Consider the following 143,775-nt stretch of genomic DNA (forward strand, 5'->3'; position numbering starts at 1 on the left):
CAAAAAAAGGGATGAGGCATTCAAACATTATAAAGATAAAAATTGTGGATTTCTTTGAATGTATCATACTTGGAGTTCTTGGATATGTAGATTCATGTTTTTTTAAAATCAACTTTGGGAAGGTGTTGGCCGTTATTTTTAAGTAGTCTTTTAGCCCTTCCTCTCTCTCCTCTCCTTCTGGGACTCCCATTGGCCCTGTTGGTATATCCATGACATTCCATAGGACTCTTACAAGACTCTGTTCATTTTTCTTCATCTGTATTTCTCTTCCTCAGAGTGGATATTTTCAGTTGATCTACCCTCGAGTTCCTACCTTCTTTCTCCTGTCTGTTGTAATCTGCTATGGAAAGCATCTAGTGCATTTCTCATTTTCAGTTGTACTTTTCAGCTCCAAAATTCCTATTTGGTTCCTTCTTATAATTTCTGTAACTGTTGATAGTCTCCATTGTTGAGACATTATTCCCCAATCTTCTGTAGTTCTATATCCAGGTTTCCTTTAGCATTTTTTCTTTCTTTCTTTCTTTTTTTAGCTGTAGATGGAACAATACCTTATTTTATTATTTTTATTATTTTTTTATGCGGTGCTGAGGACAGAACCCAGTGCCTCACACATGTTAGGCAAGCTCTCTACCACTGAGCTACAGCCCCAGCCCTCCTTTAGCTTTTGAAGAATACTTAAGACAGTTGATATCAATGTCTCTGCTCCCTCAGGGAATGTGATGGTCAATTTTGTCTCAGCTTGAATGGGTTTTGGTGCCCAGTTGTTTGGCGGAACATGTCTAGGTGATCTAGATACAATAGATATTTAAATAAGTAGACTTTGAGTAGAGTATATTATCCTCCATAATGTAGGCTGGTCTCATTCAATCAGTAGAAGGCATTAAGAGAAAAGAGGGAGGCTTTCCAAAGAAAGAAATTCTATGCCCAAACTATGTTCAGACTCAAGACTGCAACATCGCCCCCTGCTGGAATTTCCAGACTGTAGGCCTGCCCTGGAAGATTTGGATTTGCCTTCCCCACAATCACATGAACCAATTCCTTAAAATCAATTTTCCTCCCCACCCCCTGCTTCAACCCCACCATAGTTTCTCTCCTGTTTTTCCTTTTTGTCTGTCTTTTACTTTATTTGGGGGCAGTTTTCTCAGCTTTATCTTCTAAGATTTCTATTGAATTATTTTTATTTCAGTTATCATGCTTCTAATATCTAAGCGTGAGTTTTGTTGTTGTTGTTGTTGTTGTTGTTCTTTAGTCTTTTTATAGCATTCTCTTGTTTCAGGAAATATCATTTTTCTAATGTCTTTCCAAGTGTATTGTGTCAGCTCTTTTGAAGATCTTTCATTTTGGCATTGTTTTGAATGATGAGAGAAATGGAAAATCTTAAATCATAATTCACAGGAGAATAGATTATCAACTTTAATCTCCATTTATTAAGACATCATTCTCCAAGCTTCTGTAGTTCTATATCTAGGTTTCCTTTAGTTTTTTTTTTTTTTTTTTTAAGTTGTGGATGGAATAATACCTCATTGTCAGATGATCGGATATCTTACAGGAATTAAATTGAATAAACTAGAACTATAGGTTTGAATGTGAATAAATCTCAAAAACACAAAACTGTGGGGGGAAGCAAGATGCACAGAGATGTACACATTTAAACTCCAACTACATTCAACACTGTGTATGGGCCACATATATGTAATCAATAATTTTAAACCATGCAAGGGAATCATAAACTCCAAGTTCAGAGAATAAGTTACGGATGAGAAGGCAGGAAAACAGAAAGGAATAACAAACTTTTTCTCCTAATATAATTTTCTAAAGCTGAGTAATGGGCACATATGAATGACATGTCTTTGCTTTTAATTTAAATTTTTTTTTCATAGCAATATTTTCACTAAATGCACCAAATGAGGGGACTAGCTCAAAAAGAAAGTTTATAGGAAGTTCAAATATTATTTAAAAGAAACAGAATGGGAACGTGGAAAAATCAGGTCTATCTTTAGACAAGCTAGAATAAAACATACAAGGATAGCAGAAGAAGATACTCCTAAAACCCCATCTGTCGTTGACAAGATGTAAGAAAATGGTCTCCTTGTGCTTAATTTTAACAGTGACCTGTATGCAATTGAACAAAAAACAATCAAGAGGAAATTGCAACAGAAAAAAATTATGCAAGCAGAAGGTAAGGCTTCCCGGCGTGCTGAAATGACTTCTCTTATTAAAATTCCCAAACGATGGATATTTGAACTAACTTGAAAATTGTTAGATGCGGTATTTGTCATCTGCCCTGGGTATAGTATAGATAGCTTTGGAAGAATGGGGAGGGGGAGGTAAAACTTTGGATGGTATCAAAATTTGAGTGTTCTCCACCTCATGCTCTAGAATGTTTTTTGTTACTCTGAAACCTGGTGTTTGTTTCTACCAACTAGGCTACTACTGGTGAGGTCAAATAGGCCGCTGTGGCCTGATCTGCATTGCCTCACTTGCTTTTCCAGCCAGCATCCCTGCATGCAAGTGTCCCTGTAATGAAAGATGACAGAGCTCATTTTTCTAGTGACAGCTCCCATCTGATGGGTAAATAGTGGTCACTGTGGCAGCCTGCAATCTCTTCTGCTTTCCTCGACCCTTGTACCACTTGAAAGGGCTGGGAGGGCCCCAAGAAGGAACCAGAATGAGATGTTCAACAGCACTCAACAGAGATTTCAACAACTCATGAGTCATCCTGCCCACCCGCCCTCTGCCCTCTCATTCCCCAGAGGGCAGCACTTGGAACAGCAAGTACTATTCCAGAATGTTCTTCCAGCATTCACCTCCACATTTTTCAATCAAATAAACTGTTTCATCTCTTCCCGATCTTAAAAACATTTTTTCTAGATTTCCCATTGTAAAAGATCTGCACATTTCCCCTTTCTTTTCCTTAAGTCTTCTCAACACTGAATATCCACCTGTTGGTTAAACTAGTCTCTATATTATCAGGACGATGAGATGTTGAGCCAAGCACCCTCCATAAGTTTCACTTCTTTTCTAGCTTTTTATTTTTTTTTTTTTAGAGCTACTGCTCATTTTTCATTGGCTTAAGCTTTTAAAGTACCTCATACTTCCCAAACTCTCTTTGCATTTTCAAATAGCCTCTGACCATCTTCCACATGGTCAAACACAGAAGATCTCCCTTTTTTACCACCAGTAAATGACTGTCTCCTTGGACCCTCCATTCTTCTGCAATTTGAAGCGCTCATTCACTAAACCTGCTTATACAGCGGTCACTTGGGATTTCTCTTGCTATCATCCTGAAAATTCTCTTTGTCTCTCTTTTGGTTGGATTCTCTAATTCAATAGCCATCTCTTTCTTGGTTTATGCCCTCATCTTGATGGAATATATTCTTTAGTAGCTTCCCAGAAGGAGACCAAAGTGAATGACCTAACTGATAGTTTGAGTAGGTAATAATTCTATATTAGCATTTCATTGCTATGTCAAAATACCTGAGATAATCAACTTATGAGGAGGAAAGGTTTGTTTTGGCTCCCAATTTCAGAGGTTTCAGTCCATGGTCAGTTGGCTCTATTGATTTTGGATGTGTAGTAAGGCAAAATATCATAGTGGGGTGTTTACATTAGAGCAAAGATGCTCACCTAATGGTGATTGAGAAGCAAAGAGAGAAGAATGGGCCAATTAGTGCCATCAGCTGGGGACCAAGCTTTCAACACAAAAGCCTTTGTAGCACATTTAAGATCCAAACAATGACACACATTCAGTTGATTTTTTTCCCCCAGTGCTGGGGATAGAACCCAGGTATCATGCATGCTAAGTCATCATTTTTACTTTCCACTGAGCTACATCCCCAGCCCTTTTTTCTTTTTTACTGAGGGCCTTGCTAAATTGCTGAGGCTGGCCTCAAACTTGCAATCCTCTTGCCTTAGCCTCCCAAGTCAGTGAGATTACAGGCATACACCACCACACCTGGCTTCAAACTTTCTTATGTTGTTGTTTGCTTTTATATACTATCGAGGGTTTTCTTTTATTGATGTAATACCTCCCTTCTCCAAGGATATTAGTTGTTGTATGTGGCAATTAAGGTGTTTTTTTCCCCATAAGTTTTTTTTTTTTTCCTTCCCTATCTTTGCTAATTCTAAAATGCTTTTACAGCCATGTTTTGGCACTGATGGGGGATTGGTCCTAAGAGCCCTTACGGATAACAGAATCCTCACATGCTCAAGTCCCTTATTTAAAATGTAGTTCACAGTATTTGCATATAACCTATACATAGCCTTCCCTGTACTTTAAGTCATCTCTAAATTACTTATAATACCTAATACAGTGTAAGTGTTTTGCAAATAGTTGTTATTCTATATTGTTTAGGGAATAATGATAAGGAGAAAAGTCTGCATGTTCAGTACAGACGCGATTTTTCCCTAAATACTTTTATTCCATAGATGCAGAACCAAGATACACAGGGAGCTGTATTTGATTGTGTATTTGCTGATTGCTTTTCTAGTTCTCTTCAGTGTGCAGCCAGGTTTGGTGTCAGGCCCTGCCGAACAGTGCAAGCATGGGTTTGCTCACTCACTGTTGGGGTTGGGTGTCCTATTTGTTTTTTGTCATTGAGAGACTCCCACTGAGAGACTCCCAGGTGTCAGTAACTGTGGATCTACTCTCTTGAGCTGCTCAGGGAATGATCTTGCCTATGCCTGCCTGGCTGCTACAAACCTGAGAAATGGATGGAGAGAAAGATCTTAGGGTCCCACTTGTTCCACATGACGACTTGGGTTTGACCTCCATCTTTGTCGCCAGTGCTTCCTTGTATCTGGTACATGTTCTTTCTACTGACTCTCCAACTTTAACTTCAGCATGAAAATTTGCTCAAGTGTCCCCCAGGTTTAAAAACTCTTGCTTGATCTGGCACCATAGCCCCACGAGTGACCACACTACCTTCCTCCTACTCTTGAAAAACCAAACTCCTTCTTGAAAAGTGTCCTTGTGAGTTTCACATCTCCAAGTCTCTCTCCAGTCATTGCACTCATAGTGACATTTCCCTATATAAACAGTAACTATTAATTCTGGACAAAGTCCAAAACAACTACCTGAAATTACTGACAAGAAAAAAGAAGGTTCTGGAGGGAGTCGACATTTAAAAGAAAGGAGTAGCACCACCCAGTACTTGGGAAAACCTGACACTGGTTGGCACTTGGAAGGAAGAAACAGCACTGGGTGAGTTTCTGTTTTCACATTTTTCTAGTCTCGGGGCAGGCACACGGGACTCTGCTCAAATCACTGGCTGGCCCCTGAATCACACATGCTTAAGGCAGACCCGCCGCAATCGAGTTAGGAATAAAAATCTGAACTGAGATCCAAGATGCAAAGTTTTCATTTGTATACAATCAGTTAATTATCTGCTAAAATAAAATTTTTTTTAAAAAACTCAATCCTTTTCAGAGGAATATAATCGACTGTCTACAACACAGTATCTGCAACATCCTGGATTTGGTCCCAATTTACTTGGCAAGCAAAAAAAAAAAAAAACAGATAAACGTGATCCATTCTCAGAAGAAAGTCCAATCAACAGAGCCCAACTCTACAAGGGCTCCTATGTTGTAATTCGTAGATAAGGATTTTAGAAATAGCTATTGTAACCACAATTAATGAAATAAAGAAAAATATTTTGTAGTGAATAAATAAATAGAAAATCGCAGCTGATAACTTGAAGTCTATAAAAATAAACCAAATGGAAAAATTCCAAAATTGAAAAGTCAATATATGTAATTAAATATTAACAGCAAATAAAAGATGACAGAGGGGAAAAATGAGTGAGTTTGGAGCTAGATCAATAGAAAATACATAATCTGAAGAAAAAGTGGTGGAAAAAAGAGAAGAAGAAGAAAATCTCAGACTTGTGGGAAAATATCAAAATGTCTGACACACATTTAATCAATATCCCAGAAGAGGAGAGATATAATGAGACAAGAAATACTTGCTAAATAAAAAATAAAATTAAAAAATGATGGCTAAAAATTTCCCCAAATTTGGCAAAACACATAACAGGACAAGAAGTTCAGGAAACCCCAATCAGGATAAATAAGAAGAAAATTATGCTCAGGCAAATCATTATCAAATTGATGAAAATCAAAGATCAAAACCTGGTGGTTGGGGCTGGGGTTGTGGCTCAGTGGTAGAACGCTCACCTCGCACATGCAAGGCCCTGGGTTCGATCCTCAGCACCACATAAAAATAAATAAATAAAATAAAACATGGTGGTAGCCAGAAGAAAATGACAGAGTTCTTAGAGGGAAATCACTACTCAAATGACCAAGGACTTCTTACCAGATACTATCAAGTCCAGGCAGCATTTTTAATGTACTGGGGGGGGGGGAGTTCTAAACCCCAAATTCTATATTTGATGAAAACATCTTTCAAGAATTGAGACAAAACAAAGATGCTTTCAGATAAAAGAAAAACTAAAAGAATTCGTTGCCAAAACACCTCACTACAAAATAAAATGCTTCAGAATAAAAGGAATGAAAACTCAGATCTTCAATAGAAACAAGGCTCAGAGAAGCTCCCTCATTAGTGATCAGCACTAATGTGCTAGGAAGGTGACACGACCCAAGGATCCATGAAAATGGAATTCTCAAAAATACCTACAGAGGGCTGGGGGTGTGGCTCAAGCGGTAGCGCGCTCGCCTGACATGCGTGGGGCCTGGATTCGATCCTCAGCATCACATACAAACAAAGATGTTGTGTCCGCCAATAACTAAAAAATAAATATTAAAAAATTCTCTCTCTCTCTCTCTCTCTCTCTCTCTCTCTCTCTCTCTCTCTTAAAAAAAAAAAAAAATCCAAAAAAATCCAAAAGAAGTCAAGGAAGGAGGAACAAAGAAACAAAAACCAGGGGACATAATATAGGAAAAATGACAATAATGTAGCAGACCTTAAGTCAACCATATTAATAATTGTATAAATATTAACATATTAAAACTAAGCTCCTCAATTAACATATGGAATTGGAAGCAACTTCCCAACTTCTTGCTTTCTGGGGACAAAGAATGGATCTTCCACTCCAATTGCTTGCTATACCCATATGAAAGAGCTGGTGTGTGTCCACGTGATATAATATGCTATTCCATTTTCATACACCTTCAGTCTGGAGTGTCCATCCTATCTCGTTGCACCCTCACCCCCAACATGCAAAACACACACACACACACACACACACACACACACACACACTTAGGTCTTACCTTTCCATGAAGGTGATCTCATCTGACCACTTACCCCACACACAACACTCCAATGAAAATACATCTTTCTGCTCACCTGCATGGGTGAGATTAGATCTAGGTATGTGAATGCACAAAATGCTGGAATTTATTTTGTTTGTGACTATAGCCCCTGATCCAGATATATATATACCATTTGACTATCAATCACATTAATTAGTAAACAAATACAAGTGATGAATATGATAAGCTACACCTACCTTGTACGCATGAACATAATCATTCAATCCTGACCATGCCCTCTGCTTTGTGAAATAACATCCTGCCGATTTAGCCTGGCATCATATTTTTTCACCAACCAATATAGACAGATCTGTTCAAACAAATCAACGTTCTTTCCTTGATTCTCTTATATGAAGGAAATAAGTTTACGTGTCAATGCAAATGTTGATTCTTTTAACATCCCTCAGATGAATTTCTGACATTTTCATGACAATTATTAAGGAGCAGTGAACTTCTCTTTCCCCCAGTGACCTCCTGGCCTTCTGCACAGACCCCCTGATGGAAAGGCAGAGGTGTGCTGCTAAAGGTTTAACTACCAGCTCTCTGGAAAGTGGTGGCCTGGTTTATAGTATTTTCCAATTTTCATGGTGTAAATTCTCCCACCGCAGCCAATTTCAAGTTACCAACATGACCTCATGAATAGAAAACTGGGAAGAGACGGGCATAAGAAGATCTTGGAGCCAAAGGAAGCCGTTGCAGGAAGACCACCTGAGGTCAAGGTCAGGGTAAAAAGAAACACTCATAGAGACAAACAGTAGAAGAAGATGTTATCCTTCAAGATACAAATACATATAAGATTCCATTTTAAAAAATTAAAAGACACTCATCTCTAAAATGAGAGTCCAAGTGACTGCTTAACCACCAAGATTTCACAATACACCGTTAAGTTTGTCCCAATATGACAGTGAAAACACTCTCTGAACCTGAATATTTCCCTTTCGTGCTCTCCCCAAAGAAGGACAACAAAAATATGATATTCATGGTCATTTACCTTGTGTCCCATGAGATTTGGCAGCGACCAAGGTGGCCATGGCATGAGTGAGACCTAAGCGTGTGCCTAGCATGCACAAGGCCCTGGGTTCGATCCTCAACACTACAATAAGCAACTAAACAAACAGCAAATACAAATCAATCAATAAAAATGAAAACAACAACATCAAGTAGGAGAGGGAGAAGGCCCCTAGAGGGACCCTGAAATGACCCTTGCCACTTGGGTTGGGATTGCTGATCGGGTAGAACTGGGGGTTGATGATGGAGTTGGTGAGGAGGTGCATTAACCAGGAGAAAGACTGTGAACTTGTGAAAACAGACTTCCCCCAGGGGGAAAGGAAGGGAAGACTCCTGGTGACCACCACACACAGAGAGAATGCCATGAAGCTTAATGACAAGGTTGCCCATCAGTTTAATGACAAGTTTCCTCCCCTTCACTTGCCAACTAAGCAGGAGCTGTTAGGACATTCCCTGACATTGCTGCCCAGTCAGGCCCAGAGTTAGCCCCAAACGCAATCACAGCTACCCGCAGGCTTGAATTCCATCCAGAGACCAGCCATCTGATGCAATTGCCTGTGGTCTAAAAAACAAACTCCCACTCAAATGCATTGTACTTTGGGAGGCTGCAAAATCTATAGGATCACGTCTCCCAGAAGTCAGGCCCACTCTGACCACAGAATCCTTCAAGGGCACAGCCAACAGAAGTGTGTACAATCCCACCATGTAATTTCTGTCTGGGAAGTGAAATATCTCTGTCGTTACATCATTTTTCTTCGCATGGCCATCTCTTGAAAGAAGAAAGCCTAAATAAGATCCCTCCGGAGGCCAACTATTGAAACAATCTTCTTTGCATATTCTCTTATATTTCACGACCCCCAGCAGCTTTCACGCTAAATTTCTATATTTAGCTTCAGAACAATGCATCGAGGTATGTATTATGATTCGTGCTTCCTGGTGCAGCCCAGAGTTCCTGGTTCCAGGGAAAGGTACTACAGGGGAGCCAGGCCCCATCACGTCTGCAGGATTGGTTCCCGGTGACAACCTTCGCCACGCCCCCTCCCCTGACCGGCAGGCCTGACACAAAGAGATTGCTGGAAACTCCTGACATCTGCCCAGCGGGTAGCCACAGTGTCCTAGAAAGGAATTCTAAGCCCACAACAAAGCGTGTCTCATCTACTTTATTTTTTTAATGGAGTGGGGTTTTAGGGGGGGAGGGTTGGCGACAGGCCAAGGATGGGTGACAGTGATGAAATCATGCAAGCCCACAGCACTGATTCCTGGTTGTAATGGGAACAGGGACAATCTTTTGTGCCTGCACACACACCCTGGTTTAAAATAGCATGGCACAGGAACCGGGCATGGTGGGCAAGAAAGTCTGCTTTCTCTGTAATAGTCTATTTTATTTAAAGGAAAAAAAGAAAAAGGAAAAAGAAAGCATATCCATGCCTAGTTATGTAATTATGAGTTTTCTTTAGAATCAAAGTGAAATGGCCATTACTGTGGTCCTAGGGTTCTGGGGTGTTGCATGTGTGGCGGGGGAGATTCTTAATACTGCTTAATTGTCCTAAATGTTCGTCCATCCACATCCACTCAGGTCAGCCAACATTTGAATGCCCATTACTGCAAATTACAGTATTTCTCTGTCTCCCGGGCCCAAAGCACATTGATCCCTTCAGAAATACAGAGGGCAACTGATGTGCGCTGGTGTTGTTCCCCAGCATTCCATCACGATGACAAACTACCTGAGATAAACAGCTTATAAAGAGAAAGGGTTTATTTTGGCTCATGGTTTCAAAGGTTTGAGTCCATGGTCTCTTGGCCCTATTGTTTGGGACCTGTAGTGGCACATGGCAGAAGAGGCCTGTACCCCATGACAGCTAGTGAGAAACTGATGTGAATCCATTTTTAAAAATAAATAAATAACAGCAGCTTCTACCTCAAGGTCTGTCCTAAGGAAGGGGGCGTGACCCTTGTCCTTGGAAAAACCCACAGAGCACTCCTAAGCACATACCCACCCTGCTGAGTTGTTTGTAAATAACAGGAGAGGTCTGCGAGCCAGATGTCCCTGACTCAGTTGGGCTGGGTGAGGTCCCATAGCAACCCCCCTAGCAACCTCTAATCATCATGAGACAGGGAAAATACCTGGAATGCCAGATGACCCCCCAGTAGTTTATGGTGGTTGATAACATGTTGGGAAACCATGTAGTTTAGCATGTACACCCCTCGTGGCCTAAACCAATCAGTTCAAAGGAATCCCCCTCTTGTACTAACCTGTAACCCCTACCCAACTTGTTCCCGCAAGTGAATGTGCTAATCAATGTTAAGAGTTGTTGTTTGACTTTCCCATGGTATGGAATGATTTGCTGTGTGATGTTGTGATGCATAGAGTATCCCCCCAAAACCTATAAAATCTAACTGGACAAAGGACCAGGACTCACTCCCTGGGACCGCTGTGTCAGGAACGGTTGTGAGTCCAGGCTCAAGCTTGCAATAAAGACTCTTGTGTGATTGCATGGGATTCGGCTCCTGGAGGTCTATTGGGGTCCCACAAATCCGTCATAACACTAGATAGCAGAGAGAGAGGAAGATGTCCTGTCCTAATATCCCCTTTAAGGGCACACCCCCAAACCCCAAATCCCTCCCACCAGGCCACCTAAAGATTCGATCACCTCACAGTAAGGCCATGACCAGGGACTGGGTCTTCATCACGTGGATCTTTGGGGAACACTCAAGATCCAAACTGTGACAGAGCTTCCTCTCAAATCACCTGTGTCTGTGGTTGGGTGGGGACAAATTGAGATGACACAGAAAGACAAGCCAGTATCTATAACCAGAGACAAAGGAGGTAGGTCCTGCGTCAGGGATGGCAGAGGACTTGTCTTGAAGGACGGTTGGAATTTCAGTAGGGAAAGGAAGAGAAAGGCTGGAGATGGAACGAGAAGAAAATTAGAACGTAAAGGAAGAAAACTCACGGTCTCTTCTGATGCCAGCCTTACCGCCCTGTCACAGATTTCTGTCCTTTATGACATCCTCCCTGGGCATCTCAGCAGGAGACTGTGGGAAGGTTCTTCCTTTTTTAATATCATTGGTATTTACAAACTGCCCAGAGGAAGACAGGAGTGGGAGGCGGGGGAACTTCCCCTTGATGAGGAAGGAGACCAGGATGCCGACTGTGGTCTCTCTGACTCCTGGCCCAGTGCCCTCCCCATCCCAGCTGTCCAGTGAGTCAGATGGGGTCTTGGTGAGGTACATAGAGATCTGAGTCAGATGAACCTATCTGGACCCAGCTCTGAACTTCACTGTGTGCCCTTGAGCTTCACCTCTCTGAGCTTCCTTACCTACGTTTGCAAAATGGGGCTAATAATGTTTACAACAGAGCTGTCAGGTGAATGAAAATAAAGATCATACCTACAAGATGTTTATTGTAGTAGCTGGGACACAGAAATGTTGATACAGTCACTCACTAGTATCTCCTATCATTGAGATCATAATTATTCACACACACACACACACACACACACACACACACACACACACACACAGAGTTTCTTGTTTATTGCCTGAATTTTAGAGTCTATGTGGAAGCTGGAGCCCATGTCTGGGCACTTTCTAATCCTGTTTTCTTCCTCAAAGAGGCTGCTCCCACCCCATTTGCACAGAATTCTCTGAGCCTGCTTGTATAATCCCAGCAGCTCAGGAGGTGAAGCAAGAGAATCACAAGTTCAAAGCCAGCCTCAGCAACTTAGTGAGGTCCTAAAATAACTCGGCAAGTCTCTGTCTCTAAATAAAATATAAAAAAGATCTGGGAATGTGGCTCACTGGTTAAGTACCACTGGGTTCAATCCCTGGTACCAAAAAAAAAAAAAAAAAAAAAAACCCACCATAGTTTAAAGTGCTTCTGTTAATAAAACCATGCCTGAATCTTGGAAAGATCTAAGGATACCATAGAGAGCACTCTGGAGTAGGTCTCTTGAGCCAGAGGGGATGTAAACAGCTCAGCATCTTGTTCCCACATCTCTGTGGCACCCCAACCCTGTTTTATCACTTTTATTGATCTAACTAAACACACCCCACTTCTTCTTTTGAAAAGAACAAACACTAGTAGACAGATTTGCAAATGTTATATGGTCACTTAATTTAATTATGCATTATTACTTTGGACATGTGTTGCCTTTAACAGAACTTTCTTTCTTTCTTTTTTAGTGATAGTTGGTACAGTATCTTTATTTATTTATTTATTTTTATGTGGTGCTGAGGATCGAACCCAGTACCTCACACATGCAAGGCAAGTGCTCTACTACTGAGCTACAGCCCCAACCCCAGAACATGGTTTTTTGACCTTCAAAGATTCAAAGACTTGAGGTCAACTGGTCTAGTCATTCTTATTTATTTGGGGTTCTGCGTGCCTCCTCAGGCAAAAGCAATTTTTCACACAATTACTGGGACACTCCCCCCACCATGTGGTCCAATAAACAAGAGAATGTCAACAGAATCTCAAAAAGGCTAAGATAACTCAAGCTATCAGTTAATTATATGGTCAGGATTCAAACTCTGGTCTGCGACCCACTGGCTGTTCCAGGAGAGACACACCTAAGGCCAGGTTGCCTGTGTTCAAAGCCTGGTTGCTCTGCCTATTGGTTATACGACTTGTGCAGATTACAAAGCCCCTTGGTACTTTAGTTTCATTAGCTGAAAATGGGATGACAATAACAGGACCTTCCACAATCAATGCCTGCCACTTGGCATTATATCAGTGTTTGCTATGATTACTTTGTAATCAAGAAGGACAAGTTTGCTGAGTGTGGTGGCACATACCTCTAATCCCAGTTACATGGGAGGCTGAGGCAGGAGGATTGCAAGTTTGAGGCCAGTCTGGGCAACTTAGTGAGACCCTGTCTTGAAATAAGATTAAAAAGGCTGGGGTTGTAGCTCAATAGCAGAGTACTAGGCCACCATGCAAAGCCCCAGGTTTGATCCCCAGCACTGGGGCGGGGGGCCAGTGGGGGAAGCTCAGGGAGATAGGCACTTTCCCCTGACCACCAACCTACCAAACGGTATGTGACTCCATTCCCAGGATGTGACCCAAAGCCTTTAGTCTGGGAACACAGCACTCTGCATCCAAATTTCTTCCACCAACCCCATTTTCTTTTTCTTCAATTTTATTCTTAGTTTGCATTTTTTCTTTTTTATTATTTATTTATTCTAATTTTTTATACATGGTGGCGGAATGCAATTCATTTCATATTACACATATAGAACACAATTTTTCAAGTCAGTGGTTGTACACAAAGTATTTCCACACCATTCGTGTCTTATACATTTACTTAGGGTAATGATGTCTAACTCATTCCACTGTCATTCCTACCCCCATATCCCCGCCCTTCCCCTCCCTCCCCTTTGCCCTATCTAAAGTTCCTCCACTCCTCCCATGCTCCTCCCCAATCGCATGCATCCTATATGTCCGCAACCTCATATCATTCGGCCTTTGTTTTTTGGGGATTGGCTTGCTCAGTTAGCATTATTTTTTACCTGCAAATACCAGTATTTTGTTCTCTTTTAATGCTGAGTAAAGTTCCATTGTGTATATATACCAAAGTTTCCATTCATCTATTGAAAGGCATCTAGGTTGGCTCCACAGTTTAGCTATTGTGAATTGTGCTGCTATAAACATTGATGTGGCTGTGTCCCTGTAATATGCTGTTTAAAGTCCTTTGGGTATAAGCTGAGGAGTGGGATAGCTGCCACTGACCCCATTTTCAAAGTCATGACTGAATGGCACCAGAGCAGATTGCAGAAGGTCAGGGATTCGCTTCTTCAGAGAGCAACCCTGGAGTTCAGCATGAAAATCCACCTCTTCCCTGCAGAGGAAGGACCACAGAAGAGCGGGAGAAGGGTTAGGAGTCGGAAGTCAATGGCAGGGAAAGGGGATGGAGACCCAGAGGGAGCAAAGCAGGTGGGGACGTCTGGCCTCTGACTCCTGCTCTTGAGGTTGCAGAAACAGCCTGTGACAGCAGCACAGGGGGACAGCATAGGTCCAGGGAACTAGCAGGGGCTGGACGTGCTGCAGAGAGGCTTCCTGGGAGCCTCTGGGTTCCGAATTCAGAGATTCCCCTCCCTCCCTGGGGTTGTGGGCTGGGCTGTTGTAACACTTTCGGTTTTGTTTTCTCATCCTCGAGAAACGAAACCCAATAGAGAAACTCCAGGGAGCAGAGCATGGAGGGAGACTTCCAAGTGTGCAGGAACTGGTAAGAAGGCACTTTCTCTAGCAGAGACCACTAGTGAGGGTCAGACCAGAGAAGGCTGTTTTTGAAGTGAGGAGGACACAATGTGATCTTTGCATTCAAACGCCCAGGAGGGTGGGGACTGGGATCCCCTGGGGTTGGGAAGTTGAAACCCTGTAGAGGGGTAGGGTAGTCAGCAGAACTGGAGCTTCAGTACCCTCCCTCAGATCAGCTAGTTCAGACCTTCTGGATCAGGCCTGGAGTGAAACATGCAGGTGAATTGTCCTGACTGAGCTACTCATCCTTGGAACTTAGAAACTGACTTGGAGTTCTGGTAATATGGCCTCCACACCAATTTATGAAGGAAAGGGACCCACGGAGATTCCTCAGGACCATTTCCACCCTCACCTTGAGAGCGAGCTGAGCAGGTACCAGGCCCACACCTCTCTGTGAGTGGCAGCTGGCCCATGGAAGAGCCTCACTCTCAACGCTCTCTACTAGCGGCAGGAACCAGGGTGGAATGTCCCCAGAGAGCTTTGCTCCTACCAGACCTTTCTAGATCTGTGGTCCTGGGAACAAACTTAGGAAGATCTCAGGGAACAGGACAGGCAGAGTAGAGAAGGGGGAACAGAGGAAAGGGAATGTAAAGCCACTCATGTGCCTCTGACCAGGCAGCTGGTTCTAACCAAGAGCAGTGAGATTTGATGGCCACTCCTGGCCCAGTCCCATGTGATAGGGACTTTGACAGGCTCTTCTCTGGACATCTGGGCTGTAGGGCTACAGTCTCTATAGAGTTTTCTTCCTCCCAAGCTGCCAGCAAGAATTGATGGAAACGAGGGTGGGAATGGTTCTGGGGAATCTCCATGGGCCCCCTTCTTTCACAGATTGGTGTGAAGATCATATTATCAGAACTCCAAGTTAGGACCTAAGTTCTGACACGTATGAGTAGCCCAGTTGGGACAGGCCTGACCCAGAATGTCTAAAATAGCTGAGCTGAGAGAGTGACAAAGATTTTTGGAAAAACTGCCCTGCCCAGGAAGTGGGAGGCTCAGAAGCCTTGATTCATCAGGAAGGGCTTTGTGACCTCTCTGGCAGGGAACAGGTGGGTGGCCTCTCACTCTCAGAGACATGGATCACTCTCGCATTGGAGATTCTCAGTTGTCATCAACCTTGCAGGAAGCCTGGAACTGGCAGGGTAACTGGCTTGAACCAGCAGAGGCACCAGAAAATGAGGGAAAAAAAACTTTGGAAGAACTAAATATTTGTTATTGCATTTTGATTACAGCCTTACTGATGTATAATTGACCTAGGATAAACTGGATGTCTCTAAAGTACCACTTGGGATGTTTTCATGTATGTCCAACACCCATGAAACCATTCCACGATCTAGGAAATGAATTTATCTATCCCCGGAAAAGGTTTCCCCTTACAATCCCTGCCTCCTGCTTCTTCACACCTGCTGGGTCCAGCACTGGAGGAACTTTGTAATCGTCCTTAGACTTATTATGAGGTGCTGCATTGTTCTGATTCTGGACCAACATTGGGGAAGGCAGGGCAGGTGGGGTCAACACCATCATATTTTCAGTGCTGATGGACTCCAAGGAGCTGGCCCTGGGTAGAAAATAAGCTCTGTGTTCTATACCATGACAACAAACCTGTTTTTCTCCCCCCTGGCTCCCACAGCAGAAGAAGTGTGGCCTCTGCCCACTTCACCCTCCACGAGGCCCACTGCCTACGGTTCCTGGTCCTTTGCCCAGAGTGTGAGGAGCCCATCCCACAGTCAAAGATGAAGGAGCATTTTGAAAATGAGCACCAGCAGGTGAGCAGGTGGCAGGAAGGATGGGAACCTAGGGCTCGGGGGCCAGAGTCCAGTCCTCCCTGGTCCCTGTGGGCAAGCTGTTCAGCCCCTGTTGAGCCCCTGTGTGTAGAAAGGTATACGACCCTGTCTTTCTCATACTAGAGTGACTCTGCCCGCAGTTTCTCTTTCTCAGATTCTTTTCCTACAGGCTCGTGGGTCTGGCCAAGACCAGGGAGGTTCTTGTTGCAGGGAAGCTTAAATATTCTTTCAAGATTCCTAACGTGGGAAAGCAGGAAAGGAGGGCAGACAAGCATCACTTCTTCTTTCCTGCTTTTTTATGTCAGTCTGTCTTGGGGCTCCCTTATCTGTATGTCTGGAAGTCCTCAGGCTTGGGCATCTGTTTCAGCTCAAACTCGTCCAGCAAATGCTTCTTGAACACTGGGCTAGATGCTAGAAGGAGCGAGGTAGCCACACCTGATTCCCCACCTTCTAGAAACACCAAGCACCAAAGTGGATGTGGGGAAGGCTGGAGGTGTGGGGTGAAGTTTCTCTCTCTTGCTGTCCTCTCTCTCTCTCTCTCTCTCTCTCTCTCTCTCTCTCTCTCTCTCTCATTCTTTCTCTGCTTAAATCAGGTGTGAGATGTGTCCGTGAAGTACAGAAGCTCTTGCTGGAATTGCATGCAGTAAGAGTCAGGTGTGATTCCTCCTCTACAGTCAAGCAGTCCAACATGGGAGAAGGAGAGCAAAAGGGAGAAGCAGCTAGTCATAAATTCCCTCTGAACATTGCCTTCTCACCCAAGTGGGTTCAGAGAGCCATGAAGAACCAGCCCCCCCTCAGGAAAACACATTCCCCCCATCCTCAGATGTTGAATAGGAGGGTTTTCTGTACGTCCAGGGGTCCAAGAGAGGTCAGATTCCTCAAAGACTGTCCTGTACTCTGGCCCTTGCCCTCGCCTTCTCTGATTGGCTTCAGTTCCCTAGGGAGATAGGTTCGGGTTCTTGACCTGCCGTCCAAGAGGCCAATGATCATGCCCTTCCTGCTGCCTCCCGCAGACCGAGGAACGCCAGCAAGACTCCATCCAGTGCAAGTTCTGTGAGCTGACGGGGTCCCTGAAGGAGCTGCAGATCCACGAGTCCCGCTGTGACAAGCAGACAGAGTGCTGCCTACACTGCGGCCAGTTCATCAGGCTTCAGGTGCTAGCCCGGCACCAGGAAGTCTGTCCGGGTAGACAGGCTCAGCTTGGAAAAGGTGAGCATCAGGGAAAGCCTGGGGAGGAAGCAGGAAGCCTCAAGGGTCAGAGCCTCTCCTGGGCGGGATGCAAGGGACTGGATGTCCTCCATGGTGCAGAGGAGAAGGGTGTTTCCTTGTGTGTACCTCAGTTCATCTGCTATTCTAGGTCTGCACCAAGCTCTAGAGGGGTCTTCTTGTGTGTCTGCCGAGGTCTTTAAATGATTGGTCCAGGAAGACCAAGAGGCCTAGGCGGGATGGGGGTGGGGGCTGAGAACCCCACATACGAGTCAGGAAGCCATGGAGAGTCCTCAAAATGGGGGGGGGGTTCTTTGAACTCCTCCAGTGCAATCTTAGCCTGGTGAGACACACACCCCCCCCACCCCGAATCCTTTTATAAGTGAGAAATCTAAGAATGAAGCAGGGCTTTCTCAAAGCAGAAATAAGACTGGACACTCATGTTTCCTGATACAAAATCTAGTTCTTTCCACCATCTGCAATGGCCAGAGGGGAGCTATCTGTAGCTCCTGAACTTCACCAGGCCTGTGTGTTGGCCGCCTGGTATCACCTTCTGTTCTCTTGGCCCAATTCAATTAATTCTTTGTGAAGGTGTGTTGAGGACACAGCTCTCAATGTGGCTGATGTTTTTGCTACCACAATGTGGTAACATGGGGGTGGAGAAAGCCTAAAACCCCTTAGATGATAAATCTCTCCTGGTGAAACCCTTAGATAATAAATCTCTACCCAGGGTCAAAACTGACCAATGAAAACTGGACAGCAAGAGGTCCATGCATGCTTCCTTCATTCCCGTGTGCCTGGGCTTCCACACAACCAACACAACCTGCACCACAACTTCATCCACACAAGTTCAACACAACATGGCTTCAACCTAATGATGTGTACAGTCAACATCTAGTTGGATCACAGATCTTGGAAATGAGTAGAACGAGAGAGTAGTTAGACAGGTGTGGCCCCTGTAGTAATGGCTCCCCTTATCGCCTTAAAAACCCAGCTCCTGCTAAATGTCTCTTCCCCAGGGTGGCATGCTACCCTGAGTGCACAATGTGGCCACATCCCTGTGTGGCTGAGGATGCTGGCAACGCAGGAGACTTAAGATGGGGCCAGCCTGGGGGCAGTTCATGCTCACAGGTACATGCCATGCAGGCAGTCAGGGGAGAGCTGGGCTAACCATTGTCAAGGGTGATCATTTGTGGCGTTGTTTCTGTGCTTATTCAGGGAAGAGAATTTCAGCTCCTGAAAGGAAGATCCACCGTGATTATTACAACCAGAAGTATTCAGAAAATGAGTCCATCCTCCATAGGGTGAGTAGCAATTAGTCGTTTTATCACGATGCCAATAGCTAATTCATATTCTAAAAAAAAAAAAATGTGACGTGAAAGAGCAGATTCTGGCCCAATTTGTCATTGCACATATATAAAGGTTCCCATATTTATTTTTTGCTTGGTTCCCAAAAGGATTTTCGTGAATTCCTTTCAGTGAATTTAGCATACATAATTGACCTTCAAGGAGTACCCATGACCTCCCCTGATATTTCTGATCACCTCTGACCCTCTACAACTTTCAGGACCTGCAGGGCCCTCAGGGCCTTGTTAGCGCATTGCTGTGCCAAGTTGTTCCCTTTTTTTGTACAAGACGGAAAAGTCACCATAGCTTCTCTCCAAAGACCTCAACTTCTCTTTGGACACAGAGCTGTTTACCTTTCTAAATTCTTCAATTCATAGAACTTATAGAATATCAGAACTAATGACATCTTTTTGCTTTTTTATCACTATAGTAAGATATACATGAAATTCGCCATTAGTGACATATTTGACTTTCACAGTGTTATGAGGCCATCACCACTCTATTTCCAGGGCATTTTCATCACCCCAAAAAGAAACCCTGGGCCCACTGGCAGCTACTCCCCATTCCTTCCTTTTCCCAGGTTCTGTGGACATTTTATATTAGTCAAATCCTCCGTGGTCCTCTGTGACTGGCTTCCTTCAGTTAGCATAACGTTTTCAAGGCTCATCCATGTTGTAGCTTTGACATGTGTGGGTACCTTATTCCTTTTATGATTTTTTTTTTTGTGCGTGTGTGTGCTGGGGATCAAACCCAGGGCCTTGTACATGCAAGGCAAGCACTCTACCAACTGAGCTATATCCCCAGTCCTCCTTTTAGGATCTTTTTATAGTCATGCTGCCTTGTGTTTATCCAATCTGTTGCCAGACAAGAATGCTTGGGTTCCTTCTGCCTTTGGCTCCTTGCTTTTTAAACAGCAGATCTGTGGACCAGCAACCTCGGCATCACCCAGAAGTTGGTTAGAAAGACAGACTCTCAGTCCCCTTCTCTAGAAATGCTAAATCAGAATATGCAGGGTGAGGGCTGGGACTGTAGCTCAGTGGCAGAGCACTTGCTTAGCACATATGAGACACTGGGTCCGATCCTTAGCACGGTATTAAAAAATATATACAAATAAAATAAAGGCATGCTATCCATCTACAACTAGAGGGAAAAATTTTGAAAAAGAATATGACAAGATTTACCGGGTGTTTCAAGTTTGAGAATTGCTGCCTCAGCCAAGTGATGACCAGTCTTAGCTGCACATCAAAATCACCTATGAGTTACCTTAATACTGATATTTATCTCTAAGTTGCCTGTGTTTTTTGTTTGTTTGTTTGTTTGATCAGATACTTGTTATGCACCAACATAAGAGTGAAGTTGATGGCTGGGGTTATGGCTCAGTGGTAGAGCACTCACCTAGCATGTATGAGGCACTGGGTTCGATCCTCGGCACCACATAAAAAAATAAATAAACAAAATAAAGGTATTGTGTCCATCTACAACTAAAAAAAAATTTTAAAAAAAAAGAATGGAGATGATTACTCCCCTTCAAAATGCTCCAACCTGTAACCAAGGACACCTACATATTTATTTGAAGGTGGGGGGAGCTATAGTAACCATGGAACTGGATTTGTTTGTGGTCAGAAACTCTTTTGAGTTTTATGGGACTCGGTTTAGCTGATCCTAGTTTTTTGGCAATATCTAAAGCATCTGCAACTTACTATGTGCACCCTCCCTGAGCTTCTTTCTTATTTTGTGGAAAATAGGAACAAAGATTTATCTACTTGGTCATGAAAAGAGGACAGCCACAACCACTCAACACCAGAGCCCCCTCCCTCCTTACCAGCATCTATATTCACATCTGCTACCTTCCCATCCATTATCATAGAAGGGCTTTCTGTGCTCCTGTTGAACACTTATCCCCTCCTGATGCACCAAATCCTTCCTTCTTGCCTGCACAAGGTCACTGCTACCCTGTTAGAGCAGTTCTCTCTTCTCTCTTCTGCAACATGGAGAGGTTAAATGCACTGTACATGCAAGCAACGACAAAATCTCAAAACAGTTCTCCCGCTATGTTCAAACATTTGTTATGAATGTTTAAAGAGGTGATAGTAACACTTCTACCCATGGTATTCTCTCTGACCTTACATGGAAGGCATATTTATTTATTTATTTATTTATTTATTTTGAGAACTGGGGACTGATATAGTGTACACTAGGCAGTTTCATGATTCTGTCCTTAACTTTAATAGTAACAACCCCAAACCAGAAAAACAAAAAATACTTGTCTTCATCCCATTTCCTGCCAGCCAGCCATCATATTATCTCTTTGTTTCCCTTGGTAGCAAAATATTTGAACTCACTATCTATATTCTTACAAACGCTCCATTCCAGCTTTCGAACCCACTACTTCCCCCAACTCTGCCAAAAGTACTCTTCTCAAAATCATCAATGACCTTTGCCTGGCTAAATCCAATTCTCATTTCTTAGTCATCAATTAATAATGAGATTTTAGGGCTGGGGATGTGGCTCAAGCGGAAGCACACTTGCCTGTGGCATGCGTGCGGCCCGGGTTCGATCCTCAGCACCACATACAAACAAAGATGTTGTGTCCGCCGAAAAACTAAAAATAAATAAATATTAAAATAATGAGCTTTTAACACCCCAGCTCATCATCCCTCCCTCTTCCTCAATTCATTTTTCTTGGCTTCCAGGAGACCCCACTCTTCTGGTTTCCACTAGACCCCCCCCCCAACCTCCTAATAAGTGGGGACAGGGCAGAGCTCAGTCTCTTATCTCCTTTTTTATGGTGAAAATATCTGTAATTGAAATTAACCAGCAGGACTCGGTTTAGCTGATCCTAATTTTTTTTTTTTTTTTTTGGCAACATCTAAAGCATCATAATCAGGAGCCAGTTAATCATGCCTTCTGTCTCCACCAGGCCTGGTCAGGGTATTGACCTTGGCCACATCGATGTAATAGAGCCTCTTCAAAGTATGCTCAGATGCTTTTTGGCCTTGACACCCACAAAGAACCCAAGTGTGTTGTCATCTCGTACCTTCTTTACCGCCGACCCAGTGGTCAGGTGCAGCTTGATGGCAGAGTGGTCTAGCTGATCTTTCCCAGCGGTGCTGTTTGAAGGATATCTGGGTGGACCCGGGAGCCACAGGGCCTGGGGCAGAAGGTGGGATGATGGGCAGGTGTGTGTGTGTGTGTGTGTGTGTGTGTGTGTGTGTGGCCACCTTTCAGCACTGCCTTGGGAGCCTTTGCTTTGGCTTCAGCTTTGGGAGGGACAGGAGCTTCCTTCCACACTTTGAGCACCATTGTGGTCTCTGGTCTCTATTATTCCTACACCTGCTGCCTCAGTCATTTCATCTAATCTCCTTTTTTTTCTTAATGCCATATGTAAACTGACACTCCTAAATTTATATCTCAGTCTGAACTTTTTACCCTAAACTCCAGATTCAGGTATCCTTGCCGATTCAGGCATCGATGCTTGAATGCTTGGCAGGCAGCTTAATCATAACACATCCGAAATGGCATTCTCTCCGCCACTGCTTTGCCCATCTTCTGCAATGGCAACTCTGTCCTTCCAGCTGCTCAGGCCACGATTTCAGGTGCGTCCTTGACTCCCATCCTTCCATCAGTGTGGGTACCCTGGTGCCAGCCACCGTAACCTCCAACCCCAGATTGCTGCTGTCATCTCCTCACTGGGCTCCCTACCACCCACCTTGCCCACTGCAGTGTGTTCTCACCATGGCCGTCAACATGAACCTTTAAAAATACAATGATTTCATTCCTCTGCTCAAAATTCTGTACAGCTCCCGCCCCCATTTCACACAGTCGAAATCTGAACAAGGGCCTCTGTGCCCTGCGTCTTCTGCGCCTCTCTTTCCTCCTCATCACCTCTCCATCTCATTTCCCAGCCTGCTGGCCTCCTGGTGGTTTTCCTGAGCACACGGTACGTACCTTAGAGCATTTTCCCTGGCTGTTTCCTCTGCCTGAAAGTCACCCCGTCACCCCACTCCCTGCCATATTCAAAGAGCTACCTCAAGTCTTTGCTCAAATGACACCTCAAGGAGCATCCCTTGACAAACTATTTAAAACTGCAGCCCCTCCCCATCACATGCCCACCACCCCTCACCTTCCTCTGTATTTTTCATAGTATCTATCAACTTCTAATATATTATCTAATTTCATTATTTATTATGATCCTTATTAATTGCCTCCTATAGCCTCAGTTAAAATTAAAATAAAATCCCCAGTGCCTCCTTTCCTATTAATGGCTTCATAGACACAAGTACTCTTATTTTTCTCTTTTCCCTGTTTCCTATGATAATTACCTGCATATTTCTTTCTTTCTTTTTTTTTTTTTTTTTTTTTTTGGTCCCAGGGATTGAACCCAGGGGCACTTATCCACTGAGCAACATCCCCAGCCCTTTTCATATTTTATTTAGAGACAGGGTCTTGCTAAGTTGCTTAGGGCCTTATTAAGTTGCTGAGGCTGGCTGAACTTGATCATCCTGCCTCCTCCTCCTGAATTGCTGGAATTACAGGCACGCACCACAGTCCCCGGCAACCTCCATATTTCTAAAGCACTTTCTTTTACTGATTTTTTTTTCAATTTTAGATATTATCTACTGACTTATTAGGATTTAGGAATACAGGTTTCATTCAAGTTTCATCATTCCCTCCCCTCAATTTATTGACATCATTCATGCTGGTTAAATCAGTACTGAATATTACATTACTCTGACCATGTAAACATTATAAATGATTTGCCATATGATCAGATTTACTTTTTTCTACAACTCTTTGTTTCCCCTGAAGTTAGTAGTTGCTTCATTTTTTTCATTTGTTTCACTTTCTAGTTACCTATCACTAAATCATCCCTTAAAGATTCTGCCAGATCAGAAATTTTCCCCTCAGTATAATTAAACACACCAAGTATTCTATTGATTTCATGTTGGGAGCATGTTATTCCCTAGCTCATCCTAGGAATTTCTTCCACCTTTTTCCAAAGTTGGAATTCTTTTCTTCAAATCTCAGGTCAGGTCTTCCATTTTTTCTTGATTTATTACTTATTTGATAGATGTATTCTCCATTTGTCTCTTGAGAAAGAAAGCGAGGGAGTAAATTTTTTAGACCTATATGTCTGGAAATGGTGGATTAGATGATAATAGAATCAATCATCTTAATTTTTTAAATATTTTTTTTTTTTTAGTTTTTGGCAGACACAACATCTTTGTTTGTATGTGGTGCCGGGCCACATGCATGCCAGGCAAACGAGCTACCACTTGAGCCACATCCCCAGCCCTGAATCATCTTAATTTTTAAGAAAATTATTATAAAAACACTCAAATAAAATGAAAGTAGAGGGCTGGGGCTGTACCTCAGTGGCAGAGAGCTTGAGGCATGAGGCACTGGGTTCAATTCTCAGCACCATATGAAAATAAACAAATAAAATAAAGGCAATTAGAACTATAAAAAAATTTTAAATGAAAGTAGAAAGCTAATACAAAGAAAACCTATGTATTCATCCCTGAGATACAATAATTAAAAGTTTCCCGTATTTACTTTTTCCATTCTTTTTTTTTTAAGATATCCAAGATCCAGAGGAGAGAGCAATTTGTCTTTTATTTTATTTTAAGAGAGAGAGAGAATTTTTTAATATTTATATTTTAGTTTTCGGCGGACACAACATCTTTGTTTGTATGTGGTGCTGAGGATCGAACCCGGGCCCCACACATGCCAGGCGAGTGCACTACCGCTTGAGCCACATCCCCAGCCCAACTTTTTCCATTCTTTTGTATTTTTATTTTTTCTTTTCTTTTTTTCCTGAAATATTTCAAAGCAAATTCAAAATATCTTGCTATTTCACCATTTAAAGATACATTTTTAAATATGGTCATTTTTTTTTTTTCACTTAACCACGGTGCCTTTAGTACATCTAATGATATTGACAATAGTTCTTTTCACCATCTTTTGGGAGGCCTTCCATTTACCACACTTACTCATTACTACTTCAGCTGCTTTTCCCTCCCCTGCCTTCTGTTAGATTGAACAAGTTTTCTTTCTTATTTTTCTTCTTTTCTATTGATTTGGCAATTTTGAATTTTCTTTCTATTATTTGAGTAGATATTAATAACTTTTAAATATGAAAACTTTATAAAGTCCGCAGTGAATCATTATCTCAACCCTCTTTACAAACGTATATGGATTTGAAAATATGCTAACTCTAACCCTCTAATCCTATTTTATATGAAAATGTTTCCATAATTCTAACCTGCTTTGTTTTCCTACTACCCCTCTTTAGTCATTAGAGTTATTGTTAAGTTATGCAATTCATGCCTATTTGGGTATGCTCACAAGATTACCCTTCTCTTTGCTCACATTTTTTCTTGGATCACAAGTTTTCCTTCTTGCCATGGTTTCCTCTCTGCCTGATGTATGTATCAGTGGTCCTTTCAGCAAGAACCTGTTAGTAGTAAATTTTTAATTGCCTGAAAATGAGCTTTTTCCCCCTGAATTTCTGAATGATAGTTTAGCTAGCTTTAGTTCTATCATCTGAATTTCTTGGACATTAACACTACTATTTGTTTTGATTTACTCAAGATGGATTGTTCCCACAAGTGCTTGTAAATTTGAACTGTGCGTTTCTATTTGGTGGATCTCTACTTGTGAGAATCCTTTATGATCAATTTTGAAGTTATATACTTTCCAGAGGTATTATGTGATTACTTCCCGCAGTCCGGCTACAGCAAAATAACGGGGGGGGGGGGGGGACACGAACAACTTGTGTAGATTGATACAGCAGGAGTAGGAGCCGTTTATTGTAGGACAAGAGGGGTATATATACATTACATATAGCTTATCTTAATTAACATAAACTAGATACAGCAATCAACCAATAAGGAATCTCCACACTTAATGGCTCGCTGGTGTTACTTCTCAAACCACTTCCTCTGGCAAAATGCCAGGCACCATCCTGACTTGTTTACAGACCTTAACAATTACTTCCCAATTTTATGTTAATTTTTTCTGCTTATGCATTTTCCAAAAATGAGTCTAATATAAATATGAACCCTAAGCACTGAAATGGTATGGGCCTGTGATTTTAAGTTTACAGGGACACATTTTTTTTTTTTTTTTTTTTTTTTGCTTCTCCACATTCAAATTCTGGCCCCAAATAGGAAAGTTTTCTATCACTTTCCTTTTCTAATTAGCTGATTCTTTTCTCTTAGTCACCATAATTTAGCCTTTAAGAGTCCCAACATTGGGCAGGGAGAGGGGATTGTTACTTCCATTTCCCCACCTTATGGGAACGGGACATTTCTCTCATCCAAGCCCCTATTTACAAGATTGACCCCACATCTCCTCCCAAAACCAAGTGTCTGCTCATTTGCTTAACCCATGTCATGGTCTGTTTGTGTTGCTAACAGAATACCACAGACAAGAACAGAACAGAAATATAATTCTCACAATTCTGAAAGTTAGAAATCCAAGATCAAGGTGTTAGCATTTGGTTTCTGGTGAGGGTATTCTTGCTTCATCCTCCTGTAGCAGAAGGTAGAAGAGCGAGTTAATCAAATGCTGCATGAAGCTGCTTTCATAAAGTCCTTAATTCCATCAATGGCATTCACCACAGTGCCGGGCAACTGTAGGGAGAGCCAGATCTCTGAGTCTCCGGCTCCTATGATCTAATGACCTCTTAGAGGCCCTGCTTCTTAATACTATCCCACTGGCCTTACGTGGATTTTGGAAGGGACCTCTTCAAATCACAGCAACCATTCAGACCTTCATTTCTGGAACTCGGTTTTCTCTCTTTCATTTAAAGTCAACTATGAACTTCAATTGAATATCTGTCATATTTCATTCATCCTACGTAGGTGCTTCTGGTAGAAAGTTTTCAGGTAATCTAATCAATTATACTGTTCAACCAATGAGGTCACTTTTTAATTTGATCTATTACTCACAATTGCAGGGTAAGTGTTGTTCAGTCTCAGAGTCTGGGAAACATCATCCATCTGGAAAGCCAAAAATTCTTCCTCTGTCCCTTCCAAGTGAGACTGCTGGAAATCAAACGTCCACCACTGAGAGAGATGTTCGTCCAAAGACAAGATATAGAAACAAATTTCCTCATTTTCCTGAAAATTCAACACAGAAAGCACAGAGAAACAAAAACAGAACCGTGAACCTGCCTTTGAAGGCTGAGCACAAGCCAAGGACTGCCTTTCCTACAGAAGATGAGGCAGCCTATGACATTTTGAGGATGTGTTCTCAGTGTGGTATCCTACTTCCCCTTCCCACCCTATGTCAACATCAGGTAAGCAGCCTCTCTTCTCTCCTTACACGGCAGTGAACCATTTGGATAGTATCTTCCAGAAATCCAAGACTTGCAGGATGCTACCCCAGTGTTGCAACTGAACGGGCCTTTCCCTAACTTCTCTGTGTGCCCAAGGTTTATTTGGGTTACCTCCTACATACTGGATCACCTGAGAAAGTAGAACCAGTTCTCTGAGTCCCCAGCTCCTAGCCCAGCACCAACACATGGCAAAATGCTCTAAAACTGGAGTGAAACCAAGGATAGCCAGTCTCTCTCTTCCTGAAGGTGTAGATCATTGAGGGAGAAATGGGCCTGGAATGGTGCAGAAGGGTCAGAGAGCCAACGTGTCTTGCTCCAGATTCTAAGTCAGTTGGTGGTTTGCCTCCAGCAGGTCAAGATTGCTTTAAGCCAGCCGTGGTGATGCACGCCTGAAATCCCAGCAGCTCAGGAGGCTGAGGCAGCAGAATCAAGAGTTCAAAACCAGCCTCAGCAAAAGTGAGGTGCTAGGCAACTCAGTGAGACCCTGTTTGTAAATAAAATATTAAAAATAGGACTGGGGATGTAGCTCAGTGGTTGAGTGCCCCAAGTTCAAGCTCCAGTCCTCTCCCCACCCAAAAAAAAAAAAAAAAAATTAAGCAGATCAGGATTTGCAGCCATCTCCCTCAATATTATGTTTTTTTTTTTTTTTTTTTTTTTTTAGATATCCTAGTTCATTTTGTTGTGAGTTGGTATTAGAGGTAGTTAACAACTGAATGCAAGTTACAATGCTGAGCTCTTGAATAATGGTTAATTGTGGGAAGCCATTCTCACTCAGTGATTTGAGTTACCTCCCTGGCTGGGTGAGAGGCACTCAGGCAAGCTTTGTCAGAGCCTTCCCCACCCTGTCTCAGGTGCAAGGGCTTGTCCCTGTGGGGGTGTGCCTGACCACTGACCTGAAGACCAATCACTGACCCTGACCTTGGAATGCTGCCCCCCTCAACCTTCATTGGATGGAATTTTCCCTTTAGTTTTTTGTTCCCCAATAAAAGCTCACTCCCTGGCGTGTTCCCTCTCTCTCGATGGCCTCTCGTGTTAACCTCGCTACCGCATTAGGTGGCTGGAGGCAGGAGCTAGGAGGAGCCATCTCTGAGTTGGGTGAAAAAGGTAGCTGAGAGTCATGTCTCTTTAATTTAAACTCACTAGTTAATTTCTATGCTTCAAACCTCTATTATGAAGCTAGCGTGCTGGTCGTGTGGCTGAGTTAATCGTCATTGTAAACAATAAACAGATATTTTATCTTCATTTTACAGGTGAGGAAACTGAACAGAAAGGTAGACTACCTTTCCCAGGATTGTGCAATTAGAGAGTGCCAGAACCCAGTCCATAATCCTCACATATATAGCTCTAAAATTTATGTTCTTAAGCTCTGGACTGGTTTGTTTGTTTGATATTGTTTAAAATACAAAGTACTAAATTTTTGTTGAAACTAGCTGACATAATACCATATTAAAGAGTATGGAATTAAAGGTAATTAATCATTCCCCACTCTTACCCTTCCCCACTCCTATGCCCTGAGATACCAATTTCAACAGCCTTGTGGGTGTCCTTGAATTGCTTCGATTTCCCCACATATTAGTTTTATATATTCATTATATTCACATATTGTTTTTATATAGTCATTTGCCTTTTCCACTTAATATATGACACATACTCTCTTCACAAAGGTAGACCTAAATCTTTTCTTCTAACTTCTTTGTCATCAATATATGCATATGATTTTTTAAATGAGCTAATTCATATTTGCTGGGGGTGCTATTAGGGCTATTTCCCTTTTCTCCATTCCTTTTTTTTTTTCTTTTCCTTCAGGGCTGAGGCCTTGCACTAGGCGAGCACTCTGCTACTGGGCGAAATCCCCAACCCCTCTCCATTCTTATACAATAGGATTGCTAGATTGAGCAAATGAAATTCCCAGATGATAATCAAATTTGGATTTCATAGAAACAAAGCATTTTTAAATATACGTATGCCCCCAAGAAATGATTCTTGGTTTCTCTGAAATTAAAATTTAACCTGGTATTCATCCTATACATAATATAACTATTGAATAATCTTGTTATATAATCATATGCAAACATGTACATTTGGAGCACTATTATACACATTTCCTTGCATCTTAATATTATGATCCAGCAATACCCAAGTAAAATCCCTTTGAGTCAAACAATGTGGCTTATTGTTTTCAATGGCTACGTAGGAGTCCTTGGCAGGAGAGTCTCTCTTCTGCTCCTTCCCCATGATCATCAGCCTCTTTTAACACTCTCCTAGAATCTCCTGATCCTCTCCTGGCTCAGTGGGGCCTCTTCTATCCATCCCACCCCATCTTTATCTTGGAGCTCATGCTCAGGAACAGGGGACAGCAATATTCAGAGACATTTCAGAAACCAGCACTTGCCACTGGGAACATATTGAACTTTATTATATCCATTTTTTTTTTTTTTTAGGAGAAATGCCTGCGGTTAGCTTCATGGAAAGGAAAACAAGTGAGAAAGTCCAGCTAGATTTGGAAAAGGTACTAAGAATTTAGATTTCCTATTATGCCGGTGTTCCTGCTTACTTTCCACGGTGCTCTCTATTTATGAAAAGAGATCAATTTTATTCTTTGGGCTTTAGAAGAAAAGCTTTGCACGTTAACCATATTTCTTCTTTTGAACAGAGACATAGGTTTACCCAAGGGATACAAATGACCAGGAAGAAAAAGGATTCCAGTTCTTCTGGCTGAGCATTCTGATTAGTCATCTGGACTCAACAGCTGGCATGTCTAAGAGACCTCAGCTTTGCCCTGAAGAATAAAAATGTCCTTCCTGGAACCTTCTTGTTCACCTTCTTTGGAATTTCTTGCTGGTTTTCCAGGGCAAGAGATGGCAGGAGCCAGGACAGCAGGATGAGCAGGGAGTGGGGGAGGGGAGAAAAGAAGAGGAAAGAAAGCAGTAGAGGGAGAAATGAGGCTCAAGGGTCAAGTGACAAAGGGGCAGCTTTGAAGACTTTGGGTAGGGAAGGAGGGGGAGTCTGGAGATGCAGCCTACCTAGGGACAAACAGTACACTCAATTTTCTTGGGGGGGGGGGGTCATTGGACATTGGGGAGGTCTCTTTGGGCACCAGCTCCCTGGCTGGAGTAGGGAAGGGCCAAGGAAGGTGGGTGGTTAGGAAAACCACATCCTGGATGGGAGGAGGCGGGAGGGATTGAAAAGGTGGGGCGGCTCTCTAGCAAATGTTCAGATTTGCTTCAGGCCTTTCTTGGGGGGCCTTGTCCAAAGAGAAGAAAAGGGAGCCCCAGGGTAAAGCCTGCAACAGCGACTTCCTAAAGAGAGGCGCAAAAGCTGGGTCTCCAGAGGCTTGGAGGGACCCAGAGGCTAGGTCAGGACCCGACAGGTTGTGGACTGCGCCCCAATTTCCCAACAGAACCTCTTCCTTGCATGGAAGGGTAGAGTGCATGACCATGTTCACCCCGAGTGCCACGCGAGCCTCCTGCCTCCCAGCGCCGGTAGGGTCCTCTCCTGGGCAGTCAGCGCGGGTTGCTCCATGCCCTGTACACACCAACAACTGACTTGGCGACTCCAAGTGTGAGCCCCTGAGACCTGTGGTGCTGAGCAGAGCCGTGCGGGCGGGCGGGGCGTCACAAAGGCGACCCGGAGATGGACATTTATTTACCTGGGCGATGGCAGGGTGCGGACCCCGGGTGCTCAGAGTTGGCGTCCGAACAGCAGCGGCGTGGGTAAAGCAGGCAGGCACTCGCCATCCCTGCAGCCCAAACCGGGCACAGCCGGAGCGGGGCGCAGCGAGTGGGTAACTGGCGAGGGGGCGCGCGTTGCAGGCTGCCAAGTCCCTCCGGGAGGCTCAGGCGGGGTGGCGGAGGGACGCCCAGAGGTCTGGAGCGCGAAGGGCGGGCTGCCTTCCTCGCCCGCCTCCTCCTGGAAGTCCTTGGGAGTTTCCCCAGCCACCCTGCATCGCCCGATGGATAGGACATCCTTAGGTTTCCTGACTGGCTGTGTGATATGGTAGATGGAGCCCAGCTTGGAGTCCCAGCTTAGGGTGGAATCCAAGGTCTTACCTTCTATTTCTCCATTTGTAAAGTGGATGGATTCATCTCTTTCTGAAGAGGATGGGGCAGAAGTATCTTGGTCCCCTCCTACTTCCTAATGGCAGCCAACATTTGGGTAGGGTTTCCAATGTTCTAAGCGCTCTTCTGTCCCTTTCCCTAACTCAGCTCATATAATACTCCCAACACTAGGAGAAAGGTACCATTACCCTATTTACAGATGCAGAGACTGAGGCACAAAGAAATTAAGGTAACACAGAAGGAGCCCAACCCACGAAGCTACACTGCCTCTCACTTATGATGAGGGTCTAGGGTTCTCTCAGTCATCATATTTGATTTGGGGGTCCCTCAAAAAAACCTCTCCAGTTCCACCAAACATATTCTTCTACCCATACCCCGACTGTTTAAATATCTATGGTTCTTCCCACTTTTGACTTTGAGGAGGAGAGAGAGAGCTAGCTTTGCTTTGTTTTTGTTTGTTTGATTTTGCAGTGTTAGAGATGCAACTTAGGGCTTCACACATGCAAGGCAAGTACTGTACCCCTGAGCGACACCTCCACCCCTTCAGTTTGGCTTTTGAATTGGTTTAGATTTGGGGGCACACCTTTTCAATGTCTTGATCCGTAGAATGGCCTGCAGAGGTTCCCCAACCTTGAGTAGCTTACAAGTGATTGAAGAGACATCCCAAATTTTTCATTTGTTAAATGTTTAAGTACTTACTTGATAGAAGACTGGGGATGGCCCTAGTCCCAAGCAGTGTGGATCCCTTAGGAGAGAAAGACAAGGACATAGATCATACGCAGTGATGCACACTGGTAAGAAGGAACAGAGAAGGGAGCACGCTGAACATGCAGGCAGGGACTCTGGGAACAGGCTAGAGCCTGGGGTCATGGGTGACAGCAGGCTACTGTTAAATCCTTCTCAGAAGTCTGTCCAGATCTGAATGTGGGGGAGGGCCTGCCGCAGGCAGAGGCCAAACTGCTCAGTGGGTAGGAAGGGAACTTGATGGAGGAGGAATAATAAAAGAGAAGGTCACCAGGAAGGCCCACATAGCACTTGCTGGAGGATGCTCATTGTCTGTGGTGTTGATGGGAGCAGGAGGAGACCTGGGCCCATCACTGGAAACAGAGGATGGGACAAAGACAGGTAGACCACCATGGGTCCTGTTCAGCAGGATGCAATGGGTGAAATATACACAGAGCCACGGAAGGAATTTTACAGACATTAAACACACATCTGGCAAACACACAGACAAAAAGGGGCACATCAAACATACTGGAATAGTTGTCTACCATGTACAGGAGAGAGCAATGGAATGAGATAAAGAGCTAAAGGGAATAAATGAATAAGTAAAACCAAAGTGGTGTCTCATGCACACAAACAATGTCTATCCCACATTGAGAAAAATATAATTTTCCCCCTTTGCATTTGAGGCCCCAAAAAATAGAGGTAAGAAAAAAAGTTCAAGAGAAAAGAGTCAGAAAGTCCAGGTTCTCATTCTGGGGTCCTGTTTCTCACTTGTTATGTGAACTCAGGCAAGATCCTTTACCTCTCTGGACTCCAGCATGCACCTGAAACCAATTCTCGGGTCTATTTCCAGTGCTATGATTTTATGAGCTGGGACCAACAATCTTGGGCTTCCTTGATAGAGTAGCCAATAAAAGCTTGAACCTGGACATACAGAGGTAGGGGGTTGGGAGAAGCAAGGAAAATAAAGGAAGTTTTGAGCAGGAGAAACTTTGAAAGAAAAAAAAAAAACTTGTGAAAACTTCAGCAGATTCCTTGTATCAGGCAGGGCAGGGAGACCCCCATGGGTCCTGTTCAGCGGGACTCCCAAGGTTGGCTGGTGACACCACCTGCAATCCAACAGCCAAATCAGAAACAACAGTTATCAAATCATATCCTCTAAGGCCCTCACAGACCCAGTTTCCATCGCAGTGCCTGGATTTCCCATGACCATCCTTCCTCTACTCCCCCAGTGTGTCCATTCTACACCGAGACTGACCACATCACCTCCACACCGATGACCCTTCCTCTCCATAGCGCTCCCTGACCTTAGCTGAGGTTCCCTACCGCTGTTCTGCTGCTCTACTCTTGAATGTACATCAGCAATGCAGCTCAGAGCACACAGAGGCTCGCATCCAGAGAAGCAGGCAGACCAGGTCAGAATTCCAAACACTCAGGGAGAAGGAACAGCAGGAATCCTGGCCTCTTGGACACAGTCTTTAAGCCCCCTCCATGCAGGACCTCCTGTAGGTCCTACTGGATCTAGCACCTCTGCCACATGTCCAATATTTTACTTCCCTGAAGGTGAACACATCCTATGCATTCGCAGCCCTGTGGCCTCTCACATATTTATTGTCCCCTCTGCCTGGAATGTATCAGTACTTCCACCACCACCACCAGGCCAAGTGGGTCTGCCTTGCAGATCTGACCTTCAAAACCACGTCACCTATGTCACTTCCTCTGAACAGCCCTCTCTACTTCCTCCCTGCCCAGAGAGAATAAATGGTAGACTCTGGGTCTACCGTGACTATGCCTGGACCTTTTCACTTCTTGCATTGTGGTGAAATTGAGGACCGATCCTCGTCCCTGGATAGACTGTGCAATTCTTACAGGTGTGGGTTGTGTCATGAGGTGAACCTGAACCCCCCTCAGCTGGTACCGTGCCTAATATAGTACACAGAGGACCACAGAGAAAGTTGGTTCAACTGAGTTTAACTTCTGCTGGGCAGGTAATGGCTCTTCCTTTGTACTCCCCACAGAAAACAATTGCTTGTCTTTCCTCATTTTTGGAAGCCCTGCTTACCACGCAGCTGCACAACACATCTGGGTTCTTTGATGGATGAAGAAAGTGAACCCATCCAGCCTCAAGACCAGAGTTGCTGGGCCACCCTGCCCGATGTCTGCCTGCGACGTGTCTTCTGGTGGCTGGGAGACAGGGACAGGTCCAGGGCAGCCCTGGTCTGCAGGAAGTGGAACCAGATGATGTATTCAGCTGACCTCTGGCGATACAGGACCATCACCTTCAGCGGGAGACCTTCCCGGGTACACGCATCCGAATTTGAGTCAGCTCTTTGGTATGTTAAGAAATTTGGCCGTTACCTGGAACACCTGGAGATCAAATTCCTGAATCCTTACAATGCTGTCTTGACGAAGAAGTTTCAGGTCACCATGCGAGGTCTTCTCTCGTGCCTGGGCAAGAGTAACAACCGCCTGAAGTCTCTTTCCATTCAGCACTTGGAACTGGACCGTCTGGTCTGGAGGAACAGCATCAGGAGCTCTCTCATCAAGAGCCTGAGCTTCTTCCTAAAGAAAATGGGCAAACACCTGGACTACCTCAGCCTGAAAGGGGCCAGGCTCACAGTGGAGCAAGGCTGCCACGTCCTCAACTCCCTGAGCTACCTACGGAACGAGAGCATGGCCTCGGAACTCAACATTGAGGATTACTTCAGCCATCACCTGGCCGTCTACAGCAGCCCCCAGTTCAACAAGACCATGGCCACGTTCCACAACCTGGTGTCCCTGACGCTCAACTACAACTGTATCTCTGATGAGCTGCTCGAGAACTTGGGTGAGAACAACGCCAGCACCCTCTGGACCATGAACATCAAATGCCATATTCACGATCCCCATGGCCAAGTTGTCTGGGGCATGTCCTGGGCCAAGCTGGCCAGACAGGCCAACAACCTGAAGGTGAACTTCTTCTTTGAGCGGGTCATGAAGTACGAGCGCTTGGCCCGGATCCTCCTGCAGGAGATCCCGGTCAGGAGCATCAGTCTGAGAAGCTGCTATTTCAGTGATCCAGACTGGTCCATGCGGCCCACTCTGATGGACCTCCTTCCCACCTTCCGGCACACTCTGCAGGTGAGTGGGAAGTGAGACTCGGGAAGGCTTGAGAAGAGCGACTGTCACTCAGGTGACTGGCTTTCCCAGAGGAAAGCCCCCCTGCCCGCTCTTAGCTCAGCTCCCACACATCTCAAATTAAGGGTCTAGGAAATGTTTGCCAGACCAACTTCCCCTGTGTCCCCACTGCCACAGCAGATGACAAAGACTGTTGCTCATCACAGACTCTTTTCTTATTGCTATTCCCTAAACAATGCAGAATAACAACTATCTACATAACATTTACGTTGTTCTTAGGTATTATAAGTCATCTCCAGGTGATTTAAAGTATACAGGAGGATGCACATAGGTCATATTCAAATACTATGCCATTTTATAAAAGGGACTTGAGCATCCATGGATTTTGGTATCTGAACAGGGGGAGTCCTGGAAGCAATCCCTTATACATACCAAGGGATGACTGTAGCTGGTTTGAGCTTTTCCTGAAATACAGGAATTTTCTGGTTGGTTGTTAACCAAGAAAATCCTCTATATCCTTAGCTCAGAGCTGTGAAGACAGAGTTAGGAGGAGCCTTCCAAGTGACAGGTGGTCAGCCTCTTCCACCTTCCTACCAGGCCACAGCAGAACACAGAGTACCTGTGGCTCCTGTGGTCGCTGCTATCCAGGGACCTATCTGATTACAAAAGTGCCTGCTACTTGGAAAGATGGGTTGGGAGAGAACCAAACTAACCTAAAAGCTAAATTCAATTTAGTCCACTGAAGAGCTTGGAGGTTCTGGACTATTCTCTAATCTTGCATTTTCCCCCATATATAAAACCAGAATCATTTTTGAGCCTCCTAAGGGCCTCCCAGTGGTTCTAACAATTGACATGAATAACTATAAATAACATTATGAACATGGATGAAGATGCTAATAGCTCATTTGATGTCCGCATAACCCTGAGGCGTGCAGGGCAGACATCACTATGATTTCTCAGAGCTACAGAAAAAACCTGAAGTTTGGCAGCCTGCCCACTGTCACCCAGCCAGTCCATCCCAGGGATGAGGTCAGCACTTTGGTCTCTGGATTCCAAATGCACTTGCCTCCACCTTCCAAGTTTTTCAAATTTGCATGCAATCACACTTATTCTCAAAGCTCTTCCTTTGAGAACTAAATGTCTAGTGTCCCTTATCTAAAAAGCTTGCAAACCACTCCAGCTATCATCAGGCCCAAAGCTGGGCCTTGCAGATAAGGTAGAATGACCCAGCCAGTCCCAGAAACCCTGCCCACACACTCCCCTCTTTGGTACTTTTCCAGAAATTAACTTTTGAGTTCAACAACAACCATGAGTCACTGGATGAAGAGCTGCACCTTCTCATTCTAAACTGCAGGAAGCTGTTTTACTTTAAAATCTGGGCTTTCCTCGATGTTAGATTTGTAGAGCGAATTCTGAAGAGCCAAGAGGAGGGGCAGTGTGCCCTGCGCACCCTCAAGGTAAGAGCCCCCAATTGGTTCTCTGGTCGTCTGGACACCCTTGGTGTCTGGACATGGTGATTCTGCTCTGAGATGCAGGTCAGAGATGAAGGGAGGGCTGGGCAGGGGGCAGTCATCGCACCTGAATCGAACAGTTTCCCAGAGAGGAATTTGGAGCTGTCTTCCGTAGTACACTCAGGCCTCGGTATCCATGGGTTCCACATCTGTGCATTCAACTGACTAAAGATAGATACTTGGGGAAAAATACTGGGTCTGTACTGAAGATATACAGACTCTTTTCTTATTGCTATTCCCTAAACAATGCAGTATAACAACTATTTACATAACATTTATGTTGTCTTAGGTATTATAAGTCATCTCCAGGTGATTTAAAGTATACAGGAGGTTGCACATAGGTTATATTCAAATACTATGCCATTTTATAGAAGGGACTTTTGAGCATCCATGGATTTGGTATCTGAACAGGGGGGAGTCCTGGAAACAATCCCTTATAGATACCAAGGGATGACTGTAGCTACTTTTCCTAATTCTGACAGATCCTTTGGATTAATTGTTAGGTCCTGAATGATGTGGTCACTGTGTGTGTGTGGGGGGGGGTGCATTTCTCTGTTGGTCCAGGTGAGAATTTATACAAACAGATACGAGACAAATGAAGAAGACAGGACCCTCCGGGAAATTTACAGGAAGTACAGAAAGCTGATCGATTCAGAGCTAAACTATTTTGTCATCGCTTATCCCATGATGTGAAGAGCACTCTCTGGAAGAAGAAAGCTAGGAGCACTTTGAACTTGAAAATCCAGTTCTCAGAGAACTATGCTTGTGGCACCCCACCTCCAACCTTCTTTCCTCTCCTTTTTGCCAATCCCACACCATCATGAACAGCCCAGCAAAGGCTGGGACTGCTGGGGATGTGAAGGCCCTAGGTGACTTTAAAGTGCTATCTTTACCAACTATCCAGGAGTAATTTCTCTTTTTATCATTTTTTTTTTTTTTTTTGCTTTTTGACACCCTCATTCAGCCACAGAGGGGGAAAACACACACACACACACACACACACACACACACACACACACACACTCACACCCGAAAGTCACCAGAAGTAGCTTCCTACTAGGAGACGCTACCAGTGCTCCTAAAAAGGTGTGTGACCAGCCAGTAAGCAAAAAAGAATCTATGACCCACGTTGCCAGTTTAGAACTAGATCCTTCATGTCAGAGCCTCCTGACATTGACATGGTCAGGGACTGACCTCACCTAAATGGAAATCCGCCAGCCTGTCCTAGGACGAAGCAGGAGAATCCCCCACTTTCAGAAGGAGCCTGTTCAGAGCTGGAACTCTCTCCCCCTGGGAGGAGGAACTCAGGCCCTGATTTTTTCAGTCTTGTGGACTCAGTTCTCCTGCCTTGGCTTTGCTATGTCTTTAGTTTTCTATTCAGGCCCAGCCTGCTGCGGACGCTCAGTCCTCAATGTGGGCTGAAACAGAAGCAGCCATTGCACTCGTGTTTATGAAGAATCTGTAGTGTCCTGGGGGAGGTGTTCTCAATGCCATGCTAAGTGAAGAAAGCAGAACACAGACCTCCATATTTAGTAAGATATCAATCATATAAAACAAATCTAAGGTTGTTTTTTTTTAACCCCAAAATATTAGGAGTTATTTCTGAGGGGATAGAATTATAGGTGGTTTTTATTCTCCTTTTTATGTTTATATTTCTGAACTTTTCTACAAAGACCATTTTTTATTTTTTATCATTAGGAAGAAGTCTAGTGTATTTAAAATAATGAGTAATTTTAAATTCCTGAGTCCATGCCATAGACATGTTTTATTTCTGGTCCTTTGAGGGTTTTTTGTTTGTTTGTTTTGTTTTGTTTTGTGCACATAGTTGCCTGTTGTTCTCTTTTTCAGTGTATATAAACAAATAAAATTCCAGAATATTTTTAATAAGTGACTAGTTTCAGACTTGTTGTCTTGCCTTTGTGTGCTGCGTGTCCATATTTATGCTTTTTAACCTTTTGTTACAATTTGTATTTAACCAGTGCTTTTTTTTAAGAGAGAGAGAATTTTTTTAATATTTATTTTTTAGTTTTCGGTGAACACATCATCATTATTTTATTTTTATGTGGTGCTGAGGATCTAACCCAGCGCCCCGCCCATGCGGGCAAGTGCGCTACCGTTTGAGCCACATCCCCAGCCCCAAACTAGTGCTTTTTAATTCTCAAAGCACTTTCATGGTCACGATCATCTGGTTCATTCTCCTGCAATGCTGTTTGGTAGACACGGTCACCGTTTCACGAGCATTCAGGAGGAAGCTCCTGAGTCTGATGGGGAAAGACACCTTAAATTATCATAAAAAGCTAAAAGCTAAAAGGGCCAAGGAAGCAATCCCTTACTCAGTGGCCCAAAGGAGGTGATTTGCCTGGGGTCAGAGAGGGGCTTCCGCTGGAATCCTGACCACCTGGCAGATGGTTCCATGGGTGTGATTTCTTTGTATTATGGATGATTCTTTTCATCCCAAACATGGAATCTACATATAGGTAAACTCTTACATAAACAGGTGTTCAAGTTCTATGAAAATTCTCTCCAAAAAAGGAGAAGGTTCATCTTACAGCTTTGCAAATCTGCCATGTCTGGCGGAATTGTAGACCCCTGGATTCTCTCCATGCTTCTGCCTTCAGTCTGCTGAGATATCACATACCATGTCACCTCCAGAAAACTCCAGATAAAATGGGAGTAAAAAAGGCACATAATGACTTGATACAATTGTTAAAACAGTTTTAATCTCACGGATCCCTTGAAAGGAGGAACTCGGGGATCCTCAGAGATCCCCTGACCACACAGAGAACTACTGGCAAATCAGTCTGGCTCCCCAGAGGAACTGAACCAGGCTCAACAGCAGGAGAGTCATAGTGCACTTATTTAAACAATATTTAAAGTATTAAAGCAAATATCATCCCCCTTTTTTTTAATTGCCATCTTCAAAGGCCCAGGGGTAAATAGAGTCAGCTAACTGACTTATGACCTCTGCATTCCTGAATAACAGCTTCTTTTTTTTATTTTATGAAAACATTTTAATTTGTTATATATGACAGCAGAATACATTATGATTCATATTGCACATATAAAGCACAATTTTTCATATCTCTGGTTGAAAGTAGAGTCACACCATTCATGTCTTCATACATATACTTAGGGTAATGATGTCCATCTCATTCCACCATCTTTCCTACCCCTATGACCCCTCCCTTCCTTTCCTTCCCCTTTGACTACCTAGAGTTCATCTAATCCTCCCATGCTCCCCACCACCACCACCAGCCACATTATGAATCAGCATCCTTAAATCAGAGAAAACATTTGGCATTTGGTTTTTGGGGATTGACTAACTTCACTTAGCATTATAATCTCCAGTTCCATCCATTTATCTACCTGCAAATGCCATGATTTTATTCTCTTTTAATGCTGAATAATATTCCATTGTGTATATATACCTCATTTTATTTATCCATTTATCTACTGAAGGGCATCTAGGTTGGTTCCACAGTTTAGCTATTGTGAATTGTTCGGCTATAAGCATTGATATGGCTGTGTCCCTGTAGTATGCTGTTTTTAAGTCATTTGGGTATAGACCGAGGAGAGGGCTAACAGCTTCTTTTTTTATACTTGTCCTTGTTCTCCAATAAAAAGCAAGAAGATGGAGGGACAGATTCCCACATGGCTCACAGGGCTAAGGGTCTGCAAAGAGCACCTGTTTTTGTTGTTGTTGTTGTTGTTGTTTTGAAGAAATACATAGGACTGCTCCAATGTGTTCCTGGTCCTATCCTTAGAAGCAAGAGACACATACTGACTTTCTAGGATCTCCTTGGGTTGTTGGCTTATAGCTGAAGCAGCTTTGGTGACAAAGTGACTGGGGTCAATTTCCCAGCATATCCAAGTTGTAATGGACTGAACATTTGTATACCCTCCAAAAATTATGTATTATAAAATGTAATCCCCAAGGTGATGATATTTGGAAGTGGGGTCTTTGGAAAATAATTAGGTCACTAGGGTGGGGCCCTCATGAATGGGATTAGTGACCTTATAAAAGAGGCCCCAAAAAGCCTCTTCACTCTCTTAGTATGATGTGAGGATACAAAGAGAAGTTATCAGTCTGCAACCTAGTAGACAGCCCTCACCAGAACCCAACCATGCTGGTATGCTAATTAAGACCACCAAGCCTCCATAACTGGGAAAAATAAATTCCTGCTGTTCACAAGCTACTCAACTCTGTAGTATCTTTCGATATCAGCCTGAACTGACTGAAACCACAAATATGTATGGAAAGTAGGGATTTGATCAAACTAGAGCTTAACTCATTATCTGCTGACCAACTGACAATATAAGGGCGGATTTTTGCTTTTGAAAAGACTCAGGGATGGACCTTTGATTTTCTGGGCTAGATGAAGCCTAAGGCCTAGATTTGCAGACCGTTTGGGCCATCTGTGTGATCTTGAATTAAGTTTCTTACTCTGTTTCGGCCTTAGTTTTCACTATGTATAAAATGGGAGGAGCTGAGAAATGCTGTTATCTCTGAGGTCCTTCAGATGTCGGTCTTGGGACACAGGTCTGGGAGGCTGAGCATGGATGTGAAGGGCTGCAGTGGCCTGAAGCATCTGGCCTTGAGAACCAAGGCAGCCTGGCTTTGAGTTCTGGCCTGCCACCTACCTGCATCCTTGGGGTGAATGTTTAACCTCCTGGACAGCTGTTCTGTATAGAGAGGAATATATTAATAGAAGAATAAATTAATGCACATGATACAATACACAACCCTGGCCCATGGGTATTCAATGAATGTTGGTTTGTATCTTGTTTAATACATGGAAAAAGAGACTTGAAGAAGGACAGGAAGGTAACTTGCCCAGAGCCACACAGTCTACCAGTGGCAGAACCAATACTGTACTTTCCTGATTCAGAGCCCAGAGCTTGCTCTTCTACATAAACAATAAAATGGGAAGATTTCAATTCCTCCCTTTCCCTCACTAGCCCGGGTCAGACAGGTAATTAAAGTGATCTCCTATTGAGCGGGTACATGCTAGGTGTTAATTCACACAGTTCTATGGAATCCCCACAGCAGCTCTAGAAAGTAGAGACTACCATCACCCCTCTTTTAGAGATAAGGAGACTGAAGTTTTTGCAAGGCTAACCTGCCTGAAGTCGTGTAGAATGTGCTGAAAAGTGAGTGTCAAACCCACCCCAATTCCAGAGCCAACCTCCTAATCACTACATTCAGGTTGCATCCCACAGTAAGATTCGGAATCCCTTACTCTGGAATTCCATTAAGTGCAAGAGCATTTGGAAGAGAAGTTCAGTGAAAATTTCTGTTTGATTTCTGTTTAGTCTAGAAATGCTACTGTGTAAAATACAGTAAAATTCTGAGAATTTTATTAAATTAAATTCCATTTAATTACAAGAGCCAGAGGAGAGAGGAGGGAAAGATTTAAGGAAAATTATTCAGAGAATGGAGTGAGCTTATTCCACACTCCTGAACGGATCTTAAAACCCTGACTTCAGAATCCCAGATTGATGACTCTCTGAGTGCCACCGCATCCTGCTTACAATCTCAACCAATCCAGAAACCATGGCTCCTCTTCCTGTTCCAACCTTTTCCTGCTACCTGTTATCCTGCCCCTCTCATCTATAGCCAATGCATATTCAGATATAAATGCCTTGTACTTGCTTTCCCAAATTTTCATTATGAAATTGTTTTTAGCTCTGGTTCCAGTGGACAGTTTTCTAATTACCACTTAACCCCGATGCTGGTCATTGCAGGAATTGTCCCAGACCTGGTTTATGGCTCAATAAATCCTCTGTATTAGCTGACTTTTCATCACTATGACCAAATACCTGAGAAAAACAACTTAAAGAAGGAAAGATTTATTTTGGCTCAGTTTCAGAGTTTTCAGTCCATGATTGGTTGGCTCCATCATTATGGGCCTGTGGGAAGGCAGAACATCATTATGGAGAGGGTATGGTGACATGGTGGTAGAGAAGGTATGGTGGGGCATAGCTGATCAATTCATGGTGGCTGAGAAGGAGGGAGAGAGAGAGAGAGAGAGAGAGAGAGAGAGAGAGAGAGAGAGAGAGAGGGAGGAAGGGGCCAGGGACAGGATATAGTCCCCAGAGGCAAACCTCCCAAGGACCCACTCCCTTCAACTTGGTCACACTTCCTGTTTCTACCACCTCCCAGCACTCCATTCAACACTGAATTCTTCCATGGATCAATCCATTGATGAGGTGAGAGCCCTCATGATTCAGTCACTGCCCAAAGCCCCACTCTAAACTTTGCTGCACTGGAGACCAAACCTTCAACTCTTGAGCCTTTAGGGAACATTCCAGAACCAAACTATAACACTCTCAGAGATCCCTTGGTCTCAAAGAGTTTTGGTTTAACAGATACAGCTCATAAAAATCAAATATATTTAAGTAAAACAAATATATGAATACATCTTTAGGATGTCTTTACTATTTGTTATAATTTTATTTTTTCTTTTTAACTGACACATAGTTGTACGTGTTTATAGGGTACAATATGATAATTCAATATGTGTATACAATGTATAATCACCAAATCAGAATAATTAACATTTCCGTCTCCTTATCATTTCTTGTGTTTGGAACCTTCAAACTTCTCTTTTTAAGTTCTTAAAAATAATAATCAAATAATAGGTTGTTGTAAACCATAGTCACCCTACCCTGTTGTAGAATGTTAGAACTGATTCCTCCTAACTCTCTATTTTGATATGCATTATCCAACCTCCCTCCATCTGCCCCACCCTTCTCAGCCTCTAGTAATCCCTATTCTTCTCTCTTTCTTCTTCAAGACTAACTTTTTTTAGCTTCCGCATATGAGTGATAACACACAATATTTGTCTTGCTGTGTCTGGCTTTTTTCATTAACATAATGTCCTCCACTTCCATCAATTTTGGTGAAAATTATGACGGGTTAAGAATGATGGATGTCATTGTTTCAGGAAAAAAAAAAAACATCAACTGCAACTTGAAAGAAGCAATTTTTTATAAACATAAAATATCCCTTTTCTTTGATGGACCTAAATCCTTTATGCATATTACCCAAACAGCTATGGCAGAGAGAGGACCCACAGAAATTTGAATTGGCAATCTGAAACCACAGAATCCTATATTCATTGGTTGAATATCACACACAGGGAGAGGAATCACATTGTAGGACTTCCCTGAGAAATGCTTAGAAAATTAATCGGATGAATATTTCTCTGTATTTGCAAAAGCACAGATGTTTAAAATACCATCTAGATACACATACACAATCTTAAATGCTCAAGTGGAAGTAACTTCCTTGGAAGCATGAAATTTGGCTTTGTTCATTATGAGTCCCCAGGGCCTTGAACTGTTCTAGAAACAATGGCAGCATTCACTATTTGGTTTTGTTGTTGTTATTGTTGTTGTTGTTTTGTCTTTTTAAAAAATGTTCAGCAGGCAGAAACCTTACAAATCACTTCCCCAGGCCCTCTCACCCAACCTCAATGCTTTTTCTTTGCAGATGAGGAAAAATAAGGCTCCAGTCAGGGAGGGGACCTACCTACCCTAAGATTCTAGCACAGCTGAGACCAAAACCAGGAATGAGCCCAGGCCTGCTTGCTCGGTGAACCAAAGCCATCCCTAGAGAATTTATCCAGATCCCCTTCCATCCAATCTGTCCCCATCAGAACCTTGTTAGATCCCAATTTAACCTTATCACTAATCCATGTAATTGATAGCTTGCTTGTGGTCGAAGACTAAAACCACCATAGAGAAATACAATTCAGGAAAGAATGACAACGATGTTTACTGAAGGGCGGTTACTAAGAGCAGAAAATTACAACCAATTAAAAGGTTCATCTGCTGGGAATGGGTGACGTAAAAGCTGGTAATTCCCTGTCGTGTGATAAGTAAATGACTAGGTTGGATCTTCGTGTCTTCACTTGAACATCCTTCAGGATATCCAAAGTGAAAAAAAGCAAGTTGCAGGACAATACATCTAGAGCAATACTATCTATGTTTTTTAAAACTATATGGAGTTGTATAACTATTAAGCAAAAAAAAAAAAAAAAAAAAAAAAAAGCATTATATGAAGTAAATGCACATAGGAGCTGGTGGGTTGGGTGGAGATTGCCAAGATCTGCCCGCCCCACCCCACCTCGAACACATCATTCAGGACCACAAGTACCATGAGGTCAGTGTCGTGGTCAGGACTTGACTCTCTCCACAGAACCAGCCAACCAAGGTGTCTCAGGCCCTTCATGCCTTTGGAGTTCACCACACTCTTCACCATAGCCCCCACCCTGCGTCCTGGCCACCACCACCACCACCACCCCACCTGAGCAAGGAGAAAGCTGGAAAGCTATCTTGACAGGTGGGAGCCATTATCTCCAGCTCAAGGGCCACTCCTCCTTCCTTCTCCTTGCAGGAAGAGGATGGGAGGCTGGAAGACCAGGGTTTCCTTTCTGGTTGTCCAGGAAACCGGGGAATAAAGAATTCCCTGCAGCCCTTGCAGGGCTCCTTTCCTGGGCAGGTGGGAGAGGGCATGAAGAGAAATCAGATAGGCTAGAGAGGTCAGGACCCTCTGGCCCCTAGATCTATCCCCAGCCTCTGATTGGCTAGAGTCCAGGCCTCAGGCCACGCCCCTCATCCTCCTGAGGGTTTTTTGTTTTTGTTTTGTTTTGTTTTGTTTGTACCAGGGAATGAACCCAGAGGTGCTTAACCACTGAGCCATATCCCCAGCCATTTTTTATATTTTTATTTAGAGACAGGGTCTTGCAAAGTTGCTGAGGCTGGCTTTGAACTCACAATTCTACTACCTCAGCCTCCCAAGCCACTGGGATTACAGGCTTGTGCCACCATGCCCAGCTCCCAGGAGTATTTGGATCAATGGGCTGAAGGACCCATTCATCTCTAGCTACCTCCAGGATCTGGCTTGAACTTTTCTTGGGTCTACATAATTTGACCTCAGTCTACCTCTGTGATCTCGTCTCATACCACCTTCCCTTTTTCTCCAGCCTCATTGGCTGTTCACTTAAAGAGCCCAAAGGAAACAGTTTCCCCTAGGTACTCATATGACCACCTCTTCTTGTTAGTCACCTTTATTTCAGCTTCAGTGTCAGTCCATCAGAAAGGCCTTCCCTGACCACCCAGTCTCAAGTGGCCCTGCACTTGGCCGGCCACCGGCCCACCTATCACATCACCTATTTCCATCTTGGCACTTTGCACTATCTAGAATGGCTTTGTTGTTCACCAGTACGGTCAGCCTCTGGATTGCGTTCCAAGAGGACAGAGAGCTCTCATGCACCCCTGATGGCAGCACCTAGCACAGCCCCTCGCTCTGTAAATAGAAACCGTGTAAATACTTGTGTGTGAATGAATAAACAAATGTGGATACACCCCCTTTGTTAGCCAGCCTTCTGTTACTATAACAAATATCTAAGATAATTGACTTATAGAGAGAAAAGGTTTATTTTGGCTCATAGTTTTAGAGGCTCATAGTTTAGATTAATTGGCCTCGTTGCTTTGGGTGAGGCAGCACTCGGCGTAAGTGTGTGGCCGAGTAAATCTGCTCACCTCATGGCCAGGGAGCCAGGAGGAGAGGGAGGAAGAGATGGAGTTCCACAGTCCCCTTTTCAAGGACATGCCCCAGTGACCTAAGAACCTCCCATTAGATGCCACCTCTTAAAGTCAATTCTGCCATAAGATTTGGTTCAACAAAAATTTCTGGAGTGAAAAAAAGAGAGAGAACAAAAATATTGGGCTAGCTGATTGACTTCCAAGTCCATCCTCTGAAGTGGGGTATCAATCAGAATATACTCCAATCTAGATAAGCAGACTCACCTGTGGCTTAAACAAATGAAGGCTTTTTTTTCCTAATAGGAAATCTAGAGTTGACTGGCTGCTGGTTTACTTTGGGGGCTCCCAAGATTGGCACCAGCATTTCAACTCTATGCTTCTCTTGGCCTTTCTCCATGGTCTCTCAGGGGCTGCTGTAGCCCCAAACATTCATCCACTGTCAAGGCAGGAGGAAGAGAAGGAAAGGACAGCAGCATGGGCTTTTCCAAAATCCCCCAGCCAACTTTTGCTTTTACCTCCTTAGCCAGAACGGAATCTCATAGCCACCCCTGTTTGCAAGGAAGACTGAGAATGAATTTTGCTCCTGTAACATCATTTTGCCCACCATCTTGTGGTGGGCAAGGGAGACCCCAGAGGTTGCATGGCTGCTGAGTCAGCCACGTCCTCCCCACCTGGGAGATCTGTGTGTGGCTGACCATCCAGAGCATGGGAGGGATCGTGCACCGACAGGATGTATCCCCAAAGCCACAATCAAGTGCAAGTCCCCTCAGATGCAGGGTGGTTAGGAAATCCACAGACCAAATCAGCTCATGGGATTGAGTTCATAATTTCCATCAACGCTTCTCTTCTGCATTTGGGAAGTGGAGTCACTGATTGCGGTTTCTCAAAAAACCATTTTTGGCATTCATCTGGGACCTGTGGTTACCCAGCCCCTTCCAAATCTTGAGGCAAAGGATAGAGTCTAAGTCATCACAGGAAACAGATTTCCCAAGATTAAGGTATTAAAACCTCAGGACAGATCTGAACACTTTAAGCTTGGTCTCTGTATCTTGACACTGAGTCACTATGAGCAAGTGATTGGCTCTGTGCCTCAGTTTCTCCATAGAGCATCTTTCCTTGCTTCTGAATGGTGGGCTATCATGGTTTTAGAAGTGTGTGAGTTAGCATTAGGCTACTTGGATCTGAATGCTATTCGTGAAGCCTCCAGCTTTTAGTTTCCCCACCTGTACAATGGGAATAACCGTTTGCACTACACTCAAAAGCGCTCAGTGCGTTGGTGGTTGTCATGATTGTCATGATCATCAACATTGCCAACAGGGTACTTGTCTCCTAAGGCTATATGAAAAGCCCTCCTTGGTTTTGATTTGAGATGGTAACATCCTTTGTAGGGACCCACACCCCATTCTTGACTGCTCGGGAAACAGATTTAACTGAGACCCCTTGACTTTGTGTATGCTGTGCCACTATTGGGAATGTCCCCCTCTGTTTCCGCCAGGCCAGCATCTGTTTCTCCCTCAAGATCCCCTTGCAGGGGTGGTCCTGCTCCCACCTACCCTCAACCCACTCCTCAGCGATGGCCTATGAGTTGCTGCTCTCTCTGGTGGGAGCCTTGGAAAAACCACTGGAAGTCAGTGAGCGGAAAGAGGGGTGCATTCTAAGGATGCTTGAGTGTCACTGCACCCAAGGGCCTCAGAAAGCTTCTGGAGCCAAGGAAGAGGGTGCTGCAGGGGCTTCAGGTAATTCTCCTCTCTTTGTCTTAATGCATTTGGCTTCCACTTTTTCTCTTGTTGCAAAATGGCTCTTTCCTATCCACGTCACAAAGGATGACTATCATCCACGATCCAAAGCTGACATCTCCTCTATTCAAGAGAGCAGCCAGGTAGAACTGAAATCTCCTAGTCCCAAGTCCAAATTCCTCAGGAGAGGGGCCATTGACCCAATTTCCATTAGCAGCTCACTCCTGACCCAATCAACAGGTGAGGAGGAGAGGGAGCAGGTTGGGCAATACGGTGGCTTCTGCAGAATCCCGTAGAGGGCAGGGATGGTCCCTGGGAGGGGACTCTTTCACAGTGGGAGTGCAGGAGTTTGAAGATAAGCAAGTCACCCTGCTACCTATTCAGAGTCCTGCTTCACTTTCAAAAGCAATGTCCCCACGTTCTCTGGTCCCAACAGAGCCACCAACTCTCTTTCCTTCAACCTCTATTGGTGAAGGTTCCTAAGAGAACAGAAACTTCTGGAAGCTTAAGCCAAGAAAGGGACAACATTGGGACATTTCATTGGAAGGTTAGTCATTCGACTCTTTGAAAGAGAGAACCCAGGCTTCTTCCACTCTAGTAAGGAGTTTGTGACCCCCCTTTTAGTCACTTCCACCCCCAGTGTGTTTCAATTTCAAAATCCTGTTCAGGCAGAATCAGAACAGCCCAAGTTGGGTCAAGGAGTAGTGGCCAGGGAGGGCAAGTCATGTTATATGGACATGGTTGGAAAGTCCTCTTGTAGTGTGGCTCTCAGAGAAGAAATTACTGGGGCCTGGGAAGTGATTTCAAGCCACAGTGAAAACCACCATGAATTTAAGGCCAAGAGTCCCGAAACTTCAGGGTGACCTGAGACACAGAGAATTCTTTTCCCCATTTCTCTCTGAATCTCTATGACTTCATCAACTCTGACTAAGAATACCATAGACTAATAGGTTTAAAAACCAAACCTTAGGGGGGATAGTAGAGGATAGGAAAGGTAGCAGAATACAACAGTTACTAATAGGGCATTATGTAAAAATGTGGACGTGTAACAGATGTGATTCTGCAATCTGTATTTGGGGTAAAAATGGGAGTTCATAACCAACTTGAATCTAATGTATGAAACATGATATGTCAAGAGCTTAATAATGTTTTGAACAACCAATAAAAAAAAAAACCCAAACCTTTATTTCTCATAGTTCTAGAAACTGGGAAGTCCAAGACCAAGACATGGTCAGATTCAGGGTCTGGTGAGAGCCCGTTTCCTAGTTCATAGATGGTTCCTTCTTGCTGTGTCCTCACATAGCAGAGAGAAGCTAGCTCTCAAAACACTTATGAGGACACTTAATCCTATTCAGAAGGGCTACAGTCCTCTTGATTGCATTTAATCCTTATAAACTCTTAACAGCATTACCTTAGGAGACAGTATTTCGACATATGAATTTCAGAATGACACAAGAATTCATCCACAATGCTGTTTCTTCACTTATAAAATGACCCAGACAGGCCCAAACTTCCTGAGATTTTTTCCCAGCATGCCCAATTCTGTGCTGCTTGGGAGAATTTCCACTTGTTGCTGCTAACTTAACCCTGAAGTTGTAAAACTTTGATGCTGTGTTTCTTTTATGTTGATGATAGACAAATCAACTTTGGTTCTAACTAGAGAAAAATCCATGCTTAAATGACTCCCATTTTAAAGAATGACAGTTAAAAATAAAAATTTTTATTATCTAAGAATAAGGTTTTCTGTTATCTTGAAAGAATATTTGGCTTGCATAAGTTGGAAGGGATGGACTTACTAGCTACAAAGGCTTTTGCAACTATGGGACGGTTGGAGTGCCCTCAATGAAATATGGAGTGATACTATTTCATTAATAAAACACGGAGGCCAAGTGAGAGCTAGGAAGTATGTGAACCAGGTTGCCTATAGAAATTTGTTCTCGTGAAATCTTGATGTTTTGGTACTCGGTATCTACATACTGAGAAACAGCTTCAGCCACCAAAATAATATTTCCCATAAAGATAGCTCATGCCAGATACTGTTGAGAGGCTTAACATATTTTATGCCACAGATTAAGGCTTTGGAGGCAGGTACTGGAGATTAAATCCAGGGTCGCTCTATCACTCATCCCCAGTCCTTTTCTTTTTAAATTTTGAGACAGAATCTCACTAAGTTGCTAAGGATTCTCACTAAATTGCCACGGCTAGCCTCAAAGTTGGGATCCTCCTGCCTAAGCCTCCTAAATTGCTGGGATTACTGGCATGTGCCGACGTGCCTAGCTCTCAGATACAGGCTTTATTAAGTTTCATTTTACATATGGGGCAACTGAAGCTCAGGGAAGCTGAGTACCTTGTTCTGGATCCACCACAGGTGATGGAGCTATTCTGAACCATGTCTCATTACAGAACCTGTGAACTAAACTAACCTCGGAGCCTGCCAGGCCCTCAGAGCTATATTCAAGAGGAGGAGTCTCCCCTAGAACCTTGAGGGCTACATCCATTGGGGCAGGCTCACAAGCCACACTGAGTTAGCACAAATTCTGAGATCTTTTCTCCAAACTGAGGAGGGATATTTGGATCCTTCCATGCCTGAGCAGAAGAGCACCCAGAGACTTCCCAAGGGCAAAGATGGGGTTCCCGTCTTGCTCAGGACATGGGCAGGGCTGCCCATTTGCTCAGCACCCTGAGAGGTTTTTGTGCAGAACCAAGATGGCACAGATCAGCATGAAGCCCATGCTCTTGGCTTCAGAGAGGATTTCTCCACCCCAGGTTGGGAATACTCCTTGCTGACAGCAATGGACACTTAGATTCTAAAATGGGATCAGTGGACGCTTAGATTCCTAACCTCCCAGGTGTTAGGTTCACATCCTACATTGTCCTTGTGTCCCACAACAGCACACCTAGAGCTAGGCAGCCAGATTTAGGGAACATCAGATATGGAAAGGGTTCTGCACCATCTAGTCTAATCCTCTTACACTACAGATAACTCTATGAGAGGGAGGGACTTTCCTGGAAGTGTAGAGACTAGAATTTTGATTTCCTGACTTCCAGCTGGTGCTGTGCTCTCATCACCAAGTGTCCAATAGGCACTAGCAACTAAACGTTGGCACAGAGTATAGGAACAGCTCCACACAAGGCACTGATAGAGAGCTTCATTCTTGGAAAGTGCTCTTTTGCTATGGGAAGAATGAATGAGCAGGGGCTGTGGCTCAGCAGTAGCGCACTTGCTTGGCATATGTGAGGCACTAGGTTCGATTTTCAGCATCACATATAAATAAAAATAAAGGTCTATCAACAACTAAAAAAAATTTAAAAAAAATAATGAATAAGCAATTGCCAACAACGAAAGGTCTTCCTTTGTCAACCACCCAGCCACGTTCCTGAGCTGCTGTGCTCAGCAGAAGACAGTTGGCTATAAGCAGAGCTAAAGAAACAGTGAGTATATGGAAATAAGCTTAGTGGAAACTTTTAAAGAAGTATGTAAGCATTAAAATAATGACATAGCAACATGGAAAACTGCTTGCAACATACAATTAAGGAAGAAAATAATTATACAAAGTTGAGACTATGCCATGAGAATAACTGTGCAGAAAGCATGCTGGTATAGGGTAGGAACTGTTTCCAGTGGCTCATATTTATTGATCCCTTGTCCATATGACACAGCCCCTGCATGAAGCCCTTCACGTGGATTATTTCATTCAATCCTCCGGTAGCCCTATGAGGTAGGTGCCACAGGGATTTCTCAGGGATTTCTGGCTCCAGAACCTTTAATGGTTTGGTTTTGTTTTGGTGCTAGAGAGGACATCCAGGGCCTCCACATGTACCAAACAAGCACTCTACCACTGTACTACACACCCAGTCCCAGAATCTACACTCTTAACCACAGATTTGAAGGTGTAGCAGTAACAAGAATTTGGAGGGTTTTTTTTCCTTTCTTTTATTATTACTTGATTATTTATAGGGGAAAATATACTCCCAATGATTATTAATTGGTCTGGAAAACCAACACCAAACACACTCTTAAAAAGAACGTATGTATATAATTCCTTGCCGCGTGGGGGCGCTAAAGGACACGCTTTACCAGTAGAAGACGCCTCCAGAGCCCAGGAACAGTTGTGGTTCTTTTCCAAACCCGCAATCCACAGGTCGGTGCACAAGCCAAGCGCCGCCCATCCCGCAGCAGATGTGCAGAGGGGTCCTGGCTTCCTAGCCCAGAGACGTCCCACTCTTTTACCCATGACCCCAGAACCTCAGCAACCTGGCTCCTCCCTTCTTCATCCTAGATCTAATTTTTAAAGCCTGGAAGGTCCCGTGTCCCTAATCCCTTTTCATTTCATTCAGGCGGGCTCCAGATCCAGGACTGCTCTCATTCACCTAAGTTTTGAGTAGACTTTCCACTGACCAGCCAGGAGGGGTTAGGTCAGCAATCACTACATGGCTTTCTAGGGAAAAGGGATTTTGAGAGCCAAGAGAAATAGTAGCAACCCATCTCCTGAGTAAGAGGGACCTGCCCGGATAGGGGATCCAGCCCAGCCACTCTATTAAAATGAACCTCAATTAAAACATCTTGAACTCCCCTCCCCCACCCTGAGTCCCGTGATACTATCAGCGGCCTGCGCCTAGCATTGAACTGCTAAGCACCCACCACGCCAGCAGCGGCAGAATTGAACCTCGCCACCCACCAAATCCCCCACCACCATCTCACCCCCAGCCTCTCCGCCCCACAAGGAAGCTGGAATCCCTCCCCCACCTCCCCAGAAATTGTGGCAGGCTGACTCAAGTTTCGCAGCCGACCTGAAATCAGAGTTCTTTATAATGTTTAATGATGTCGTTTAATGAAAATCTGAACTGTCCCTACTATTAGCAGACGGCCTCAGGGCAGCTGCCCCCGGACCAGCCCGAGAGTTCATCGCCTTCCCGGGGCGGAATGGACTTCCTCATCTGCATGCACAGCACTTCATCTATGTAGATGGTGTTCTCTTTCACCTGGATTTCCTCCTGCAGGGCAAGCTGTCTGCGATGCAGCCCCTTCAGCTCCACATGAGCTTGGGCCAAGGTTTCCTTTAATCTGCAGGAAGGAGAACACAAAGGAATGATTTCTCTTTCTGCATCTTTGTTTGTTTTTTGTTTGTTTGTTTTGTTTTGTTTGTTTGTTTGTTTGGGTTTTTTTTTTTTTTTGGGGGGGGGGTCTGGGTATCCAACTAGGAGCCAAATTAGTATGTGCTCTTCCCTTCCCTCTCTCTTTGGAATAAATATTTCTGATTGGTGGCCTTAGGCCAGATTCATGACTTTTCCATAAAAATGCCAATATTTAAAACCGCAGATTTTACCTAAACATCTGGATTTGGAAAAAAAATCTCAACATGGGGATCCATTTCCCATATGGCAACAATTTTGGCTGGAGTTAGTAGAGGAAGGAAACCTCTGATACAGAGCAGGTTTCTCCCTGTAAGGCCACTGGCTGGTCCCTGCTTGCCATCCAGGTTAGGGTTCCAATCCAGATTGGGTGGCACTCTGGGCCTCTCTGCCCCTGGCTGCTGCCCTACCGTGCAACATTATGGTTGATCTCCTGAACCTCCTTGAGGAGTCGGTACTGAGCAACATCACGACACAGCTCCACGTTAGGCCGGTAGGTCCTGTTCTCCAGGCGTGTGTGTGCCACTTTGGCAGGCCCCTCTTGATCAAGGATGGCTTTTTCAAGAAGTGCAATGTTTTTCTCCTGGGAAGCAATCTCTTCCATGACCTTATGGAAAGAATTAGGCCAGGTTATTACTCCCCAAAACTCAACAGCGCACAGCCAGACCTGTTGTGATTATGTGGGTTAGGGAGAAGGGAACTCAGATTTCTGTCTGAGCAGAACCCCAAAATAAGGCTGATCTCTCTTCCCCAAAGCAATGATTGCTGCTGGGCGAGGTTCTCATCTGACCTTAGAACCTCACCATTGTCACCTCATAGCCCAACGGTGTGATGTAAACAGCTTCCACCCCCAGAGAAGGCCCTCAGCAAAGGCCAGGCCTGCTCAGGCCTCACTACCTGGATACAAAGCACCTTCAGATAGGAACAGAGACTGTTTCCTATGAACTCCCCCCCAGGTTCTGTCTTCCTGAGGCCTGGGGAGAGAGTGTGACAGAGCCACCTGAACTTTGTCAGCGTTCTTGAGAGTGGCTTTGTGCACAGAAACATCACTCACAAGTTACTTGGTTTTTTAAGAATACTATTTAGTGGGGCTGGGGTTGTGGCTCAGCGGTAGAGCGTTCGCCTAGCACATACGGGGCCCTGGGTTCGATCCTCAGCACCACATAAAAACAAGTGAATAAAATAAAAGTATGTGTCAACTACAACAAAACTATATATATATATATATATATATATATATATATATATATATATATATATATATATATATAAAAGAATACTATTTAGTTATAGCTGGGAATGTTGCTCAGTGTTAGAGCATGTGCCTAGCATGCCCAAAGACCCAGTACCACCAAGAAAAAAAAAATGCATTTCTTCCTTGAGTTAGTTTGTTTGTTTTGTTTTGTTTTTAACTTTGTACCCCCATGGAAATTTCCAAACATACACCAAGGTAAATAGACTAATGAGTCTCATGTACCCATATCAATATAAAAAGGAATCAATAGATAGCCAGTCTTGTTTCATCCATATCTCCTTCTCCCCAGGTCCTCCATCCATCAGCTTAATTATTTTAAAGCAAATCCCAGATCATATGTCATTTCAGTCTCAGATACATGAGTGAATATTTCTAAGATAGAAGGAGATTGAGGGGGAAGGAGGAAGTACAGGAAAGGGGAGGAAATACAGAATTTGACAAAATTATGTGATGTGCATGTATAAATATACCACAGTGAATTATATTATATATATATATATATATATATATATATATATATATATATATATATATATATATATATAAATGAGTGGAAAGTAGACCATTAAAGTAGAAGGAAAAAGGGGTAGGGGGGAAGGGAGGGAAAGCAGGGGCACTGGGGACTGAAATGGAATAAATAAAATTCCAAGCATGCATGATTATGTCAAAACGAACCCAACTATTATATACAGTTATAATGCACCAGTAAAAGCCAAAAAAAAAAAAAAAAAAGCTGCTACTAACATGTACAGCAATTTGTGTGGACGTAAATTTTCAACTCTTCTGGGCAAATATTTAAGACATGAGATTGATAATGTAAGAGTATGTTTTGTTTTGTAAGAAGAAGCCAAACTGTCTATCAAAGCAGCTGTCCCATTTTGAATTCCCACCAGGACTGCACAAGAGTTGCTATTGCCCCAAACCCTCAACAGCATTTCATGTTTACTCCATATTTTGGAGTTTTCTATAGGCATATAGAGGTATCTTATTGTTTTTTTTTCAATTTGCAATTTCCTAATGGCATATGATGTTGAACATATTTCATATGCTTAATTGCCACTGCTGTATCTTTGTCGCAAAGGTGTCTGTCCAGATCTTTTGCCCATTTTTAGCTGTTTCTTTCCTTATTGTTGAGTTTTAAGAGTCCTTTGTATATTTTGGATAACAGTCCTTTATCAGATAGGTTCCCTGAAAATATTTCACCTGAGACTGTGGCTTATTTTTTATTCACTTAGAAGTTTTACATTTATAAATGGTTGAAACGATCAGAAGCAGAATATTTCATGTCATGTGGAAATTACATAAAGCTCAGTTTTCAGTGTCAATAAATAAAGTGGTATTGGAACCCAGCCATGCTCACGCGTTTATTTCTGTCTGCTTTTGAACTGCAGTGGCAGAGCCAAGGGGTTGCAACAGACTGTATGTGGTTGCTTTGCACTGTTGCCCAGAGGACTGCAAATCACAGTGACATGGATGTAACTTGAGAGCTTTCCAGCCACGTATCACCACACATATCATGACATCTTGTTTTCTTGTTTTATTTCCAGTATGTCTTAGTCCATTCCTGCTGCTGTTTTTAAAATACCTGAAACTGGATAATTTATAAAGAACAGAAATTCGGTTCTCGTAATTCTGGAGCTAGGGAGTTCAAGGTCAAGGCACCAGCAGATTCAGTGTTCTGTTGAGGGCTACTTTCTCTGTTTCAAAATGGTACCCTGTTGCAAAGACCTTAAGAGGAGATGAATGACCACCCACCCATGTGGATGGCAGAAGAGCAAAAAGGCCTTACTAGTTCCATCTGGCTCTTTATTAAGGCTTTCATCCCATCCATTAGGATCGCTCCTGAAGTTCCATCTTTTAACACTGTTGATTGAGATTGAGTTTCAAAATAAATTTTGGAAGGGTCATTAAACAGTCAAACCATAGCACAGAGCATACCCATCATGTTAAAACAAGAAAATTGGGCTTCATGTGATGCATTTTAATGGCCCAGTGGAGCATATAGGTTTTGTTAATGAATTAGATGTCAAATCAGTGCATGTATTAGCCGATGACACTGTAGCTGTACCGAAAAAGTACAATAAGTTTTCAGACTAAGCATTGATCGCAATAATCTCAACTCACAAGAAAGCAATGATCAGAAAAATTAGAAAATTTTAAAATAGAGTATCTCATCACTGCAGAGCATCTCAAAAATGAAAATGAGGCTGCAATCAAATTAAAGTTCCCAATGGCTCATTCGTTAGGCAGGCAAGGAAAGTCATTTGCTAGCTAATGAAATTATGTTTGACTGCAGTGACTAAGGAAATGTGTCCAGAGAATATAAACTTATTTGAGACCATTAGTCTTTCTATAGAACGATTGCAAAGTGTTGAGGGCATAGGGAGTAGATTAATAATCAATTAAGAAAAAAGGCAAGTCATTTAGAGATGGTTCTCCTCAATGAGTTGACAGGTGTTCTGACACTGCCTAGTGACCTTTATTCAAGGAGTCAATGCTGAGTTTGAAGTAACTAGATAAATAGCTCTATGAATATATTCTGCATGACATAAGTATTTCCAAAAAGTAGAGAAAATGCTTATTAAATACAACATGAAGTGGAATCTGCTAAGAAGTGGTGTTGAACAGAAAAAGGCTTGACTGAACAAATTTATAGAGCGTGCGAAAAATACGTTATTTAGAGCCTATCATTGTATTTATTATTCATCAGAAGGAACTTCTAAGAAAATATTTGTGCAGCCAATTTGGAAAGCAGTATGGAGATTTCTTGGAAAGCTGGGAATGGAACCACCATTTGACCCAGCTATTCCCCTTCTCGGTCTATTCCCTAAAGGCCTAAAAAGAGCATGCTACAGGGACACTGCTACATCGATGTTCATAGCAGCACAATCCACAATAGCAAGACTGTGGAAGCAACCTAGATGCCCTTCAATAGACGAATGGATAAAAAAAAATGTGGCATTTATACACAATGGAGTATTACTCTGCATTAAAAAATGACAAAATCATAGAATTTGGAGGGAAATGGATGGCATTAGAGCAGATTATACTAAGTGAAGTTAGCCAATCCCTAAAAACCAAATGCCAAATGTCTTCTTTGATATAAGGAGAGTAACTAAGAACAGAGTAGGGAAGAAAAGCATGAGAAGAAGACTAACATTAAACAGGGATGAGAGGTGGGAGGGAAAGGGAGAGAGAAGGGAAATTGCATGGAAATGGAAGGAGACCCTCAGGGTTATACAAAATTACATACAAGAGGAAGTGAGGGGAAAGGGGAAAATAATACAAGGGGGAGAAATGAATTACAGTAGAGGGGGTAGAGAGAGAAGAGTGGAGGGGAGGGGAGGGGAGGGGGGATAGAAGATAGGAAAGGCAGCAGAATACAACAGACATGAGTATGTCAATATGTAAATCAATGGAAGTGTAACTGATGTGATTCTGCAATCTGTATACGGGGTAAAAATGGGAGTTCATAACCCACTTGAATCAAAGTGTGAAATATGATATATCAAGAACTATGTAATGTTTTGAACAACCAACAATAAAAAAAAGAAAAAGAAAAAATGAAAAAAAGAAAAAAAGAAAGAAAATATTTGGATCTATCCTGTGATATTGAGCCAGCATCCACAACAGTGAACTTCATTAGCTCTCAACCATTATATTTCTGTGAATTTTTGTCAGAAACAGAAGTTGAATATCCTAGTATGTCCTACCACTCAGTAATTCAGTGTCTCAGTAGTGGTAAGATTTTCTTATGATTAATTTTAGCTCAGGACCAAGATTGACATTTAAAAAAAAAATCACCCTAAAAAATTTTTTTAAAAAAGATCCCTCAATTAGCTTTTGCCATAGACTTCATATTTCTTGAGAATTCCAACCTAAGTCATTTCAAAAACTAACCATGATTTTAATTACAAATGATGTCCTGCTTTATGCATTTCCTGTGCTAGCAAATGTTAAAACAAGAAGCAAGACCACTACTCCCACAGAAATCTGCAACAAATATTCTCCAAGTTCCAGTGTTGTTTTCTTGGACCTCACAGCAAGTCTAAAGGAAATTTCATACTTCAAAATCCACTTAACTTGTTCAGTTAAGGAGCTTCTACCTCATCTTCAATGGGAAGTGATTAATCTGAAAGGTAATGAATGATATGCTAAAAAGCAAACACCAGAAGACTCTCACAGCATTCTATAAATGCCTTCCAAGTAATGAATATGTTCAATTAAAATCATATGCTCACAACTTGTTAGCATAAATTGGCAGTACCTATCTGAATGCAAAGACATTTTCAGAGATGGATTATGTAAAGTCTCACTACAGATCAACATTAACAGATGAATATTTGCAAACGAATTTATAGAAAACATTAACTTTGAATCCCAACAAAGCAATATGTTACATTTCTCTCTAAAACATAATTCCCTTCTTCCTCTTAGTAGACCTGTATTACTATATGTTTGTGTTTGTGTCATTATTACTACTCTATTTTGAATTTCACAAGTGAATTTGTGGAAATTTGTTTTCTTTCTTACTAAATATCAACATAATATCCTTTATTTTTTTCCTCTTTTCCCATAAAGCCTAAAATACTTCCAACTTGACCTTTTCATCAAAACAGTTGGCTACCTCTGTGCTACATTATCTTAAAAATTCCTAGACTAGGGCTGGGAATATAGCTGAGATGGTAGAGTACCTGCCTCTCATGGACAAGGCCTTGAGTTTAATCTCCAGTACCCCAAAAAGAAAAAAAAATTCTAGACTTAATTGTAAATCTGAGGTTAAAATACGTTTTGCCCTATAAGAAAACAATTGTGTCATTACAAACAAAGTGAAGGTTATTCTGTGTTTAATTTGGAGGTCTTCTTTTGAGCTTGGTGAGTCCCCCGTGACCAAGAAGGCTTCTAGCAAGATGACAGCCAGGCAGACTCTTTTCTTATAAAACCTAGGTTGGTGGCCTCCAAATAAGGGTGAAGGGCCTCAGAGTTATTCAAAGCACACATTCCCTAATCCTTCAGTTCACATAACAATGCCACCCCCTCCAGGTAGCTAAGTCTCTTAGTTGGATCTTGAATATTTTAGCTCTTAGGAGGCCTAAGTGATTTCCCCTGTTAACTCCTCAGGCCTTTGCATTTGATGAAATCCAACTTTAAAAAAAAAAGTGTGTGTGTGTGTGTGTGTGTGTGTGTGTGTATGTATACATATATATATATATATGTATGTATGTATATACATATATTATATATATTCTTTCTCTTACACCACAACTGTTCTGAATATTAAAATGATTTCGGATTAAATTTTGATGCCCACAGTCTCTAAGCCCATCCCTCTTATATGAACCTTCTTACACCCTTCCACAGTGAAGACTAACCTAGCAGCCACTGGTCACATGTGACCACTGAGCGTATGACATGTGCCTAACCCTAACTGAGCTGTGCTGTTAGTGTCAAATGGCAGTCCTCTGCATCCTCAGGTTCTGCATCTACCAATTTCAACCAGCCATGGATAGAAAATATTTGGAAAACAATCATGTCTATACTGAGTACATACAGACTTTTTTTCTTGTCATTATCCCATAAACCATACAGTGTAACGGCTATTTACATTGTATTATACCACTATAGATTATAAATTATCTGGAGATGAACTGAAGTGTATGGGAAGATGTATGTATATTAGCTGCAAATACTATACCATTTTTATATAAAACCACTCAGCATCCACAAATTTTGGTATGCAAGGAAGGTCCTGCAATAAGTCCCTACAAATATCAAGGGATGGCTATACACCTCTTGGTTTTAAAAAAAAAAAAAGGTAAAATAACCAGGCACAGTGGTGCATGTCTGAAATCCCAGTGACTTGGGAGGCTGAGGCAGGAGCATCAAAAGTTCAAGGCCGGTTTCAGCAACTTTAGTGAGACCCTCAGCAACTTAGCAAGATCCTGTCTCAAAAGCTAAAAAGTTCTGAGGAAGTAGATCAGTGGTAAAGAGCCCCAGGGCTAAAACTCCAGCACTCCCCGCCCTACTCCCCCCCAAATTAATATATATCACTTGTTATGTTGATGATATGTTGAAGTAAAAGGGTTTTGTTTGGGGTTTTTTTACATAGCAGGTTAAATAAAACATAACAATTGATTTTACCTGTTTCTTTTTGCTTTTTTTAAAAAGTGGCTACTTGAAAATGTAAAATGACGTGTACGGCTTGCACTGTGTTGGACTCGGGTTCCCTAGACTCTGTTTCTCTGGAATATGCAGAGCCCCAACTCCCGTGTTGGAGTTGAGGCAAGGGGCTCAGAAAGCTTGAGGTGTCTGCTAAAGGAACCCAGCTAGCTATCACCAGACTGGAGTTTGGCCCCCATCTCTTACATTTGGACCAAATATAGCACCATTCCTCTAGATGGCTTAGCCTGGGGTGCGGGTCAGGGGTGCTGGTCATCAGGATCCAGGATGGGATGGTAAGGAAGTTGTGCTGGAGCCTGGTTGTTAGGTATTCAGCAACTCTGCCCGCCCATTGTTAAATAGGTAGCTCAAAACTGACCACAGTGGAAATATTTACACCATGGAAATCTGCAAATTCCACAACTCAGAGCCTTTTTCCCCTCCTGCCCCCAACCCCAAAAGCTAGTTTACGAGCACACCTAGATAATGGGAGGGACAACTGGCCAGAGGCCCAGAGTGACAACTGGGTTGGGAGAAACCGGTAGCATCAACTCATGGGAGTTCAGAGTCATAAAAGATGTCTGAGACCAGGCAGCTCATATCTCCATGTCACATAAAAAGGGCTGAAGCCTGGGATGTCAGAGAGCCAGCCGGACCCCCAAGCCTCCCATCTCCTGCCTCTGTGCTGTATTCTTCGTATCTCTGCTTTTTGACAGTGGAAACCCAGAGTGGGGGAAGGTCGTACTCCAGTCCCCCCAAACCCAAAGCCTGCTGCTAAGATGAAGAGATGCAAATGACCCTATTTCATGACGTACACCAGGATGACAGTGGCCCAGCCCAGATGGCCTTTATGATTCCAAGGCAAAACTCCCAAACCCACTCTTCTCTGTCCCCCACCCCCAGGGGCCTCACCTTGGCCAGATGAGTAGCCAGCTTGTCCCTGGCATCCTTGATCACCTTCAGCCCGTTCTCAAATGCCAAGTCCACCACCTCACACTGCTTGCGCAGGTCGCTGGTCGTCTGGGACAGGATGCTGTCCACCAGGGCCTTCAGGGCCAGGGAATTGTTCCTCTGCTTGTCAGCCTTCTCCACGTTGGTGTTGGAGAAGTCCAACCAGTCTTCCAGACTCACCGAGCTGAAACCAACCCACACACTCAACCATTCACAGCACGTCTGGACCGGGGAAGAGGGGCGGGGAGGGGCCCGAGCCCAGGAAATGCTCTGGAAGTTAAGTCTACCTTCACCAGCAGAAGCACCTAGCATGTTCTTCCTGTCTCCAGGGAGAGAGAACAGCGGTCTGTCAATAGCAATATCTTTGGGAAACTTCCCACTGGACAGGCATCTTATAGACATTGCCTCATTTAATCCTCATAACAGCCTAGTGAGCTAACTTTTATAACCCTTTTTTACAGAGGAAGCAAACTAAGTCTTGGAAAAATGAAATAACTTGGTCTAGATCACACGGCTAAGAACAAATTGAGCATCAGAATAATAAATAGTAATGGGTTGTAACAAACTAGATAACATAGGAAACCGTGAACCCATACAAATACAAAAAGAAAGAAGAGGAGGAGGAGGAGGAGGAGGAGGAGGGGGAGGAGGAGGGGGCAGAGGAAGAGAAGGGAGAAATGATTGCTAGTTTGATGAGGAACTTTGACGGCATTTACGAATCTCAAAGTTAATTGCAAGAAAATAGATATGGAGTATATATATATGATGCTGTGTAATAAAAAGCAGTCAAAACAAACCTTTTAGAAGAGAGGAGGGTGGCTATATTTAGGGAAAAGATAAAAGTATTGATCAGAAGAGGACTAGAAGGGTTTCTGTGGTAGTGAAGGGGTAGAGATGTTTTCTTTCTTGCCCTGGTTGTTGGTTACATGAGGATTGTCTACTTTGTGATTGGAGGCAGTCTCTGAGCTGATCCCCAGTGATCCCTGCCTCCTGGTCCCATCTTTGTGTAGTCTCCTCACCTGGAGTATGGGAGGAACCTGGCTTGTTTCTCACAAGTAGAAAGATGAGATGTCAGCCCTGGGGTTAGGGTATAAAAAGGACTGTGGCCTCTGTATTGGGTTCTCTCCCTCTCCCTCCACCTCCCTCTTTATTTTTTGAGTTGTAGATGGACACAATACCTTTATTTTATTTGTTGTTATTTGGCGCCAGGGATCGAATTCAGTGCCTCATGCATGCTAGGCAAGCGCTGTGCCACTGAGCCACAACCCTGGCCCCCTCCCTCTCTTTTTTCTTTTAGATCACTCAATGTGGGAGAAGCCCGCTGTCATGTCATGAGACTGTCATCTCATGAGAAATTTGTGTGGAAGGAACCCAGGTCTGCCATCACAAGTCATCTTGGAAGTGGACCTTAGATGGGCTGCAGCCCCACCAGCCAGCTTGACCTCAACCCAGCTAAGCAGTGCCTCAGCTTTCAACCCACTGAAACCATGGGGGGGAAAAATGTTTATTGTTTCAAGCTGCTAAATTTTGGAGTAAACTGTTATACAGAAAAAGAGATTATTGTATTGTTATAATACAATCCACTTAACTGTACAGTATTGTGCACTTTTCTGTATGTATAGTTATTTCAAAGTGATTTTTTTAAAATTAGAATGAGTTAGGTCTGTGATCTAATATTAATTGAAAATTGCAAGTAAGATGTTACAGAAGAGGTATGTAGTATATTTTCATCCTTGCAAACTAAACAAAATATATTTGTGTGGGTGAGTGTGCATACAACTGTTTGCATGAGCCCACAGGTAACACTGTTTATCTTGGAGGATAGAAGATGAAAAAAGAAAGGTAGAGGAAAATTATTAACTCACCTTTTATGTTTTTAGGATCTTTTACTTTTAAAAACATAAATAGGTAAAAGAAGGTGTAACAGCAGACTTTTTCAGAGAGAGGAGCCTCTGGGCACTGTGTCTGGGTGGGCACTGGTCAGTGCCCATCTTTGCCCTGAGCCTGCCTCTCCTCAGCTCCTGGCTGTCGGTAGGATGCTTTGTAAATATTTCCACTCTGGTCAAGTCCTGCCTGACTGAAGGGGTCTGGGACATGACCAGCAGGGACCAGGCCAGCATCAGGGCCTCACTTACTTGGGTTCGATCCTCAGGACGTTTTCAGAATATCTGATGTTTGGTGAGTTATTGTTGAGTGAGAAGCAGATGTCATCAATGGTCAAAGCCACAAACTTGTCCTTCAGATCCCTTTCCAGATTGTACTTGGCAGAACGGTTCAGCCTGAAGGGAGAGAATAAGCTGGGTTTCTCCCTCTGGAAAGCCCAATGGCACCTACAGCTTCTTGGGACCAGGTCTGCGGCAGGGTGGCCACACTTCCATCCCCACCTCCCCATCCCACCAACACACACCCACATGGCCATTTGATGATTGGTGGCTTGACATAACCAAACCTGGACTTCAAGATCTTCCCTTCCACGGTGACAATTTTTTTATATAAGGGGTCAGGCCTGGCAGCAGTGGGCTCCAGTGTCCCCTAGTTCATCACCACCAGTGAAACCAGCCCACCCTCCCCCACCACCCCAGGGGGGAGTGGTAAACCCCACTCCTCTGGAACCAGCCTTGATGGGCACCACTTGTTCTCGAAATTCACAGTGGAGACTTGGAGGGCAGGCCCAGAAGGCGATACCTAATTTGCTCTGTTATCTCCTCAAGAGTACGGGTCAGCAGGGCCATGACACCCCGGATGATCTCCGCCTCCTTCTGCAACTCCTGGTCCACTTCGTCATTCACCAGGTCGATGCCCACACGCTTCTCCCTGGCCAGGGGGAGAGGCTGGTCAGCCAATGCATGCAGGGACAGTTTGGTATCTGCCCACATCAGGACCTGTAAAGGTACCTGGACAACCAGATCCTTCCGGGTGACACACTTGAAGATGGACAATAGTTGGTGTCTGTCCCACTTCAAAATACCCAAAACCCAAGGAAAGACAATTGAATGGGGACTGGTCACTGGGTCTGAAAAATGTCAAATGGACTTTTCCCCCCTTAATTTGGCCATTGATCCTGAAGCCTCATCCTTTTACCTATTCAATGGAAATATTGTCTTTTCGGGGAGGAGTACAGGAGATCTAACCCAGGGGCACTTTATCACTGAGGTACATCCTCAAATTTTTTTTTTTTTGAGACATGATCTCATGAAGTTGCTGAGGGTCTCACTAAATTGGTGAGGCTGGCTTTAAACTTGTGATCCTCCTGCCTCAGCCTCCTGAGTCACTGGGATTACAGGCGTGGCCAGCACACATGGAGAGAACATTGTCTTTTGACTTAGAATTTCCGACATGTGTTTCCTTCCTTGATCCTCATCTTTGACGAGGAATTGAATTTAGTGAGATATTTTCTTTTAATAAATATTATTATAACACTGAGTTTATATTCAATATTACCGCAGTGAGCATGGAGCACAGTGACAGGCACTGGGTTTTTATATAAATACTCCTGCTTAACCTTTTCAAGTACAGATCAGGAAAACTGAGTCTCAGACAGGTTAAGTAACTTACCCAGTGGCACAAACTGGGTATTATACATGCTTTCAATCACCGTGCTATTTCATTCCCCAAACCTACTCCATGCTTTATTCTTTTCTATCTTGCATGATCATGGCTGGAAGGAAAGCTCTCCTGACCACTGGCTGTGTGTCCTGAGGCACATTACATAACTCATCTGTGCCTTGGTTTCCTCTTCTGTAAAATGGGGATAACTATGAGTACTTTGTGGGGGTATGTCAAGGAGCAAATGAGATAAAAAGTTTACGGTACAGTCCCTGGCACATAGTAAGTACATCCTAAATAAATTTAACAGCCTCTAAATTATCATTAGGATTAGACATGAGCAAATTGGGTGTGGGCTTGAGCAAATTGGTCAGCTGCCACTCACCTTTGTTTCACATGCCTCTAAATCTGGCTGGGGGGGGGGGGAATTGCTGCCTTGTTGCTGCACAGACCTGGATCATGAAGGGAACAGGGAACGGTACATTTGGGAAACTGCAAATGCTCAGCACTCCTAAGCCCCTACTGTGGCCTGGAGAGGTCATTGGGGACCCCATCGCCATTTGTTTGCTGTGATAAGAAGCGTGAGCTTTATCTTGAAGCCTTTAGGGCCTGGGATTCTAATTAAAAGGTTTGAAGCATGGGGGTGACTTATACAAACCTGCATTTGGAAAAAGTCACTCGGTAGCCAGTGTGGAGGATATGCTAGATTGACCGGGCTATCCTCACAGCTAGAAGGCCTATCGGGGTGCTCCAGCTAGGGCTGCCAACAGGGAACAGGTCTGGAAATCGGCATCTCCCCAGAGTCAGAGGATCATCTGACTCAGGTTTACAGAAGAAAAAAATAATAATAAAAAGGTATGCATGTATAGTGATCTCTGTATTACAAAGTGCCTCTGTGTGGCTCCCTGGATCACAGGCAGATTTATTGTCTCTCGAGAGCTATAATATCTGTACTCACTTTGGCAATAGAACCCCTAAATTTTTTTTAACTAAGCACCTGGTTGCCTGAAATAAATACAATCACTTCTTAGCTTTTACTGGTGTGCCCGTGTGATTAAGTTCTGGTCAGTGGCATGCAAGGAGAAATGGTGAATGCCAAATCCTACTTATTCCTACCTGCTGGAGAGTGTAGATATGATGGCTGGATCTCCAACTGCCATCTTAAATCATTAAATAATCTGGGGGAATTAAGGCCATGGGCAGAGAAACAACAATATAGAAAAAAAAAAAGCCTGGAACCTTCAAACTGTGGCATATCATCCCAACTTGAACGGACCACCTCTACACCACTTAAATGTAAGACAGAAATTATTTTTGTTTGAGTTTAATGTCATTTTACAGTTTTCTGATATTCACAACCAAATTTAGCCCTAACTTATAATAAGTTATTTAAGAGCAGAATTTAGACATGAACCAAACCCAATATACTTCTCCCACTGCCCAGCACCATGGGCAACTGCAGGTGCTAAAGGAACACCTGCTCATCTGCATCACTCTCACCCACCACCTGGCACAATCAGCTCTTGCTACCTAGCATGGCGCTTCCCAGAGCAGAAGACTCATTGAGGAAACTCCCCTCCTACCTGTAAGCCAGGCACCTCTCGGTGATGAACAAGGGCTCTTTAAAGCTCTCCAGGGATTTTTCCACTCGTATCTTATAATTGAGTAGATCATCAGTTTCATTCACAAGCTGCTCAAGTTTGTCATCTAACTCCTTCTTCCAGAACCTGACTTCCTCGAGTCTCTGTTCTGAAGCACACAGAGAAGTTACGCCAGGGTTAATGGACTCTCAAAAGATCACTTTTCTTCTTTCCCCCTACAGTGGATAGTATATTTCTCTTGCATATTTCTCTCTGCTGTGAGCTTTTCTGCTTTTGCAGAGATGGAACCCTGGACTGCGCATGTGAGACAATAGGCAAGCGCTCTGCCACTGAGCTGCACCCCAGCCCCAGCCAACCACTGACTTCGAACCTAGAGGACTATTGAGAAACCACCTCAGACATGTTCATTTCTTCTTAGTGCTTCTTGGAGCATTTTTTTTTATCGTTACAGATGCTTATTAACAGAAAGGAAGACAGGTCTTCCCACGTTAAACATCAGATTTATCATTCTACACTAATTCTTCAATGCCCACTGTTTGGAATAACTTTTCATTGTATCAAGGATATAAATATATATTGCTTGAAAAGTCCAACAAGTATCACAAATTACAATTCTCTGACCCATCCCCACCTACTCCCACTCTCAGGGAGCAACCAAGTTAAACACTTTTATTATTTCTTCTAGCATTTGCTTACACTGATATTTATACATTATTAGTTTAATATTGAATCTATTGATTTCCTATGTTGAAATACCATGATTTTCTTTTCTTTGTTTTGTTTTTGGGATTTTTTTTTTTGGGGGGGGAGATTGTTTTGGTTTTGTTTGTTTTTAAATGTACTGCAGATTGAACCCAGGATACTTTACCACTGAGGTGCATCTTCAGCCTTTTTAATTTCTTATTTTGAGACAAGTTCTCAGTAAGTTGCCCAGGCTGGCCTCAAATTGGTGATCCTCCTGTCTCAGACCCCTGAGTAGCTGGAATTATAGGAATGTGCCACCACATCTGGCATGATTTGCTTTTAACCAACTCAAACAACATGATCCTTCCATCTCCCAATATATTTGCATCATCTTTTCATTAAATAAGGACTTATTGTCTAGTCATATTTTTGTAAATTTGTAAATATCATTTGTACCTGAATCATGTAGTATACTATGCTATAATAAATTTCTTACAATATTCCATTTTTTTTTTACTAAGCACTTTAAGTAAAAGATAACTGATTATAGTAGGAAAACCACATAGTACATAATGAGTTCAGAATGAGCAGTTTGGTATTCGAATTGTAAATTCATAATGTATTGGTTGTAAAACTATCAGTTTTCCTTTCTGTAAAATGACTCTTATTTTTCTTAGGTACATTTTATTGTGTATATTTGAAGTTTACACTGTATTGTGGGATACACAGAGACAGCAAAATGGTTATGGTAATGATTGTTTCACTTTCTATTTATTTATTATTAACTTCTCAAACTTTCTGACAGGAACTTAAGTATCCTCTGAATATGTTCCAATCCATTTTGTTTCCTCTTTGGAGGCATCTCTCCCAGAATCCTTTCTGGCTCTCTAGTTTTCTTGTTATGGGCCAGGCTATGTAGGCAATGACTAAACAGACTCCATTTTACCCTGAGACTCTATGTCATGTAAGAAATGCTTCTCCCATGGCAACACCCCACCTCTGTGCCCATCAACGGTTGCTTAGTCTAGTGTGTTTGGCAACACAAAATGGCAGTTCTTATACAATATGAAATTATTCTCTTTTGGGTTCCCATTTTTCTTGGGCAATGATTGTCTAGACGTTAGTAACCATTCTTTCTTTCTTTCCTTCCTTCCTTCCTTCCTTCCTTCCTTCCTTCCTTCCTTCCTTCCTTCTTTCTTTCTTTCTTTCTTTCTTTCTTTCTTTCTTTCTTTCTTTCTTTCTTTCTTTCTTTCTTTCTATTTTCTCCTCCCAGAATGCCCCTCCACTCTCTGGCTTGGAAATCACTCTCTCATCTTTCTGGTATTTTCTTTTTTTATTATTATTATTAGTTGTTCAAAATATTACATAGCTCTTGACATATCATATTTCATACATTTGATTCAAGTGGGTTATGAACAATCTGTATACGGGGAAAAAATGGGAGTTCATAACCCATTCTTTAACTGTACTCAACTAGGATCGTTTTGACCCACTTCCCATTCTGCTGATGATTTTAGATCTCATGATGTTTATTTATGGTCTTGAATCATAGCAACAGCCACTTACATTTAATGTGGTTTGGAACTATAAATGTGTACTCTAACCCTTAGAGGGGTTTGAAGGGTGTAGACTTGCAGCCTGCCCCTTGGCCTGAGAAACTGATGTGACTCCACTTTTGAAAATAAATAAATAACAGCAGCTTCTACCTCAAGGAAGGGAGCATGACCCTTGTCCTTGGAAAAACCCACAGAGCCTTTCTAGGCAGATAGCCACCCTGCTGAGTTGTTTGTCTGTAAATAACAGGAGAGATCTGCAGCGCCAGGTGTCCCTGACTCAGTCAGGCTAGGTGAGGATCCATAGCAACCCCCTACCAACCACCAATCAGCATGAGACAGGGAAAATATCTGGGATGCCAGATGACCCCCCAGTAGTTTGTGGTGGTTGATAACATGCTGGGAAACCATGTAGTTCAGCACGTACACCCCTCGTGGCCCTCTTGTATTATCCAATCACCCCTACCCAATTTGTTCCCACCAGTGAATGTGCTAATAATCAATGTTAAGAGTTGTTGTTTGATTTTCCCTCTGTATGGAATGATTGCTGTGTGATGTTGTGACGCATAGAGTATCCCTCCCAAAAAACTATAAATCCTCACTGAACAAAGGACGGGACTCACTCCCTGGGACCGCTGTGTCGGAAATGGTTGTGAGTCCAGGCTCGAGCTTGCAATAAAGACTCTTGTGTGATTGCATTGGATTTGGCTCCTGGAAGTCTATTGGGGTCCCATGAATCTGGCATTACAGCCCACCAGCTGATGAATCCAGATTGCCATTTGGTGAATAAAGATGGTTCTGTCTCCTGTCTTCAGATCAACTAGGTGATTTATTGCAATCTAGCCATAACATTCTGAACGATTACCATCTTATGACTTTGCTTCACCCTTCTCATAAGCTGGACTCCCATTTTCCTAGATTGCATTTCTCCCTCCTCCTTGAATTACCCTTTCAACTTGCAGAAGCACATTCTTTGGCAACTTCCTAAGAAATGGATGCCTCTACGGTTAAAATATTTAAGAACTTGCAAATCTAAATCCACACGTGTTCTACCTTCACCCTTTGATGATATTTGACTATGCACTGGTTCATGGGTTGTAAATCCTTTCCATTGAAAATTCTGATGGCTTGGCTCCATTTTCTTCTACTTCCCAGGGTTTTTGTTGAGAAGTCTGAATCCATTCTGATTCCTGACTTTTTTTCATGTAATCTGTTTTCTCCACTCTGAAAACTTTTAGGAATTTCTCTGTTTTCTTGGTGTTCTAAAATTTTATACTAGTGCCAACTTTATTTAGTTGTACCAGACACCAGGCATGAACTTTTAATCTGAAAACTTAGGTCCTTTGGTTCCAGGAAATTGTCTTGTATTCTGTCATAGATGATTTCTTCCCCTCCATTTTCTCTATGCTCTTGCTGGAATTTCTATTAATTATTAAGCCTTACAAAGGGTTCCTCTAATTCCTTTATCTTTCCCCTCCTGTTATCTATTTTCTTTCTTTTTTCTTCTACTTTCTCAAATTGTTTTTGGTTTTGAGATGGAATTTCACTCAGTTTATTGCCTAGGCTGGTCTTGAACTCTTCAAAGGATCTACCTACCTCAGCCTCCCAACCAGATAGGTCTATAGGCATGTACCATGCCTGGCCTTTTCCTACCCCTACTTTCTGAGGATTCTTTAACTTTATCTTTCAACATTTATTTGGATGTCTAAGATTTTTTTTTCTGATCTCATGCTTTTAATTTCCAATAACTTTTCACTGATTCCTCTTCTTCAAGATTCCTCTTCTTGTTCCATGCATTGGACAATGATCGTCTAGACGTTAGTAACCATTCTTTAACTTGTACTCAACTCAATATCTTCTCTTGATACTCAAGGAGCTTATAGTATATTTTGTGTTTTGTTCAATGCAATCAATTTCCCAAGTTTCCATCTGCTTGACTGTTTTGGTGTCTGCTCTGTTAAAGAGGTTTTCTTTAAACGTTTAGTGATTGTTATGGTTTGGATTTGGAAATGTCCCCTTGAAAAGCACATGTTTTAGGTACCTGGTACCCAGTACAGTAAGGTGCAGAGGTGGGGCTTTTAGGCGATGATAAGAACTGTAAACTCATCAGTGGATTAATCAACTTGATGGGCTAATAATCTGAATGGATTCCTGGGTAGTAATTGAAAGAGGTGGGGCATAGCTTAGGAAGGAGGTCATCGGGGGGTATGTCCTGGGATTATGTCTTGTCCCTGGATCCATGATCTATCTATCTATCTATCTATCTCTCCATGATATCTCTCTCTCTCTTCTCTCTCTCTCTCTCTCTCTCTCTCTCTCTCTCTCTCTCTCGATCCATGACCTATCTCTCTCTCTCTCTCTCTCTCAATCCATGACCTATCTCTCTCTCTCTCTCTCTCTCTCTCTCTCTCTCCATGATCTCTCTCTCTCCCCCCCCTTTTGGGCTACCATGAGCTGAAAACCTCTCTCCACTAAACCAAGCCCTTCTGCCATTATGTTCTGCCTGACCTCAGACCCAGAGCAATGGAGACGGCCATCTATGGTCTGAGACCCCTGAAATCATGAGCCCAAAATAAACTTTTCCTCCTCTAATTTGTTCTCCTCAGGTATTTTTATCACAATGACAAAGAGCTGACTAGCACAGTGGTCCTTATCTGATTTAAGAATGGTGTGCTAAAAGGCTAACCAGGGGCTCCACTTGTGGAGGACAATGCTTGTCAACCAGATGCTTTATTGTACAAACGATCAGGCAGAGTCCAGGAATCTCACTGGAGAACGCCCAAAGGTTAGCATTGGTAGAGCTTTCTTTTTGGACCAGTTATTTTCTCCATAGAAAAACCCTTCAGTCTCCCCTGTCTGGGGGAAGAAGTTGCACTACCATTGTCCTGGGAACTAGTGGGAAGAACCACCATTCAGCAGTAGATTCTCATTGAGCCCTTTGGCTTTGAGCTTTCTGTGGAGTGGAGAAGGGGCTTTTGATAAAGACTTTCAACCTATCTGGTTTCTGGTTCTATCTTGAAGCTCCACCTGCAGAAGTAACTTGGATCTATCCAAAGGTGAACATTTCATGGAAACCTGGCAAATCGACTGCTTTGAATGAGCTTCTACAGCACCAATCAGCAACATTCTCACTCTCCTCTACCCCACCTGGCCTTCTGCAATTCCTGAGTGTATCACCCTTGACTTATTGCTTTCTAGCTTCCAAATTCTTCTCATCACTAGGCTACTATTGTTTCCTTCCACCTATCTCCTTGTTCTGGAGACATAGCTTGCATGACTCTTTTATTGCTTTTGTTGGAAGCTGAAAAGGGAGAGGAGACCATCGCCTGTGTTCCATCCACCCTGTAAAAGGAAGTCTCCCCGCTTACTTTGCAGTTTACTTCCACCCCCACCTTGCATCCTTCACTACCTTCTCTATTAGACTTGTTATCTCCAAGGTCCCCAATAATCTTCAAGTCACCTGTTCAGATTCCTTCTTGTTCAACTCTCCGCCTCCTTGACATTTAGACAGACTTGGATACAACACAAGACTTCCTCGCCCATAGAGCCCCCGTCTTTTGTCCTTCCTGACCTTGATCTTTTTGTTCTTCTACCCAAGCTCTCATTCCCCAACACTTCCCCAAATCCTTTTCATTCTCTGCCCTCTTTTATTCTCTTTCAACATCTTCTTTGAGTAGTCTACTTCCTGTCTTAAGGTGATATCTCTAGATTCCTAATGCTGCCTCCTAAATTCTAAATAGCTACTTACTGAACTGAACCTTCCAAATTCAAGGTCTCCCTCAGCCAGGGTTCAGTCTTGACTCCCACTCAGGTCCACTCATCTCCAGCATGCTGCTCTCCTTCCTGTATTCAGTACCACAACTTGGACCTCTTCTCATTCCCCATAAATGCACCTGCATCTTGCCTTTATTATTTTGTCCTTGTCTTCCATTGTTAAAATTAATTCATGGATCCAACATGATAATTATTGATCACCTCTGCTCTTCATCTTTCCAACCATTCATTGCTTTAATCCAGGCTAACATGGAATAATTTTATTAACTTATCTTTTGTGTTTTATATCTTACAATTACTAAAATGTGTCTATCTTCAGCTTTATACTCTGGTAAATCTAGCATGAGATGGACCTATTTAACAGATGAAGAAATAAAGGAATGGATGGATGGACTGATGGATGGATGGATGGACGGATTCTGGTACCTCAAAATGGAATGGCAAGGTGAAAGGTTATACATGTCCAACTTTGGTAGATGCTGCCAAAGCATTCTTAAGTGGTCATAACAATTTATATTTCCACCAGAAGAGAGTTCCAGTAACTCCACATCCTTCCTAATGCTTAGATTTTTCTTTTTCCTTTCTTTTGGATCACCTCTGCTTTTTCAGTTCAGTCACTGTGGGTGTGTAATGACATTCAATCTGTGGTTTTAATTTGCATGTCCTTAATGACTAATGAAGTTCAACCAGCTCTTCCTATATCTTTGATAAACAAATGTATTCTTTAATTTAATCTCATTTATTATTTTTTGCTTTTATGGTTTTTTTGTAAATAAGACATCTTTTCCTTTTCCAAGTCATTAAGATGTTTGCTAAAAGTTTTATTAATTTATCTTTACCATTTAGATATGCACTCACCTCAATTTGATTTTTTAATACATGATATGAAGTAGGGCTTGGGATATAATTTTTTTTCATGTGAATGTCCAACTGTCCAATTTATTGAAAAGATGATCCTGGGGCTGGGGTTGTAGCTCAGTGATGCAGTGCTTGCCTAGCATGCGTGAGGCACTGGGTTCAATTCTCAGCACCGCATATAAATAAATGAATAAAATAAAAGTCCATCAACATCTAAATTTTTTTTTTAATGTTAAAAAAGACGATCCCTTTCCATCACACTACAGTACTGCTTTTATCATAAATCAGACGAACATAAATGTATAAGTTTATTTCTCATCTCTCCACTATGTCTCATTGTCTATCCTTGTCAATTTGTTCCTATGTCAATTTGTCTATCCTTGCCTATATTTCATTGCCTTAATTATCATTGCTTTATAAGAATAGGTCTTATAATCCACAGTCTCCCAGCTGTGTTCTTCTAGAACTTAGTCATGTCTATGCTTGACCCTTTGTATTGCCACTATGAATTTAGAAGCAGTTTGCCAATTTCATCAGAAATTCTGCTGAGACTTTTTTTTTATTAGTATTGCACTGAATTTATAGATTAACCTAGGGAGAATTGGCATCTTTAAAATACCGATTCTTCTAATCCATTAACTCATATATCCTTGCTTTTATTTATAACCACTTTAGTTTTTTACAATAATGGGTGGTAATTTTCAGTGTAGAACTCTTGCACATCTTTTGTTAGATTTATTCCTAAGCATGTGATTTTTGTTATTGTTATTGTTGTGTTTTTGCAGTGCTAGAGATCAAACCCAGGGCCTTCTACATGCAAAACACATGCTTTACCACTAAGCTACATCCCCCAGCCCTTGATGTTTTTTAATGACCTTATAAATGGCTAGACTTCTAAATTATTCAATGAATCAAAGACATTAAAATTTAGAGCTTGAAAATCAGTTGTCACCACTCACTATGGTCTTACATCCAACCCCTTTGTTACCTACCTGGCCACTATAGATATTTGAGTTGTAGCCTCTGGCCTATCATCTCTTGGTGTTCAGGAGATGTTGCTTGTTTTGCTTTATATTTATTTTTGTTCTTACTTATTTAGGGGTACTATTCTTTAAATACCATTTTTAAGTATGGAATTGTCAAGAGAAAAATTATTCTTCCTTTAAGACCCTGCTCAAATGTTTCTCTCTAGGAAAACATTCCCAGTTTTCCAGTTCCTATCCCATCCCTACCTTAATTTTCCTATTCCAGCACCTATCTGGTTATGGTCTGAACATCAACTTTTGTATCTTTCTCCTCTTTAACCAGGAGCCCCTAAAAAGCAGAGATTCTGATCATTCCCAGGGCATAGATCCACAGATCTCTAAACGTGTACCAAATCAATGATGGCTGGCAGATGGCTGAAAATCAGACTGAGTTACTATGTGTCTGTCTGAGGGCAGTGAGCTAAAACACAAAGCCTGGAGAATATATAGGATGTCACCTAATATTTCAAGAGTGCTCCATTGCCACATTTGAATGCGACACTATAGCCAAAACTCAGTAGCCTCATCTGAATATGGGAGGTCTTACCAATTTTCTTGTTCGCATCACTTTGAGATTTCCTTGTGGTCTTATCAATTTCATCCACAAGCCTCTGGCTTTCTGCCACCAGGCGTTCCGATTGGGACCTCTGGGCCTCTGCCCTGTGGTACTGATTCTTATTAGAGATGTGCCACTCTGAGGGCAGAAACTTGGGTGGAGATTGTAGTAGCTTAGCCATTTGAGATTTCCAAAACCTGATCAAAGGCAGACATTTTTTTAGGTTAAATAAAAGCAATTTTTTTCCTTTTAAAATAATTATTTAAGTATGACATATCAAAAAGTGCATACATCACAAACCATGCACACAAAATGAACGCATCTGTGTAGCCAGCACCCAGATCAAGGAACATCTCAACCCTCTTTCCAGTCACTAGTCACTGCCCAAGCCCCACAAGGTGACACTAACCTGAGCATTAATACTCCAAATTATTCCTCTGGTTTCAAACTTAATATAAATGGAATCATACACTATGCATTCTTCTGCATTTGACTTCTTTCATTCAATATTCATAAGATTCATCTGTATTATTTGTATAGTTGAGGTTCTTTCTCATTGTTGTGTAGTGTGCCATTGTATAAATACATCAAAACTCATCCTTTTCTACTGCTTTTTTCTTGGCTTGTTCCACTTTATAGTATAATGAGAATGTTATGACTATTCTCATGTGCAGCTTTTGGTAAATGCATATGTTCTTTTTTATGATTCATTAAAATTACTGAGTCATGGAATTAAGTTCTACCATACAGATGAGCCCAGAAATGTTTCCTTAAAAATGAATAAATGTGGGTTGGGATTGTGGCTCAGTGGTGGAGCACATGCCTTGTCTGCGTGGAGCACTGAGTTCAATCCTCAGCACCACATAAATAAGTAAAATAGGGGTATTGTGCCCATCTACAATTAAAATTTTTTTAATGAATAAGTGTAATTAGTGTAAACTGACAACTCAGTCTCGAGCCTATTCGACAGATAAAAGAATTGAAGGCTGGGGATGTGGCTTAGTGGTGGAGTGTTTGCCTAGCATGCCTGAGGCCCTGGGTTCAATCCTCAGCACCAAAAAAATAAAAATAAAATAAAATAAAAAAACTTCCCAAGGCAAAGAACAAGAAGGGAAATTCAAAGGAAGGCAGCCAGCAGAGGCCAGCAGTAACATGTCTCCAACATTGTTTTTCCCCAGTGCTGGGGATTGAACCCAGGGTCTGGCTCAGGCTAAGCAAGTGCTCCACTGAGCTAACTCCTCCCTACCTCCCCCCTCCCTACCCATCTCTAGCAGCAACATCAAGACTAAAAGGTACCCGCCTCTTCAGCACACAGCTGTGGGTGACTAAGAGCTGCCTTCTCCAAACAGGGCTGGGCTGTGCCCCCCACCCCACCCCAGCCCCCCCAAAATCTGAGCTCCTGCCCTCAGAGACCTCTGGATTTCTGAATCCTTCACACAAAGTTGGAAGCCAAGTCAGATCTCAGCTAGGCTGAGCACCTCAGGCCACCCAGCCCCTCAGACACTTGGGGTCTCCCCATTTCTCCCTAGTCCAGTCCCTCCTATGACCTCTCCCAAGTTTGTCCTAGTGTGAGGCCCAAAATTTACCCCAAGTCTCCTGGCTCCGTCTAGGTAGCCCTCCCTCAGCCCTAAAATTAGGGCTGACCCCAAGCGGCCCAAGTGTACAGGTAGCGAGGAGCGGTGGGTGGAGGGGAGTGGGCCCGCCTGGGTCTACTTACCTCAGCGCCAAAAAGAACTATTAAACAAGCTCGAGATGGGGACCTCCTTACCCCAACTGGAGCTTCCGGCTCTTGCAAAACTGGGAAACAAGGTGGTCACCATGACAACTGGTGACGCGTCGCCGGGGCAAAGGGGGCGGGTTCCCCCCACCAAGTTGCATCGCCGGGAGACACTGCGCAAGCGCGAATTCTACCGTCCCGGGGCCGGAGACTTAGGGATGCAGCGGACCTCGAGAGCCGTGGGGGCAGACCCTGGGCCCTCGCAATCCACCACTCAGAGTGTCCAGCATCGAGTTCTGGGTCACCTCGGGCCGCTGTGTCCCTGCGGAGTCTCGGATTCCCCCGGTGTACAGTGGGATCGGGCTGGGTGTTACCGCCGGGCCCTGGAGAGCGCAGGCGCAGGCGGGTGCAGGACCACCCAGCCACAGAGTCAGCCCTGCAGGTGGAGGGGGCAAGAGAGATTCCTGGGGTTATCACGGGGTAGGAAGAAGAAGCTTCAGACATTCAACTTTAGAAAGGAAGCTTCAGGACCCCGGGGGGATCCTAGCACAGCGCAGCTGCAGGTGTGGGATTATACACAATGCATAGCTAACACCAGTACGTGGGTAGGAATGGATTCCAAGCAGATATGCAGCACAAGGCTTAGAATTTACTAAATGAATGAGCATACAGCTAAAGCTGTTCCTCAAAGTAAAAAAAAAAAAAAAAAAAAATGCAAGGTGTATTTCAATTTTATGTGATCTTGAGATTTTTGTGGATTGGAAAAGTTAAGCTTCCAGATGGGCAGCATTTTATACCAATTTTTTTTTTCCTTTAGGCAAATGCTCTATCACGGAGCTAGACTCCCAGTCCGACACCAACTTTGATTTGTATCCTGTCAATGCAAAACCTGTAAAATTATTTTGATGTTATTCTTCAAGGCACTCATTTTATATGTAGCATATTTATTTTAAAAGGAGACTGCATCACTACCGGAAATGGAAAATTAATATCACCTGTGTGATAGAAATAGAAATAAAATAAAACACATAAATAAATACAAATAAAACAAAACAACATAAAATCGAATGTTGTTTTAAAACAATGAAACATAAGTAATGACAAACCTAACCTATTATTTAAAAATTTACATCTGAAACCAAGTTCCTCAGTAAGGAGAATGAACTTGTTTATAATAAGTAGATGTTTGGCAAAGATCACTTGATTTTTAGATTTGGTGTTTATCAGTACTAGGATCTCAACTCACTAGTAAACCTATTTAGAAAGATCAAAATGATTTTTTTTAATCCAGTGGGGAGCTGATAAGTTTAATCCTCCTGTGGGTTCAGGAAGCATAGAAGAACCAGAGAAGGTGAACCCCAAATCTGACTTCACCTCTCAATACTTTCACCCTGGAAGTGGGAGTTAAAATCAGGAAACCAACTTAGTCATTTATTTAAGCGACAATGAGTTTCCTCCAGAGTCTGTATAGGTTTCCATGACTGGTTTTCTTCTGTGTGGGAGGCCTGAATGGGTCACTCTATCTGTACCCCAAAAATCCCTCTCTATCTACTGGGAGGTAGGAAGTATGGGAGAAAAATTAAGCCAGAGAAGACCACTGCAGGAGATTTAATACTTCTAAAGTAGTGAGATGGGACAAAGGACAGATAATTGGTTATCAAAGAAGGGAAATGGGTATTTAACATTTCCCCATCAACCGGTTGCTAATACCTTCTGGGGAGGAGAAGGATCACACTTTCCAACACAAGGGATCACCACCACCCCCCCCCACCTCATCCCCCAGGCTTTTATCAGGGTTTTGTTGTTGTTGTTTTTTCTTTTCTGCCTTTTGGTCAAGTAGGCACATAGGAGGAGGAGGGGACAGGAGAAGAAAGGAAAAGTTAAATCTATAAAGGGGCAGGACACCTTTACTCCCACACGCACCAGCTCTGGGTCCCAGGATTCTCTCTCTCTCCTAGCCCTTAAATAAAATTTACTTTCTACTCTTGCCTCGGCCTTTCTCTGGTATTTAAGCTTCAACACCAGGGAAGGGGTGGGGCGAGGACCTGATCTCTCAAGACCAGTATCAGTAGGACTTCCAGAAGGAAAGGGGAAAAATGGTAAAACAACAATGAATGGCGCTAGTCAGCTTTCCTCGCTGTGAGCAAAATACCTGATAAGAACAACTTAGAGGACGAAAAGTCTATTTTGGCCCATAGTTTCTGAGATCTCAGTGCATGGCCAGCCAGCTCCATTGCTCTGGGTCCGAGGTGAGGCAGAAAATCATGGTGGAAGGGCACTGTGCAGAAAAGATACTCAGCTCTCACAGCAACCTGGAAGCAGAGAGGGTCGGAGGAGCCAGGGACAAAATGTGATCCCATGGGCATGCCTCCAGGGGTATACTTCCTCCACTCACACCCACCTGTCTTCATTAACACCCAGTAATGCATTCAAATTATTAATCCATCAAGTGGATTAATCCACTAATGAGGTTAGAGTTTCATAATTTAATCATTTCACTTCTGAGCATTCCTGTGTTAGCTAACACATAAGTTTTTTGAGGGATACTTCATTACCAATGGCAACAAAATAGCCAAACGATGATGGGAAAGAGGGGAATGTAGACTTTGAGCTGGAGACTCAAGCTTTTGGGCTGAAAGACCCATGAAATTCATATTCTCTCTCTCTCTCTCTCTCTCTCTCTCTCTCTCTCTCTCTCTCTCTCTTCTCTCTCTCTCTCTCTCTCACACACACACACACACACACACACACAAATACAGACACACACGCCTATTCTGGTGGAAATTCAAGATTAAGGAGAAAAAGAATTAAGCAATATCAAACTTTCGTCTCTAACAGAGGGTGTAAGAAATGATGCTAGAATCATGTCTTCAAAATTCGAGAGTGGAAATTATTCCAAATCTGGAATTGTATAAAACCAAGTCAAAACAACTCCTATATAAGAGCAAAACACCTAATAAGAGCAACTTAGAGGAGGAAAAGTCTATTTTGGCCCATATAGCAAAATAAAGTTGTTTGTAGGCATGCTGGCTCTAAAAAAAAGTCGAGCATACTCTCTTTGAAAACAATAAATCAAAAAGTAAAAAAAAAAAAAAAAAAAAAATCCAGAAAGAGGAAGGCACTGGCTACAAGAAACAGTAGAACCAACGCAGACGTATGGTGAAAAGAAACCTCTGATAATAGCTGCATAACTGGCTGGGGTAGTGATCTGTTACTGTGTATGTATTTACCACACTATGATTTTATCATTATTTTAGAATTTATCTCTAATAATAAAAAAAATAAAAGTCTGCTGTAAAACTAGGCCTTGTTTTGCTGGCAGCAGCCTCTTACATCCAAGTGCCTGTCTGCACCATCTTCTCTGGTGCTTGGTTCAGTCTTGTTGTTTTGTTTATAGTCTCCACAGGGCCGAGACTACGCCGTGTATGTGTGTGTGAGTGTGTGTGTGTGTACCACATAGCCCAGGTGTGTAGTAGGACATGTCACTTGGGTTAGCATAAATACACTCTACAGTGTTCCTACAACAATTAAATCTCCTAACATTTCCTAGAACACATCCCCATCCTTAAGCAATGCAGGATTGTGGGCAAAACAGGGATAATAGAGCATAATTTGGAGCTGGGGCTGTAGCTCAGTGGTAGAGTGCTTGCCTGGCATTCATGAGGCACTGGGTTCGAGCCTCAGCACCACATAAATGTAAAATAAGGATACTATGTCCACCTAAAACTTAAGAATAAATATTTAAAAGGTAAATAAAAAATTAAAGCACTAACTCATAGGATAGCAATGAATATTTGTGAATTAATACTTATAAAGCAGTTGCAATAGCACTTAAGGCACAATAGAGCTCATGAAAATATTATTTTTACCTATAATATGAAGTTCATTTAAAGTTTATATTTGTTGAATAGCTTCATTATTCTTACATTATAAATTTGAGTTTCTATAAAATAACATCATGTCCCCTTCATCTCTCTTATGCGTTGAGGTCTTACACAAGATTTCAATTAAAAAAAAAAAAAAAACTAAAGAGGTTCCTTTGCTAAAACAATGACATCAAAAAAGGGGGACACATCATAAACAATTGATTTGATCTCTAAATGTCCTGCTGGCTCCAATTCCAGGGACACTACCATTCCATTCTGTCCCGGTGAACATAACAGTAAGATTTAAAGCTCCAGGAGTGGAGGGCCCATATCATACCAAGAAGCACTTGTACCTGTGGGTGGGAAAGCCCTGCCCCACTAACAGCTGGGCCTCCCCTGGGGACTCTTTAGGAATGCACATTCCTGGGCCCCACCTAGACTACCCCCTCCCAAACTGCAGGGCAGGGGTGCAATAACCTGTATTTAACAAGCCCCCTCCAGCCAGGTCTGACTCAGATCCCAATGTGAGAACCGCCACTCTAGAAGGGAATCCCACAGATTACAGTTCTGGGCTCCGAAAGAGCCGACTGTTGTTTTCAAAACTGATCTGGTTGATAACAAGAAGTTCTTTCTGTTTCTATGACAAGAAATTCCCTTCTGCTGTAAGAGTACCCACACTGAATTTTAAGAAATGAAATCAGGAAGGAAAGGAAGTCTTAGAAATCATGTCATTTAACCCTGTGGAACTGCAGATGAGGAAAAGGAGACAGAGAAGTAAAGGACTGTATCCAAAGTCACACGAAAAAGCTAGTACAGACATCAGGTTTCCTAAGGTTCGTGGTAGAGTGCAAAACACTTGGTTGATTGGATAAGTTTAGTGAAAAAAATCCTGGGAATGGTTACGGAGTGTCACGCAACCAACTCCATCGAATGACTGAATATTTCATGTTTCGGTCTGTTTTCTGCACTGTGTAACACACCCCTTTGCAGCCTTCTATAGATTAAGAAACATTGCTATTTTTCCTTTCCTTTCAGTCTGTAGGTTTGGCAACTTGAATTCTTGAGCAATCACTTCAGACACTTGAAAGGGAAAATAAGAAACTGGCATCATTTTCTTTGTGATTTAGAGCTCAGATTGCTGAGGCAAGTGTAATTATCCAGCAGAAACCAGAAAGGCATGAAAATCCTGCTTCCCAAAATGCTTGATTAAATATTTCTCAACTTTTTTTGTTTTTTTGTAAATTCCTAAGTCAGAAATGTAGATAGGTATGACAAGAATGTTTTTGTTTGTCTGTTCAATTTCTACAAAGGGTTATTGTATTAGCCAGCTTTTGGTTACTGTAACAAAATGCCTCAGATGATCAACTTATAAAGAGAAAAGTTTTATTTTGGCTAACAGTTTTAGAGGTCCTAGTCCATGATCCATTGGCCCCTTTGCTTTGGGCCTGTGGCAAGGCAGCACATCATGGAGGAGGCATGTGACAGAGCAAAACCACTCACCTCACAAAAGTGAGAAAGAGGAGGAGGCTGGGGTCCCACCATCCCCTTCAAGGGCATCCTCCAAAAGGCCTAAAGACTCCCCCCATGAGAGCCCATCTCTTACAGTTTCTACCACCTTCCAGTAGTTCCACCCTGGGGATAAAGCCTTTAACATGTTGGTCTTCAGGGGACATTCAACCATGGCAGTTATCACGTAGATTAAATGGGATAATATCTACAAATCACTTCGCAGATTTCCTGGCATATAATACATGCTTCATAAATAAGGATGAAAGTCTTAGTTGGTGCATAGTTTCAGAGGTTTAAGTTCATGATCCTTAGACCCCATTGCCTTTGGGCCTGTGGCTGTGGAGGGGTGGAGGACCGCTGCTCATCTCATGGTGGGAGGCAGAAAGGGAGATGAAGGGACCTATATCCCAATGGCCCCTTCAAGGGCACACCCCTAGTGACCTACCTTCCTTCTCCCAAGCCCCACCATCCCTAAGTGCCTACATCTCAGGAAGTTCTTCTATTATTCAGGCATTCATTCAACAAATGCTTTTCGCATAGTATTGTTCTAGGTGCTTTGGGATAGGTACCCTAGGGTCAGCCTCTGGTCTCAGACCTGAGTTCAAGTCCAATTCAGGCTCCTACCAGCTGTGAGATCGTGGACAAGTCACTGATCTCTGTGCATCTCAGTGTCCTCATTCATCAACGTGGTCAAAACAATGTCTAGCACAGGGGTATCCTAGGAATTAAAAGAAATCGTGTGTGCAAAGGGCTATGGAGGCTAAAAAAATTATTCTACGTCCTTCATTTCTCTTCAAAGTGTTTGGTGTCTTTGTGTGCTCTGGAGGATTCTTTCAAAAAGCCATATATTTAACAAATAAGTGATACAAAGGCATTTATCATAGTGAGACAGTCAGGGACCCCATGATAAAGAGGACACACACTCTAAGAACCCTAACTCCTAGCTGTTTCCCCTTAAAAGTATGGCATGTGCTCTCCCCGACTCTCTCAAACAATCATATCAACCTCAAAAACCAGGTGCATCATTAAAGCCAGGATGCCCTCGCCATAAGGAATCCGGGAAGAACAGGATAAAAAAATAAACCTGTGGGGATGGCCACAAAGGGCTAAAGGCAATCCCCAGGGCCGGTCACCTGTCACTCAGGTGATTTGTGTTTCTCCCACTCCCATCTATGTGCTCTTTTGCCAGCTGCAGCAACTCACCCTCATCCCAGGACCAGGATGTTCATGCAGGATGGGGTACCAATGGGGGGAATGAGCAGTCTCTGGGCTCCACGTTGACCGCCCGTTCCTCAAGGTCAGAACGAATGTCAATACAGCGTCCCAGTGACCATGATAGACAAAACAAGAAAACACCTTTTGAAACCATGCCCCAAACCAAGGCAGATTCCGAGACTCTAGCCCTCCTCCTCCAGGAATAAAAACTGATCCCTTTCTTCGCTGGGGGCATATCCAGCCTGACACATTCTTGGTTGGAGCTGTATCTCCTTCTTGCTGGAGCAGAAGCCCCGGTACAGCCTTGCCTGTGTTTGAGTTCCTCCAAGGGTCGTCTCATTTCCATAGTTTCTGGACCCAAGAGCCCCACTCCAGTAAGGAAAGGACCATAGATCCTAACCAGCAGTTCATATCAACAACAATGGAAAACCTTTTTGGACAGTTCTTGGACTTAGTTGGAACACCAAGGTTAAGGATAAGGCATATGGATACAGGCTGTACTTATTTCTTATGTAAGTAGATTATAAATGCTGATGATTAAAAATTCTGTTTTGTTTTTGTTTTGCAGTGCTGAGGATTGAACCCAGGGCTTTGTACGTTGGGCAAGGACTCTACTACTGAGCCACATTCCCAGCCCTAAAGTTTCAAATAACATACGATAAAAAACAAACTTCCTATTCCTTGCCCCTGGCTCCTTTTTTCCTCCCAAGGGCCAAAAATTTTCCAAAAATATGTCTCATTTTTCACAATTTTTTTTCTCTGCATTCTTCAAATTGGGTAATTTCTACTAATCTGTCTTCAAGTTCACTGACCTTTGGGGAGGGGGTCACTTCCATTGTGCTATAAGCCCATCCAATAAATTGCCTATTTCAGATATTATATGGTTTTTTGTTCTAGAATTCCACCGTTTCAGTTCTTTTAGTAGTTTCTATTTTTCTGGATGAAATTTCCTATTTGCTCATTCATTATGAATATAGTTTCCTTTATGTCCAGTTTTTATCACAGATATAGTAACCCGTCATCAAAGCAAAAAATATATATATTTTCCACTTTTATTTAAGTTTTAGTTGGAGCCAGTATGTGAAGCAGAAAGAATGAGACTCAATAATCTTCACAAAATATTTCAATCTTTTAAAATCCCTTTATTCATTTACCCTTTATTCATTACATCATTGTCGTCTTCTTCTTCTTCTTCTTCTTCTTCTTCTTCTTCTTCTTCTTCTTCTTCTTTTTCTTCTTCTTCTTTAGTGCTGAGGATGGAAACTTAGGCCTCATGCCTGCTAGGCAAGCTATTACTGAGCCACATTCCCAGCCCTGTTCAAGCAATTTTAAATTTCAACCTTTATTAGGAATTTATCATTTGAAAACTCATACATCCAATGTAAATGGGAACAGTATATATTCTGCTGATTTGAATAGGAAGACACCAATATGCCTTTTTGCATATTTTTTAATTGGAAATTTTGGGATCTCTCTGCAGTGCCTCATTCTGTAAGCATATAACTTAAAGGGTATGATCTCAGCCAAGCTCCTGAACTTTTTAGGTGGCAACGATTAGGGTATGAGAACACTTTTGCCACCTGACCTTCAGATGCTAGAATAATGTTGGCTTTCCAATTTATTCATGAAGAGAAAGAATTCTCTCCTGGCCACTCACTGTCTCTGCCCTTCAGCATTAGAGGAAAACATATTTGCTCTGCATAAAGGAAAAGGAAGTAGGACTTCTACCAAAATGACGCTCAACAAAATAATTTTTTAATATTCCATTTTCTTTTTTTTTTTCTGGTTTGCCTTAGTATATTGAACATCTATGAGAAAGCCATTCTAATTCAATGGAAGAGATGCTGAAGGATTCAAGATTAACATCCATTATTAGCAATGTAAAATGGAGGGAAAGATCAGTGAATTGTGCTCCTAGAATTCTGTCCCCATGGGAGACGGAAGGGTCAAGCCGAAAGCCATCCATGGGAAAGATGAAGAAAGGTGGGCTCTCAGAGCAGGGGTTTCTGGCTAGAAGCTGTTCCTTGCTCACTGGGTCAATATTTTCTCCCAGCCCCCTCAGGCTGATTCTCTAGGCTAAGATGGTGGAGATGGTGTTTGCTGTAGAAAGAAAGTGGCGGGCTGAACCCAGGGGTAGTGCCGAAAAGCTTCGTGAGTCACGCTTGGCTCAGGCTCCTCCAGGGAAGATGGAGACAGAGGGAAAGGAGGTGCTGGCACCAAGGGAGGACTTGGCACAGGGCTCTGGAAAGTTCAGAGGAGCTGGAGGCCCAGGTGGCAGGACACACCTGGATAGCAATGAGAGAGTCTGCAATGCCCATACAAGGGACAGCAGTCCAAACCCTATCTTGCATAAGCAGATGGAGTCTGACAAAGACTTGCCCTAACCTGTCTCCCATGTGGGACTGACCTAACCCTATCAAGCCCTTCGTGGGCAGCCTGGGAGAGCTGGGGTCAGGGTAGCCCCGTGTTGGACAGGACACCATGGGAGACAGACCCCATGAGGTTTCTGGCTCATCTCCATTTCTCAAAGCTTTTGGACATGCACACAGCTGAAGGAGGTCTCCCTGGCGGAGAACTTTGGGCAGGGGTGGCAGGGTGGGGGTGGGGACTCCCTTGAGAAAGCAGCTGAGGAATGGAAGGATCGGGATTTCCAGAGACTTCAGAGATGATGCCTGGTCTGATAGGAACCGTGATTCAATGCTCCGACTTGGGGCTAATTTGCCAAATGAGGTAGTTCCATCCTGACCTCTCTGGGCAGGGTTGATCTGGGAAGGCAGAAAATAGGCCTTCCCAAGACCCACGGGAATGAAAAGTGGCCAAGAAAAGCCAGATTTGGGATCCCAGAACGCAATGAGAAAAATAGAGAGAGGGCCGTAAAGGATTCTAGGTGCATGCTGAGCTGACGGCGCCTGCTATCCATGATTCTGATCCTGACATTGGCTTGGAGGCAGAATCAGCCCTTCCCTGATCTTCCAAAGCCTCGAAGATAAAGGGACCAGGTGAAGGATGGGCTTTGGGGCATCCAAGGGCACAAGTGTGTGACGGCCACCCCTACGGAACTCAGCAGGGACCAAAAAGAAATATTCATTTTCTATTAATCACAGGAAACTATATAAGATATAATCAGCATAAAGTACGTTCACTGAAAATTGCTCCAAAGATGCAATTAGGCCAATACTGAGAAGAGGATCTGGCATAAAATGGGCACTTAGTAATTTTTTAAAATTAATGAGCCTATGAATTAAAACTATATGCTAAACTGGATTGCATTTTCTAATACCAATATTGGAATCTTCCAGGAAAAGTCAATTTTGAGGGCTTTCTTTTCTCTTGAAGAACATTCTTCTTTTTATTTTTCACTAAAAAAAAAAAAAAATTGTATTTAACAGATTTCACAAAGAAGAATTCCACACTCTGGCAGGCGATGTCCAGGTATAGAGTTATCTTTGTTCTTTATGATGGAATTATCAGACACATCAACAAGATCTGAAGGTCCAGTTTCCAGGAGTTGGTAATGGATACTGGTGCAAGCCAGGCTTTCTGCAAAAGTTTGAACAAGGCCATATCCCTGGTGTTATGAAAGGTCTTTTAAACTTAGAATTGCACAGTAAAAAAATTATGTGTTGATTGTTAGTTTTCTTAAATGTTAATTACAGGGTTACGAACTGCACAAATCATGACAGTTTCTTAATGTTCTATTTTAAAAGTACAGCTCAGGGTGCTAAACACATATTTATTGTTTGTCAAGACCTATCATCTGGCAGTGATGTAGGCCAAGCAAAGTCTGATTGGGCCGAACCCTGGAAAATGAAAATATATTTATCCTCTTCCTCTTTGACCCAGCCTCGTGTCTCCTCATAGTTTTAATGGTGTCTGCTGTTGAATTTTGGCAGACAGCACCCAAAGTCTCTAAGAATGCAGGCAGCCCTCCAGCGCCCCAGCATCAGAACCCCCCAGGGGGGGTGCTTGTGAAAAGGATGGATTCCCAGGCTGCCCTGCAAACCTGCTGAATCAGAAGTTGAGTTGAAGAAATGCTTCACCTTCGGGGGGTGTCTGCCCTCTCCTCCCAGTGGCTTGCCCTTGGGTTTCACTTTTCGACAGGAAACAGAACATAAATCTAAAATTGCCTTTGTGCTTAGACCAGTTTCCTTTGCTGATCTGATTCAAGAATGGCTTTTTGTGCTATGACCATGAGTCCACTGAATAGATCCCTTGAATTTTAGGGGAAGAAATGCAGTGTTTCTTTGCTCACCATCATAGCTGGCCCTGGTGGCTCTGAGAATCAGCCAGCTTAGATTTCACCCTTGAGGATTACCATTTCACAGGCACATAAAGCCACCTGAAAGTCAAGATGAGAAAGGGGAAAGGGCACGCTGGACTCTTTGTGTGGTTGGTTTGTCTTTTTGCCATTGGTCAGGCACACAGCAGCTGATGCTACTGAATCTGACAAAGTAGTAACAGTCAAGAGCAGAATCGACTCCAAGATGCACTTCTAGAGAGTGGAGCCAAGGTTGCTGACCCACCACCTGCCCCTGTCATGACCAACTCCACACCTGGAAAAGTTATCCCCTACCCTCATCTGTAAAGTGTCTGGGGGGCCTGCAAAGTAAACTGATGAAAGACAACAGGAGATAAGGCATATAATTTTTATTCATCTTAATATTTTTATCTGCATGTGTTCAAAAAAAGAAGTCAAAACTCAAAAGATGTGATGAGCCTTGGGGACTTTTATACCATTTTAACAAAATGTGATACATTATGAAGAAGTGACTGAAAAAAGGGAAGGGGATTGGCAATAAATTATAGAAAAGTGCCTAGGAAATATATGGAGGAAACTAATGGAAGACAAGGATTCTGTTAGTAGGAGCTGCTTTTGCAGACTCAGCTCAATGTAATTCCTCATCACCAGAGATAAGAGTCAGTCTCCTCTTCCTAGTACAGAGGGGCATCTTCCTCAAAGGAGAATTTATGCACTGCTATTCTGCAGAGAAGGGAACAGCAGCAAATTTTCCCTACATCTGTTTCTTTATTGCCTATAGCTCAAAATAATCCTTCTGCCAGTATGACACATTCAGGATGGTGTATTCTGAGCCTCGTTATTATCATCAGCACATCCAGCTGGGGAGAAGCTGGACAAGGCTGGAACAAAAGGGAGTTTTTTGGCAGTTTCTTTGATTGCTGACCACAACCCTTGGCTGAAGGTCTGGCCTGTGCCCTGGTGAGGCCTGGTCTCCCCACCATCCCTGACTGCTGTAAACTGGTTTATGAATGGCCTTGTCCCTCTGAAGGAAGCTACAGAAGAACAATTGATGTGTCCATCAGGTAGGACGACTCCTTAGGGACAGAATCTTGGTTAAAAACTATCTCATAGTTCAAATGACTTAAATAGGTCATTTGTAATGGTCTTGTGATGTATACAGATAAACCGTATGCATTAGCTTTTTGTTGTTATGACAAATACCTGAGAGAGTCAACTTGAAAGAAGAAAGATTTAGTTTGACTTGCCATTTCCACTGCAGAAACATCATGGCGGAAGGGCACGGTGGAGCAAAGGTGATCCTCTCATGGCAGAGGGGAAGCAGAGAGAGAGTGAGCAAGAAAGGGGCAGGGACGAGATATGCCCTTCCAGGGAACACCCCCAGTGACTTAGTTCCACCAAGTAAGTCCCACTGCCTACAGTTTCTACCACCTCCCAATAATGTCAGCAAATGTGAATCCCTTGATGGATTAATCCACTGATAAACACCCTCATGATCCAGTCACTCCCCCAAATTCCCACCTTTGAACGTTGCTGCCTTAGGGACCAGACTTTCAACTTGAGTCTTTGGGGAACATTCCAGATCCAAATTCTAATACTGTAGCTTCAAATAAGTCTTCAAATAAGGAAGATTTTTTGGAGTTCAAATAAGGAAGTCTAAAATCTAAGCCAGGACCTAAACTCAGAGAAATCATTATGTTCCACTAGAGGGCAGTGTAGTAACTTGTTTCTAAGACCGTTGGCTCAGAAGAGCAGAGGAAGGGAATTTTGATCAGAGTTTTTAAATTTGTGATGAGAAATACCACCTTTACTTTAGAGTTTCTCTGCATGACGTGAAAACTACTCAAGAAGTTTTGGGTTTTGTTTTGTTTTTGTTTTTTTTTTAAGTCCAAATGATTTTTTTTTTTTTTAAGGCAAGTAGACAGACTTGGAACAAAATGGAATTGCTCTCATTTAGTTGCTATGTTGCTCTGTTGCTATGTGATCTAGTAGATGCTACAAACAAAATCAAGGAGATCACATTTCCTTTGCTTCAGCCCTTGGAAAAGCTTCCTACCCGTAAGAGTCCTCATCTGCAGTTGTGCCTGGAGCTACCAAGTTTGCAGGAGGGTTAAATTGGGAAAGGTAATAACAGCCATCACTAGCTTTTTTTGAACTCTGAGTACTAGGCCGGGTGCTTTACATGGATTATCTCCTTAATCCTTATGGTAGCTCTGAATTCGGCACTATTATTATCATCCTCATTTGACAGATGAGGAAACTAAGGCCCTAGAGGATTGAGCATTTGCTGATGGGATACAGCTCTTCAATGGCAGAATTGGGATTCGAACCAGGCAAATAAAATCTAGATGTCAGGTTTGAGCTGCTTCTAGGTGGTTGGTGGCAAAGACAGAACCAAAATCCAGTCCTCTTTGTTACAAATTAATGTAACAAAATTTGTGTTGCAAAAGATATATAGGAGTAGAAAAAGAAAACTTTAGAAGCTCCAAGGGGAAGGATACAATGTGACAGTAATTGCAGAGATAGGTTCCTGCCAAGAAACAAGAACATTCCAGGTGAGTTGGGATGAGCAGCCAGGGCCCACTGCTTCCTCAAATCAAAGACCTCCATGACTAGTGGCCTTTGAAGGAGAAGTCAGCAGAAGATGGCGTCTGGCTTCAGAACACAGACTAAAATACATAGAATTTTCACCTACATCCCTGGAGCCATTATCAAAGTCATCCCAAGATCATAAGCATAATTATAATTGCTATCACTGGAGTACTCAAATGCCTGGCTCTATGCTAAGCCTTGGATGGGAGCATCTCATTCTCATGGTCACTCCACCAGCTGGGCACCATATCCACCCTCTGTGTGTTCCGTGCACCGGCTCCTCTCAAGGGGGCTCCCACGTGTAAGGCATGTGTGGATACGTGGGTGAGAATCTCACACACAGGTTGCTTCTCTAACCACCTCCCCTCATCTTTGAGCAAACAGCCAGTTGGGTTGTTAGAATGCAACGAAGTCTGAGCAAGGGTGACAGACGACTCCCTTCTCCCTTCCAACACCACTCCCCGGCAATAGGGGCACAGAGGACTTACGGACCCATTAGGAAATGAAATGAGGGAAGAGACCAGCATGGAGAGTTCTACGCATGCTCGGAAGATGAGGAGGAATGGGAACTGACTCAGCAGAACTGGGAACGGCTTGCTACCAAGGTCCCCGGAGACGGGGATGACAACAAGCAGAGGGGACTGGGCTTACAGATTCTGGTCCTGAGGACTCTGAGAAAAATCATTCATGGAACCAAAACCAGGGGACGAGGTGGCCTGTTGGGGGTGATTCCACCCCCTCCTCCCACTTCTGAAAGCCAGCAGCAGCCCCGCCGATGGGCTTACCCTGGTCCTCTCCCCCACCCCTGTGCCCCTCCCCACCTCCATAGCCCTAAGAGCCTTGAGATGTTCTTTATGGATAGCTAAATGGCTCAAAGACCCACTTCCAAATTCTGCCATTTGGGAGTCCAACTCCAATTAAAAAGCCAGTTTGCTGCCTGTGACAGTTTGGATCTTTAATATTCCCCAAAGACTCATGTGGTAAAGACTTGGTCTCCAGTCTGTGGCACCATTGGGAGGTGGTGGAACCTTCAATAGGCAGAGCCTAGTGGAAGGAAGTTAAGTCACTGGGACATCTCTCAAGGCAATCTGGAAACCCTGGCTCCTTCCTGTTCCTCAGCTTCTGGCCTCCATGAGGTGAACAGGTCTCCTATGCCACACACACACACACCCGTGATGTACGGTGCTATCAGAGGTCCAGAGCATCAGGGTCCAGTGACTGTGAACTGAAACCTCTGAAAATAAACCTTTCCTCCTTATAAGTTTTTTATTTCAGGTATTCTGTCACAGTAACAGAAAGCTGACTAACAGAAAGATCTTATAGTAAAGATTTTTAAATACAGGTGAAGTGTGCCTTATCCAAAATACTTGGGATCAGAAATGTTTCAGAATTCAGAGTTCTTCAGATGTTGGAATATTTGCATAGACTTTACTGGTTGAACAACCCTAATCCAAATGTTCCCCCAAGTCAGAAACATTTTTGAGTATCATGTTGGTGCTTAAAATTTTTCAGGTTTTAAAGCATGTCAGATTTCAGATTTTCAGATTAGGAATGCTCAAATTGTAATAATAATTGAGGCAATACAGGAAGTCCAATTTCCAACTGTAAAGAATTCTATAAGGAAAGCTGGGCGTGGTGGCACACACCTGTAATCCCAGCAGCAAGGGAAACTGAGGCAAGAGGATCGTGAGTTCAAAGCCAGCCACAGCAATGATGAGGCACTAAGCAACTCGGTGAGACCCTGTCTCTAAATAAAAATATGAAAAATAGAGCTGGGGACGTGGCTCAATGGCTGAGTGCCCCTGAATTCAATCCCCAATACCAAAAAAAGAAATAATAACAATAATAATTCTATAAGAAGAGAGCAGAGAAAAAGAGAAGCAGGATGAAGGAAGTTATAATAAAAAACAATACCATTTCCCAGAACTGAAGAATACAATTCTTCAGGTTGAAAGACTCCACTAATTGCCAGACTCACTTCAAGATCCACACCAAGGGCTGGGGATGTGGCTCAAGCGGTAGCGCGCTTGCCTGGCATGCGTGCAGCCCGGGTTCGATCCTTAGCACCACGTACAAACAACGATGTTGTGTCCATCAAAAACTGAAAAATAAATATTAAAATTCTCTCTCTCTCTCTCTCTCTCTCTCTCTCTCTCTCTCCCTCTTTAAAAAAAAAAAAAAAAAAAAAAAAAAAAAGATCCACACCAAGAGGCATCAACATAAATTACAGAATAAAGATTTTCAAAGCTTCCAGGGAGGGAAAAAAATTAACACACAAAATACCAGGTATTGAATGACATTGGACTCCTCACTAGCCACACTCAAGTTAGAAAATAATGGCTTCAAATTTACGTGTGAATATTACTTTTGGCTTAGAATATTGTAACTAGATGATCAATGTAATATGAGGGGGCTGGGGTTGTGGCTCAGTGGTAGAGTGCTTGCCTAGCACGTGCAAGGCCCTGGGTTTGATCCTCAGCACCGAATAAAAATAAATAAATAAAATAAAGGTATTGACAACTACAACTAAAAAAAAATAAATATTTTTTAAAAATGTAATATGAAGGTGCCATAAAAGCATTTCAGATACACATGAACGCAAATTTTCCTTACAGGTAAAATTAATCCTCTTAAATAGCTAATGCAGGATGTGCACCAACAAAACAAGAAAGTAAACTAATAAAGATGATGTGGGGGGGGCTGGGGTTTTAGCTCAGCGGTAGAGGGCTTGCCCCACACCTGCAAGGCCCTGGGTTTGATCCTCAGCACCACATAGATAAATAAAGATACTGTGTTTCAACTACAACTAAAAAATAAATCTTTTTTAAAAAGATGATGTGGGACTAGGAATTATGGGATATAACCCAGGACAGCAGTGACGAGGGAACTTGCAAGAGAAGAACAGATAGAAAACAACCACTACAGAGGGAAGCAAAAAGGTCAGCAGGGTGAAGAGGGAGGTGCCCAAGGAATCAAAGAAAATGACTTGTTTGAGGATACAGAAAATAGTATCCAGACATATTGAAGCAGTCTGGAGAAAAATGAGCAATTGTTAATAGATGACCAGGCAAATAAAAAACATAAATCAGGGCCTGTGGCAGACGGCTTGCCTAGCATGGGTGAGGCACTGGGTTCGATCCTCAGCACCACATAATAATAAACAAATAAAATAAAAGCTTGCTGACTATCTACCGCTCCAAAAAAAATTTTTTTTAAATAAAAATAACTCAATGGGCTGGGGATTGGGAGAAGTCTTTTCTTCTGTCCTTTAATAAATTTCTAATTTCTACTCTGAAAAAAAAAAATGGGCTGGGGATATAGCTCAGCTGGTAGAGTGCTTGCCTCGCATGCACAAGGCCCAGGATTCAATCCCCAACACCACAAAAAATAAAAAATAAATCAATGACTAATTCCAGGAGAGAAATAAGGAGAATAACTCTTGCAAATGGCCTAAGACAGAAATGAGCACAGTTCATTCAAGGACTAGTGAGCAGAGGGCCCGAAACTGACTGGGAAGGGGAGAAGGCTAGGCAGTGAGGTCACCAAGATAAGAGAGGCCAGGACATGCCTGTCATTCAGACCACTGGGACAACTCAGCCATTTTCTCTGAGTGAGACGGGATCTGCTGCAGGGTTCTGTGCAAAGCTGTAATGTGATCTAACTTACCTGTTGGCATTTCCTGGTGTATTGAGAATAAACGGAAGAAGGGAATAGGTAGAAGGAGGATGGTATTGCAGTTAGAAGGTGGAAGACAATAATGATGGCCCAATTGGATGAGGGTGGCTTGAACCAGGTGCTAGCATTGGAGGTGGTGAGAAGCAATTGGATTCTGGGTATATGTCAAAGGCAGAGTCAAAATATTTCTTGACATATGGATGGTAGATATGAAAAAAAAAAAAATAACAATGATCTGACTAACCAGAAGGATGAAATGGCCACGAAGGATGAGGAAACCATGATTGGAAGGATGTGTCCCTAATCTATTGATGAATCTATCTAAAATGAATGATGTCAACCAAGAATCATTGATTCACTGTCAAGGCCCTGATAGTTGACTGGCTCAGCTGGGCAGTTTCACTTGGTGGCAGGGATCCTCTCAAAAATCTTCCTCCCTCACGTATCTGGTGCCTCTTCCAGAAGATTCAGGGGTGGGCCAGTAGGGGCTCCTGGGGCATCGCTCTCTATGTTTATGTGATCTCCCCACATAAAGAGTCGCGGTGGCTTTGGATTAGCCAGACTTCAGTGATGGCTCAGGACTCCAAAGGGGCGGGTTCCACTAAAGAGAGGAAAGCTGCAAAGCCCTTTGTGACCCAGCCCTGGAAGCAGCCCAGCTCACTCCAGTGGCATTCCATTGCTCAGAATCCGGGCACCATGTTGAAGTGCGGAGGGGATCAGATTCCCCCCTCTCGATGGGAGGAGAGTCAAAGAATTTATGGACGTGTTTTAAAACCAAAAAGTAGGTTTTGGGGGAGAAGATCAGAGTTCAGTTGGGGGACATTTTGAGCTGAGCACTGTTTGCATAGTCATATACTAAAGTAAACACTGACAATCAACTTAACCAAGTTGTGATATGACCCCATCGTGGGGGGGTGGAGTGGAAGGAAGTGACGGGGTCACTTGTGTGGGACAGCCAAGTTCTCATCCCCTGCGGCAGGAAGCCAATGGGTGTATACAAAGGAAAAACTGAGTAAGAAACATAAAGCAACATCAATTAGAAATACAGGGATGGATACCAGGGGAAACGCATAGAAGAGGTAAGGATAGTTCCTTCTCAGAGCAAGAGGGGGTGAGAATGGGGAAGGGAAAGGACCTAAGTTTTTTTAGTTTTTTTAGCACGATTTGACTTTTTAATCTAGGTACATGTACATTTGATAAAATAATAATTTTTGCAAATTCAGTTTCTATCAAATAGATGTTAAAAAGGGTTCAGAAAAAAGAAAAAAGATGTTCCATTATGTGGCAAGTATAATTTTAAGAAATATCCATCCCAGACCCCTTTCCACTCTGCACCTTGTCCTTTATGTCCCTGAGCTGAAAGAGTGCTCAGACAGCAGGGGGCACCTTACACAATCCAGGGACACAGCCCACCTTGTGATCTCAGAGCCAGGACCACTGCAGCTTTCCAAAAGCCACAGCTGCATCTCGCTAATCCCCTCCCCAGTCCTTGGGGGCTGGTGGGGCAGGGCTGATGTCTGAGGAGTATACCATGGCTCAGCGAGTCTGAGCATTCACTAAGATAACGTGGAGACCAGAAGCCAGGCCTCCTGGCTTACGGCTTTATGGTCTCTTCACAATAAAAAAAAAAAAAAAAAAAAAAAAATGGTGGCTACCATCATTTTAGATGATCCTGGTGGAGTGGGGTGGGGTGGGGGCAGGGAATGGGAAGGGTGGTGTTCCTGGACGGGAAGTCTGTCCTTCTAAATTAAGTGCATTATTTTTCCTGAATAAAAACACACCTGTCATGAAATCCACTGCACCAAAAAGATACTTGATACAGCAACTATGATGGCCCCTGGCCGAAAATACTCCGTTTCCCTTAGTCACCCTCCTCGGGTCAGTGTAAACTTGCTGGATAAAGTAACAGAAGCAAACAGATGTCCCGTGGAATGAAACTCCCTGGCTACAAGGAAGACGGCAGCAAGGGGCAGGGGGTGGGGAGACAAGGTTCTGGGTGGAAACTTAGGGTTTTCTCTTGCTCTTGGGGTGACCCCAGTCTGTGATCTAGAGATTTAAACCCTTTTGGGGGTAGGCTGGGGAGGGCAGTAGAGAAATTGTCCGGTGAGGCAGGATGAGTGCAATCACTGTTAACCCTCTGCAGGCCAAGGCAGCAGAGCTAACCAACCCTCTGATGGTGATTATTTCCATACAAAACCCTGCTCTAGTTATGTCAAAGTCTATTTAAAGTGATATGAGTTGTCTGGTGTCCCCCAGTTTGCCAATATACAGTATCGCAGTGACCATGATGGACCAAACAATCCAACCACAGCCAGGCCCAGAGGATCCACTGAACACCTAATCTAAACCAAGTCTGTCTGAGGCCCAGGATGGCAGCAGATACAGACCACAACAAAATCCATCTCTATCCCAAGGTGGCTCTCAGTGGATTTGACAAACTAAACTACGAGTGGCTGTGGCATAGTCCATGCCTTCGGTGGAGTTTCAATTGCTTGTTCTGTGATCCTGCCCATGGCTAATCCAATCCACTTAACTATAGGATGGGCCCTGCTTGTTGACTCTGCCAGGGGAGCAATTTGTAAATCAGAAAGTGCTGCCTGACTGAACACTCTGCATCTCTCAAAACAACAAGAGGAAAAAAAAAAACGTAGCCTGTTTTCTGAAAAACTACAGCAGATTTCCCCGAAGGGTCTCTGGCCGGTCTTCTCTTCCCTTCTCCATCCTAACCTGAATTTGACTTTTTTTTTTTCCAATTCCATGATAATGACTAAAGGGAATCTAATCAGCATCCTTTGTCCGCAGCAGTGATGCTGCACTTTGGGAATGAAATCTGAACCGTTTATCCAATAAGGGGTTCTGGTCCAGCCCAGAGAAGCTAAGATCCACCTTGTTACCTTCGGCTTCATTTATTCACATCTGCTGAATAAACAAATGTCAGCAGGAACATAACTCTGATCCCCCAGAGCCTCCTCTCACTGGCTTTCAAAACTTTCTGGTTATTGTAAGGGAAACATTTTGAATAAAAAGGTTGCACTATAAAGAAACTCAATGGCACCTGAATAATTCTCAGAGTAAGTACTTCACCTTCAGAAATCTGGACTGGTTCCAAGGGGCACAGAACCACTCATTCATTCAGCCACTGCTTCCTGTCTTTCCTGGTACCCAGCAACCTGTCCATGTGGCAGCATGAATGCTACTAGGCCTTGCAGGGATCCAGGCCCAAACTCTGCCTTCAGGGAGCTTATAGGCTAGGGATAAAACAAGATCAGTGAATGACAGGATAAAGTCATGGTTCTCCGGGAACTGAGATGGCACAGTGGTATTAATGAAGGCCTTCCTGAGGGGATGATGCTTAGACTGAGCTCTGAAAACCAAGTAGGAGGGGTTCAACTGAATGGGGCAGAGGGAATAATGGAAGAGAAGCATAAAAGTGAGAGTTGGGCCCGAAGACACCTGGCCAGGTTAGGTAGCCTTCAGTGTCCAGTAGGAATCACTTATCGCAAAGACAATGGGAATCCTTTCCATGGAGATGGTGACATGACCAGATTTGCTTTTTAAATCACTCTAGCCCCAACACGGAGAATGGATTAGAGACAGAGAAGCATCCAAGCCCAGGAACCAGTTTTAGGAGCTAATTGTTCTAATCCAAGTGAGAAGTGATATGGGCTAGATAAGGTCACAGGCAGGGTGGACAGAGAGAGCTGGGATCAAGACCTAGTGAAATCTTCCTGATATATATATATATATATATATATATATATATATATATATATATATATATATATATCTTGAAAATGAAGAGGAGACAGAAAAATGGACAAAAGACAAAAGGTTCATAGTAAAAGGACAAACGTTCCATAAACATGAAAATGTGTTCATCCTCACTCCTAAGAGAAATGCAAATTAAAACTAGAGTGAAACCATCTGTCACCTCCAAGGCAGACAAAAATTCAAGCCTGACAATACCATTGGGAAAGACAGGAATCCTCACACCACATGGAGGGAGGGGTTAAAATGGCACAAATGCCACGAAAACAGATTTGATGGTATCTAACAAAATGCTCTAGATGTGGAGCCTTTAACCTAGTGATCGTTTCTGGGAATTAACCCTGAAGGTACACCCCCTACAAATCCAAATCAACACGCGCACAAGGCTGCTTACGGCAGCCCTGTTTGTTAAACACAGCAAAATATTGGAAATGACCTAGATGCCCTTATGTAGGAGACGGGTCGAATAAACCATGAACTATCCACACAGTGTAGTGCTGTGCAGGCATTTTTTAAAGATGAGGAGGATCTCTTCGAAACCATACACACTTATTAATAAAAATAAAAGGCACTTCGGCTGGGGGTATAGCTCAGTTGGTAGAGTGCTTCCCTCGCATGCACAAAGCCTGGGTTCAATCTCCAGCATCACAAAAAAAAATAAAATAAAAGGCACTGGACCGGGGATGTGGCTCAGTGGTAAGGTGCTTGCCTGACCCTGGGTTAGGTTCCCAGGACTGCAAATAAATAAATAAACAAATAAATACATGTAAAAATTAAATGAGTTGCTATAGTTTGAATCTGGCTTGGTCCCCAGCCCATGGTGCTATTGTGAGTTGGTGGAACCTTTAAGGGGTGGGGCCTACTTGGAGACTGTAGGTCACTGAGGGCATGCCCTTGAAGGGGACAGTGGCACCCAGGTCTCTTCCTCTCTCCCTTTCAACTCTGTGCCATGAGATGATCAGATTTTCCTGCTCCGTGTGCTCCCTGCCAAGATATGCTGCCTCATCACAGATCCAAAAGCAATGGTGCCAACCAACCACAGACTAAAACTTCCTTTGGTATCCCCAGGAGATTGATTCCAGACTCTTCAGACCCTTAAAATGTCCCTTTTAAAAAATGGCATAGTTAACCAGGAGCGGTGGTGCATGCCTGTAATCCCAACAGCTCCAGAGGCTGAGGCAAGAGGATCACAAATTCAAAGCCAGCCTCAGTAGCTTAGTGAGGCCCTAAGCAACTTAAGAGACTGTGTCTCTAAATCAAACATAAAAAGGGCTGGAGATGTGGCTCAGTGGTTAAGGGCCCCTGGGTGGGTTCAATCCCTGGCATTAAAAAAAAAAAAAAAAAAAAGCATTCCTTAAAATGGAATAGTTTTTACATAGAAACTTCACACTTCCTCCCATATTTTGACTCATCTCTAGATCCTTTATAGTACCTATTGAACATAAATGCTGGGCTGGGGATGTGGCTCAAGTGGTAGTGTGCTCGCCTGGCATGCGTGCGGCCTGGGTTCGATACTCAGCACCACATACAAACAAAGACGTTGTGTCCACCAAAAACTAAAAAATAAATATTAAAAATTCTCTCTCTCTCTCTCTCTCTCTCTCTCTCTCTCTCTAAAAAAGAAAAGAACATAAATGCTATGTGAATCATTGCCATTGTATTGCTTAGGGAGGAATGACAAGGAAAAAAAAAAGGTTGAACATGTTCAGTACAGATGCATTTTTTTTCCCAAATATTTTCAATCCATGGTTTGGTCAAATCCACAGAAGCAGAACCCATCAATATGGTGGACCCATTATGTATGTGATGCTATCTCTTGTGTTTGAAAGGAAAATTAAAACAGATATGTATTTGCTTGTTGTTGTGGAAGGAAGAAAGGGAAGGAGAGAGGAAGGGAGAGAAGAAGAAAGACACTCAGGGAGAATAAATAAGAAACAAAAGGAGAGGTGAGAGCCCAGGGAGGAGTATGAATAGGAGTGCCCCCTTTTTAAACCACTTTGGCTTTTTTTTAATTATTTATTTTTTAGTTGTAGTTGGACACAATATCTTTGTTTTATTTATTTATTTATTTATTTATTTTTATGTGGTGCTGAGGATCGAACCCAGGGCCTCACACGTGCTAGGTGAGTGCGCTACCACTGAGCCACAACCCCAGCCCCCATTTTGACTTTTGAACTAGGTCAAGAATTTGCATATTCAAAAATGCACTAAAATAATGGAAACAAACCCTCCACTGAATACACACAGAAACAAATGAACTTCACCACATATTACATTCATAACATGACTTCCAAGAGAAAAAAAAATAATACAATTATTTTTTGAATCCACTTCCCTGTGCATCCTGGGGGATACATTCTAATTGGGGGTAAAAAAGCACCACAAAGAAATCCCTAACCTTACTTATTTGGGTGGGTTCATTGTGAGCAGTGGTATCAGTGGAAAAATTCTGTGTTCATTAGAATACAGAAGAAATTCAGAATCATATTGAAATTGTTGGGAATCAGAGAAAATGGAAAATAGAGAATAAAGTGCAGAAGAAGGGCTGGGGATGTGGCTCAGAGGTAGAGCGCTCACCTAGCATGCATTAGACATTGGGTTTGATCCTCAGCACTACATAAAAATAAAATGAAAAAATAAAGATATGGTGTCCACCTAAAAAAACTAAAAAATAAATATTAAAAAAAAAAGTACAGACGAAGCCTGTGTGAGATTGAATCTAAACTGGAGGTATTAGTAGATTTGAAGGTCTTCTATGTAAAATTTCATAGAGCATGATACCCAGTTGCAGTGAGCACCTCTAGTTCTTGAATCTTTATTGAAAAAATTTCCCACTATTGTTGATAACTTTAAAGAGACCAGGCAGGACCTCTTTAAAAATGGTTGATTCTGGGGTTGGCTGGAGCAAGGAGAGTCAAAGATCAGCCTGGAGCATCCTGTGCCAGAAAGCAGGGAATTGCTCAAACAATCATGAGGACATGGCAAAAGGACAAGCCATCATCCCTCACTGGACCAACTTTGGACAATTTAAGCATCAAAAAGAACTGACAATAAGAGATTACGACACATTGCACTTAAAAAAAAAATCCATGAGTCCAGAGTAACTCTCAAAAACTGAAGTAGCTGGAGGGAAAGACCTCTGCAGAATAAAACCAACTGATAAATATAGAAGGGAATATGTAAATCATTTTCAACATTCAATGTGATTACAGGTTCAGGCAAAAATCACCAATGGATCACCCTAAAGCTATTGGATGAAAGGTTGCTGGGGAATAAAATGCATGGTCTCAAGAGTTTTACCCAAAGGGTGTAATGAGAGGTCTGGTGGCCCCTGCCTGTCCATAGTCAGAGCTGGCAGGGACAATAGGCCAAGTGTGTGCCCCACATGTAATGCTATAGAAATGGCCAACATGGTTCACCTGAGTCTAATCAGAAGGAAACAGACAAAGAGATTGTAGAACAGTGGTGCATAAGACAATTGATGGGGGTTCTTCCAAGAGTCCAGAGAAAATAGCAAGCAAAGTAGGGGGGACTTCCTCCGTTAAAAGAAATAAAAGAGATATCAAACCAAATGAACCGTGTGAACTTTGACTGGATCCTAGACTTTTTTTTTTTTTTTGAAAGCCATAAAGGGCATGTGGGAACAATTGGGGAAATTTGAATATGGATTGTACATTAGGCAAGCAAGTGTTCAATTTCTTCCATATGATAACACTTTGCTTACATAGGAGAATGTTCTCATTCTTGGAAGATCTTTGCTAAAGTGTTCAGGGGTGACTTTCATGGTATTGGTACCTTACTTCCAAATGGCTCAGAAAGAAAGATAAAAAACAACTCTTTTATAGAGAAAGAACACACATCAGCAGAATGTTAGCAAACGAGGCAAAGAGATACAGATGTTCATGGACCTATTCTTTTGACCTTTCTATAAATTGGAAATTTTTTCAAAATGAAACTATGGAGAATACCAATATTTCTGAAACTTCAGGACACTCTAGAGAAGGGAAAATCTTGAGCCCCTGCTGGCAGGGATCTCACAAATGCTCAGTTTGCAATGCCTGGAAGGAAGCAAGTGAATTGCTTTGGGAACAGCCCCCAATGTCTAGGTCCAAAGGGGACCCGAGAATGTCCATGAGGCCAATGGGATGTGATGGCTTCTGAGAAAGGAGCCAGATTTTCAGAGGAAGGTAAAATATTTAATTCAGACATCCACAGACTCCCTAAAGCCCACACAGGGCCTGGGTGTTAACATTGAAGAAGTGCAGAGCTCAGAACATAGCTCAGAGGAATGGGGAGAGAAGGGACTCTAAGGCTGGAGAATAGAAATAGCCATAGATCTTCTTCTTCAGGACTTTCTAGGGAAGAAGCAAACCTTAGAGAGTTTTGGTTTTGTTTGGTTTTGTGGGTGCCAGGGATTGAAATCAAGGGCACTTAAATTAACCACTGAGCCACATCCCCAGCCCTTTTCATTTTGAGACAGGGTCTCACTAGGTTGCTTACAGCCTCACTGAACTGCTGAGGCTGGCTTGGAACCTGTGATCCTCCTGCCTTAGCCTCCTAAATCTCTGGGATTATAGGCTTAAGCCACTAGACCCAGCCACCTTCGAGATTCTTAATGTGCTCTTTCAAAAGATGATGAGGGCTCTTTAGTGTTCAAGAAAGTCCAAACACTGAGCTATAAGAGATCAAAGGCTCTAAAAGCAAGCCCAAAGCAAACTTTAAAAGCCAGAGGCAACATAGCCCAGAAATGATCCCACCAAGTACATTTATTATTTGGCAGAAGCTGATCCTGGGGCTGCAAGACCATAGCTAAGAGAGAGAGGGAAACAAGTTGGCCATTTCTATGGGTATAATCAAGTCATCTGAATAAGTTCTGACACCTGTCACCAGCTTTTGAAACCCAAAACCAGAGTCGGTTCTGGTGGATCGGTAAAATGTCCCACCTAAAACTGACCCACTGAATCAGCATTTTCAGCCTTCTCTCCAGTTGCTTGGGGTCATATGGATGGGACTTAACAGCAGAAAATAAAGTGTTCTCTCACGCTGATCTCCTCCAGTTACAGAGTCCTGACCACTGCCACTAGAAAAAAGCTGAGAACTTTTCCTCCTCTAACACATTTGCGAAATTCGTTGGCTTTAACAAACTGTTCCCCAAACACCTGGCCCGTATGCTCTCCTCTCACCAGCATGTGTATATCATATTCAGAAGGTGCTTAGAGGCTCTCACTCGCCTTGAAAAATATCCATCAGCTGTCAGAAAAGCTAAAACCCATCTTGGCTCTGGTGAAACGTTCACTTCAGGGAAACGCACACAAGCCCCTTTGGTCAGATTTAATAAGTTTTAACAAAATCCAGGTGAAAGAAACCTCTCTGGAAAAACAGAAGAATCGTATGAACCGTTCCAAGAAATGATTCTCTCAGGAGAGGGGGTAAAAAAAAAAAAAAAGATGTGAAACCCTCCATCCCATGATAGAGGCAATGAGGAATCCGATTCTACAAATGGGAACTTGCACGTAATCCCAGTTTAAAATGGTGGTGTCCCCAATGTCTGGAGAGTGAGGGTCCTGCTTGCACCCCCTCCCTGCCTTGGAACAGTCATGCTATGTCCTAGAGGAAATCAGGTTTCAAACTCATTAACTCCTATGATCCCTCATTCTCCCCATACCCAAAGAGCATCACGGAACTGACTTCAAACATATCTAGTCCATCTTATTCTGCAAGAGACACACAAGGGGAACCATTCCTAAAGTTTAAGAGAAACAGTTCCCCATTCCAGCAGGATCTGCTGTACTTTATGTGTGGAGGGGGCAAGGCACGTCTACAACTCAGGAGAGCTCCATTCAACATGTGTGAGTGCTGGGTAACACATAGGCATGCTTTTTATAGAGCCCTGGTGTTCCCGCATTGGCTTCGGGTTTTGAAACTCTAAGCTCCAGTATGTGTCTCTGCTAATAATAGGGCTCACCTTCCCAAGCCTATGAGCAACAGCAGAACTAGAGAGGGAATGGATCCCACTGTGCGAGAATCCAAAAGATGCCAAGGCTACAGCCTGAACAAACAAATCCACTAAGGACTAGGGTATAGCTCAGTGGTAGTTTGCTTGCCTAGTGTGTCCAAGGTCTGGGTTCCAGCACCAGAAAGAAATTTAAAAATTAAAAAATTAAAAATAAAAGAAACCTGCAAACAAATCTACTGGAAGTACTGCTCAGTCACCTGTAAGGTCTGCCATGGCCCTCCAGCCTTCCCAACCCCCCCACCACCAAGGATCTTCTGCCCCTAGCACCCAACATAAGGGATGTACATGCATCTCCATGATGTCACATTGGCACCAGTGTTTAGAGCCTATTGCATGAGAGGAAGACCCATATTAGCTCCTTAAAGACAAATTTTAGAAATCCAGGGACAAAATCCAATCCAGTTATACAATGATTCTTGAATAAGTATAAGGTAATGGCTACAGCTTTATAGAATCTAAAAATTTTTCTATTAAAATCCTACCACCACTAGGCTGGGGTTGCGGCTCAGTGACAAGAGTGCTTGCCTTGCATATGTGAGGCACTGGGTTCGATCCTCAGCACCATATAAAAATAAATAAACAAAATAACGATATTGTGCCCATGTATAACTAAAAGAAAAGATTTTAAATCCTACCACCGAACAGTCATGAAATTAAACCTGCACTTTTGATGGGCCACCAGGGGCTTCGAGTATGGCTCAGTGGTAGAGCACTTGCCAAGCATGGGTGAGGCTCTGGGTCTGATCTCCAGCATCATGAAAAAAAAAATTTTCAATAACCCCCCCCAAAAAAAAACACCCCCAAAACGTTCCATCTTGAGCCACAGTTTATCATAACACATTTGTCAACATCCAATGGACAGATCTATCTGTAAGGGGAATTTTCTGTTCATGCTCCTTAGACAACATGGAGATGGGTGTCCGACACGCAAACTGGGAGACAGCAAATGTCATTTTCAACTTCTCCAGCAAGCGGTTTTGATGCAAGAACAGTTCAAATGGGATTTAATCAGATCTTCATTTGAATATACGCAAAGTCTCTTATTCATAAAACTCACATCTCCCAAACAGAAATAACAAATTCCAAAAGCCAAGTTCAGCACATCTTTTTTATGTACAAATGAGTCAGTGGTACAGATGGAATTACTTCTTATAAATACCTGCAGCAAATCCTCTAAAAAAGATGCAAATAAAAACTCAGCACAAAGGGTCTACCCTTCCCCAAAAGTATTAGCTTCCAGAGAGCCTATCCTCAGCTGAACCCCTGCTGGGCCTCCTGGGAAGAAGAGGAGCACTGTAGGACCCAGGCAAGAGCCTTCCCATCTCCCCCCCACCCAGAGAGTAGAGGTGACTTGAAGGTCACCCGTTGCCCAGGACCTGTGCATGATTAAATTGTTTCTTCCCCAGACTTCAGTCTTCTTTGTCAAGCTGCTGATTAAGTGGTCTGTTTCCTGGCAGTGGCCCAGAGGGAGGGAGGAAAGGAACCTACAATAGTGTGAGGAAGTAAAAAAAAAAAAAGGCTCTGGGTATTTTGATAAAAAACACTTGGTAATCAATGGAACCCTATCAAGCCAATGTATCCAATTCACCAGAGGGAAAACCATAATTTAGCATCCCGGAATCTACACAGGCAAGCATTTCATTAGGAAGATTATTACTTAGCACCAATTTCTGTCTCTCTCTCTCTCTCTCTCTCTCTCTGGGAATTTTTCCTTTTTCTTGGAAACCCTGGGCCGTGGTAGTACTGTCCAGCACAGCTCAGCCATACTTTTAATCAGTAACACGGCTGGGCACGAAGGGGCACGCTGTCACACGCCACAGAACAAACAGTGAGCTCACACCACGGCAGCTGTTCCCGGGGTCATCCTGACTCAGGAACACAAGCAGCCCCACAGTCCCATCCCGGGCTGCTCTTTGGCTCTCCGGGTCCCACGGCTTTACTCAAAGCGACGCAGGTGGTTGTACAGCGACTGGACGTAGGTGAAGACGCACATGGGGTCCGGCTTTCGGCCCATCACCATCATGTCCTCCACTTCGATGAGGCGCTCACAGTTGGCCAGATTCCTGAAACACAGAAGCCCCCATCAAAGGATGGTCCCGGCAAGCAGCCAGCCCCTCTGCAACTGGGATGTCCTCGGTGTCCCCCAAAACAGAATTCAGCATTCAGGTGCTCTCCAGGTCACCTAACACAGTATTTCCCCAGCTCCCATATTTACAATCATGAATCACCTATACTATAATTTGTGTGTGCGTGTGTGAGTGGTACTGGACATTGAATCCACTCTGCCATTGAGCTACATCCCCAGTCCTTTTGGATTTGGAGACAGTGTCTCACTAATTGCCCAGGCTGGTTTTGAACTTGGGATCCTCCTGCCTCAGCCTCCTATGGAGCTGGGATTACAGGCATGTGCCACTGCACCCAGCTACAATTCATATTTTGATTTCAACAGACTTACTTTAATTTTAAGTGAATTCAACTTAAGTAACAATGTATTCATTATCCTGTGGAAAAATTAGCACAAACTATAAAAAGAAATGTAAAACCAATAAGGTAAAAAGTAAATACACCCGTTTGCCTTCCAAATTAGCATTTTAAAAACTCTTCTCTTAAAGAAAAAATAGTTTTCATCATGAGTTCAGCACACACACAAACAGTCAGCCCAGTATAAACCACAAGTTCCACATCCACAGATTCAACCAATCTTGGATTGAAAATATTAAAGAGGGCTGGGGTTGTGGCTCAGCAGTAGAGCACTCACTTAGCACGTGTGAGGCACTTTAGTGTCCACCTAAAGCTAAAAAATAAATATTAAAAAAAATAAAAAAATAAATGAGAAAGAAAGTACTGGGTCCAACTATAACAAAAAAATAAATAAAAAAAGAAAATATTAAAGAAAGAATCACATCTGTATTGAACACATATAGACTTGTTTTTTACTGTCATTATCCCCTAAACCATACAGGATAACAACTATTTACATAGAATTTACATTGTTTTAGGTATTATAAGTAACCCAGAGATGATCTCCAGTCTACAGAAGGATGTGCACAGGATATATGCAAATACATCATTTTATATAAGGGACTTGAGCACCTGTGGATTTGGGTATCCAAGGCGGGTCCTAGAACCGTGGATACTGAAGAATGATATATGTGAAATACACTTCCACAGAAATTCTTTTCTTTACTGATATTTTCTCCATGTTTCATATTTATCCCCCTCCCCACCTTCTATAAATTGCTGAACCACGACAGTAATTTTACAAAGTACTAATGGGGCATAGTTGGATGTTTAAAGAATTGCTCAAAATCATCTTGTCACCCCATCTCCAGCATCCGCTCCTCCCCCACCTGCAAACCCTGTGCCTCACATCCCGGGAAACATGGGTCTAACTCTGGGCACCTTGACACAGACTCCTATGTAAACTGTAGCCTCGCAGGGGTCTCCAGGACGCAGGAAAATGGACTTCGTCAGTCAAGACACACAGCCCTGCTCATCTCAGCACTGAGTCCTGACGGGGCAGCAGGCATCTTGTCGATGCCAAGTAATGCCCCTGCTCCCTCTGACTGTGCTCACAGTATGCCCAGGACTCCTGGACACCAGGAGTAGCTGGCCTGAAACCAGGCAGATCCAAAAGGGCAACCGTGAGTGCATTTGTCCCACTCGCCAGTGCCTTTCTGTCCATAGCTGTGTGTGCGTCTGCAGCTCCAGGCTTTCTCAGTCTTCTTTATCCCCCTGATCAGTACGTGACTGTCAGGGTTCAAATTCCAGCTCCATCTCTTATTAACTCTATGATTGAGGACAAGGCACTTAACTTCTCCAGGTCTCGGTTTCCTCATCTGGAATAATATCCACCTCACAGAGTAGCATGAAGGATTAGTGAGCTAATCCATGAAAACCAGTCAAAACAGCACCTGGCACATCAAAAGAGCTCCATGACTGCTGGAGATTATTACTATTGATGCTTTTTTTTTTTTTTTCAGGAGGGCGGTACCAGGGAATGAATTCGGAGGTACCCAACCATGGAGCCACATCCCTAGCCCTATTTTGTTTTTATTTAGAGACAAGGTCTCACTGAGTTGCTTAGAGCCTTGCCGTTGCTGATCCTCCATTGCAATCCTGCAGTCTCAGCCTCCCAAGCCACTGGGATGACAGGCGTGCACCACCAAGCCCGGCACTATTGTTGCTTTTATTATCACACCTCACTTTATGCAGCAGAGGATCATGGAGAAGAAAACTCAATGTGAAATCTAAACAACTGGGTTCAGATCCTGACTTGGCCAATCACTTAATCTTTCTGTGCCCATTACCTGAGAAGAAAATTAAGTACACCTCTGTTCTTGCTTCCACAGGGTTTGTGAAGAGACTGTGTTTCCACACTATGTCCCTATGCACCTTGAACCCCAAAGAGCCCAGCCAGAGGGAAGACCCCAGTGAGCAAACCAGGGCTCCTCAGACCCACCACAATGCTTGAAGCCAGCTTGGCATGACTCCTGCAGCTTCTACCATGACATGGCACCAAGGTAGCACCCTGAACCGTGCGCTCCAGAGACAAAGACTGTAACATTACTACCAGGCCTGGCTCAGTGGTGCTGGCCAGACTCCAGGGCTCCTATCAGAAACCAAATGTCAAGGCGAAATGGAGACATCTGTCCCGGATCCCATCTCCGCCTCCCTTTCGGGTTGGGGCAGGTGGCCTGTAAGAGAATCCAGCAGCTTTGTTGGGTAAAGAGTCGGTTTGGCCCAAAGAGCAGGCACCCTCTCTCCCGAGGCCAGGCCAGAGCTCAGTGTCAGGGAGGTCAGCCCTCTGAACAGGGGAGGCATGCAGAGGTGCTTTGTGGATAAGGACTAAAAAATCTGAACTCTTCAGAGGAGCCAGGACCTGAGTTCACCTTGCAGAAATATCACTGGCATCCGGTGTCTTCCTCCTCCCCTGCCCCACAGAGAGAGCACCTTCTCTCTCTCTCTCCTCCCTCTCAGGCCTACTATTTACAGGATCCCAAGTATGCAAACAGGCTTCACATGAGCCCAGGTTACCACCACCAATAGTGGTAGCCTCAGTACCCCCCCCCACGCTAAATGTGGACAGCCCTGGGACCCCAGGACCTCAGCCTCAGAAGAGAACTCAAACATCACCCTGTCCAAACACATCAATCAGAAGCACAACCAGCTCAATCAAGACCCTGCCTTGGCTTGCTCACCTCTAGGACGACCAGGGAGAGGGACCTAATTTCCTCCAGGGACCATTCCAACCTCTCCAGGTGGCTCAAATCCTGAGGAAGCCGTTGCCCATGTGGCTCATGCTATTCTGCCTCCGTGCTTTCTTTTTCTTTTTTTTTTTAATGCTTTTATTTTATTTATTTATTTTTATGTGGTGCTGAGGATTGAACCTAGCACCTCACACGTGCTAGGCAAACGCTCTACTGCTGAGCTACAACCCCTGCCCTCCTCTGTGCTTTCTACCTAATGTCCCCACAGGTTATTCTCAGTCTAATTTCTCCCCATAAAATAGCCCTTGACATGCTGAAAGAGAAGCTTCCTATCCATTCCTAAAATGAAATCTTTCTGGTTCCTTAATTGTGCCCCCAAAGAGCACAGGACCCTCTCCTCTGAATTCTGACTTCTGATTTCTGGCATTTTCCAGAATTGTCCAACCTGTGCAGAGGAGGGTGCGTGAACCCCTTCCTTCATCCAGAGGCTGCACTTACCCTCCAACCCACATCCCCTGCCCTGTCTGGGCAGCAAGGCTTCGAGATCAGTGGAGCCTCACCTCCATTCCCATGCCAGGCAGTGACTTCCCCAGAAGGCAATCAGGACCCTGGGCCACCATCCACCTAGTCCCTACCCTACCCCACTGTCACTTTTAAGTTAAGCAGATGAGAATATGGAGTCTCTGAGACTTGGGGGACAGGGGGTCACAGTATGTAACATGTGGCCACCATCTCTCAGCTCTTTCTTTTCTTTCTCTGTACCATCTCTGCCCCTCACCTACTTCTTTCCCTGGGGAGCTCCCAAGTCTCCCTCCTCCATGTAGAACAGTGTCCCTATCTGAGACCACAGCATGGTGCACACCAGACCCTCATGCCTTCCATGGGCACATGCCTTCCACTCCAACTTGTCCCCACAGACAGAACACACTCTCCCTCGGCTGGTGCCAGCTACAATGGTAACAAGATTCCTAGAAGCTGCAGACACAGGATGAATAAAATTCAGGAGACCCAGTAGGAGAAAAGGGAAATGATGTCCCCACTGACTTGTTTTTATGTTTGTTTGTTTGTCTTTTCAGTACTAGGGATTCAATTCAGGGCCTCACACATCTCCACCCCCGGCTACCAAGCTACACCCAAGCCCCTTTTATTTCTTATTTTAAGACAAGGTCTCATTAAGTTGCCCAGGTTGGCTTTGAACTTGGAATTCGCCTGCCCAGTGTGTGGCTGTGTTTACAAATGTGTACCAACCACACCCGGCCCCATTTACTTTTATCAAAATAATTAAGCCTCAAAATATCATAAGCCCCAGTTACCTTTTTACATTTTAAACGAACTGCTTTTGTAAACATGGTCCAAGCTTGTTTTAATTAATTCAGACTCCATGGAAAAATCCAAAGGAGAAAGTACAGATCCCTTCCAACGCCACCAGACGGCAAGACATTGGCCTACATCATGAACTTGCTTACACTCAGTTTGGAGGGCTTTCTCCTACTCCTATCACCTGTGATCTTCAGCGACCATAGCGCTGGCCTATAAGGGACATAGAGGAGGGACTTTGGGGGGGTTATTTTTATTTTTTTAAGCCTGCTCTAAATACAGCCAGGGCTCGGGCTGCTGCCTCCTGTCTGGTTTTAGACAGAGGCACATGGAGACTACAAATAGCCTGGAAGCCCCTTCTGCTGGGGCGTAACCGGAGAGCAGGACACATTCCACGCAGGGCAAGTGGGAAGAGTCCTGCGCTGGGCTCTGTGGAGAGGTGGGGAGGAAAGGTGCAGAAGGGCCAGGCGCCTGCCTGACTCAGCCCTTCCATAAAAGGGACTGGTCCTCCCTGTTCCAGGCCCTGAACACCTGTCAGGCAAGGGAAGCTCACTCTGCTGTCAACACTGCATCACTCACACAGATTAGGCCACAAGGAATCTCTGGGCCCAGAAACTGCGGGGGGGAGGGGCCGCACACACCACTTTTACTCCAAACGTTTCCAGTCCTTGTGCCTTAAAGACACTTGCTCACCAGAGGAGCTGACAACTTTCCCTCCCCGATGCTAGGTGGATGCATGGTTTGGGGACCACCTATCTTTTCCCTTCTGAAAGTCATGCCTTGATGGTATACCAGGCTTCTCTCATCTCCAGCTGCCTGCTCCCAAGCCGCCTCTCTTAGCTCTGTTCCCTGCCTCCATGGTTTTTGATGGCTTTCCATACCCTGGTGCATCCGCTCGGATTTTGCTGGCAGACCTCATTGGGACACCTGAGACATCCAGAGCTCATATCCTCAAGCAGGTGTCCCTGAGATTCCCAACAGCTTTCCTAACCTGTTGTCCAAGTGACTGTCCTTCTCAAAGGCCCCAGGCAGGCCGGCCCATCTACCCAGCCCTCTCCCCGACTTGTACCTGTGAGATAATCTCATGGGTGACTCATTCAGGGAGGCGCTTTCCCAGGCTCTGAGCAAGCTCCCCATACAGACCCACTGCGGGGCGCCCCTCCCCACCCCCCTGGAGTCAGCAGAAAAGCCAGGGCTGATCTCAGGAGCCCCATCTCAGCGGCCTCCTCCCCTCCCCAGCCAGAGCAGGCTCAGGCTGCAGGGAGGCAGGGCTGAGAATTTCACCCCATTGTTTGCTCTGGAAAGGAGAAGGCAAAGCCTAGACCAGCTTCCACCACCCCTTCCCCCTCCCCCAGGTCGGGAATAGAAGAAACATCTGTTTGGAGTCTGGAGGCTCCGTGAACTCAAACCTCGTGCTGGGAAAGCACAGCCTGGAATGGTTCTGGCTTCAGCTGCCAAGGGAAGCTGTTTTCTTTGGGAGCTGGGGTGCCAGGCCACCACTCCATGGCCCAGGGTGTCCCTCTCCCTGCCACAGCCCAGCCTGGCCCAGGGTTGAGGGTGACCAAGGTGGCCAGGGCATGAGTTGGCACTGCTTGGCCCACTGGACATAAATGGTGAAGAATTCTATATTCCCAGCATGGCCTCCCGTGGCAGGGGTGGATCTGGAGGTGCCCACGGAGAAGCCCCAATCCCCACACATTCTAACAGTCTGATTTTTGACAGTCCCCATTTCTGTGTTGCAAGCAGCTGGGCCTCCTCCTCTGAGCCACCCCCTCCCCACATCATGCCGCGACACTTGGCACTACGCCACCTTCGTCTGGATCCAGTTGCATAACACACCCGTCCAGAGCTGTTTCTGCTATTAGGATGACAACTAATCCCAGGCAGCCAAGAAAGACAAGGCTTTAAAGTATACATGGAGTTCTTATGACCCCAAAGGGGCTGAGAGTCCTAGCGCGTCGCCCGAGACGACACAACAGGCCCATGCAGATATTCCAAAACGTCAGGCAGTGAAGCTCAGAGCCAGAGGCCTGATTCTGCCCCAGAGCAAGCCAGCAGCTGTCGGTCCAGGAGGGCTTTCCATACCAGGGTGGGGTGTAAGATCCACTGGCCCCACCTCTCCCTGGCCAGGCTCAGGGCCTGGCATGGGGGGCTGGGATGGGTGGTCAGGCCCAGAATGGAGTGAGCAGGGCAGGCAAGGCGGGGAGAGGCCCTTTCCACACAGGAGGATATGGCACTGAGGACCCAGACCAGAAACTCACATGGTCCCCTAGAGATTGACCTTAGAGGCTGACAACACAGAGCACGAAGGCAGGGAGAGAATGACCGATGTGCCCCCAGTCTGGGAAACTCAGCTTTGGAGTGGGCCTTCCTTCCCTCTAAGGATCTCTTTGTCCCCTGCTTTCTACCCCCAGGGGGCTATGATGGGCTACAGTGATGGCTTCCTGCTCTCTGGGGTCAGCCAGCACCAGCCCCCGGGTGTGAGGCCAGGAGAGGAAGGAGGTCCGAGGATGATCCCAGGGCTCCTTCCCTGCTGGGTCTTGTGAGCTGGCCACATGCAGTTGCCCGAAACACAGCTCCTGTCAGAGAGCCATGAACTGACTCCATGAACCTGGTGTCCCCTCCAGTTGCAGAGAGATAACCACCCAGGGCTAGTAACAGGTCTGCACTGCAGTCACCCCAGACGTGCTACTGCACACAACCTGCTCCTTTTCTCTCGCTCTTGCCCACGCCTTTGGAAAGAGTCCCTCTATGAAACACACATCACCCGGTTTGAATGGACACCCACCCTCCGCCAGGGCCCTGACAGATAGACTAAACTTAGCCAATTCTCCTGCTGCTCTAGGGGTTGCCCTTGGCCAATAACCCAATTCCAAACTGGTTTCTCAAGCACGTCCCAATCCCAGAACGGCTCCTCCCTCCCTCCCTAAATCTTCCTATGAGTGGGACGTGAAGAGGCAAGTGCCATGGTTGAAAGAGGATTTGCCCCTACCAAAGTTCCTGTTGAGGACTGGTCCCCAATGTCATGGCATTGAGAGGTGGAGGAGTCTTTAAGAGGCATTAGGCTCATAAGTGATCTGTCCTCCTGAAGAGGCTAACATAGATCCTGCAAGAATGAGTTCATTATCTTGAGAACAGTTGTTATAAAGCCTTCAAACCCCTTTATCCTCTCCTCTCTTGCATATATGCCCATTTGCCCTCTCTCTTCCCATCCTGAGTCTAGGCAGCACAAGGCCCTCACCAGAAGCCAAGCAGATGCCAGCACTACAACCTTGATCTTCCATCCTCCAGAACCAAAATAAACCTTTTTTTTTTTTTTTATAAATTACCTAGTTTCAAGTATTCTGTTATAGTTACAGAAAACTAAGCTGGTATTTTGAGCATTTCACAGAAAATCCTAAAATAGTATTTAGGGATGCAAAATCTACTTTTGAAACGTCCCAAATATCATCCAGTTTCCTTCTGGACAGCAGCTGGGGTTTATCCAAGCAATTGTATCTGTTCACCAGTGTGACAAGATAGACCCACCGCCCCAGGGACCCTGTTCCATTGTCGCTCAGGCTCTGTGGTCATTCTTCCATGCTGCACCCAAGAAGCTGAGCACCAGCAAGAAGGGGAGGAACACCAGGCACAGAGAAAACCTGGCCCCACCGAGTACATCCCTCACCAGGCCTCCATCTTCCCATTTGTACAAGAGGAAGATAGGCTGACTGGCCTCAAGGTCCCTCAACTATGTGGCCAGGGGCTCTATGTCCTGCCTACTCCCAGACCCCACCTGGGGTAGAAATAGTACTCGGGGTCTGGACTGGAGCTAGTAGCCAGCAGGATTTGCCACACTTACTCCGCCATGGTGAAGGCCAACTCAAAGTTCTTCTGCCGCTGCGCAGGGTTCAGGGCATTGTAGTCGAAGGCATCTGGGAAGAAGGAGTGCACCAGGGCACAGAAGGCCATCCCGTCGCTCCAGCTGGATGAGAAGTTCTGCAGGTCCACGTGCTGCAAGCAAGGCCAGGAGCGGGTCAATGAGGGGTGGGAGCACCCAATTCAATCCCACGAGCAGGTGCTCCCAGCCCCGCCCCAAAGCCCACCATCACCCAGCTCATCAACAAGTCGTCGCCAGACCTCCCTGCTAAAGGTACGCCGGACCAGGCTGCTCAGGCCTAGATCTGGATTCCTAAATTCTCTAAGTACAAGCTGCTGGTGGCTAGACACCTGCTCAGAAGGGACCATGTCTCCAGCTCCAGCCCCTTCCCTCAGCCTGGGTGGGCTCTCGCCCTATCAAGGAGAACAAGCTCAGGGATGAAGCTTGGCTGGCTTTGGGCCAGGGCTCACCTGGTAGCCCAGGGTCTTGTTGCGACACCACTCCAGCAGGATTTGCTTGATGCTGCTGGCGCTGGCCACACCAAAGCTCTGCGACCGTTTCAGCTTGGCCCGGGCCTCACCTTTGCCCCTGTGGAGAAAGGGCAGGCCTGCTGTGGGGGCTGTGGGGGCTGTGGGGAGGACCTCTGTACACTACCCAATTAGACAGCCCCCAGGTCTGCTCACTCTAGGGAGACACTGGGTCAGGGTGCAGCTAAGGCCCCACAGCACAGCCCCAGGTACCATAAGCCTCCTTTGATGGTATCTGGAAGAACCATCATCACCCCCTTGCAGCCCTCCAGGGACCCTGAGAATTTTTGCACTTGTAAGCGGGGGCCACTGGGTAATCCAATGGAGTCCTCCTTTTCTGAGGGTTCTTTCCTGGCAGGAGGGATGGTTTTCTCCTTGGGGCTCCAAGGACACTTCCTAATGGCTAAGGTCAGGATGCTGACTATAGGGTCAGGGGGGAATCTTCCTGGCTGAGATTCTTCCCTAGACTTGAGCAAGGAGTGCCTACACCACCCCTTGCACCTGCAAGATATCAATACTATGCACCAAAAAGGGGGTTGAATAAATATGCAAAGGCAGGATCAAGAATCCCATCTCTCCAGAGCATGTTGGTGGCCAGCCAGCCCCTGAGACCTGCCATGTCACCTCTTTGGTCCTCAGGCAAGTTCAGCCCAACGGCAGCATGGTCTCCCAACTCCAACCAGGAATACCAAACCCTGCCAGACTCCTTGGTCATACCCAGAAACTAAAGGAGGGACAATCCTGAAAAATTCAGGTTCGAGGGTGGTTTGGGCACACTGGGAGTATAGAAGACTGGGGTGCATCGGAATAGAGGGGAAGGACCCTCATCAGGCCTGACCCAGACCCTCTACAGTCTCTTCTCCCCATAAACCCACACTGTGACTCAACCTTGACCTTGAACTTTACCCCAGAGGGCTAGTCTCAGGTTATGCACCTGGGGAACAGGTCAGGACCCTGCCTTACTATGCCCTGCCTGCCTGACCCCAGTCTAGGCTGGGCCTGATGTGGGGAGGAGGGCCTGAACTGGGGGTGAGTGTCCGTACTTGCCCGCTGTATCCTGCTCCCACTTCTCAAACAACGCCTTCCGGGCCTGTGCCCCTGAGGTGCGGGGCAGCGTCTGCGACCTCACCAGCTCTCTGCGACGCTCCCCCTGGCGAGGGGCCGGAGTCACAGCTGGCAGCTGTGGGGATGGGGGTGACTGGGGTGGTGTCACCAACGGTGGGCTAAGGAGAGAAGCACCATATCAGGAACACAGACCTGGCGTCACTAGCTCCCTAAGCCCCGGTCCAGCCCCTGCCGAGTGGGAGAGAGGCTGACAGGCTGTACCATGATGGATGGGCACTACGGCAGCGGCAGTCAGAAAGCAAGCCCCACCTGCTCCATCCTCAGCTGGTTTGGCAGGTTTTCTGAACTGAGCTGCTGTCTGAAGCAGGCCAGGCCAGCAGGCCTGACGGCGGAAGGAGGATGGGCCCATTCTCTGGACATAAATCCTTTCCTTGGCAGGTGTCAATGCCTGGGGGTGGCCAGGGAGGCCAGGAGGTATCCCCTGAGCCAGCCCTACCAGGGCCAAGTCTCCCTCCTCCACCACTAAAGAAGACCCCTGATGTTCCCCGCCCCCAACAATTGGCCAAAAAGCCACATTCTCTATTTATTATTCAAAGATAGAAAGACCAGCCCAGTTGCCACTCCCACTCCCACCCCCAGTTCCAACCACAGCTCAGCTGGCCTGCCGGGTGGAGGTGAGGGGACCTGCTGCACAGGGAAGCCCCTGCTACCCTGCCCCAGCTCCTGGGCCTCTCCACATACCTGCTCATCCTGAGACAGGAGTGCCTAGCTCTGAGGGACCCTCCAGCCAGTGCAGATGGAGGAAGAGAAAGTGGGACATCCTTCTACCCTCCTTCCTACTATGGGGGCTGAGACCCCAAACTCCCCTGCAATCTTTTAACTGCCGAGCTGCCACCATATTTCTCCAAAGGAATCTCTCTGCCAATCCCATGACCTCACTCCCCCTGCTCACACCCTCCCAGCCAACCCCACAGCCTTAGTTCTGGGGAGCACCAACTCCAGGGGGGTACTAACTTCTGAGCCGGTACAGGGAGCTCCCTGAAGGGGCCCTGGGCAGCCTGGGCCTTAGGCAGAGCGGAAAAGCCACCTGGGGAGAAAGACTCACCTGTCCTTGCGCTTGCCTGCTGTCACTGTCCCGAAGCCAGAGCTTGACAGAGATCGAATAAAAGAGGAATTCTTCTCTGTAGGATGAAGGAAGGGAGAGAAATGACAAGCCTGGCCTTAGAGAGGGTTGGCCACAGCCTCCCTTTCTCTGGCCCTGCCCCATTTATCTGGCATCACTTTGGACAAACCAGAATCCCTGGGCTAAACTGGCCTCAACAAACCAAGCAAAAAGGAGAATAGGGACATACAGCAGTGACATCCAAGAGGTCCTCTGAACTGTCTCCTACCTTGCTCAAGGGCAGAGCCCAGGGCCTCCTGTGTTGTGTGACCAGAAACCATTGTCCCCAAACCCACCTTTGGAAGACCACACAGCCCCAGCCACGACACACCAATAAGACCAGACCACAGCTCAAGACAAGGCCTGAGGGTGCTGACGGAGGGGACTATGCCAAATGTGCAGGGCAACCATGGCTTCAACCAGGAATGGAAGCTGTGACAGACAATGACAGGCAGAGGTGGCTGGGGCTTGGCCTGGGCTTCTTGAGTCTCCACCACCCTCCTCCAGCCCTGCCCTCCTTCTCCCCATCTGAGGTGAGCTCGGCTCCCACACCACTCTCTCCAGCTCATACCAGTGGGACTGGGAGTCCAGGGGGTGGTGGCCTCACTGGGGCTTGAGCTGAAGCCCCCCAGGATGGAAGCAGATGTGGGTGACAAAGCTGCTGCTGAGGTCTCCCCAGAGAACTTCTCAGAGACTCGGGTGACCGCCGTGACTGGCTGGTGAGGCAGCCGCAAGGAGAGGCTCACAGGTCGAGGCTTGGGGGGCTCTGGTGCCGAGAAAGCTCGGGCAACTTCAGGGGGTCCGTCGCCTGGACCTGGAACATGTGACCAGCAGGGAAGGATCAGCCGTGGCAGCCAGAGAAGCTTCAGAGTCCCCAGGAGAGCTTCAGCCTCCCTGGCCCTCCTCCTACCTCCTCCAGGAAGGGCCCCTGACCTCCCTTACTGGGGATAGATATCCTGCTGCTCTAGCAGAGCTGATTCTTCTCATCTTCCCCTCATAGCCAGCTCCATAAACACTAATTGGCCGGCCAGCCACTCTCTGTCCACTTCATTGTTTGGACAATTCCTCAGCCCCCTGCTTGCTTTTCTCTAGAAACAGGGAAGCTCACTACCTTCCAAGATCTCCCCTTTCCCTGTGTGTTTAAAAAGTTGTACTGTACACCAAATGAGGCTGCCCTCCTGGAAGCTCTCTGCCTATTGTGGCTCAGGCTCAAGTCCTCCCTCCCCCCAACCAAGAAATGGCTGGCCGAGGCCCTGATGCCCAAATCTCTCCAGCCACCTCTCCCATCCCTCCATCCCTACCTGCACCCGGCTGGTGTCCATTCTCCATGATGCATGAGTTTGAGGTTCGTCTCACCTCTGGCTCGCTGGCTTCATCATGGTCCACGCTCTGCTGAGACAGTGACACCACTGAGACAGCTGCCCACCCCCAAAACCACTTCCCAAACCCCTCCTCGTTCAGGCAGGGTGAACAGCCCTCATTTTGAGAGAAAACAGGCCCCAGGAGATACAGTGGTGAGCAAGGTCAAGAGCAAGCTGGGATGAACCCACCCCAGCTGCAGAGCCTCTCAGGGCTCATCCCAGAGCCCAAACAAAAAGCTAAGGACAGAGGTCAAGGTGGAGGGCTCTGAAGCAGTGTCAGGCAGCTCCACCCCTCCCCCCAGGCTGGTCCAAATGACCAGGGTCAGGAGAACCTGGACCCTTCTCCTCCCAGCTGGGCCACCCCAGCTTGGCTACCCACATGGGAGTAGCAGGAACCAGGAGGTACAAGGTCCTCCGGAGCATGAGCAGCAGGAGAGGCCCCCATCATGCTGAGGCCTTTCCACTAAATGCAGTGACATGAGACTTCCCAGATGTGCAGAGTGCAGGAGCTAATAGGCTCCATGCCACCCCTCCACCCTCCCTGTGCTGCAGCAGGGGTTGGGGCCAGCAGGAGGCAGACAGAGAGCCAAGACCGAGAGGCAGGGTAGCGGGGTGAAGCCTGGGATTCTGGCTGAACTGCCAACCCCACTGTATGACCTGGGACACATCATGCCCCCTCTGAGTCTCCGTTTTGAAAAACAGGAGCAGACGATGCAAGTGCCATCTGAGAACTTACCAAATGGGTGGAACCTGAGGTCTCAGAAAGGGGACACGCACTGACAGGGTTGTAGAGTGAGGAACAGCCAGGCTGTGTGGCCAGGGGAAGTCCTCTCCCCCTAGGTCCCATGGCCTCCTAATACGGGTGGGGTGTGTCAGTATCTGTGGGGCTGGGGTCAGCCTGGCCAGGGGAGACTGAAGCAAATCCCAACCAGGCACTTGACTAAGAGCCCACACTGGGTGGACTTAACAGGTTAGCCATGCAGCTCCCTAGACACCTCCAAGGTGGCCCCTTAGTTTACAAGCTTCCCAGACAATAACTAGTCCCTCAGATGGCTCAGGTTTTCCTGTAAGCCGTGCTGAGGGTGCCCACCCTGCCATGGGGAAGTCAAGCTGGCAGGTAGACAGATGGTGACAAGCCAGCACAAAGATGCCTAAGATAGACATCAGCCCCGAGGGGCAGGGAGGTTCCCCAGAGACAGGCAGGGGTGCCTGGGCCAAACCCACAATGAGCCAGGTGCACGAGGAGCAGAAGCCATTCTCAGCAGACCCATGGCTGCAAAAGCAGAGAGACATCAAGGCCCAGGCCTTCTGATCCTGCATGACCCACAACCCAAGCTTCCTGCCAGGAGTACTTGGACTTGACTCCTTAGGCAAAAAGAAGCCAAAGGCATATTTTAGGCATCCTTCAGAAGCCAGAGAGAGTGGAATGAATGGGAGAGTCCAGATGGTGAAATCAACTCAATAGTCCCAGGCGGGGATCTGAGGAAGGGCCATGGGGCAAGAGTGTGGGAGGGCAAGGGCAAGGACTCAGAGCTTTGGGGAGAAAGGAATCCAAGTGGAAGAGGGATGGATGCAAGAGAGAGAATGTCCTGCCTGCTCCAAGCCCAGGCTTGGGGACTGAGTGCGGAGGAAGCAAAATAATTTCCATTTTAGACATGATGGGTGTCAGGGGTCCCTGGAACATCAGGGAGTTAAGGAGGTAAGTTGGATATTGGAGACCGAATGGGTAAAAGAAAGGACGGATGATGGGGAAACAGGAGTCACAGGATCCATGGGCTTCAGGGAGCCAGCAGAGGAAGAGCTAGCACAGGGGCAGCGGGGGACCTGAGATGTGGCACCCACATCTCAGAAGCAGAAGAGATATCTGTGAGGGAGAATAGAAGGAGCAGCCAGAGAGGTGAGGAAGAAACCCAGCAGGACACTGAGAAAGCCAGGGAGGGAAGTGAATCAAGAAGGCCACGTGTCCAAAGGCAGCTTGAGGTCGAGGACTAGAAGGTTAGGAAAAGGTGTCCCTTTTGTTTAGCCAAAAAGAGGTCACTGGTGATGGTTATCAAAATGGAATCAGAGGCCCGGGACTGAGAGCAAAAGACAACCTTGGGATAGAGAAAGGAGCGGGCAGCTTGGGCTGCAGGTTCATCTCCAGCCACCCACCTTGGTCATGCAATGGGAACAGGAAAAAGGGTCTGGGGGTGTTCTCCAGATGAAAGAGGCAGGACTACACTGACAGGCTGAGAGAGAGGCTCCAGCAAGTTGAGGGGACCATCTGTGAGGTGGGGACCTGGCAAAGTGACAGAGGACAGGACCTAGAACCTGAGGAGAGCCTGGCCTTGGAAAGGAGGCAAGCCCTCAACTTCTGATTCAGAAGGGTGGAGGAGAGAGGCCAAGCCTGGTGGACGCAGGACCCCCGGCGAAGGGCAGGGTGTCTCCTGATACTCCAGAGTAGGAAGGGCATTCCTAGAGCCACACTGCTAACCCGAAGCCAAGCCAGCATGGGGAGGAGAACCAGCCAGGTCAGCTGAAACCCCAGCCCCCACTGTCACCAGGGCTCTCTCTGGGGTCTCATGTCCCCCCATCGACCCCACTCTGGTTCAACAGGTTTCACAGGTCCAGGAAGGGGCCTAGAGGGACAGGTTGATGGTGAAATCATTTTCCCAGGAATGTAGGTCTTTATGGGGGAGTCCCCCACAGCCACTTGTCCCTGCATGTTGCAGGCCCCCACCACCCATGCTGCCCCGGGGACCAGGAAGGAAGGAGGCGGTACACCTCTTTATCAGCTGGACAAATGCCTGCTAAGGGGTCCCCAGCACAGGAAGGAAGAGAAGAAGCTGGGCTAACTCAGGCTAGCAGGGGCAGCAGTAGCTGGGGTGAAGCTTGGTCCTGACTCCCATGTCCCCCTGCCCGCTGCCCCACACTACAAAGTACTCCGCACCTGAAGAAAGGACTCCACCCAGGCCTCAGACCAAGAGGCCACCTTCCAATCCATCATCACCCACACAAGGAAACCAAGTCCAGGGAAGGGAAAGGATGCCCTTAACTCACACTGTGGCTGAAGGCAATGTCCACGTCAAGGGTTAGGACTGGGATCTCCTGCCCCACTCTGGCCTGTCAGAGGACTGAGGACAACAATACAAACTTGACTCCCAAAACTTGGTCAGAGTGAGCTCTGGCCGCAGTGACCTGTCTTAACCAGATAACAGGGAGGTAAAGGTGCGAGACTGGACCATCGCCTAGAGGGACTGTCACAGAGCCCTGAGACCAAAGGGCCAAGCCCAGCTAGGTAGAGCAAGCTATTCTTCCAGGGACCAAGCCCACCCTAGAGGCTTCTGGCATGTTCCTCCAGTGGGGTACTGTCTTCCTTTGGTGGGGGCAACCTGCCCCAGCTATTGGGGAGGGTCCTAGGGAGGAACCTCTGTGTGCAGGGATCAGTACAGAAAGTACCACCAAGCCCTGGCCCTGAGGACAGGTCCTGTTGAGCTGGCCTGGCACCCCCAAGATTCCCCAAATCTGCTTTGTTTTGGAGAGGGGAAGGTGACCCGTGAGGAAGCCCAGGCCTTAAAATTCACAGGAGAAAAGCAGGGGATGAGATAAGTCCAATTTCAGGAACTCTGGGAGAAAGGACCCTCTTACTGAAGAAGTTTTTTTTTTTTTTTAACATCTTTGTGGGGGAAGGAATAATTTAGGCCTTCTCCGTGTTTCCTGGTCCACCCAGGCTCATACGTGAACACAGGAGACAGCATGTGTGCCTGGCACAGCCCATGACAGGCAGAACCCCGTTCCAAGATGGTTAACAGGGCCGCCCTGCCCTGCCTCCACTCACACCACAGTTTTAAAGGACTCAATTCAAACTTCTCCCTAAAGCATTAAACTCTCTTATCACACGATGGGTCTGGGAAAGGAAGGCAGATAAGGCGAGAGTCTGGTTTCTTTCTTGGTCGGGCCTCTGACACCCGGCTCCTGGCAATTGTTCCTGAGGGACTGTGCTGCCTCAGCCATGGGGACCCAGCAGCTCCAGCTTAGCAGCAGCTGAAATTTCCAGGGAATAGTCCTAAGTCAGCCTCCTGGGGAGTGAACCTGTCCTCCTGGGGAGTGGGCCTGGCCTCAGGTTGTGACCATCCACCCCAGGCCCCCAGGGGACTCCTGGCTCCCTCCTCATGGCCACACAATGGCAATGGCTTCCAGGACACTTTTGTTAACCCAACTAATTGGGCACTAACTACCCAGCCTGCTCAACAGGGCCCTTCAAGGTTGATCAACCCGCCTTGGTTTGGATACGAGGAAACTGAGATTTAGCTGGGAAGATATGCCCCCAAGCCTCGCAGCAAATGCTCCAAAAGTCTGCTCCAGTGTCTCAGGCTTCTGCATCCTCCCTGAGTGCCCCTGATCATCCTCTGTCATTAAGTTCAGACCTGTGTCCCCTCCTCCCATGTCATAGCAAGACCAAGGTGTATGCACTCGAAAGTGGATTACTCGATCAATCCCTTCTGAATTGAGTTTGGAGCACATTTATATGTTGAGTACAACCCATCTCCAACTCCAACTGTCCCCAGTAAAAAGGTGTCTAAATCCATTGCTTGTTTCTGAGGGACAGTATAACACCAGCTTCCACAAGGTCTGACCACACATCGAGTATGCACAGGATGATACCCTCAGGCCCAGAACCACCCCAACACACATATACACATACACATACACACACATACACACATGGAATATGAAAGGCCAGACATCAGCAGCTGTGACTGTTCATTGTCCACACTCCAGTTTTGCCGTGAGGCCCTGATTCCTTGTTCGTGACCAAGTACCCAAACATAGGCTTCTTGTGGGTCACAGCACACAATCTGGAGCATGTGCATCCTCTACTCAGGCCCCTTCATTACCAGAAGCTGTCTCAGACCTTTGTCAGTGCTGCTGAGAGGATAGTCTGCAAGAGCAGTGGGGACCAGTGCCTCTAGGGTCAGGCAGGGGAAGCTGCCTCAGGCCCAGGAAGCTGAGACTCAAGGGCTGCACACCCTCTGGCCCAACTGGAGGCCAGCCATCCTCTACCCACTGCGCTTGCCCTCTCAGCTACACTTGCTGCTCCCTGCCTCCAGGGCCTTTCTGAAATCCACAACCTACTACTCCCCAACCGGCTCTCCATCCTCAGCTACAGCATCCCTGACCCCAACCTCTTCTTCAGAAGGACTCCCCTCTCTGGATTTCTAAGAGTGGGCACTCCAGGTCCTTCTTGCTTTCTGGAAATTCTGTGACCTGGTTTTCACTTGCTTCAAATTTTTCTGCCTCTGTCCAGGGCTCCTTCTCTGCAATGGACCTGGAGACCATATCCACCCTACAACTCCAACCGCCAGCTCTGCTCACATAAGCCCCCTGACTCCCAGCCTTGATCTATGGATCCCCCTGCACTGAGACATCCTCACCTGGATGCCCCACAACCCTCTCCCAGTCAACCCCCCCACCCAGATCTGCAACCCCAGTAGTCCCCCAAGACAAGGTTATTCTCTCCACCCCCATTCTCCTGTCCCAAAACTACCCTACCTGTTGGTTTCTACCCTGACCCTGTCCAAGGCAATCTGTCCACACACCACTGCCCCAGCTGAGACCCATTCTTTCTCCTGTGATCATCATAATTACGTTACTGGTCTCTATCCATCTCTGAGGGAGCTTGCCAGATATAAGGAGAATCCTATCCCTTCCCTACCCAGCCCCCCAATGCCATTCCCATTACTAGGAGGGCTAGCCTGACCTGGTGAATGGTGAATTCCCATTGAAGAAAATCACAACTAAAGAGAATCACATATATACTTCTAAATGTGTACACATCTACATGTATGTATGACTCTGAGATTATTTTTCTTAAAACTTGGACAGCTGCTTCCATAAACAGACAAGTAGCAGATGTGTGTTAAAATAATACTTCAGAAACAATCGATGACATAGTTTATTAGGCACGTGTGAGCTCACAGTGGTGATTTTATACCAGGGACATATGAACTGTCATGCTCATAGGAGAGACTTAAGTGTATCCATGTTTCCAGACACTTCAAGCCGGGCACTGGGACAAAGCCCAACTCCTCTCTCCAGTATCCAGGGCACAATTCTACCCTCCACTCTTACACATGAAGGCTCACCCTGGCCAGCAAGTTCTTTTAGACTTTCTGAGGCAGCAAGCACAGCCCTCCACATATCACCATCTGCACTAGTAGCCTGGGGCTCCAGCACAAAGACCTCCTTGGAGCAGAACATCCCTGGCTGTTCACAGTTAGCACTGCTCAATGTGGGGCCCTCTCCACCAGAGGCTGGGACCTCCAGAGGCTTTATCAGAGCCCCTCCTCCAGCCCCAGGTGCAGCCCAGCCCACAGCAGGAGATGTGAGTGCGTGAGAGAGTGCACGGAGGAGGGGCAGCAGGGCCAGACTACTCAGCCTCAGACCCTGGAAACCCAAACCAGAGCACATGGCTGATCAGGATGGAAAATCCCACCTAAGGGCCACTGCACACACACACATGGAAACATTCTATCCAGGACCTGCCACTCCGGGAGGCCCATGTTCAAGGTACTAACTGGTCTACACCGGCCTCTGGCCAGTTACTGAACCCAGGAATTTAGACACTGCTTAATACCTGTACCCACCCCCCCTTCTCTTCACGGTAAGGCATTTGCCCCCTGCAATGTATGCAAGTTCCCAAACCAACCCAGATCAGACTGCATCCCTCCCCAAAACACACACACACACACACACACACACACACACACACACCTCAGGTTCTCAGTTTAGGTTAATCTATAACTTGAGCGGTCAGGCTTCAGTGAAGCAGCAACAAGAGGCACGTGAATGGAAGTGGAGGCCTGGGTTAGGGGGGTGCTGACCACTCCAACACGAAGGAGAGGCCCCAGGCGGTACTCAACCTTCAGGGACTGCACCTCAGCGCCCAGTCCCTTAGAGTTGAGGGACTGTGGGAAGAGGGAGGCAGAACCCAGTGCAAACAGGACTTGACTCCATATTAGGGAAGGGGTGTGAGACAGGTGCAGCGGGCAGACTAAGCAGGCTTCTTCCTTCCTTTCCAACTCAGGAGTGGTGGTGCGTCCCCCGCAACCAAGTCCCAACAGTAGGCGGAGGCCCAGCCTGCAGGTCAAAAGACGCTAGAGAGCGCACGCACTCGGGAGGGAAGGACGCACCCAGGCGCTGAACCCTACTCCTTGGCGCACGCGCATGATCCCGTACCTGTGTGCAGCGCTCCCCTAGGCTCACCTGGCTGCGGCCGGACAGCGAGAAGGTGGCATGGCTGGCGAAGCGTGCAGTACCCAGGCGGGGCGCTCGGTCCGGAACCCCAGGCGCCGGCGGGGGACTGGGCGTGCCGGGCGCAGGGGACAGCCCGGTCGCCAAGCCCAGCGCTTCCACCTGGCGCGTCAAGCGCTCTAGCTGCGCCTGCAGCCGCTGATTGTCGCGCTGCAGGTCCGCCACGGTGCGCGCCAGGGGACCAGCCAGGCGCAGCGCCTCGGCCACGCGCCGCTCCACGCCGCGCTGCAAACCCTGCATGTCCTCGTGCAGCGCGCGCACCGCGCCCTCCAGCGCCGCCTCGTAACGGCCCAGGGCCTCGCGCACACTGCGCGCCTCCTCGGCGTCGGGGGTCGGCTCCATGGCCGTGTAGGGTGCACCGATCGGAGAGCGCGTCGGAGGTGGGAGAGGATCGGAGCTCTGCAACTCAGTGCTGCGACTGGCCGTAGAGAACTGGCCTCGCCAGAGGGGCGGCCGGAGGGGCGGAGGCAGGGCGGGGCGGGACCCGTGAGCCCCGGGACTGGGCGCCGCGCGGGGGCGGGGTTGTGGGGGCGGGGCCCGTCCCGCTCAGGGACACCCCGCCCCTGGAGATTCTCTCTGTAGTGCGGGATGGAGAGCTTGCCACCTCCTATCCTCTCCAGGGGAGCAAAGCCTTGGGAAGTTTCAAGTCCGAGCCCCTCTTGACCCTGAAGGAGCAGCGTGCGGCCTGGGGGCAGGAACGGGGGGGGGGGGGGGGCGCTGCGGATCCACCGGAAGAAGGCCCTGGCCCTTGGGGACCATAACCGAGGGCTATGCCTTCTTTTTCACCTGTAGGGCCTGGGTTCTACTGGAGTTGGGGATGCCCACTTCTCAGACCTGAGAGCAGCAGCAGTGATCTTCAGAACTGTTCTGACTTTCACCAGGTCCCCATCATCTCCAGTGTCTTACTTGCACATACTTACCTGTGGGGCCTTTGCCTGTTACCAGACCTCAAGGAGAATGAGACAGGTGGCCAAATCCTCTTCCAGTCTTTTCAATTATGTGCTATCCACGCCCAGTTCTCCTACTCTGTGTAGCAAGATCCTTGCACGCTTCCCACCCGTGGTCAGTAAGGGCTCCAGGCTCACCAAAGAACTCCCTATTAGGGCGTCCAGGAGAGGCTGAGGGCAGACAGGGAGGAAAGGGTGTGCTTAGAGTGGAATCTCCAAATCCTGCCATGGGCAGCTTGGACTAATCTCCTGCCTTCCCCCATGAGAGGTCAGTCCCTGGCCTCTACCCACAGGCCAGGGCTCTGACTTGTATTCCCTCCAATGCTCTGTTCATTCCTGATCCCAGAGAGACACAGGTCCAGAACACACACAAGCATCAACCATTAGAAGAAAACAGTTGTGACTTTAGGATGATATTGTAAAACTGATTTGAAATTAAAATGAGAACATCTCATCCTTGGGGGGGAAGAACTCCTAATTAGCTTTTCCTTTTCAAGGTTTGAAGGAGGCTCCCAGGCTGGGAAGGAACAGCCAGATGACCCACAAGAAAGAGAAAACTGAAAGGCTTGTTTCCATGGTCCTGTTTAACTTCCAAGGATATTTGGAGCCACAGAGCTTTCTAACCCATTCCCTGCCCCACAGGAGCTGGATCAGTCTAACAGATGCTGGCTGCTGCCCCTCCCCACACACATACACACACAGGAAGGAACACTGAGTTACCTAATCCAAGGAGCCTTCCAGCAATTATTTCACGAGAAAGTCAAGTGCCAAAAGGCGTGCATGTTGCATGTGTGTGCGAATGTGTATGTGTTCCAAGTAGCCGTCTGGACAGGGTGAGCCAAACCGCTCCCCACATTCTTTCTACGGGTGGAATTTTTGATAGAGACCTTGAGAGATGCTGCTGTAGCAGCCCTTGCCCACAGACAACACTCATAGCCCCAAGAGGTAGAAACACAGGATCCTGGAGTTCAAAATTCCTGGTTCCAGCCGCAGAAACCCAGTCTCCTCCCTTACAGAACCCGAGAAAGGAAGTTTTGGGAGGGCCTGTTAATCCCCGGACCACAGCTGGCTGTTGTGCACCTGAACGTATACCTGGACTAACAACTTAGCCAGGGGAGTGGAGGCTGAGCAGGGATCCAGCCTCAAGAAGAGGCTGGCTGGGGTCTCTGGGACCTCAGTGGGTAGAAGGTGGTAGAGATCTGCCCAGGATACATCCACACTCTCCAACCTCAGGTAAGTTATCTAGTCTCTCCTGGGCCACTGTGGATAATATCTAGGAGTTGCTTCGGGCCAGGGCAGGGTTCCTTCTGGGGCTAAAGTAGGGACTCTGTCAGAGGCAGACTGGGCGTCTCCTGGGTCCTGGGAAGACAAACGGTGCAAGATTCAAACCATCCCCCTGGCTTCTTTCCCTCAGCAGTCAGACCACTGAGTCAGTAGCTGGAGATGAGCCTAGAAGAGAGAGAGAACCAGGAGGGCAGGGAAGAGGGGCAGGAGAAGAGGAAGGAAGAGAGGACAAGGGGAATTCTGGAGGGACCCTATCTATGAAGCTGGCTCCAAGACAGATGGGGGGAGGCTGCCACTCTGCTCCTAGGCCAAAAGGTCCTCCCGGCTCTCCCTGAAAATCACCCCCCATCCTCTCCAGCTCAACTCCAAGCTGTGAGGGAGGTGAGGGCTGCTGAACCTGGTCCAACTCCCTCCACATTTGCCAGCCCTGATGTCAGCGAGCAATGGAAGCCGACCTCCCACCAAGTCCTGGGGGGTCTGGCATCTGCCCTTCCAGCTCCCCCCCCCCCCCCCGTCACTGGGCTCTGACGCCATCACTGCCTGCTGGTCCCCTGCTCAGCTCTGCTTCTAAGCTCAAAGCAAGAGGCAGATGAGCCTTCCCAAGGCCCCCTGCCAGTCACCTTACAAAATCAAATCCTTGGCAGGCCCAAACCACATAATTAGGGAAGTTAAAGGCATAGAGCTGACATGGGGAACTGATGCTCTGAGAGGGCATCACCTGGCCTAAGGTCACTCAGCAAGGCACTCAAAGACTGGATTGGAACCCAAGATTTGAGGTATTTCCTCTTCCTATATCCACTCTGAGCAACAGTCAGATTTAGGCAATTCAAAGCAGTTCCTCTCTGCGTCCCAGGTTGGTGGGAGGCTCAACTCCCCTGGAATTTGCCCCTCAGAAGTATTCTGGGGGCTCTGCCCACCAGCCTAACACGACTTCTGCACCCTCTGCACCCCTGGGTCCACATGCACGGGTGCACAGGTACACACTTGCATGCATACTTTGGACCCCATCCACAGAGGGGGTCTATCTCAGCCATTTGCCTGTCCCCACACCTGGTGTGGCAATTGGCTTCAGTACATTGGATGATTGGATGTCTGGGAAGAGGGGTCTCATTGGAGAGAGATAACTGTTGAATGGGAGGACAATGGGGGATGCAAGAAGGAGAGAGGTAAGAATGGCTCCCAAATTCTGACTTGGGGACATAGAGGTAAAGGTCACTCTGGTGAGTCACAGAGAACATGTATTAGAGTGAAGTGTGGGCTGTGAGACTCATGGACCAGTGTCCAGGGTCACATCAACATTCGCACTGGATCAAAGGCAGTTACTGATGTCAGTGGAGTGCCCTCCAAAGCCCACTCCCAGAAAGAACTCAGATTGGAAGGTCAGGGGCCAGGCCAGACCTATTGTCTGCCAGGCCCTGATTGGCCCTGCCACACCCTCCACAGAGGCCCCAGCTTACTGGGGCAGCTAATAGGCCTGGTCTGGTCATTAGGCTTCATATCCGGGAAGATATATGCAGCTAGCCATACTCCCTCCACAGTCTGCAGCTTCAGGTGCCCAAACGAAACACATTAACAAGACCTCCAGGAGGAAGAGTTCTGGACTGAATCCACCCCCACAGCCAACGTACCACCCCCCACTCCTCCTCCCAAATCCTGAAATCCTCTCTGTCCCTGGAAACTGTTGCCTTGTTATGAGATCCATAGGGGTGGGGACGCAGGGCTTACATTTATCTTTTCCTGCCAGGTTGCTGGGCTCGGGAGCTAAGAGGAGTAAGATAAGGAGGGAGGTAGAAGATATGGTAGAGGCTGCACAGGAGCAGAGGCCCCAAGTTGGGTAAGTCTTGGAGTCCCCAAGTCTCACCTCCAGCCAGGACTCAGGGAAGTGCCCAGGAGAGGAACCCCTGGGTCTCTAACCTCCTCCCCACAGCTCTACCTGCCTAATGCAGAACCACAAGGGCTAATCCTGGAACCCTCAGGCCTCTGGGAGGCTGGGAAGAAACTCTTCCTGCCTCCTGGGTAATTACAACTCCCCTTTACAAAACCCTCCTTTAAATCTGTCCCTCCTTTCCAGTGGACACTCTGCCCCACACTCCTGTACTTTTCTTTCTTTTTTTTTTTTTTCTGGTACTAAAGATTGAAACCAGGGGTGCTTTACCACTGAACTACATCCTCGAGCCCTTTTTTAATTTTTTAATTTTGAAACAGAGTCTCCCTAAGTTGCCCAGGCTGGCCTCGAACTTGTGATCCTCCTGCCTCAGTCTCCCAAGTTGCTGAGATGATAGGCATGTGCTATGGCACCAAGCTGATAGTGTGCATTTTTAACATTAATCTTTTTGCTGTGTCTGAGAATGTGTCTGTGCACGCATCATGCTTGCACATGCATGTATGTGTCCGGGTAGAGAAAACAGATGGGAGTTAAGAGTCTACTATCTGCACCCATGCCTGCACATACACGGGATATGGGGAGCATGTGCACATTTGTAAGTAGCCATGTTTGCAGGAGGGCTTTTTAATGTGTTTGCTTGTTGGTGACTGTGTGTTTATATTTACACCTATATGGGTTTGCCTGCAGTACCTGTGTCAGTGTAGACATCAGGTGTGTCCTATGCAGCCGGTACTGTACACATGCTTGTACGCGTCATGTATACAATAGATCTATATACCTTAATGTTTGCATGTATATCATCGTGTGTGGATTTGGACATACATATTACATGACCCGTTTCGGACTGACTCCAGCCAGATCTAGAAGTGTCTCTAGAAGGCACAGGTCTGGTGTGTTCTAGGGCCTGCTCTGTAGAGATTCTTGCATATAAAATTCTACAAGTGCCCCTGGTTTGGGGAGGAGATATTAGAGAGCAGAGCTTCCTGTCCTCTTGGACAGACATTAGACTCTCTTGACCCCAGTGGGAGAGGAACTTCCCACAGGCCTCAGCTGAGGCCCAGGCTGCCCACCCATTCAACAGCCTGTGGTCCTCCTCCCAGAAGCAGGGGCTGTGGAGGGTGAGGGGTGGGGACATCTGCTTCCAATGCAGATAAGGCCATTGGGCTCACATTTTCCATTTCCAGGATCCTCCCCCTTGGGTCCCAGCCCCTAAGCCCTGGCCCCCTGGACTCCGGAGGCCCCTACACTGATCCAGCCCAGCTCCCCACCCTCACCCTGAGAACTATGGAGCCAGGAGGGGAGATTGCGGTGCAGAAGGAGCAAGCACTTGTCTGGGGCTTCAGGCAAGCAGGGGCGGAGCAGGCACCCTGCCTCAGTCTGTCCCAGGCTTCTGGATATTGGGAAGAGGTCTCTAGAACAGGGAAGACCCAGCCTGAGGGCCCCACAGTTCATATCCAGATGCTCGGGCCTCTAGAAACCTGCCCAGAGATGGGAGGCAGGAGGATCGGCACTGTGCTGATAACACACTCCCTGAATGCATACCCTTTCTGCCCAGCCCAAGGACCACAGACCCAAGGGGCAAGTCATCTTTTGAGGGCAGATCTGGGCCTCAAACTCTGGGCTCTTCCTCCCTTCTCCGCCTCTTACCACCCCCTCCTCAATATCCCACCAAAAGGCCTGCTCCCTCCGGCCCAGCCTGGGCCTGCCTCCCCTCCCCCTTCTAGAGAGGGGGCCGGGGGAGGGATTATTTATAGGGCCTTGCTCAGTGGCCTCCGGGACAAGAGGAGCCAGAACTCCAGAGCTACAGCTCACTAGGCCTTCCCCAGGGGCCCCACGGGACAGGCAGTGTCTGCTTTCAGTCCAGCAAAAGGCCGCATCAGTCAGAGTGGGCAGTGGGGGTGGGGAGGACAGGCCAAGGCAGGGGGCTGGGCTAAGGCTTGGGCCAGGGGCCCTGTGGACCCTTTTACAGCCCAGAGACAAGCTCAACATCCTCCAGAGTATTCTGAAGACTAACCAGGACTAGGAGCCTGTAGGGAAGAATTCAGGGGTCACTGCCCCCTCCTCCAGGGAAGGCCTGAAGGAGTCACCAGGCGGCCATGTCCTCTGTGAGCCCCAAAGGCATCTTGCTCTTACAACACTCTCCCAGCTAGTTCTCCTCCTCCTGACCCAGGGCTTCCGCTGCCAACAGGACAACACCTTAGAAGGCCATTCAAGACCCTTCCTGACCAGATCTCCTTGCCCGAGGCACATCTTCTACTTGCCAGACTGACAGATTCCTGCTCACTCCTCAGATCTTCAGAGCCCAGCTTCAGCGTCACCTCCTCCGAGAAGCCTCCCGGATGATGAAGCCTGCAGCCCCGCCACACCTCTGCTGACCCCCTCAGGCCTCCTGTCCTTCCTGCCTCCCTCCTCCAGGACAGACCTTGTGTTTCTCTCCAGTGCTGTCTCTCCTGAGGGTGTGGCTGTGTGGCTGCCCCTCCCCTCAGGCTAGGGGCTCCCTAAAGGGCAGGACCCTGTCTCGTCCCTCTGTCCCCATCACTCAGCCTCCCATCCCCATCAGCCAGGGCTTGTTGGTGAATGAATGAGGGGAAAGAGTCCAGAAGGAGTGAAGGAACAAGTGAGCGAATGGGTGAGTGCAGAGCGAATGGGCATCTGCAAGAATGGGGAGGGCTGGTGAGCAGGCTCGACCCCCTTCAGCGCCTCCCAACCCTGGGTAACTGCTTGGCGACCTGGAGGGCGGGAAGGCGGCAGGGGCAACCCAGGCCAGGTCTCAGTGACACTGCCGGGCCCTGGGCAGCAGCCAGATCGGTCACTCTCATTCTTTCCAGATCAAAGTTCCCCCAGGGAACAGCCCGGAACCTGACACTGGCTCTGGGGGGTGGGGCCAGCTGGCCCTCTACAGGGAGAGGCTGGGCACCTGTCCCCTCTGCCAGGGACACCAGTAGCCCAGGGCCAAGGGGACGGAGGGCTGGACCATGTATGCACCTACCCCAGCCCCACCCCCACCCCTGGATGAAGGGCCACACCATTGAGTGGCGGGAGTCCTTGGACCAAGACCATCCTGCACCAGAGTCCCTGAGGGTGCCAAGCCCCCAGGACTCCAGGGCCAGGGCTCCTTGCACTGTCATGCTTCTGTGTCATCTTGGACTCACCCCTGGCCCCATCTCCCAGCAGCTTCACTCTCAGACACTCTTGGGTACCTCCTTCTGCCTCCCAGTCTCTGTTCTTTCTGTCTTTGCTCCTTCCTGTCTCAGCTCTCCATATTTCTATATTTCTCTGTATTTTTTGGTTCTCCTCTGGTTCCTTCTATCTCCTCCTCTCTCTTTCTCCATTTCTGTGTCTTTCTAGACTTGAAGAATAACAGTGGCATCTGAGCCCTTCCTTCTTTTGTTTTTTGAAATTAATTTGATTGTATATTTTATTTAACAAAAGTATGTAAAATATTAGACACTTCCAGCTGGGGCTGTAGCTCAGTGGCAGAGCGCTTACCTTGCACGTGTGAGGCACTGGGTTCGATCCTCAGCACCACATAAAAATAAACAAATAAAATAAAAACATGCTGTCCATCTACGACTACAAAAAAAATTTTTTTTAAAAAAATAGACATTTCAACATAGTTAATATAAAATTATTGAGGATATATTTCTTTTTTAAATATGTTTTTAGTTGTAGATGAAAATAATACCTATATTTTACTTTTATGTGGTGCTGGGGATCGAACCCAGTACCTTCCACTTGCAAGGCAAGCACTCTACCCACTGAGCTACAACTCCAGCCCTATTAAGGACATATTTCACATTTCATTTTTTTGTATTCCAAAATCTTGTGCATATTTTAAATTTGTTCTTTTCAGATATACATGGCAGTAGAGTGTGTATTTTAATGTATTATATATACATGAATTATAACTTCCCATTTTTGTGGTTATACATGATATGGAGTTATCCTGGTCGTGTATTCACATATGAACATAGGAAAGTTATGTCCAATTCACTCTATTGTCTTTCCTATTCCCATCTCCATTCCCTTCCCTTCATTCCCCTTTGTCTAATCCAATGAACTACTATTCTTCCCTCCACCCCACTTTTGTGTGTTAGCAGCTACATATCAGAGAGAACATTCGGGCCTTTGGTTTTTTGGAATTGGCTTATTTCACTTAGCATGATAGTCTCCAGTTTCATCCATTTACTGACAAATGCCATAATTTTACTTTTCTTTATGGCTAAGTAATATTCCATTGTATATAATGAGCCCTTTCTTCTAAGGAATGCACTCCCATACCCCTTCCTCCTCAGTAGCCTGGACCCTGATGTTGGGATGGTAGTGGAAGAGAATGGGAAAGAGAGAACCTGGGGCCAGCCCTACTGCACACAGATCTCCTTTGAATGTTCAGCCCTTTGTCAGATCCAGGCAGGGAGGATGCAGACAGAGCTCTTCTGGGACAAAAAGCTGGTGCTACTGAGCCAGGTCTTGGGTTTGCCACTCTCTCTCCTTCTTCCCATTTCACTCCTAGCTGTGGAAAGTCACACCACAGTCAGATTTTGATTTCACGCCCCAACTCCATGTGCAAGGTAGTGCATGTGCACGTGCACACAGACACACACACACACACGACATAGAGTAGCAGTGCTGAGCTCAGGACTTGAGTCCCAGCCACAGCTCATCACTCCACACATCAGTCTTTTTATCTATAAAATGGGGAACATGAAAATAGTAGCAGCTCCACAGAATCATCATGCGGATTGAATTAGTTCACCTTTGTAAGTCCCTTGCAAACAAAGGCCAGTATGTCTGGCACATGTGGGTTTATGTACAGTAGCCCTCCTCCCTATCCACAGTTGTGCTTTCTGAGGTTTCAGTCATCCACAGTTAACAAGAAGAATAGGTACAGTATAAGATATTTGCAGAGGGGAGGAGCATATTCCCATAAGTTTATAATAGTATGTTAAAATAGTTATTGCTGGTAATCTCTCACTGTGCATGATGACTTAGATCTGGAATAGCCCTCTAAAAGCGTGTGTGTTGAAAGCATAGTCCCCAGTGCAGCAGGTTCAGAGGTAAGGCTTTTAAGGAGTGATTGGATCATGAGGGCTGTGACATCATCAGTGGCTTAATCCACTTGATGGAGTAATCCACTTGATGGATTATTAGTTTGAATGGACTACTGGGTGGTAAGTGGAGGCAGGGAGGGCATGGCTGGATGAAGTAGGTTATGGGGAGACCATATGTGTTCCTAGTACAGGTCTCTCTCTCAACCACCCCACTCCCTGCTTCCTGGCTGCCATGAGCTAAACAGCATTCCTCCACTCCAGCCATGATGTTCTGCCTCATCTCAGGCCCAAGCAATGGAAGTGACCAAGCACTGATGAGACCTCTGAAACTGGAAGCCAACTGTGGTCTAAGTTGTTCTCGTCAGGTATTTTGGTCACCACTACAAAAAGCTGAGTAATTTACAAATTAAACTTTAGCATAAGGCTGGGGCTGGGGCTCAGTGGTAGCACACTTGCCTGATGTGTGAGGCACTGGGTTTGGTTCTCAACACCACATATAAATAAATAAAATAAACTTCTATCAACAACTAATATGCATATATATGAAAAAACTTTAGCATAGGCATGTTATGTATAAAGGGGAAAACAGTATATATAGAATTCAATACTGTCTGTGGTTTCAGGCATCCAATGCCTGAAATGAAACATATACCCTCAGATAAGGGGGACTACTGTATACATACATAAAATGAAGGCTCAGTGATAGAACACTTACCTAGCATGCACAAGGCCCTGGGTTTGATCCCCAGCACCTCAAAAAAAAAAAAAAAAAAAAAAAGAAAGAAAGAAAAAACAATAAAACAAGAGATTGTTTTCACTTTGATTCTGTTGCCCCAGGCTGAACTGGACCCTAATCCCAACAGATCCAAACAAGCCTGATGTGAGCAGCTGAGGGAGATCATCCAGCTGTGAGGGGTGTGTATTTCTACAGATCTGCCTGTGGAACAAAGTCACATGCAGAGAAGTCACATTGCTTCAAGTTAAAATGATTGAAACCATCTCCTTATGCTTCCAATATATAGACATGAGATTTTTTTTAATTAATAATCACACAAATGTGATCGATAACAAGAGAGTATGCAATTGGCACATATCTGTAATCCCAGCTACTCAGGAAGCTGAAACAGGAGGATCACAAGTTCAAGGTCAGCCTAGTAACTTAGTGAGAACCGGTCTCAAAATAAAATTAAAAAGGGCTGGAGGTATGAATTAGTGGTAGGGCACCCTTAGGTTCAATCCCTAGTTCTGCATAAGTAAATAAATAAGAGAGGGACAGGCTCAGAGACAAGAAGTGGAAACTTCTTAAAAAGAAAAGAGACAGGAGCCCTCAAGGGAGAGAAGGGAGTCTGTAGGGCTGGGCAGAGAGCAAGGCTAAATTTGAAGGATGTAGACTGTGGTATAGATGCTTAGCAGGGCTGGTATCTGAGCATGGCTGGTTTTGGGAATTGTGCTGCCAGTTGGTGAACATAAATCAGAGCAGCTATATCTGCCCTTCAAAGTCATGGCAAAAACCAAACCACAAGCCTGTGGTTGTGCCCTCAAGCCGAGCCACCAACCTCACAGTGACTCTCCCAGAAATATGTCATTCATATGAGGTGGTGACCACAGTAGACACTTCTGAGAAAACTCTTGTCTGGAGCCTGACCCAATACAGACCAAGCTAAGGCCACTAGTCCTATCGAGTTTCCAGATAACCTCAAAACCAGGAATCATAGAGTATTGAAGAAGATCAACAGCATGCAAGCAAACAAACTCAGTAGACAGAACTGAGAAACTGAGTTTTAGGGCAACTTAAAAAAAAAACACATTAAATTATCTTTAAAGGCCTTAAAGAAATAAAAAGGGGATGGCAACTGTGAACCAAGACGAGGAAGTAATAAAATAAGAACAGGACAAATGAGAAAACTTCCATTAGAAAACTGAGGAATTAAAATTACAGGAAAAAAAAATGAAACCTCAAAAGACAGACTAAATATTTATAGTTGGAAGGAGAAAAATGAACTGGAAATTTGAATGGAGGAAATTGCAAAGAACTCAGCACTGAAATGTCAAGAGATGGAAAATATGGGGGTGGGGAGGGATACAAGAAGAATAGAACCTGTGAAACTCTACATCATGTACAACCAGATGAATGAGAAGTTATACTATATTAATCCATGATGTGTCAAAATACATTCTACTGTCACGTATAACAAATTAGAACAAATAAAAAAATAACAAAGAATAGGAATTTATCTCTCTAGAACAGAGAGGTAGAAATAATGACTGACGACTTTCCAGAAGCAAAATAAATAAATCATTCGTTTGGGAAAAATCTTATCCCATGCTAAGCATGATGAACAAATAAACAAATAAATCCATTCTTATTTTTTCACACTTTAGTAAAATGTAAGAACATCAAGGATTAAGAAAAAAATATCCTAGTGCCAGAGAAAAAGTAGATTATCTAAAAACAAGGAGCAAGAATCTGACATCAGAATACTTTTTGACAACACTGAAAGCCAGAAGAAAATAAAATAATATTTGCAAAGAGAAAAGAAAATAAACTTGAACCTAGAGTTGTATACATAGCTACACCACTCTTCAAGAGTAGTGGCAAATTAAATACATCCCGGACATCACTTAAATGAAAAAAAAAATATATGAACCTAGGAAGAAGCAATTTGAATTACAATGAGCAATAATGACACATAGGCCTTGGGTGCAATCACCAGCACCATAAAAGAAGAAGGAGAGAGAAAGAGAGAGAGAGAGAGAGAGAGAGAGAGAGAGAGAGAGAGAGAGAGAGAGAGGCAGAGAAGAAAGAAGAAAAAAATAATAATGATCAAATAAAAGTGGTTAAACATTGGTGAAACAAAATACCAACTCACTGTGAACATTGATGTTGAGTTGCTAGTACTAAAACTGCAGAATGTGGGTGTTGGGAGGGCAGAGAATGGAGGGCAGTCAAGGGCATTGAGGGTTGGATGCTGGTGTCCTGACTCACATTGTCTTGGCTACGCTTCTGATTTCAACCAACGTTGCAGCCAAAGTTCCTGGAGAGCTAAGGACAGGCAACCGCCTTAAGTTAAGTTTCATTTTCTGCTCCAGAATTTATGGAGTTAATGCCTCTAGAGGCAGCCCTCAAAAATGGGGGACAGAAGCTGAAGGATAAATGTTTCTCTCACTAGTTCTTCATCCGGACAATGCTAAGAAGTCTTCTATACTTGCTTTAGAAGGTCTCCAGTGACATTGAGCACAACTGTCCACAGTGGACACCTTAGTAACACACACTCATATTGTCCACCCTTCATTCTCCTGTTCCTTTTTCAGCTTCTCATCAATACCCATCAGGTAAACTTTCTTCTTTCTTTTTCTTTCTTTTCTTTTCTTTTTTCTTTTTAAATTTTTCTTCTAGCTTCCAGTTTTCTTCCATCATCTCCTTCTCTTTCCAGAGCCTTCCATCTCATCACAACCTCTGTGTGTCATCACCTGTCCCTCCAGGTCCACTTCAGACCCTAACATCCTTCCAAGCACCTCCCAGCCTTCCCCATCTCTTCAAGTCTCCCCCAGTCATCTTTTCCTTCCATAATATCCACTCTCCTCCTCGCTCCTCTCTCACTCCATCCCATTTGGAACCTCAGCAATCCTCATCCCTCTAGCTTTCTCCCAGACTCAGTCCCTACTGATCAGTTTGAACCCCCAAACCATTCCCCGTTCTGTTTCACCCAGCAACCCCAAATATTCATTCCTTATACCCCCACTCCCTGGGACCACAAACTTCCTCCCGTATTCCACAATCCCTCCAGAGCCCTCCCGTGCCCTGGCCCCTCTGTTCCTGCCTGATTAGAGACTCATCATCTAGGTCTTCACCTGGGACGGTGAACAGATCATTTTCCTGCATCTCAGATGGGTCATTACATTGAGACCTTCAGCTGGCCAGATTGTATTAAAACATAGACAATATTTAATGCTGCCTCAGGTACCCCTAGACCCAGTGAGAAGGAATGGAATCACCATATGATCCAGCTATCCCACCTCAAATGGGATGAGAGTGTGCTGACCGCAGTCAGAGAGGGCCCACGCTGGCAGCCAGGAAGGTCCACGCTGCTCTGACCCACACGGCCAGATCAGATCAAGGGGCCTACTGTAGCAGGAGGTCATGGAAACAAGGTCAGGGGATTCTGTCTTACAGAGCTTATGACTTTTTGAGGTGGTCAGTCCTGTGCCACCCACTTCCCACCCAGCCCAACATTACCCAGTGCCCCAAACCCTTCTCAACCCAGCCAGATCTCCCCACTCTCTTTCCTCCTCATTCCCCCCCTTACTCCCAGACACTCCTAGCTCCACCCACCCTCCCAGCAAGACCTCCCCGCCTCCCCATCACCCCTTCCCTATATCCCTTCTAATCCCTCATACCTCCATTAGGGACAGGGACATCATGGCTTCAACTTTTCTCTATGCAACATAGAAAACAGAATAGAGGTGGCCAGGGCTTAAGAGGAAAAAGGAACTCTTTTTTAATAGGTGCAGAGTTTCTGTTTGTGGAAAGAAAATGTTCTGGAGATGAACAATACAAATGTGAGTGAACTTAATGCTGCCAAGCTGTACATTTAAAATGCTTACAATGGTAATTTTTTAAAAATTGTAGTTGTAGATGGACAGAATGCCTATTTGTTTATTTTTATGTGATGCTGAGGATCAAACCCAGTGCCTCACATGTGCTAGGCAAGCGCTCTGCCACTGAACTACAGCCCCAGCCCCAGTAATTTTTAATCTTAGGTATACTTTAATAAAAATTAACTTTTAAAATGGTGCTTGGAAAACTGGCTCTCTATATGTGGAAGAATGAAATTAGATCCCCATCTCTCACCACGCACAAAAGTCAAATCAAACTGGATCAAAGACTTAGGAAATACACCAGAAACTTTGCAAAGACTAGAAGAAAACTCAGAGTCAACCCTCCAGTTTATTGGTGCAGGCACCAACTTCCTTAACAAGACCCCTAAAGCTCAAGAAATAGAACCAAGAATCAATAGGTAGGATGGCATCAAATTGAAAAGCTTCTACACGACAAAAGAAATGATTAAGAACATGAAGAAAGCCTGCAGAATGGGAGATCTTTGCCAGCCAGCTGCTCCCATGACAGGGGATTATTACCCAGAATATATAAAGAACTCAAAAACCTTACTATAGTGGTACAGCCATCTCAATGTTTATAGCAGCACAATTCACAATAGCCAAATGCGGAATCAGCCCAGATGCCCATCATAGATGAATGAATTTAGAAAATGTGGCATATATATATATATATATACTATCGGGAGTTGCCATGGATGCAGAGGCCTTCAAATCCTGATACCTTGGGGCTCTGTCCAATTACTACATTTCCTAGGGACTTGGGCATTGTCCCAGATCGGATAGCAAGGCACGGCTCCAGGTTGAGCTACACTCACCTGTTCCCTCGTAATCCAACCCCTTTGCGCTTTTTGGGATAGAATGTTCCATGGAACCTCCCCCTTGTGTGTCCCCTATATAAGAATAAAGAATTCTGGTGGCTCTCTCTCTTTCCAAGGACGCTTAAGGTCGCAGAGCCATCTCCAGATTACTGAAAAAGGTACTTCTGCGCGGTTGCGTGCTTTCTTTGTCCTTTTCTTGAGTTGCTGGAATAGTCAGATTTGGTGAACCCAGCATTAGGTTGCCAGCTAGGACAGATGGCGATAATACACAACGGAGTTTTACTCCATCATAAAAGAGAATGAAATAATGGAATTTTTGGTAAATGTATGGAACTGGGGAAGATCATGTTAAGTGAAATAAATCAGACTCAGAAAATCAAGGGTTGAATGCTTTCTCTCATCTGTGGAAGCTATAGCAAAATAAGGGCAAGAATGTGGGGTGGGGGTTCAGATGTTATAAGGATGGGGGGGGGGATCAGAGCAGTAGAAGGAGATAGAGACCCAGGGAGGAGGGACAGGAAAGGGGGAGGAAATGTGGAAAGAATTGAACCAAATTGTGTTATGTTCACGAGCAAATATCACACAGTGAATGTCACCTTCATGTGAGTCTGCGGAAAGCACCCATCAAGGGTGGAAAAATGGACCAGCAAGGGGAGGATCAGTGGAGTGGAGGCAGGTGTCGGAAGAGGGAGGAGTGTGGGGGGAACAGGGACTGAAATATCGCAGGTCGGATTCCATGCATGCATGTATGATTTTGTTGGGATGAACCCAGCCACTATGTATAGCGCTCATTAAATAAATAAATAGGGCTGGGGATGTGGCTCAAGCGGTAGCGAGCTCGCCTGGCATGCGTGCGGCCCGGGTTCGATCCTCAGCACCACATACAAACAAAGATGTTGTGTCTGCCGATAACTATAAAAAAAATAAATAAATATTAAAAATAAATAAATAAATACAAGTTTTAAATTCCTTTCCATCCAAGACACATCTACCCATTGCTTTCAATCCCATTCCCATCTTCTCCCGTGTTCTTCAGTTCCCCTTGGTTGCTCTTTTTTTTTTTGCCATCTCTCCTTATGTTTTCTCTACCCTAAGTCACCTCCGTGGTCCTGGTTCTCACATCCTCCTGAGCTCACTCATCTTCTTATTCACCCCATTCCTTCCATGACCCCCACTGCCTCCAAGCCCCCCTACCCTTCCTAATCATGTCCATTCTCCCCAGGCTCCCTAAATCCACATCTGTTTCCCTTGATCCCCCACAGCCCCTCCAAGGGCCCTCTACCCACCCCTGGACCTACCATGTCCACCTCCACGCCATCCCATAGACTCTGCCCCTGCCCTACCCCAGTTTCAACCCATTACCTTATTTGGGTCAAAACTGCCTGTGCATTCCAGGAGCTATTTTTCCTCAGTGGATTTGATTTGATTTTAAGAGATGCAGCAGAAATCTGCCTGCAGTGGTTTAAACAAGTGTGATACGATATGAGAATGGGAATTGTCTTGGTGTTGCCTAAGATCCCAAGACAATAGGTATGAATGACTCCCCACTCCAGAGGGAAGGAAGTCCATCAAAGCAACTGAGAACCTGCTACCTGACTGTCAGCTGACCACCCTTTTCTAGATCACAAGAGAGAGTGTAGAGACTAAGAGAATTTTTTGTTTTTGTTTGATTGTTTGTTTGTTTTTAGTAGAGATAGGGTTTCTTTGTAGAAACCAATATAGTGATTTCCACCACTAACTCCCACCAGTAATGGGGAAGAAGTAGGGGAGTGACTGTCCCTTACCTCAGGTCTTGGCAAAGTGGCTTTAATCGGACCACCCAGGAAGCTCAGGATGCAGTCAGAAAGTTACTGATTGTTCCATGACTGAAGATGGAATAGGTCGCCTCAGTAATTTAGAGAACATATTAGAATGGTCTCTGACTCATGCTTCAAACATTTAATAAGGGTGACTTGTCCTTCTGCCTATGAAGGATTAACTGTCTCAGGAATTGCCCCTTCTTACAGTAAGTGATTAGAAGTCTGGACAAATACATGAAACATATTTTTAGACATTAAACAACAGGTAGCACAGAACTCTGATCCCTGAGGGAAGAGAAATAAATAGTGTGAATGCCCTAGTTCACAGCCTGGGGTAAGTTTGGGGGTCACAGTTCAAGGAGGAGGATCCTAAACAGAGACCAACAGTCTCAACAAGTCAAAGGGGCAAAGAGCAGAGTTGGAAGTCTAAAGAAATTTGCAAGACAAAGTACTGAGGGAAAAAAAATGAGTCTCAAAAAAAAAAAAAATTCCACATCGTGTCTTCAGAGGAGTATTCTGGAGTATCCTGGGCTAAGAACTGATATTCTCATGTGTGAGAAGAAAACACCCAAAAGCTGATGGGGATGGGGGGGGGACAGCAGAAAGTAGTAGGTCAGATAATATCTGAAGATCACACAGGACTAAATGGAAAGACCAAAATGGAAAGATATTGTAATACATCAATCGTTAGGTAGAATCCCCAGAGGGGTCATACATTACTGGTAGGGCTAATTAGTCCCAGAATAAAGTCTTCCTACCATAGCAAAGCTTCAAAGGAAGCCCTGAAAGGATCAAAGTGATTTACAAGTACTTAACGGCATTCCAGGACAAAATCCAACACTCTTTAAGGGAATACAACAAAACACAGCACTCAACAACGTAACATTTACAATGTCCAGCATCCATTAAAAAATTACCAGATATGCAGAGAAGGAGAAAATTTTTATCCATTACTAGGAGAAAAACAATTACTAGAAACAGATCCAAAAATGACAGAGATGGTGTAATTAGTAAAGAAATGTTCTATAAAAAGAAAAATAACTATAAGGTGGGTGTGGTGGCACCGGCCTATAATCCCATTGACTCAGGAGTCAGAGGCAGAAGGATCTCAAATTCTAGTTCAGCTTCAGCAGGTAAGAGGGGCCCTTGGCAACACAGCCAGATCCTGTCTCAAAATAAAAAATAAAAAGGTTGGGGATGTAAAGTACCCATGGGTTCAGTCCCCAGTACCAAACCAAACAAAACAAACCTATAGCAAATAGATCAGGACAAAAAGAGAGAGAAGACACAACTTAACAGGAATGAAAAAGGGTATTTCTACAGATAATACTTACATCAAAATGATAATAAGGAAATATTATGTATAACTTTATGCCAATAAACTTAACTTAGATGAAATACACACATTTCACAAGCAACACAAACCACCAAAGTTCATTAAAAAAAAAAAAATAGGTAATACTTCTCAAGACTCCAAGACAAATGATTCCACTGATAAATTCTACTAAACATTTAAGGAAAAAATATTAAAAATCATAGACAAACTCTCCCAGAGACTTACAGAAGAAGAAATACTTCCCAACTCATTCTATGAGTTCAGCATGATCCTAATTTCAGAACCAGATAAGAACATTATGGGAGCTGGGGATGTGGCTCAAGCGGTAGCGCACTCGCCTGGCATGCGCGCGGCCTGGGTTCGATCCTCAGCACCACATACAAACAAAGATGTTGTGTCCGCCAATAACTAAAAAAATATTAAAAATTCTCTCTCTCTCTCCCTCTCTCTTTAAAAAAAAAAACATTATGATAACAGTACAGAACAATATTCTTTATGTACATAAATACAAAATCCTTTAATAGAATTTTAGCAAATCAAATCCAATAATAAATAACAAAATAATACATCATGACCATAAGGAGTTTATCCCAGGAATGCAACATTATTTTAA

At 45.0% G+C, this 143,775-nt stretch overlaps 4 protein-coding genes across 7 annotated transcripts; 2 read left to right on the top strand and 2 right to left on the bottom strand.

Annotated features, from left to right (window-relative positions):
• Nucleotides 1-14,459: 14,459 nt before the first annotated feature.
• Nucleotides 14,460-29,974, top strand: Xaf1 (XIAP associated factor 1). Its single transcript, XM_026393968.1, has 7 exons — nucleotides 14,460-14,507; nucleotides 16,167-16,302; nucleotides 17,334-17,529; nucleotides 18,745-18,830; nucleotides 26,837-27,178; nucleotides 29,659-29,726; nucleotides 29,871-29,974. Exons 1-6 carry the CDS (start codon nucleotides 14,476-14,478, stop codon nucleotides 29,713-29,715), a joined length of 849 nt encoding a protein of 282 aa, XP_026249753.1. The 5' UTR covers nucleotides 14,460-14,475; the 3' UTR covers nucleotides 29,716-29,726; nucleotides 29,871-29,974.
• A 4,121-nt stretch (nucleotides 29,975-34,095) lies between these two features.
• Nucleotides 34,096-37,322, top strand: Fbxo39 (F-box protein 39). Its single transcript, XM_026393894.1, has 3 exons — nucleotides 34,096-35,121; nucleotides 36,399-36,575; nucleotides 37,194-37,322. The coding sequence occupies exons 1-3, from the start codon at nucleotides 34,096-34,098 to the stop codon at nucleotides 37,320-37,322; spliced, it is 1,332 nt and encodes a 443-aa protein (XP_026249679.1).
• Nucleotides 37,323-52,774: 15,452 nt separating this feature from the next.
• Nucleotides 52,775-75,193, bottom strand: Tekt1 (tektin 1). Its single transcript, XM_026393978.2, has 7 exons — nucleotides 75,004-75,193; nucleotides 66,545-66,710; nucleotides 64,101-64,229; nucleotides 63,551-63,694; nucleotides 61,377-61,599; nucleotides 53,461-53,657; nucleotides 52,775-52,982 (listed from the first exon to the last, which is right to left on the bottom strand). The coding sequence occupies exons 1-7, from the start codon at nucleotides 75,191-75,193 to the stop codon at nucleotides 52,775-52,777; spliced, it is 1,257 nt and encodes a 418-aa protein (XP_026249763.2).
• A 29,529-nt stretch (nucleotides 75,194-104,722) lies between these two features.
• Smtnl2 (smoothelin like 2) lies at nucleotides 104,723-125,873 on the bottom strand. 4 transcript variants are annotated; one of them, XM_026393922.2, is made up of 8 exons: nucleotides 125,348-125,873; nucleotides 118,070-118,157; nucleotides 117,340-117,582; nucleotides 116,712-116,787; nucleotides 115,585-115,764; nucleotides 114,485-114,602; nucleotides 113,997-114,148; nucleotides 104,723-105,691 (listed from the first exon to the last, which is right to left on the bottom strand). In XM_026393922.2, the coding sequence occupies exons 1-8, from the start codon at nucleotides 125,762-125,764 to the stop codon at nucleotides 105,565-105,567; spliced, it is 1,401 nt and encodes a 466-aa protein (XP_026249707.2). In that variant the 5' UTR covers nucleotides 125,765-125,873; the 3' UTR covers nucleotides 104,723-105,564. The 4 variants fall into 4 exon arrangements, with proteins under 4 accessions (XP_026249707.2, XP_077656655.1, XP_077656656.1 ...); XM_077800529.1 differs by having other exon boundaries at nucleotides 118,070-118,160; XM_077800530.1 differs by having other exon boundaries at nucleotides 118,070-118,160; nucleotides 125,375-125,872.
• Nucleotides 125,874-143,775: the final 17,902 nt, after the last annotated feature.

Source organism: Urocitellus parryii, chromosome 7, assembly GCF_045843805.1.
Source record: "Urocitellus parryii isolate mUroPar1 chromosome 7, mUroPar1.hap1, whole genome shotgun sequence".
Lineage (NCBI taxonomy): Eukaryota > Metazoa > Chordata > Mammalia > Rodentia > Sciuridae > Urocitellus > Urocitellus parryii.

Excerpts from the sequence above, each read along its gene's own strand:
- Xaf1 (XM_026393968.1), top strand. The coding sequence starts at position 14,476 with ATGGAGGGAGACTTCCAAGTGTGCAGGAACTG. Across the intron at positions 16,303-17,333 it reads TTGAAAATGAGCACCAGCAG|ACCGAGGAACGCCAGCAAGA; the intron begins GTGAGCAGGTGG and ends TGCCTCCCGCAG. Across the intron at positions 18,831-26,836 it reads ATGAGTCCATCCTCCATAGG|GGTAAGTGTTGTTCAGTCTC; the intron begins GTGAGTAGCAAT and ends TCACAATTGCAG.
- Fbxo39 (XM_026393894.1), top strand. The coding sequence starts at position 34,096 with ATGGATGAAGAAAGTGAACCCATCCAGCCTCAAGACCAGAGTTGCTGG. Across the intron at positions 35,122-36,398 it reads CCTTCCGGCACACTCTGCAG|AAATTAACTTTTGAGTTCAA; the intron begins GTGAGTGGGAAG and ends GTACTTTTCCAG. Across the intron at positions 36,576-37,193 it reads GTGCCCTGCGCACCCTCAAG|GTGAGAATTTATACAAACAG; the intron begins GTAAGAGCCCCC and ends CTGTTGGTCCAG.
- Tekt1 (XM_026393978.2), bottom strand. The coding sequence starts at position 75,193 with ATGGCTAAGCTACTACAATCTCCACCCAAGTTTCTGCCCTCAGAGTGG. Across the intron at positions 66,711-75,003 it reads TGATGCGAACAAGAAAATTG|AACAGAGACTCGAGGAAGTC; the intron begins GTAAGACCTCCC and ends TGTGTGCTTCAG. Across the intron at positions 63,695-64,100 it reads GAGATAACAGAGCAAATTAG|GCTGAACCGTTCTGCCAAGT; the intron begins GTATCGCCTTCT and ends CTCTCCCTTCAG.
- Smtnl2 (XM_077800529.1), bottom strand. The coding sequence starts at position 125,764 with ATGGAGCCGACCCCCGACGCCGAGGAGGCGCGCAGTGTGCGCGAGGCC. Across the intron at positions 116,788-117,339 it reads CTGGACTCCCAGTCCCACTG|AGAAGAATTCCTCTTTTATT; the intron begins GTATGAGCTGGA and ends TTCATCCTACAG. Across the intron at positions 105,692-113,996 it reads TTGGCCTTCACCATGGCGGA|GAATCTGGCCAACTGTGAGC; the intron begins GTAAGTGTGGCA and ends TCTGTGTTTCAG.